We start from the raw sequence: 144,179 nt of genomic DNA, 5'->3' as shown, positions 1-144,179 counted from the left end.
TAGACCCAGTCATCTCATCGCGCTAGACCGGTAGAAAATCACAGGTTCAGCTGACCGAGATGGAATGTGGACTGTACTCAGGGACAACGTTAGCCCTGCTGAAAAAGTTACTTCTTTCAAATTCCAGCATGACAAGCTAATTTCCTGGGGAAGAGGCAGCACAGAGAGAGTGTCACAGATGGTTGTCGCTGTAGCGTGAAGAGAAGGTCAGACATCGCAGACAGCCATCACTGCAGCACAAAGAACCAGCTGGGCATTGCTAATGGTTGCTGCTTCAGCTTCACGTTTGCAGTCACAGTAGGTTGTCATTGCTGTATCATGAAGTGCAGATCTTGTGTTGCTGGTCGTTATTAGCAGTCACTTTAGAGTGAAGAGTCGGTTTCACAGAAGCTTTGTGTTGGCAGTCACCATGAGCGGCAGAGTATGGGTGCCAATGGGCCTATTCGCAGTCACAAAAAACCAAAACCTTCAGGATTTCACCTTTCTTCAAAGGATGAGCTCAATGTATGCCATACAAGTGTCCAGGACTTGGGGAGGCACCTTTTGGTGAACAAGAACTCACGCCAGTAGAGGCCAGCAGGACTCAGACAGGTCCTTTTGCAGGTCCAGTGCAGCAGGTCAGCTGGGCATTTCAGGAAAGCCTTTGGAGCTTGCTATGCACCTGTAGCTCAGACAGGAAGTCAGTCAACTGAACCTTAGAGTCACTCAGGAAGTCCAGTCATCCTTCTCAGGGAGCAAGACAGTCCACAAGCAGCAGGGCAGTCCTCTGGGGGCAGGGCAGTCTTCCTGTGTAATGTCAACAGATCCAGAAGTGTATTGGCTCTGGAAGTCCAATAGTTATACATGGTGGCATCTTTTGAAGTGGAGGATTCCCTATATTACCCCACATCTGGTTATGGAAAGTTCTTCCATTTCCCTATCAAGGCTCCAAAAAGCCTGGGATGACAAATGGCTAGTGTAAAGTTCCTTTGTATGTGCTGAAGGTTAGCCCTTTGAAGTGTGAGTAGGGAAAGGAAGAGCTCAGCTCCAGCCATCTGACAGGATGGTCCATCATGCCTATCTCTAATCCGTTTCTTTGTGACTGTCTTTGAAAAATAAACAAACCTCAACAGCAGAGCCATTCACAATCATGTGATGCCGGACACTGGCAGAAGGCACAAATGGTTAGGACAAGAAGATGACAATTTTCAAACAATGCCATTTTTAGAATTGCAACTTAAAATTTAACTTTACCATTAAAGAGATGTTAGACATGGGGTTTTTGGTTGGCAGTCAGGTTACCCCCTGTCCAAGTAAGGACCCTCACTCTAGACAGGGTAAGTCACACACAATCCAAATTATCCTGTGCCCACCCTCTGGTGGCTTGGCACTGAGCAGTCAGGCTTCACTTAGAAGGCAATGTGTAAAGTATTTGTGCAATAAATCATGCAATAACACAGTAGAACACCACAAACGTACACCACACAGTGTTTAGACAAATATAGAATATTTATCTGGGCAAATGCAGGTCAAAACGTTCAAGATTCAATAAGTACACATGGAAATATCACTTCAGAGAATGACAAAAAAGAGTCTTTAAAAAGCAACAAGTGTCTCTTGCAAGCACAAAGTACCTGGTTTGCGTTCAAATTCTCTACAAGGGGCCGCAGAGGAGGTGATGCGTGGAAAATGGGAAGGTGTGCGTCAGTTTCCCCGGACGCACACAGACGATGCATCGATAATTTTCCACACGGGTAAGGCTTTGCGTTGACTTCCGGTGCGCTGATTTGGATCCTCTTCGGGTTGTGGCATTTTTGGATGCCAAGGGACGATGCAGAGAAATCCTGGGCGTGCAGGACGAAGTCACAGGAGCTGCTTCGATCCGGTGAGCGATGCATGGAAATTTCTGTTGCACAGCAGGCGATGCGTCAATTCTTCTCGCAGGAAGTCGGCTGCGTCATTCGGCTCAGCTTTGCATCAATCCATTGGGCTGTGCTTCGAAGTTCCGGTCGCAACGCTGGTGCTGCATCGATCTCTACTCAGGGAGCCGGGCTGCGTCATTCTGGTTGTGTGTGCGGTGATTTTTTCACCACGATGCAGGCTGTGCGTCGTTTCTGACAGGTTGTGCGTCAAAACTTTTGCAGCACAAGGAGATCTTTGCAGTAGGAAGTCTTTTTGGTCCTGAGACTTCAAGGAACAGGAGGCAAGCTCTAGCCAAGCACTTGGAGAGCACTGCTCAGCAGAGCCAGAGGGCAGCGAGGCAGCAGAGCAGCCGTCCTTTGCAGAAAAGCAGTCAGGTGAGTCCTTGGGGCAGCCAGGCAGTTCCTCTTGGCAGGTTGCAGGAGCTGGTTCAGATCTTCTTCACCAGTGGTATCTTGTCCAGAAGTGTCTGAGTTTGTAGGGTGAGAGGCCCTGTTTAAATACCCAAATGTGCCTTTGAAGTGGGGGAGACTGCAAAGAGTGGCTTAGAAGTCCAACAAGTCCCCTTTTAGTTCCATCCTGTATGCCAGGGTCCCAGTAGGGGGTTTGGCAGTCCATTGTGTGAGGGCAGGCCACTGTCCTTTCAAATGTAAGTGTTGGGTCCTCCACCCTCCCAGCCCGGTAAGACCCATTCAGTATGCAGATGTGTGCAGGTGTGACTGAGCATCCTGTGTTTGGGGTTGTCTGAATGAAATGCACAAGGGAGCTGTCTAGTAACCTAACCAGACGTGGATTGAAAGGCACAGATGGATTTATGTGCAGAGAAATGCTCACTTTCTAAAAGTGGCATTTCTAAAATACTGTAGTAATATTAAATCCAACTTCACCAGTCAGCAGAGTTGTGTGTTACCATTCTGGCCATATGACCTTGTTACTCCTTTCAGATCAGAATCTACCACTCAAACATTATATGAGGGTAGCCCTAATGTTAGCCTATGAAAGGAGCAGGCTTCACAGCGCAGTGTAAAAACAAATGTAGAAGTTTTACACTACCAGGACATATAAACTGAAAAGGCACATGTCCTGCCTTTTATCTACATAGCACCCTGCCCTAGGGGCTACCTAGGGCCCACCATAGGGGTGACCTACATGTAGAAAAAGGGGAGTTTAAGGTTTGGCAAGTATTTTTAAATAGCAAGTCGAAGTGGCAGTGAAACTGCACACACAGGCCTTGTATTAGCAGGCCTGAGGCATGCTTAAGAGGCTACTTGTGTGGGTGGCACAATCAGTGCCGCAGGCCCACTATTAGCATTTAATCGACAGGCCCTAGACACAGGTAGTGCACTTTACTGGGGTCTCACAAGTAGATTACATTAGCCAATTGGGTATGAACCAATGTCATCATGTTTTAAGGGAGAGAGCATATGCCCTTTAGCCCTGGTTAGCTGGGTAAAGTGTGCAGAGTCCTAAAAACAGTGTCCAAAAAGTGGAGGGAGGCAGGCAAAAGGTTAGGAGTGACCACCCTAAGGCTGTCAGGTCTAACAAGAGAATTATAAAATACAATTCATCTGAGTCTAAACAGCACATCTATATCCACTCCCAATAAAAAGTTATAACGTATTAAATTCAATAAGGTAACCCTATGTTAGTCAATGGGAAAGTTAAGCCTAAAACAACTTTATAGTTCTTCACTGCAAGGACATGTTGATCTTAAACCCACATCTCACTGTTTAAATATGATGCACTCAGCCCTCATGAGCCTGTTAGGGCCTACCTTAGGGATAACTTATAAGTACTGAAAAGAAAAGTTTGAGCCTCCCGAAAGGTATATTTTTTCAGGTCAAAATGTCAGTTTAAAACTGCACTACCGGCTGTAGTGGCAGGCCTGAGACATGTTTTAAAAGCCTGCTTCAGTGGGTAGCATAATGATTTCTACAGCCCTACTATTAGTATTTTATGGACAAGCCCTGGGTACATGCAGTACCATTTGCTAGGGTCTTATAAGCAAATTGAATGTGCTGATCAGGTGTAGGCCAGTTTTACCATGTTTGAAGGAGCGAGCAGAAACACTCCAAAAGCCAACAAAAAAGGGTTCAGCAACAGAAGCCAAAAAACCTGGGAGAGACCTTGCAAAAGGAGACAGGTCCATCAGTTATCATGACTTGGTGGTGAAATATTAATGTTTTGCAACCAGATTTCAGTCACAAAATATTAATACTTAAGTCAAAAAGTCAATATTTGGAAGGGACACCCTTTTTACGCCCTTTCCAAATTTCAATTTGGTATTTACTCGCTAACCCAAATTGCGATTTGGTAACATGATTCAGAATCACTAGTTCTAGCTAAGCCTGGAATGCACCAATTTGCTACAGTTCAACTATTCTTAAAAACAGTTTTCTACCCTTAAACATCTTCTTCACTTGTGCATAATCTGCGCATACAGCTCTGTAATAGGCATTTCAATTATGTTACCAAACAACCAGAAGCGTTTTCACAACCAATAAAGAATAATTTTAGTTAAGATGTCTTTTCACAGTCCACCTGATTGTTACTCTGCCCATTCAGTAATCCTTTTTTAGCTCTATTTCGCTAAATTTTTCAATACAGCACAATCTCTAAATCAAGGTTAATGACTTCCATCCAGCAAAAAGTGCTTTGTTACAGGATCTTGTTGTGTGATACTTTGAACTTAAATTAAACCACACCACATGTACCTTTTCCTCTAGGAAGAGTGCTGGAAGGCCTCTCTGAATCCAAATCAGACTGGGGTTTGTTTCCAGGGTGCTCAAAAAATCTTTTCTTAAATGTTTTTCTCCCATCTTTTCCTAAAATCAAAATCAAAATGTTCAATGAGATGGTAAATGCGTCTACATGAGCAAAGAGGTCATCAGAAACACTGTTGCCATGCTACTTACTATAATATTGCAGATCTATTTAGGTTTGCAAAGGGATGCTTACTTTTGTTATGACTACACATATTTAGTGCCTGAATTGAATAGTGACCTGCAGAAGTCTTCTTTAATCTTCAGTGATACAAATTTTAAAAGTTGCTGAATCCTCTGTCAATCTGATGTCAATTCAAAATGCAAAACTCTGACAAGTGAAACATACATTAAAACTCAGAAGGTTTTATGAGTCTTTTCTAAGTGCATATGCCTGCTAGAAGGCACCTGCACTATTCTCTTAAATTATTATTATATATATATATATATATGTGTGTGTGTGTGTGTGTATGTATATACGTATATATATGTATATATGTATATATATATATATATATATATATATATATATATATATATATATATACATATATATACACACATATATGGGATATTTTTGTATTTACATTTTTTATTGCAAGGGTATGGACCACTTTTAGGTGAGGTGTGCTGTCTTTTCCTTTGTTTGTCAGATGTTTGTAATAAGAAACGAAAGAAAGGTATCAATCAAACAATCCTACCCATTCACCATTTGGCTTTACCAATGGTAGTTGTTAAGTGATCCTTGAAGCAAATATGATTAGCCCATGAGATCCCTGAGGATTTTCTTTACTTTTGGCTTCCCTGTTTTTGGACCTTCATTGTGGGTGAATCTCACTACTTGAGTCTCACTCACAGTAAATTCATGGTAATTTGAATGGGCCTGCAAAATGCCAATGTCCACCTTTTAAGATAAGGTTGCTGCAGCGCAGCTAGGGTAAGAGGTAGTGGACTGGTTACACAGTAACATATGGACACATGTGTGTGTGCATGTGTGCAGGCTACACATGTGAGTCTACCATTGTGCACAGCCTGACATCTGTGTACAGGTATCTTGTCGCAGCAGGAACACTGCAAGGATAGATGCTGACACATGGTAGCTCTTATAATATGAGTGATCATTCATTCTGGAAAATCTGTAGTGTGTTAACTGTATCATACATATAGGCAAAAACTGCCATAAGTACCGTTTTGCTTTACTTAGGCCGACAGGGTTCAGGGAGATATCAAAATGGTAAAAACATATGTCAAGTTTGAATTTGAACCCCAACACCGTGCAGCCCTTACTTTATGGAACTGTGATCCAAACTATGAAAAGCATGGTGAAATTTGCCTCCACAAATAACTTGAAACCTAACTGCTTAAGAGTGAAAATACAGATTGTTAGAAATGGGGTCTTTGGTTGGCAGTCAGGTTACCTCCTATCCAAGCAAGGACCCTCCCTCTAGTCAGGGTAAGTCCCACACAATCCAAATTATCCTGTGCCCACCCTCTGGTAGCTTGGCACTGAGCAGTCAGACTTAACTTAGAAGGCAATGTGTAAACTATTTGTGCAATACATCATACAATAACACAATATAGCACCACAAAAATACACCACACAGTGTTTGGAAAAATATATAAATGCAGGTCAAAACGATCAAAGATGCAATAAGTAAATGTAGAGATGTCACTGAAAAGTGATATCAAGTGTCTTAAGTCTTTTAGAAGCAAACAAAGTCTCTTTCAAACACAAAGTACCTGGTTCACGTGAAAAATCTCTGCAAAGAGCCGCAGAGGAGAGATGCGTGGAAACAAAGGGGTGTGCGTCTATTTCTCGGGCCGCACACGGCAATACGTTGTTTAGTTTTCACGCAGGGATGGCTGTGCGTTGATTTCCGGCGCTCGGTCAGGGATCCTCTTCAGGTTACGGGGTTTTCAGACGCCCCGGGGACGATGCGTGGATTTCCTACACTGGCAGGATGAAGTCACAGGAGCTGCGTCAATTCGGTGGGTGTTGCGTCAAATGTTCTACAGCACGGCAGGCGCTGCATTGATTCCTCTCTGGAAGTCGGGTTTCCTTGTTCCAGTTCAGCTGTGAGTCGTTCCAGTGGGCCGTGTGTTGAATTTCTGGTCGCTACGCTGGCGCTGCATCGATCTTCTCGTTGCACAGTGGGGCTGCGTTGTTCCGGTTCGGCGTGCGAATACATTTTCACCTCAGTGCAGGCTGTGCATTGTTTCTGGCAGGCTGTGGGTCGAACTTCGCCGCACAAGGAGTCCTCCTTGAAGAGATGAACTCTTTTTGGTCCTGAGACTTCAGGGAACAGGAGGCAAGCTCTATCCAAGCCCTTGGAGAGCACTTCTTCACCACAGCCAGAGAGCAGCAAGGCAGCAGGGCAACAGCAAGGCAGCAGTCCTTCATAGAAAGCAGTCAGGTGAGTCCTTTGGGCAGCCAGGCAGTTCTTCTTGGCAGGATGCAGGTTCTGGTTACAAGTTTCTTCTCCAGGAAGTGTCTGAGTTGGTAGGGGCAGAGGCTTAGAAGTGCACCAGGTCCCCTTTCAGTTCAATTCCTTTGGGAGAGGGGTGTTACACTCTCTCCCTTTGGAAATAGGTGGTACGTGGCTTGGGAGGGGTAGCCTCCCTAAGCCACTAGTATTCCTTGAAGGGCGCATTTGGGGCCCTCTGTGCATAAACCAGTCCCCACAGGTTCAGGAACCTCCAGTCCCTACTTTGGCATGAAACTGAACATTGGAAAGGGAAGTGACCACTCCCCTCTCCATTGCCACCCCAGGGGTGGTGCCCAGTGCTCCTCAAAAGGTCACTCAGTTTTGCCATCTTGATTACAAGGTGTGCAGGTGTAGGAAAGTAACATATTTCTTAGCATGACACCCCCATATTTACCTGTATGTCAGTATGTTTTTGCCTGTCTCATAGGCATCCTGCTGGTTAGGACCCCAGTGCTCATAGTTTGTGGCCTAATGTGTGTGTTGTGAATAGTGCTTAACTGTGTCACTGAGGCTCTGCTAATCAGAACCTCAGTGCTTATGCTCTCTCTGCTTTTAAATTTGTCACTTTAGGCTAGCGACTCCATTTACCAATTTCAATTGGCACATTGGACCCCCTTAAAAGTCCCTAGTATATAGTACGTAGGTACCCAGGGCATTGGGGTTCCAGAAGATCCTTATGGGCTGCAAAATTTCTTTTGCCACCCATAATGAGCTCAGACAAACCCTTTCACAGGTCTGCCACTGCAGCCTGCGTGAAATAGTGCACACACTATTTCACAGCCATTTTCACTGCACTTAAGTAACTTATAAGTCACTTATATGTCTACCCTTCATTTACTGAAGGCTAGGTGCAAAGTTACTAAGTGAAGTGTGAGGGTACCCTTGCACTAGCAAAGGTGCCCCCACGCAGTCCAGGGCCAATTCCCCAGACTTTGTGAGTGCGGGGACACCATTACACGCGTGCACTACATTTAAGTCAATACCTATATGTAGCTTCACAATGGTAACCCCGAACATGGCCATGTAAGGTGTCTAAGATCATGGAATTGAACCCCAACCCCACTCCAAATCTGGTATTGGGGAGCAAATTCCAAGCATCCTGGGGGCTGCACCATGGACCCCCAGTACTGCCAAACCAGCTCTCTGAGGCTTGCACTGCAGCTACAGCTGCAGCCACCTCACTGACAGGGTTCTGCCCTCCTGGGGTCTGAGCAGCTCAGTCCCACGATGACAGAACAAAGCTTTTCCTTTGGGAGAGGGTGTTCCAACCTCTCCCTTTGGAAATAGGTGTTACAAGCTGGGGAGGGGTATCCTCCCCCAGCCTCTGGAAATGCTTTGAAGAGCACAGATGGTGCCTTCCTTGCATAAGCCAGTCCACATTTGTTCAGGGACCCCAAGTCCCAGCTCTGGTGCAAAACTGGACGAAGGAAAGGGGAGTGACCACTCCCCTGTCCATCACCACCCCAGGGGTGGTGTCCAGAGCTCCTCCAGTGTGTCCCAGACTTCGGCCATATTGTTTTCCAATGCGTGGGGATACTCTGGAGGCCTCTGAGTGGCAGTGCCAGCAGGTGACATCAGAGACCCCTCCTGATTGATCCATACCTGACAAGGTAGCCAATCCCCCTCTCATGGCTATTTAGGGTCTCTCATGTGGGTTTCTCTTCAGATTCTACTTGCAAGTTTCCAGCAGAAATGCTCTGAAACTACTACTTCATCATCTGACCTTGGATCGACTGCAGACTGCTCCAGGAACTGCTGTAACAGCAACAAACTATCCAGAAGGGGTACTTTTCCTCTGGAACTTCAGCTCCAGCCAGCAACTGCAACAGTTTCCACGGTGCGCACACTCTGGGGACTCCCTGTCTTCACCCTGCACCAGAGGGACCGAAGAAATCTCCAGTGAAATTCTCTACACACTAGCCTTGTCTAGGGGGGAATTCGTGATTCGCATTCCACTTTCTTAGTATATGGTTTGTGTTGCCCCTAGACCTATTTTCTCCCATTGCATTCAATAGCATTTCCGATTGTTTGCACTAACCTATGTCTAATTACTTACCTTATTTTGGTGTCTAGTGTATATATTGTGTATAATACTTACCTCCAGGAGGAGTATTGCCTCTAAGATATTTTTGGCCTTCTGTCACCCAAATAAACTACCTTTATTTTTGGTAACACTGAGTATTGTCTTTACTTGTGTATAAGTACTGTGTAACTATAGTGGTATTGCAGCAGCTTTGCGTGTCTCCTAGTTCAGCCTAAGCTGCTCTGCTACATCTTTATCAGCCTAAGCTGCTAGAACATTACTACATTTCACTAATAAGGGATAACTGGACCTGGTATAAGGTACCAAGGTACCCACTACAAACCAGGCCAGCCTCCTACAGCAGGGAACTCTGAGTGGCCAGGTCAGGCATGTGACGTCGGAGCCCCCTCCTGATAGGTGGTCACCCAGCTAGGTGACCAATCCCCCTTTCAGGGCTACATCGGGCGTTCTCTTTTAGGTGGTACCTCAGATTCTGCTTGGAAGATTCCAGCAGGATTCCTCTGCATCCCTTACTTCAACTTCTGACCAAAGAAACTGCATCTGGACTCTCCAGGACCCAATAATCTGCAACAAAGAGGAAGACTTTACCTGCAACATTGTTTCCACGGTCCTTCCAGCTTCTGCAACATGTGCCTGGTTGTGCATCTTCTGAGGACTGCCCGTCTTCAGTCTGCACAGGAAAGAAGAAGGAATCTCCCTTGGAATGAAGGAGTCACTCCCCTGCATCTGCAGGCACCAACAGCAGGATCCCCTCTCCTGCGTGGATCCCCTCTCCAGCTAAGCTTCGTGGATCCTGCAACATGGGTGGTGGTTGGAAGTGGCCCAGGCTGTCCTCTCTACCAGCTGTTCAACTTCAGTGGAGCTAAGCCCTTCCCTTCCTATGCAGGACAGTACCCCATGCAACGTATCCTTTGCAGATGCCAAGGCTTGCTGCCACTTCTTCCAAGGGGTCTTCAGGCATCGTGTAGCTCCTGCCCCCAGGTCTCCTTCCTGTGATGCACAGCTGCCTGAGTGACGCTCCCTCGGCGTGGGACTCCTCTTCATTGTGCTGCAATGGCTTCTTTTGCAACTGCTATGTGCCCATCCTGTGTGATTCCTGTGCATGCTACCTGGGCTTCTGTGGGCTCTCTGCGACCCCGAGGGCCCCCTCTGACTCACCCTCCTGGGTTGAGTCCTCCTGGGCCTTGCTGGTACCCAGCAGCACCACTTTCTGCCAACTGCGTGTTTTGCCTGTGCCAAGGCTTGTTGGTGGAATCCAGACTGCAATCTTCCTTCAGGCGTGGGACATCACCTGCATCCTCCAAGAGCTTGCCCCGACTCCAGGGCTGCAGTGCTGACTTTTCTTCCTCACCATCTACCAACTCCTGCTATCCTCAGCTTGGTGGGTAGGGGCTCCTTCCCCCACTGGACTCTGGTGTGTCTTCTGGACTTGGTGACCTCTTTCCACAGGTCTTCCTCTTCAGGAATCTACCATTGGTTTCTTGCAGGCATCTATGGGTTTTGCAATTCTCTTATTTTCTTCTAAGTGTCTGTTCTGGGAAAAATTCTAGTAATTTACTCCTGGTTTCCTGGTTGCTGGGGGGTGTTGTGGTACTTACCTTTGTGCTTTCCTGATACTCCCAGCGGCCCTCTACACACTCCACTTACCTAGGTGGGGGTGACACTCCTGCATTCCTTTTTTTAGTACATGGTTTGTGCTATCCTCAGTGCCACTATTCTCTATTGTGTTTTACACTATTTACACTGTTTTCTGACTATTCTTATGCCTATTTCTGACACCTAGTGTATATAACTTGTGCATTACTTACCTCCTAAGGGAGTATTGCATCTATAATATTTTTGGTGTTAAGTACCATAATAAAGTACCTTTATTTTTGTAACGCTGAGTGTATTCGTTCATATGTGTAAGTGCTGTGTGACCACAGTGATACTGCATGAGCTTTGCATGTCTCCTAAATTAGCCTTGGATGCTCATCCACAGCTACCTCTAAACAGCCTGGCTTCCAGACACTGCCTGCACTACACAAATAGGCGATACCTGGACCTGTTACAAGGTGTAATTACCGCAGGTACCCACTACACACCAGGCCAGCATCCTACAATGTGTGGTTGGTTAGTGTGAATGTTCATTTCTACCAGTTTTCCCAGTGAATAACTGTTACCATTTATCCTTTTTGATCGCTTTCGAGGGTGTTTTACTTACAGATTGTCTTCCATATTGCGATTACCCTTCAAACTTTGAAACAAAAACTGGCATCAGAGGAGAACGGTGCCCAGATCTATCACATTAAAAAACATGCAAACTAAAGATTACATTGTAGTTTACCATTAATAAGAAAATGCAACCTTTTAATTTGCAACTGTGATACCATGATGCAACTAAGTATTGTACTGCCAGTCATCAACCAATGTCACATCCTGTTTGTTCTGTTGAAAGCAGATCAAAAAGAACTGCCGAAGGAAATAGAATGCTTATGTAAAATGGAACATGTGACAGATGCAGACAGTGGTGGCTGCTGTGAAACCAAAGTGGTAGGGTAGCCCAGAGGGAAAAGGGGGTGGCAGGGTAAAAAGAAAAAGCACTTACCTGACAGCCACTGCAACAGTGCTTTTCTGCACCTCTTCTCTCAATTCCCGGTAGTCCATGTAAGGCTCCTGGTCCCCTACTCCAATCCAGGCCTTGCTCTTATGCTGGTAATACTATTTACCAGAATCAGAACAGCACTGTGATTGGCCTGAGCAGGCTGTTCTGACGCTCAGTTAAGGCCTGGAAGCCTGTGCTTGGTCTCCACCCGGATGTGCACCACATCTAAGTGCACATGTTGGTTTAGCCGTCCTAAGACGGCCGGCAAGACCAACATGCTCACTTGAAACAGTGCTCACGACTGCTCCCCCTGCTACAGCTCCTGTCCATCAGGATGGCCGAGTCCCACTCTGCTCTTGACTCGACTCAGCAAGGAAAAATAAAGTGATAATAACGTGTTATTAACATTTCATTTTTCATTTTCCAACTGCGGAGAGAGCAGTAGAGCGACACTCCTCCAGCTTAATGGAGGAGCCGGCCCTTGAAGCAGAGAGCTTTATGGGGCTAGTAGATGCCAAAAAATAGTAGTAAAGTGTATCTGACAATATGTATGTCCTCACAAAAAATGTTTTCCCTTAAATGTGTACAGTTTGATGCATAAACTGGCAAATAATACTGAACTTTAATTACAGAGTTCATAAGAATAAGTGGATCATTAAAGATGACACATTGAAGCATTAGCTAAATGCTATGTATACAAATCTCAAAAGAAGAAATGCAATACCTCGTGAATCCGAATGTTTTGAAGCAATGAATTCATTTTCTCCCATTAGCACTTTTCTTTCTTCTAGTTTAGCAAATGAATTTCTGCGAGGCACATAGCAGTCACCTCCTGTATGGAAGAACAAGTATGAATAGTAAAAAAAATGGAAACGTCATATGATTTTAAGGTCTGAACTAGAAAAAGCTTTAGCTGTCACTCAATCGCTTTTGCAAATAATACACAATATCATACAAACATGTACACTTCACAAATTGCTTGCTTTAAGTGTCATTCACATTTTGGATCCCCTCACAAGACAGCATACTTAGAATAGGGAAACAGCTTGGCCTTCTCCATCAACTATTATGTTGGAAGCGTTAGTCTTCTGAGGACTGCCCGTCTTCAGTCTGCACAGGAAAGAAGAAGAAATCTCCCTTGGAATGAAGGAGTCACTCCCCTGCATCTGCAGGCACCAACAGCAAGGATGACCGGCTACGTGGATTCCCTCTCCTGCTAAGCTTCGTGGATCCTGCAACATGGGTGGTGGTTGGAAGTGGTCCAGGCTGTCCTCTCTACCAGCTGTTCAACTTGAGTGGAGGTAAGCCCTTCCCTTCCCATGCAGGACAGTACCCCATGCACTGTATCCTTTGCAGATGCCAAGGCTTGCTGCCACTTCTTCCAAGGGGTCTTCAGGCATTGTGTAGCTCCTGCCCCCAGGTCTCCTTCCTGTGATGCACAGCTGCCTGAGTGAAGCTCCTTCGGCGTGGGACTCCTCTTGATTGTGCTGCAATGGCTCCTTTTGCAACTGCTATGTCCCCATCCTGTGTCATTCCTGTGCATGCTACCTGGGCTTCTGTGGGCTCTCTGCGACCCCGAGGGCCCCCTCTGACTCACCCTCTTGGGTTGAGTCCTCCTGGGCCTTGCTGGTCCCCGGCAGCACCACTTTATGCCAACTGCGTGTTTTGCCTGTGCCAAGGCTTGTTGGTGGAATCCAGACACACAAATCCAACTGCAATCTTCCTTCAGGCGTGGGACATCACCTGCATCCTCCAAGAGCTTGTTCCGACTCCAGGGCTGCAGTGCTGACTTTTCTTCCTCACCATCTACAAACTCCTGTTATCCTCAGTTTGGTGGGTAGGGGCTCCTTCCCCCACTGGACTCTGGTGTGTCTTCTGGACTTGGTGACCTCTTTCCACAGGTCTTCCTCGTCAGGAATCTACCATTGGTTTCTTGCAGGCATCTCTGGGTTTTGTAATTCTCTTATTTTCTTCTAAGTGGCTGTTCTAGGGAAATTCTAGTAATTTACTCCTGCTTTCCTGGTTGCTGGGGGGTGTTGTGGTACTTACCTTTGTGCTTTCCTGATACTCCCAACGACCCTCTACACACTCCACTTACCTAGGTGGGGGTGACACTCCCGCATTCCTTTTTTTAGTACATGGTTTGTGCTCTCCCCAGTGACACTATTCTCTATTGTGTTTTACACTATTTGCACTATTTTCTAAATATTCTTATGCCTATTTCTGACAACTAGTGTATATAACTTGTGCATTACTAACCTCCTAAAGGAGTATTGCCTCTATAGTATTTTTGGTGTTAAGTTACCATAATAAAGTACCTTTATTTTTTTAACACTGAGTGTATTCGTTCATATGTGTAAGTGCTGTGTGACTACAGTGATATTGCATGAGCTTTGCATGTCTCCTACATTAGCCTTGGATGCTCATCCACAGCTACCTCTAAACAGCCTGGCTTCTAGACACTGCCTGCACTACACTAATAGGGGATACCTGGACCTGTTACAAGGTGTAATTACTGTAGGTACCCACTACACACCAGGCCAGCATCCTACAATGTGTGGTTGGTTAGTGTGAATGTTCATTTCTATCAGTTTTCCCAGTCAATAACTGTTACCATTTATCCTTTTTGATCGCTTTTGAGGGTGTTATACTTACACAGATTGTCTTCCATATTGCGATTACCCTTCAAACTTTGAAACAAAAACTGGCATCAGAGGAGAACGGTGCCCAGATCTATCACATTAAAAAACATGCAAACTAAAGATTACATTGTAGTTTACCATTAATAAGAAAATGCAACCTTTTAATTTGCAACTGTGATACCATAATGCAACTAAGTATTGTACTGACAGTCATCAACCAATGTCACATCCTGTTTGTTCTGTTGAAAGCAGATCAAAAAGAACTGCCGAAGGAAATAGAATGCTTATGTAAAATGGAACATGTGACAGATGCAGACAGTGGTGGCTGCTGTGAAACCAAAGTGGCAGGGTAGCCCAGAGGAAAAAGGGGGTGGCGGGGTAAAAAAAAAAAAAAAAAGCACTTACCCGACAGCCACCGCAACAGTGCTCTTCTGCACCTCTTCTCTCAATTCCCGGTAGTCCATGTAAGGCTCTTAGGGCCAGATGTAGCAAAATCCGATTTTGCAACTTGCAAATTGCGAGTCTGAGCGACTCGCAATTTGCAAGTCGCAAAATCGGATGCAGAATGGTGTCTCAGACACCTTCTGCGACTCGCTATGGGGTCGCAAAGACCCACCTCATCAATATTCATGAGGTGGGTCGCATTTTGCGATCCCATAGCGAGTCCCCTGCCTCACAGGGATGGTGGCCTGGTGTAGTCAGCAGACCTCCATGTCTGTGACTGCTTTTTAAATAAAGCAGGTTTTTTTTTTCATTTTGCAGCCCGTTTCCCTTAAAGGAAAACGAGTTGCAAAATGAAAAAAATACTGAAACCATTTGGTTTCGTTTTTTTCAGAGTAGGCAGTGGTCCATCGGACCACTGCCTGCTCTGAAAAAATATTTTTGTCGATATTTACAAAGGGGAAGGGGTCCCATGGGACCCCTTCCCTTTTGCGAATGAGTTACTACCAGTGTGACACTGGTGGTAACTGCGAGTTGCGATGTGACCGTATTTGCGGTCACAAAGCAACTCTGAATTGCGATGCGATGCGAGTCGCAAATAGGAAGGGAACACCCCTTCCTATTTGCGAGTCACATTCCCAACTTGCGAGTCGGTACCGACTCGCAATTTGGGAATGAGCATCGCGTGAGGCCGTTTGCATGGAGCAAACTGCGATTTTCGCAGTTTGCGACATGCAAACGGCTTGCTACATCTGGCCCCTGGTCCCCTACTCCAATCCAGGCCTTGCTCTTATGCTGGTAATACTATTTACCAGCATGAGAACAGCACTGTGATTGGCCTGAGCAGGCTGTTCTGACGCTCAGTTAAGGCCTGGAAGCCTGTGCTTGGTCTCCACCCGGCTGTGCACCACATCTAAGTACACATTTTGGTTTAGCCGTCCTAAGACGGCCGACCAGACCAACATGCTCACTTGAAGCAGTGCTCACGACTGCTCCTTCTGCTACAGTTCCTGTCCATCAGGATGGCCCAGTCCCACTCTGCCCTTGACTCGACTCAACAAGGAAAAATAAAATGATAATAACATGAGTTATTAACAATTCGTTTTTCATTTTCTAACTGCGGAGAGAGCAGTAGAGCGACACTCCTCCAGCTTAAGGGAGGAGCCGGCCCTGGAAGCAGAGAGCTTTATGGGGCTAGTAGATGCCAAAAAATAGTAGTAAAGTGTATCTGAAAATATGTATGTCCTCACAAAAAATGTTTTCCCTTAAATGTGTACAGTTTTATGCATAATTTGGCAAATAATACTGAGCTTAAATGACAGAGTTCATAAGAATAAGTGGATCATTAAAGATGACACATTGAAGCATTAGCTAAATGCTGTGTACAAAAATCTCAAAAGTAGAAATGAAATACCTCGTGAATCCGAATGTTTTGAAGCAATTAATTCATTTTCTCCCATTAGCACTTTTCTTTCTTCTAGTTTAACAAATGCATTTCTGCGAGGCACATAGCAGTCACCTCCTGTATGGAAGAACAAGTATGAATAGTAAAAGAAATGGAAACGTCATATGATTTTAAGGTCTGAACTAGAAAAAGCTTTAGCTTTCACTCAATCGCTTTTGCAAATAATACACAATATCATACAAACATGTACACTTCACCAATTGCTTGCTTTAAGTGTCATTCACATTTTGGATCCGCTCACAAGACAGCATACTTAGAATAGGGAAACAGCTTGGCCTTCTCCATCAACTATTATGTTGGAAGTGTTAGTCACATTTTTTATCAGACCCATGGCCAGCCATTCAGTAATTGGAATGTCAGTCATGCTCAGTGGCAGCATTTTGCTTTTTTACCTGTTCAAATGCACAAAAGCCTGAAACTCAAATGGGTCCATCTGAAGCCACCACCATAGTGCCCCACATAACAACCTTCTATTGGGCTTGGAGCTGTTGTGCTTGGTGTGATTGAGGCTAGAGACATCGAGGTGACTGTTGCATTGGGAGATTGTAAGAGCATGTGTGCGGTTTTGTCCGAGATACTTTCTGGTGCAGAGCACCAAGTGGTCTGAACTTGCGTGACTCTCTGCATGAAATCTTGACACTATTTCATTCCTCTCAGTTCACTAGCTCCTGCTAAAGAGTATAACATTTCACCGCAATATATGTACTCTTAGTGACCCCTCTCCTTCACTCTGTACGCAAATTCTACACCTGTGACTGTAAATGCCCCTTGGATATTATACATTTTTTGCCTGACCTTCTTTAAACTCTCCACCCTTGAACACTGTAGGAATGGCAGCATCACTGCCGGTTGTTTTTCAGGATGCCGACACACAAAGATGTCTACACCAATTCCCACTCCAGTTGCTGTTCTAACTTGCTCCTATGGAAAGTCTTCTGGCTTTCCCCTGTGCTAAGGTGCCTGGATACAGAGGAACAGGCGGACAAGTGGCAACCATGTCACTACTTATCCTTTGCAATGGCAAACCATAACATTAAATACAACACTAGAACATATAAGCTGTTATTGTTAATATGAATACCAGGAGATTAAAATCATTTCGAAAGACCATTTAGGATAAACTATTCATTTTCAGCACAATTAGTATAGTATTTGTGATAACTATTCGATTTAGATTTTGTATATTTTTGACAACTTTTCAACTTTACATTGTTCCAATTGGTGTCTTCCCATTCAAAGATGACTGAGTTACAGCGGAGGACACGGGTTTTGGGCCACCTTATCTCTAAAGCCTGTACTGAAATCACACAAAATGTATTTGCATTTGTTTTATAAGTAGATGTTTCCTTTTATTACTGTTTCTGTGGCAAAAGCACCAGCTCTCCTTCAGGGTGCCCTTCAGCCCCGGTCCACTCCATAGGGCATTTGCACTGGTCTGTGAGTGTATGGCTATTGAATACTCTCTGTGCTTCAAGGCCGCCATATGCAACAGGAAGCCCTACCCCAGACGATGATGCCTGTCTGCCTGTCTGTACTCCTATGGCAGATGTCTTCGGCCTCTTCAGAACATGTTCTGAGAGATATGACCTGGAATTGAGGGACGTGTTCAAGGCCTTTGCTGCAACTGTACACCTTCTCCACTAACTCGCTGTCTCTCCTCTTTACCTTCCTCTAGTATTCTGTAAAAATAGAGCATGTTCTTGCACTTTCTCCCTGTGTTTTTTTATCTCCTTTTCTCTGCTTTAATCTCACGCTCTCTTTCATTTTCCTATACTAAGCGCATTATTTTTCTCTCACTGCTCTTCGGCTCTTCTTTGTGTCATAGTTTTTTCTCTCCATTCTTTTATGTTTGTAAAAAAAATATATATTTCTAACTGAGACCTATTTAACTAAATTTTGCTTCTTCATTGGTGTTTAGTGATACGCTGTATTTATGATGTCATTGATGAAAGTTTAATTCTGTGGTGAGCTCACATTTTTAGTTCGAATTGTAAGAAAGGTGTGAAGTGCTGTAATTAGTGCTCAGCTGGAATAAATGGGCCCTTTTCGTTCAGTGGCCCTTGCTGTGTACCCACACACGCAAATATAAGTACATTAGTTGACACTATGAGGAAAGACCACTTTGTACCTGACTGGTAGTTGTAAGGCGGAGAGTGGACATTTGGGGCATTGTTCACATAAAGGTATGCAATATTATTGCTAGTGTTAGAAAAGTGTGTATCCCCAATTCTTTTTTTTTTTTATTTCATAACACAATTAAAAGAGTTTTAAAAAGCAAAGCCTGGCACAGCAATAAGCTGTAGTCTTTAAAGATAAAAGTCATACTTGTGTGTCAGCCTTTAGGTAAATTTACTTAATGATTGAAATATTTATCTCAAAGATTTATGCGAGAAGATTGAAAAAAGACTAACGCCTCTCACTCATCTCCCCATGTATAAATTATGAAGTTCCCTAAAATGGTAGAGGGGGGTCGGAGAGAGGTTACTGATTTTAGGGCTGTGCTGTACCACCATTTTATTTTAAGGTTCTACCCTTCGTTGCAAGAGGGGCTCGTGCAGAAGATGTCTCCCGCACAGACCCAGTACTTTTTTTTCGAGGAGAAGCTAGAATTATGCAATTACTAGACAACAGGAAGAGAGGAACAAACCTGGTAAGGTTTTCGAGAATTTATGGAAGAAGGTGTGGGCTTGTCCAGGAGTGTTGTAACATGCTAAGACTGTGTAGTTATGTTGGAGGAGGCTTTTATGTAAAGTTTCTTGGTTTTGTGTGAGATTTTAAATGGTCATGTCTGAAAACAATCCAGCAGTTCAATAGTGTACTAGTAACATTTATATCACACTTGCATATTACACATTCTATTCCACAGCACATTTTGCATTATCGCGTCTTGCGTTACTGTCCAATGTTTCATATCAACGTTACAGAGGTATTAAGCAGTGTCAGTACTTAAAAGCAAATATTGCCCAAACCGAGGTCAGATGTCATTTGTAATAAGTTTGTTATAAAATTCTAGTTTTTCACTACAAAATGTACATTCTGTTAGATACTGCTTTTTGTGAGTGCTCATCCACGTCTCCAGTGCTGAACTACTCTTTGTTAGGCAAGACGTAGTGCAAAGCAGAAAGTATGCACATGGATAATGGCATTTGTTGCAACCACATCAAGAACGCAACATGAGGTGACATTTGAATGGGAGTTTCTATTACTTCCTGAGTTATACTTATTACATCTTCCCAGAATTCTAGGATCTTGGATCCGGGCAAACTTCAAGAGCTTGACTTCCTTCATTTTGCACAGTTCACATCAACAGTTAGGTCTCAGGCGCCATTTGTATAATCCCGGTGGGGAATGCTACACTCTATGGATGTATCTGAAGTGTATCAGAGCATAGTCTACTAATTGGTCAGAGGTAGCCTGTCTGTGAGCAGCAATACTCCCACATTCCATTGGTTAGTTGGGTGTCTAGCTCGGCCTCCCATCCAGCTCTGGCCCAACAGTCACATGAATGGACCACCCCATGCATTTCTTGTTTAATGTTTTTATGAGTGTTTTTTATGTGTGTGCAGTGATAATCATTTCAAGCAGTTTTAAATTATCGGGTTCCTGGGGGAAATCTAGTGTGATTTATTTGTATGTTACTTTTAGCCTGTGATGCAGAAAATTGTAAAGTTGGGTCATACAGCGACCGCATAGACTGTAAATAGTGATGCATCTCCCATTTTTATAAAAATCGCCAGAAAAATCCACACACTAGAAAACCAGAGGCATTCAGATGTAAAAGATTTTAGTAAAAATAGCCCCAAAAAACACAAAGTGACAACTGGCGATTTCTGGGGGTGCTCTCTTGCCAAGAACACATCTCTCAAAACCTGAAGACCCTTCATTGGCTCCCAGTAGAGAAGCAAATCAACTTCAAGCTACTCACCCACACCTACCATCCTCTGCACAACATCGGACCAGTCTACCTGAACCATCACATCTCCTTTCATAACCCTGCCAGGCCCTCCGCTCCGCTCCACCCAGCAGGAGCTAGCTACCATTCCATGCAACTAGAAATCCACCGCCAGAGGAAGATATTTTGCATACCTCGCAGCTATGAGCTGGAACAATCTGCCCACGCACCTCAGACAAAGCCCAACTCCCACCATTTTCAGGAAGAACCTCAAAACATGGCTCTTCAAATGAGGCCCAGACCCACCACCAGTACCTTGAGACCATCACGGGTGAGTTGTTGCGCTTTGCAAAAACTGATTGATTGATTGACCGGGAAAAAGTCCAAGTTCAGTGTAGGAAAGTACCATCTTGCCTGGCATGTTACCCCCATTTTTCATAGTATGTGCCCTGTATGTGTTCCCTGTGTGGTGCCTAACTGTATCACTGAGGCTCTGCTAACCAGAACCTCAGTGTTTATGCTCTCTCTCTACTTTCTAAATTTGTCACTGCAGGCTAGTGACTAAATTTACCAATTCTCATTGGCACACTGGTACACCCATATAATTCCCTTGTGTATGGTACTTAGTTACCCAGGGTATTGGGGTTCCAGGAGATCCCTATGGGCTGCAGCATTTCTTTTTCCACCCATAGGGAGCTCAGACAACTCTAACGCAAGCCTGCCACTGCAGCCTGAGTGAAATAACGTCCACGTTATTTCACAGCCATTTTTCACTGCACATAAGTAACTTATAAGTCACCTATATGTCTAACCCTCACTTGGTGAAGGTTGGGTGCCAAGTTACTTAGTGTGTGGGCACCCTGGCACTAGCCAAGGTGCTCCCACATCATTCAGGGCAGTTTCCCAGGACTTTTGAGTGCGGGAACACCGTTACACACGTGCACTATACATAGGTCACTACCTATGTATAGCATCACAATGGTAACTCCGAACATGGCCATGTAACATGTCTAAGATCATGGTATTGGGGGGACAATTCCATGATCCCCCGGGTCTCTAGCACAGAACCCGGGTACTGCCAAACTGCATTCCCGGGTTTTCACTGCAGCTGCTGCCAACCCCTCAGACAGGATTCTGCCCTCCTGGGGCCTGGGCAGCCCCAGCCCAGGAAGGCAGAACAAAGGATTTCCTCTGAGAGAGGGTGTTACACCCTCTCCCTTGCGAAATAGGTGTGAAGGGCTGGAGGAGGAGAAGCCTCCCCCAGCCTCTGGAAATGCTTTGATGGGCACAGATGGTGCCCATCTCTGCATATGCCAGTCTACACCGGTTCAGGGATCCCCCAGCCCTGTTCTGGTGCGAAACTGGACAAAGGAAAGGGGAGTGACCACTCCCCTGACCAGTACCTCCCAGGGGAGGTGCCCAGAGCTCCTCCAGTGTGTCTCAGACCTCTGCCATCTTGGAAACAGAGGTGTTGGGGGCACACTGGACTGCTCTGAGTGGCCAGTGCCAGCAGGTGACATCAGAGACCCCCTCTGATAGGCTCTTAGCTTTCTTGGTAGCCAATCCTCCTTTCTTGGTAGCCAAACCTCCTTTTCTGGCTATTTAGGGTCTCTTCTCTGGGGTATTCTTCAGATAACAAATGCAAGAGCTCACCAGAGTTCCCCTGCACTTCCCTCTTCGACTTCTTCCAAGGATCGACAACTGACTGCTTCAGGACGCCTGCAAAACCGCAACAAAGTAGCAAGACGACTACCAGCAACATTATAGCGCCTCATCCTGCCGGCTTTCTCGACTGTTTCCTGGTGATGCATGCTCTTTGGGCTGTCTGCCTTCACCCTGCACTGGAAGCCAAGAAGAAATCTCCTGTGGGTCGACGGAATATTCCCCCTGCTATCGCAGGCACCAAAAGACTGCATCACCGGTCCTCTGGGTCCCTTCTCATCCTGACGAGTGTGGTCCCTGGAACACAGGAACTCTATCCAAGTGATTCCCACAGACCAGTGATCCTTCAGTCCAAGTTTGGTGGAGGTAAGTCCTTGCCTCCCCACGCTAGACTGCAAACCTGTGTGCTGCGTGATTTGCAGCTGCTCCGGCTTCTGTGCACTTCTACAAGGATTCCTTTGTACACAGCCTAGCCTGGGTCCCCAGCACTCCGTCCTACAGTGCTCAAAACTGTGAGTTGGACTCGGACGCCGTAGGACCATCCTTTGTGACTCTGAGCCAGCTCTGGTTCACAAATCTTTTAAGTGCCTGCTCTGGTACTTCTGCAGGTGCTGCCTGCTTCTGTGTGGGCTCTCTGAGTTGCTGAGTGCCCCCTCTGTCTCCTCCTCTAAGGGGGGACATCCTGGTCCTTCCTGGTCCCCAGCAGCACCAAAAAACCTCTACCGCGACCCTTGCAGCTAACAAGGCTTGTTTGCAGTATTTCTGCATGGGAAGACTTTTGCAACCATCAGCACGCCATGGGACATCTTCCAACCAAAGGAGGAGTTCCTAGCTCTCTTTGTTGTTGCAGAATCCTAAGCTTCTTCCATCCGGCGGCAGCTTCGTTGCACCTTCATCCAGGGTTTCTTGGGCTCCTGCCCCCCCTGGACACTATGGCGACTCTTGCACTTGGTTCCCTTTCCTTGCAGGTCCTCAGGTCCAGGAATCAGTCTTCAGTGCTTTGCTGGTGTTTGTGGTTCTTGCAGAATACCCCTATCACGACTATTGTGTCCTTTTGGGGTAGGAGGTGTACTTTACTCCTACTTTTCAGGGTCTTGGGTTGAGGTATCTTGTACACCCTGACTGTTTTCTTACAGTCCCAGCGACCCTCTACAAGCTCCCATAGGTCTGGGGTCCATTTATGATTCGCATTCCACTTTTGGAGTATATGGTTTGTGTTGCCCCTAGACCTATGTTCACCTATTGCATCCTACTGTAATTCTACACTGTTTGCATTACTTTTCTTACTCTTAATTACCTGTTTTGGGTTTGTGTACATATAACTTGTGTAAATTACTTACCTTCTTACTGAGGGTACTCACTGAGATACTTGTGGCATATTGTCATAAAAATAAAGTAACTTTATTTTTAGTAACTCTGGGCCTGATTACAACTTTGGAGGAGGTGTTAATCTGTCCCAAATGTGACAGATATACCACCAGCCGTATTACGAGTTCCATAGGATATAATTGACTCGTAATACGGCTGGTGGTATATCTGTCACATTTGGGACGGATTAACACCTTCCTTCAAAATTGTAATCAGGCCCTCTGTGTACTGTGTTTTCTTATGATATTGTGCTATATGATATAAGTGGTATAGTAGGAGCTTTGCATGTCTCCTAGTTCAGCCTAAGCTTTGCCATAGCTACCTTCTATCAGCCTAAGATGCTAGAAACACCTCTATTCTACTAATAAGGGATAACTGGACCTGGCACAGGGTGTAAGTACCACCAGGTACCCACTATAAGCCAGGCCAGCCTCCTAAATTGGTGGTGCAGCGGTGGGATAAGTACTTGCAACTGCTTTACCACTTTGTCATTTGGTACTTTTCATAAGAGAATCATATACCAAATAGTTCAGTGTATGTACACTTAACCAAAAAAGTTTACTTTTCTATACTAAAAACTTTTAACAAAGTTCTGAAAAGTTTTTGAAAACTTCTAAAAGCTTTCCCAAAGTTAGAAAAAGTTATTTTTGTGCTTTCTAAAGTTCAAAAACTTTTTTTCTTTCTCACTATTCTTAAACCTATACTATCATGTCTGTTGTAGAGCCCACTCCCAAAACTGTTAATACAACATATGAGAGTTTGAACTATAAAAGTTTGAGGGGTCTCTGCCAGGATAGAGGTTTGAGTATAGGAAAGAACCCTACAAAAGAGTTTCTCTTTAACATGCTCATTGTAGATGACCAGAACCAGTCTGGCCCATCTCAGGAGAAGTTAGAAAAGGGAGAAGCTTCCCAGTCAGATTCAGAGGAGTCCCATGGAGAAGCTGGGGATGGTTCTTACAATGGCCTGCCCCCTAGCAGGGCACCTAGTGACGCTGGTAGTGATAGAGGTTCCCACAACAGTAGGGCATCCTTCATCCCTAAAGGGCCAGTTTACTAGGGTCCAGACAGTTAGGGACAGGTCCCCCTCTGAAACTTCCCACATTTCCTATGTGTCAAAGCATTCCCAACCCACCCACCCTGAGGATAACTTGTTAGAAAGGGAACTCAAAAAGTCGAGGGTTGAAGAGACCAGACTGAAGTTTAAACAGCAGCAGCTGGCCTTAGATAGGGAATCCCTAGACATAGAGAGGGAAAGACAGAGGTTGGGGTTAGTTCCCCATGGTGGCAGCAGCAGTAGTCCTGATAGCAATCCTGTTAGAGAGCAAGATTCCAGGAATCTGCACAAGATAGTCCCCCCTTACAAGGAGGGGGATGACATTAATAAGTGGTTTGCTGCACTTGAGAGGGCCTGTATGGTACAGTTGGTCCCTCAAAGGCAGTGGGCTGCTATTCTGTGGCTATCATTCACTGGAGAGGGTAGGGATAGGCTCCTTACTGTTAGTGAAAGTGAAGCCAATAACTACAAAGTTTTGAAAGATGCGCTCTTGGATGGATTTGGCTTAACCACTGAACAATACAGGATTAACTTCAGAGACACCAGAAAAGAGTCTTCTCAAGACTGGACAGATTTTTTGGACTGTTCAGTGAAGGCCTTGGAAGGGTGGGTGCATGGCAGTAAAGTTTCTGACTACTATGAAAGCCTGTATAATCTTATTCTGAGAGAGCATATTCTGAACAATTGTGTGTCTGACTTGTTGCACCAATACCTAGTGGACTCGTGTTGGACCTGGCCCTTTCACAGGGTCATTCCCCAGACTTATTGCTTTTTCCCTTCTCATTTTTCCGACCTTTGTTGGCTGACGTTTTGACTCTGAGAACTTTTTCACTGCTAACCAGTGCTAAAGTGCATGTGCTCTCCCTTACAAAATTGGTATGATTGGATTATACCTAATTGGCATATTTAATTTACCTATAAGTCCCCTGTAAAGTGGTATCCCTATACCCAGGGCCTGTAAATTAAATGCTACTAGTGGGCCTGCAGTGCTGCTTGCGCCACCCACTGAAGTAGCCTGTCAAACATATCTAAATCCTGCTAGCGCAGAGCCTGTGTGCGTAGTTTTCTGCCACAGGGACCTGGCATCTAAATTTACTTGCCAGGCCCAGAAGTCCCCTTTTACTACATGTAAGTCACTCCTAAGGTACGCCCTAGCTAGCCCTTTGGGCTGGGTGCCATGTATGTAGAAGGCAGGACATGTGCCATGTTGCATGGCCTGTCCTGGTAGTGACAAACAGCCTAACTTGGGGGCATATTTATACTCCGTTTGCGCCGAATTTGCGTCGTTTTTTTCGACGCAAATTCTACGCAAAACTAACTCCATATTTATACTTTGGCGTTAGACGCGTCTAGCGCCAAAGTTCATGGAGTTAGCGTCATTTTTTAGCGTGAACACCTTCCTTGCTTTAATGAGATGCAAGGTAGGCGTTCCCGTCTTTAAAAATGAGAGTGGGTGGGGCAAAAAAAACCGCATTTGCGCCTCTTTTTAACGCCTGGGTCAGGGCAGGCGTTAAGGGACCTTTGGGCTCAGAATGAGCCCAGAGGTGCCCTCCCCTGCCCCCAGGGACACCCCCTGCCCACCCCAGGAGGACACCCAAGGATGGAGGGACCCATCCCAGGGAAGAAAAGGTAAGTTGTGGTAAGTATTTTTTTTTTAAAAAAATTGTGGCATAGGGGGGCCTGATTTGTGCCCCCCTACATGCCACTATGCCCAATGACCATGCCCAGGGGACATAAGTCCCCTGGGCATGGCCATTGGGCAAGGGGGCATGACTCCTGTCTTTGCTAAGACAGGAGTCATGTTAATGGCGTCTGGGCGCCTAAAAAAAATGGCGCAAATCGGGTTAAGACGATTGTTTTGCCTCAGCCTGACTTGCCCCATTTTTGGACGCCCAAACGCCATTTTTCCCTACGCCGCCGCTGCCTGGTGTACGTCGTTTTTTTTCACGCACACCAGGCAGCGCCGGTCGGCTAACGCCGGCTAACGCCATTCAATAAATATGGCGCCATCATGGCGCTTCAGAATGGCGTTAGCCGGCGCTAATTTTTTTGGCGCAAAACTGCGTTAGCGCAGTTTTGCGTCAAAAAGTATAAATATGGCCCTCGGTGTCTCACTGCTGTGAGTGCTGCCTCCTCATAGGATTGCATTGGGAATGCCCTGCCTTATGTGTAAGGGGTATTGTCTGAGTTATGAGGGGTAGTGTAGGCATGTTTGGTATGGTTGTGATAGTGGTGAGAAATGCTGCTTACTTGTGTAGGTGTCTTTTTTATTACTATCCCAGAAATGCCTCTTCTAGAAAGTGCGCATTTATCTGTGCTTATGACTTTGGTGTTTTGCAGCTTGCCTCCAATCCACGTAAGGGCAGACTGACAGTTGGGGCTTTGTGCATACTTCTCAGACAGCCTGAACACAGGGAGGGTGGAGGTGTCACAGAGGTGCATCTACATATTGTAAAGCCTTCCTGGGCTGAGAGAAGGGAGAGGCGGGGCACACCTGCATTTGTAAAGGCTGTGCCCTGGCCTCACACAATAGGGTCATTTGCCCCCACTGATGTTTGGAGCCTGTGCTGGAGGAGAGAAAGGGCACTTCCAGAACCAGTTGTAACTGGTTGGAACCCCCTCTCCTGGCCATTGTAAAACACATTGTAAACCCAGTACAAGTACAGGGGAATTTTCCCCACAATTTGAACAGTCTTGGAACTTGAAACTGGACACAAAACACTGATGAATGGACTCACCAGGAAACCACCTTGGACTGCTGCTGCTGTGCTGACCTGTGACCTGCCTGGTCACTAGAAGGAACTGTCAGCATCTGCACCCCTTGTGCTGGCCTGTAGCTGGGCCCACCAGCCTTGTGCTTCTGCTTGTTTGGCTGTTCCCAGGGGCAGGGTGCTGTGGCCCCTGACCCCTGCAACAACCTCTACAGCTTGCCTTGGTGCTTTGTGAAGCGCTCTCTCTCTTAAATTGCTGAAATAGATCACTGATGCAGCCCGGGCAGATTTGCCTTAGCGCTTTGAAAAGCGCTTTATTTGGAGCCCTGAGCTCACCGCCACAACCCGGGCTTGGAAACGAGCCCTCGCGCTTTCAAAAGTGCTTCTTTGCCGATTAAAATCACCTCCGCGACCCAGTTGCCGCATCTGCGTCTAGCACGAGGATCGTGCTGTTCCTAGTACCCCCGGGTCACTTGCTGTGGCAAAGAAAGGGGTTGGGCCGCTCCTATTGTGTCCCCGGGTGACGCGCGCTTTACTCCCCTCTCCATTGCCACCCCAGGGGTGGTGCCCAGTGCTCCTCAAAATGTCACTCAGTTTTGCCATCTTGATTCCAAGGTGTGCAGGTGTAGGAAAGTACCATCTTTCTTAGCATGACACCCCCATATTTACCTGTATGTCAGTATGTTTTTGACTGTCTCATAGGCATCCTGCTGGTTAGGACCCCAGTGCTCATAGTTTGTGGCCTAATGTGTGTGTTGTGAATGGTGCTTAACTGTATCACTGAGGCTCTGCTAATCAGAACCTCAGTGCTTATGCTCGCTCTGCTTTTAAATTTGTCACTATAGGCTAGCGACTCCATTTACTAATTTCAATTGGCACATTGGACCCCCATATAAGTCCCTAGTATATGGTACCTAGGTACCCAGGGTTGGGGTTCCAGGAGATCCTTATGGGCTGCAGCATTTCTTTTGCCACCCATAAGGAGCTCAGACAAACCCTTTCACAGGTCTGCCACTGCAGCCTGCGTGAAATAGTGCACACACTATTTCACAGCCATTTTCACTGCACTTAAGTAACTTATAAGTCACTTATATGTCTAACCTTCATTTACTGAAGGCTAGGTGAAAAGTTACTAAGTGTGAGGGCACCCTTGCACTAGCAAAGGTGCCCCCACGCAGTCCAGGGCCAATTCCCCGGACTTTGTGAGTGCGGGGACACCATTACACGTATGCACTACATTTAAGTCAATACCTATATGTAGCTTCACAATGCTAACTCCGAATATGGCCATGTAAGGTGTCTAAGATCATGGAATTATCCCCCCACTCCAAATCTGGTATTGGGGAACCAATTCCATGCATCCTGGGGGCTTCACCATGGACCCCCAGTACTGCCAAACCAGCTCTCTGAGGCTTGCACTGCAGCTACAGCTGCTGCCACCTCACTGACAGGGTTCTGCCCTCCTGGGGTCTGAGCAGCTCAGTCCCACGAAGACAGATCAAAGCTTTTCCTTTGGGAGGAGGGTGTTCCACCCTCTCCCTTTGGAAATAGGTGTTACAAGCTGGGGAGGGGTATCCTCCCCCAGCCTCTGGAAATGCTTTGAAGAGCACAGATGGTGCCCTCCTTGCATAAGCCAATCTACATTTGTTCAGGAACCTCCAGTCCCAGCTCTGGTGCAAAAATGGACGAAGGAAAGGGGAGTGACCACTCCCCTGTCCATCACCACCCCAGGGGTGGTGTCCAGAGCTCCTCCAGTGTGTCCCAGACTTCAGCCATCTTGTTTTCCAACGTGTGGGGATACTCTGGAGGCCTCTGAGTGGCCAGTGCCAGCAAGTGACATCAGAGACCCCTTCTGATAGATCCATACCTGACAAGGTAGACAATCCCCCTCTCATGGCTATTTAGGGTCTCTCCTGTGGGTTTCTCTTCAGATTCTACTTGCAAGTTTCCAGCAGAAATCCTCTGCAACTACTAATTCATCATCTGACCTTGGATCGACCGCAGACTGCTCCAGGAACTGCTGTAACAGCAACAAAGTATCCAGAAGGGGTACTTTTCCTCTGGAACTTCTGCTCCAGCCAGCAACTGCAACAGTTTCCATGGTGCGCACACTCTGGGGACTCCCTCTCTTCACCCTGCACCAGAGGGACCGAAGAAATCTCCAGTGAAATTCTCTACACACTACACTTGTCTAGGGGGGAATTCATGATTCGCATTCCACGTTCTTAGTATATGGTTTGTGTTGCCCCTAGACCTATTTTCTCCCATTGCATTCTATAGCATTTCCTAATGTTTGCACTAACCTATGTCTAATTACTTACCTTATTTTGGTGTCTAGTGTATATATTGTGTATAATACTTACCTCCAGAAGGACTATTGCCTCTAAGATATTTTTGCCTTGTGTCACCCAAATAAACTACCTTTATTTTTGGTAACACTGAGTATTGTCTTTACTTGTGTAGAAGTACTGTGTAACTATAGTGGTATTGCAGGAGCTTTGCATGTCTCCTAGTTCAGCCTAAGATGCTCTGCTACAGCCTTATCAGCCTAAGCTGCTAGAACATTACTACATTTCACTAATAAGGGATAACTGGACCTGGTATAAGGTACCAAGGTACCCACTACAAACCAGGCCAGCCTCCTACAGCAGGGAACTCTGAGTGGCCAGGTCAGGCATGTGACGTCAGAGCCCCCTCCTGATAGGTGGTCACCCAGCTAGGTGACCAATCCCCCTTTCAGGGCTATATCGGGTCTCTCTTTTAGGTGGTTCCTCAGATTCTGCTTGGAAGATTCCAGCAGGATTCCTCTGCATCCTTACTTCAACTTCTGACCAAAGAAACTGCATCTGGACTCTCCAGGACCCAATAATCTGCAACAAAGAGGAAGACTTCATCTGCAACATTGTTTCCACGGTCCTTCCAGCTTCTGCAACATGTGCCTGGTTGTGCATCTTCTGAGGACTGCCCGTCTTCAGTCTGCACAGGAAAGAAGAAGGAATCTCCCTTGGAATGAAGGAGTCACTCCTCTGCATCTGCAGGCACCAACAGCAAGGATGACCTGCTACGTGGATCCCCTCTCCTGCTAAGCTTCGTGGATCCTGCAACATGGGTGGTGGTTGGAAGTGGTCCAGGCTGTCCTCTCTACCAGCTGTTCAACCTGAGTGGAGGTAAGCCCTTCCCATCCCATGCAGGACAGTACCCCATGCAGTGTATCCTTTGCAGATGCCAAGGCTTGCTGCCACTTCTTCCAAGGGGTCTTCAGGCATCATGTAGCTCCTGCCCCCAGGTCTCCTTCCTGTGATGCACAGCTGCCTGAGTGACGCTCCTTCGGCGTGTGACTCCTCTTCATTGTGCTGCAATGGCTCCTTTTTCAACTGCTATGTCCCCATCCTGTGTGATTCCTGTGCATGCTACCTGGGCTTCTGTGGGCTCTCTGTGACCCCGAGGGCCCTCTCTTACTCACCCTCCTGGGTTGAGTCCTCCTGGGCCTTGCTGGTCCCCAGCAGCACCACTTTCTGCCAACTGCGTGTTTTGCCTGTGCCAAGGCTTGTTGGTGGAATCCAGACTGCAATCTTCCTTCAGGCGTGGGACATCACCTGCATCCTCCAAGAGCTTGCCCTGACTCCAGGGCTGCAGTGCTGACTTTTCTTCCTCACCATCTAGAAACTCCTGCTATCCTCAGTTTGGTGGGTAGCGGCTCCTTCCCCCACTGGACTCTGGTGTGTCTTCTGGACTTGGTGACCTCTTTCCACAGGTCTTCCTCGTCAGGAATCTACCATTGGTTTCTTGCAGGCATCTCTGGGTTTTGCTATTCTCTTATTTTCTTCTAAGTGGCTGTTCTAGGGAAATTCTAGTAATTTACTCCTGCTTTCCTGGTTGCTGGGGGGTGTTGTGGTACTTACCTTTGTGCTTTCCTAATACTCCCAGCGACCCTCTACACACTCCACTTACCTAGGTGGGGGTGACACTCCCGCATTCCTTTTTTTAGTACATGGTTTGTTCTCTCCCCAGTGACACTATTCTCTATTGTGTTTTACACTATTTGCACTATTTTCTAACTATTCTTATGCCTATTTCTGACAACTAGTGTATATAACTTGTGAGTGACGCTCCTTCGGCGTGGGACTCCTCTTCATTGTGCTGCAATGGCTCCTTTTTCAACTGCTATGTCCCCATCCTGTGTGATTCCTGTGCATGCTACCTGGGCTTCTGTGGGCTCTCTGTGACCCCGAGGGCCCTCTCTTACTCACCCTCTTGGGTTGAGTCCTCCTGGGCCTTGCTGGTCCCCGGCAGCACCACTTTATGCCAACTGCGTGTTTTGCCTGTGCCAAGGCTTGTTGGTGGAATCCAGACACACAAATCCAACTGCAATCTTCCTTCAGGCGTGGGACATCACCTGCATCCTCCAAGAGCTTGTCCTGACTCCAGGGCTGCAGTGCTGACTTTTCTTCCTCACCATCTACAAACTCCTGCTATCCTCAGCTTGGTGGGTAGGGGCTCCTTCCCCCACTGGACTCTGGTGTGTCTTCTGGACTTCCTCTTCAGGAATCTACCATTGGTTTCTTGCAGGCATCTCTGGGTTTTGCAATTCTCTTATTTTCTTCTAAGTGGCTGTTCTGGGGAAATTCTAGTAATTTACTCCTGCTTTCCTGGTTGTTGGGGGGTGTTGTCGTACTTACCTTTGTGCTTTCCTGCTACTCCCAGCAACCCTCTACACACTCCACTTACCTAGGTGGGGGTGACACTCCTGCATTCCTTTTTTTAGTACATGGTTTGTGCTCTCCCCAGTGCCACTATTCTCTATTGTGTTTTACACTATTTGCACTGTTTTCTAACTATTCTTATGCCTATTTCTGACAACTAGTGTAGATAACTTGTGCATTACTTACCTCCTAAGGGAGTATTGCCTCTATAGTATTTTTGGTGTTAAGTTACCATAACAAAGTACCTTTATTTTTGTAATGCTGAGTGTATTCTTTCATATGTGTAAGTGCTGTGTGACTACAGTGATATTGCATGAGCTTTGCATGTCTCCTAAATTAGCCGTGGATGCTCATCCACAGCTACCTCTAAACAGCCTGGCTTCTAGACACTGCCTGCACTACACTAATAGGGGATACCTGGACCTGTTACAAGGTGTAATTACCGTAGGTACCCACTACACACCAGGCCAGCATCCTACAATGTGTGGTTGGTTAGTGTGAATGTTCATTTCTACCAGTTTTCCCAGTCAATAACTGTTACCATTTATCCTTTTTGATCGTGTTTGAGTGTGTTTTACTTACAGATTGTCTTCCATATTGCGATAACCCTTCAAACTTTGAAACAAAAACTGGCATCAGAGGAGAACAGTGCCCAGATATATCAGAATAAAAAACATGCAAACTAAAGATTACATTGTAGTTTACCATTAATAAGAAAATGCAACCTTTTAATTTGCAACTGTGATAACATGATGCAACTAAGTATTGTACTGCCAGTCATCAACCAATGTCACATCCTGTTTGTTCTGTTGAAAGCAGATCAAAAAGAACTGCCGAAGGAAATAGAATACTTATGTAAAATGGAACATGTGACAGATACAGACAGTGGTGGCTGCTGTGAAACCAAAGTGGTAGGGTAGCCCAGAGGGAAAAGAAGGTGGCGGGGGTAAAAAAAAAAAGCACTTAACTGACAGCCACCGCAACAGTGCTCTTCTGCACCTCTTCTCTCAATTCCCGGTAGTCCATGTAAGGCTCCTGGTCCCCTATTCCAATCCAGGCCTTGCTCTTATGCTGGTAATACTATTTACCAGAATGAGAACAGCACTGTGATTGGCCTGAGCAGGCTGTTCTGACGCTCAGTTAAGGCCTGGAAGCCTGTGCTTGGTCTCCACCCGGCTTTGCACCACATCTAAGTACACATTTTGGTTTAGCCGTCCTAAGACGGCCGGCCAGACCAACATGCTCACTTGAAGCAGTGCTCACGACTGCTCCTTCTGCTACAGCTCCTGTCCATCAGGATGGCCCAGTCCCACTCTGCTCTTACTCAAGGAAAAATAAAATGATAATAATGTGTTATTAACATTTCATTTTTCATTTTCTAACTGCGGAGAGAGCAGTAGAGCGACACTCCTCCAGTTTAAGGGAGGAGCCGGCCCTTGAAGCAGAGAGCTTTATGGGGCTAGTAGATGCCAATAAATAGTAGTAAAGTGTATCTGAAAATAGGTATGTCCTCACAAAAAATGTTTTCCCTTAAATGTGTACAGTTTGATGCATAATCTGGCAAATAATACTGAGCTTAAATTACAGAGTTCATAAGAATAAGTGGATCATTAAAGATGACACATTGAAGCATTAGCTAAATGCTATGTACACAAATCTCAAAAGTAGAAATGCAATACCTCGTGAATCCGAATGTTTTGAAGCAATTAATTCATTTTCTCCCATTAGCACTTTTCTTTCTTCTAGTTTGGCAAATGCATTTCTGCGAGGCACATAGCAATCACCTCCTGTATGGAAGAACAAGTATGAATAGTAAAAAAAAATGGAAACGTCATATGATTTTAAGGTCTGAACTAGAAAAGGCTTTAGCTGTCACTCAATCGCTTTTGCAAATAATACACAATATCATACAAACATGTACACTTCACCAATTGCTTGCTTTAAGTGTCATTCACATTTTGGATCCGCTCACAAGACAGCATACTTAGAATAGGGAAACAGCTTGGCCTTCTCCATCAACTATTATGTTGTAAGTGTTAGTCACATTTTTGATCAGACCCATAGCCAGCCATTCAGTAATTGGAATGTCAGTCATGCTCAGTGGCAGCATTTTGCTTTTTTACCTGTTCAAATGCACAAAAGCCTGAAACTCAAATGGGTCCATCTGAAGCCACCACCATAGTGCCCCACATAACATCCTTCTATTGGGCTTGGAGCTGTTGTGCTTGGTGTGATTGAGGCTAGAGACATCGAGGTGACTGTAGCATTGGGAGATTGGAAGAGCATGTGTGCGGTTTTGTCCGAGATACTTTCTGGTGCAGAGCACCACGTGGTCTGAACTTGCGTGACTCACTGCATGAAATCTTGACACTATTTCATTCCTCTCAGTTCACTGGCTCCTGCTAAAGAGTATAACATTTCACCACAATATATGTACTCTTAGTGACCCCTCTCCTTCACTCTGTACGCAAATTCTACACCTGTGACTATAAATGCCCCTTGGATACTACACATTTTTTGCCTGACCTTCTTTAAACTCTCCACCCTTGAACATTGTAGGAATGGCAGCATCACTGCCGGTTGTTTTTCAGGATGCCGACACACAAAGATGTCTACACCAATTCCCACTCCAGTTGCTGTTCTATCTTGCTCCTATGGAAAGTCTCCTGGCTTTCCCCTGTGCTAAGGTTCATGGATACAGAGGAACAGGCGGACAAGTGGCAACCATGTCACTACTTATCCTTTGCAATGGCAAACCATAACATTAAATGCACCACTAGAAAATATAAGGTGTTATTGTTAATATGAATACCAGGAGATTAAAATCATTTCGAAAGACCATTTAGGATAAACTATTCATTTTCAGCACAATTAGTATAGTATTTGTGATAACTATTCGATTTAGATTTTGTATATTTTTGACAACTTTTCAACTTTACATTGTTCGAATTGGTGTCTTCCCATTCAAAGATGACTGAGTTACAGCGGAGGACACGGGTTTTGGGCCACCTTATCTCTAAAGCCTGTACTGAAATCACACAAAATGTATTTGCATTTGTTTTATAAGTAGATGTTTCCTTTCATTACTGTTTCTGTGGCAAAAGCACCAGCTCTCCTTCAGGGTGCCCTTCAGCCCCGGTCCACTCCATAGGGCATTTGCACTGGTCTGTGAGTGTATGGCTATTGAATACTGTCTGTGCTTCAAGGCCGCCATATGCAACAGGAAGCCCTACCCCAGACGATGATGCCTGTCTGCCTGTCTGCCTGTCTGTACTCCTATGACAGATGTCTTCCGCCTCTTCAGAACATGTTCTGAGAGATATGACCTGGAAATGAGAGACGTGCTCAAGGCCTTTGCTGCAACTGTACACCTTCTCCACTAACTCGCTGTCTCTCCTCTTTATCGTCCTCTAGTGTTCTGTAAAAATAGAGCATGTTCTTGCACTTTCTCCCTGTATGTTTTTAATCTCCTTTTCTTCGCTTTAATCTCACTCTCTCTTTCATTTTCCTATACTAAGCGCATTATTTTTCTCTCACTGCTCTTTGGCTCTTCTTTGTGTCATAGTTTTTTCACTCCATTCTTTTATGTTTGTAAAAAAATATATATATATTTCTAACTGAGACCTATTTAACTACATTTTGCTACTTCATTGGTGTTTAGTGATACCCTGTATTTATGATGTCATCGATGAAAGTTTAATTCAGTGGTGAGCTCACATTTTTAGTTCAAATTGGAAGAAAGGTGTGAAGTGCTGTAATTAGTGCTCAGCTGGAATAAATGGGCCCTTTTCGTTCAGTGGCCCTTGCTGTGTACCCACACACGCAAATATAAGTACATTAGTTGACACTATGAAGAAAGACCACTTTGTACCTGACTGGTAGTTGTAAGGCGGAGAGTGGACATTTGGGGCATTGTTCACATAAAGGTATGCAATATTATTGCTAGTGTTAGAAAAGTGTGTATCTCCAATTCTTTTTATTTTATTTCATAACACAATTAAAAGAGTTTTAAAAAGCAAAGCCTGGCACAGCAATAAGCTGTAGTCTTTAAAGATAAAAGTCATACTTGTGTGTCAGCCTTTAGGTCAATTTACTTAGTGATTGAAATATTTATCTCAAAGATTTATGCGAGAAGATCGAAAAAAGACTAACGCCTCTCACTCAACTCCCCATGTATAAATTATGAAGTTCCCTAAAATGGTAGGGGGGGTCGGAGAGAGGTTACTGGTTTTAGGGCTGTGCTGTACCACCATTTTATTTTAAGGTTCTACCCTTCGTTGCAAGAGGGGCTCGTGGAGAAGATGTCTCCCGCACAGACCCAGTACTTTTTTTTCGAGGAGAAGCTAGAATTATGCAATTACTAGACAACAGGAAGAGAGGAACAAACCTGGTAAGGTTTTCGAGAATTTATGGAAGAAGGTGTGGGCTTGTCCAGGAGTGTTGTAACATGCTAAGACTGTGTAGTTATGTTGGAGGAGGCTTGTAAAGTTTCTTTTTTTTGTGTGAGATTTTAAATGGTCATGTCTGAAAACAATCCAGCAGTTCAATAGTGTACTAGTAACATTTATATCACACTTGCATATTACACATTCTATTCCACAGCACATTTTGCATTATCGCGTCTTGCGTTACTGTCCAATGTTTCATATCAACGTTACAGAGGTATTAAGCAGTGTCAGTACTTAAAAGCAAATATTGCCCAAACCGAGGTCAGATGTCATTTGTAATAAGTTTGTTTTAAAATTCTAGTTTTTCACTACAAAATGTACATTCTGTTAGATACTGCTTTTTGTGAGTGCTCATCCACGTCTCCAGTGCTGAACTACTCTTTGTTAGGCAAGACGTAGTGCAAAGCACATGGATAATGGTATTTGTTGCAACCACATCAAGAACGCAACATGAGGTGACATCTGAATGGGAGTTTCTATTACTTCCTGAGTTATACTTATTACATCTTCCCAGAATTCTAGGATCTTGGATCCGGGCAAACTTCAAGAGCTTGACTTCCTTCATTTTGCACAGTTCACATCAACAGTTAGGTCTCAGTCGCCATTTGTATAATCCCGGTGGGGAATGCTACACTCTATGGATGTATCTGAAGTGTATGAGAGCATAGTCTACTAATTGGTCAGAGGTAGCCTGTCTGTGAGCAGCAATACTCCCACATTCCATTGGTTAGTTGGGTGTCTAGCTCGGCCTCCCATCCAGCTCTGGCCCAACAGTCACATGAATGGACCACCCCATGCATTTCTTGTTTAATGTTTTTATGAGTGTTTTTTATGTGTGTGCAGTGATAATCATTTCAAGCAGTTTTAAATTATCGGGTTCCTGGGGGAAATCTAGTGTGATTTATTTGTATTTTACTTTTAGCCTGTGATGCAGACAATTGTAAAGTTGGGTCATACAGCGACCGCATAGACTGTAAATAGTGATGCATCTCCCATTTTTATAAAAATCGGCAGAAAAATCCACGCACTAGAAAACCAGAGGCATTCAGATGTAAAAGATTTTAGTAAAAATAGCCCCAAAAAACACAAAGTGACAACTGGCGATTTCTGGGGGTGCTCTCTTGCCAAGAACACATCTCTCAAAACCTGAGGACCCTTCATTGGCTCTCAGTAGAGAAGCAAATCAACTTCAAGCTACTCACCCACACCTACCATCCTCTGCACAACATCGGACCAGTCTATCTGAACCATGACATCTCCTTTCATAACCCCGCCAGGCCCTCCGCTCCGCTCCACCCAGCAGGAGCTAGCTACCATTCCATGCATCTGGAAATCCACCGCCAGAGGAAGATATTTTGCATACCTCGCAGCTATGAGCTGGAACAATCTGCCCATGCACCTCAGACAAAGCCCATCTCTCACCATTTTCAGGAAGAACCTCAAAACATGGCTCTTCAAATGAGGCCCAGACCCACCACCAGTGCCTTGAGACCCTCACGGGTGAGTTGTTGAGCTTTACAAAAACTGATTGATTGATTGATTGACCGGGAAAAAGTCCAAGTTCAGTGTAGGAAAGTACCATCTTGCCTGGAATGTTACCCCCATTTTTCACTGTATGTATGTTGTTTTAGCCCTTGTGTCACTGGGATCCTGCTAGGCAGGACCCAAGTGCTCATAGTATGTGCCCTGTATGTGTTCCCTGTGTGGTGCCTAACTGTATCACTGAGGCTCTGCTAACCAGAACCTCCGTGTTTATGCTCTCTCTGCTTTCTAAATTTGTCACTGCAGGCTTGTGACTAAATTTACCAATTCTCATTGGCACACTGGTGCACCCATATAATTCCCTTGTATATGGTACTTAGGTACCCAGGGTATTAGGGTTCCAGGAGATCCCTATGGGCTGCAGCATTTCTTTTGCCACCCATAGGGAGCTCAGACAATTCTTACACAGGCCTGCCACTGCAGCCTGAGTGAAATAACGTCCACGTTATTTCACAGCCATTTTTCACTGCACATAAGTAACTTATAAGTCACCTATATGTCTAACCCTCACTTGGTGAAGGTTGGGTGCCAAGTTCCTTAGTGTGTGGGCACCCTGGCACTAGCCAAGGTGCTCCCACATCATTCAGGGCAGTTTCCCAGGACTTGTGAGTGCGGGAACACCGTTACACGCGTGCACTATACATAGGTCACTACCTATGTATAGCATCACAATGGTAACTCGGAACATGGCCATGTAACATGTCTAAGATCATGGTATTGGGGGGACAATTTCATGATCCCCCGGGTCTCTAGCACAGAACCCGGGTACTGCCAAACCGCCTTTCCGGGGTTTTCACTGCAACTGCTGCCAACCCCTCAGACAGGATTCTGCCCTCCTGGGGCCTGGGCAGCCCCAGCCCAGGAAGGCAGAACAAAGGATTTCCTCTGAGAGAGGGTGTTACACCCTCTCCCTTGCGAAATAGGTGTGAAGGGCTGGAGGAGGAGTAGCCTCCCCCAGCCTCTGGAAATGCTTTGATGGGCACAGATGGTGCCCATCTCTGCATAAGCCAGTCTACACCGGTTCAGGGATCCCCCAGCCCTGTTCTGGTGCGAAACTGGACAAAGGAAAGGGGAGTGACCACTCCCCGGACCAGTACCTCCCAGGGGAGGTGCCCAGAGCTCCTCCAGTGTGTCCCAGACCTCTGCCATCTTGGAAACAGAGGTGTTGGGGGCACACTGGACTGCTCTGAGTGGCCAGTGCCAGCAGGTGACATCAGAGACCCACTCTGATAGGCTCTTAGCTTTCTTGGTAGCCAATCCTCCTTTCTTGGAAGCCAAACCTCCTTTTCTGGCTATTTAGGGTCTCTTCTCTGGGGTATTCTTCAGATAACGAATGCAAGAGCTCACCAGAGTTCCCCTGCACTTCCCTCTTTGACTTCTTCCAAGGATCGACAACTGACTGCTCCAGGACGCCTGCAAAACCGCAACAAAGTAGCAAGACGACTACCAGCAACATTGTAGCGCCTCATCCTGCCGGCTTTCTCGACTGTTTCCTGGTGATGCATGCTCTTTGGGCTGTCTGCCTTCACCCTGCACTGGAAGCCAAGAAGAAATCTCCTGTGGGTCGACGGAATATTCCCCCTGCTATCGCAGGCACCAAAAGACTGCATCACCGGTCCTCTGGGTCCCTTCTCATCCTGACGAGTGTGGTCCTTGGAACACAGGAACTCTATCCAAGTGATTCCCACAGACCAGTGATCCTTCAGTCCAAGTTTGGTGGAGGTAAGTCCTTGCCTCCCCACGCTAGACTGCAAACCTGTGTGCTGCGTGATTTGCAGCTGCTCCGGCTTATGTGCACTTCCACTTCCACAAGGATTACTTTGTACACAGCCTAGCCTGGGTCCCCAGCACTCCATCCTACAGTGCTCAAAACTGTGAGTTGGACTCGGACGCCGTGGGACCCTCCTTTGAGACTCTGAGCCAGCTCTGGTTCACAAATCTTCTAAGTGCCTGCTCTGGTACTTCTGCAGGTGCTGCCTGCTTCTGTGTCGGCTCTCTGAGTTGCTGAGTGCCCCCTCTGTCTCCTCCTCTAAGGGGGGACATCCTGGTCCTTCCTGGTCCCCAGCAGCACCACAAAACCTCTACTGCGACCCTTGCAGCTAACAAGGCTTGTTTGAGGTATTTCTGCATGGGAACACATTTGCAACCATCAGCACGCCATGGGACATCTTTCAACCAAAGGAGAAGTTCCTAGCTCTCTTTGTTGTTGCAGAATCCTAAGCTTCTTCCATCCGGCGGCAGCTTCCTTGCACCTTCATCCAGGGTTTCTTGGGCTCCTGCCCCCCCTGGACACTATGGCGACTCTTGCACTTGGTCCCCTTGCCTTGCAGGTCCTCAGGTCCAGGAATCAGTCTTCAGTGCTTTGCTGGTGTTTGTGGTTCTTGGAGAATACCCCTATCACGACTATTGCGTCCTTTTGGGGTAGGAGGTGTACTTTACTCCTACTTTTCAGGGTCTTGGGTTGGGGTATCTTGTACACCCTGACTGTTTTCTTACAGTCCCAGCGACCCTCTACAAGCTCCCATAGGTCTGGGGTCCATTTATGATTCGCATACCACTTTTGGAGTATATGGTTTGTGTTGCCCCTTGACCTATGTTCACCTATTTCATCCTACTGTAATTCTACACTGTTTGCATTACTTTTCTTACTCTTACTTACCTGTTTTGGGTTTGTGTACATATAACTTGTGTAAATTACTTACCTTCTTACTGAGGGTACTCACTGAGATACTTGTAGCATATTGTCATAAAAATAAAGTACCTTTATTTTTAGTAACTCTGGGCCTGATTACAACTTTGGAGGAAGTGTTAATCTGTCCCAAATGCGACGGATATACCACCAGCCGTATTACGAGTTCCGTAGGATATAATGGACTCGTAATACAGCTGGTGGTATATCCGTCACATTTGGGACGGATTAACACCTTCCTCGAAAGTTGTAATAAGGCCCTCTGTGTATTGTGTTTTCTTATGATATTGTGCTATATGATATAAGTGGTATAGTAGGAGCTTTGCATGTCTCCTAGTTCAGCCTAAGCTTTGCCATAGCTACCTTCTATCAGCCTAAGATGCTAAAAACACCTCTATTCTACTAATAAGGGATAACTGGACCTGGCACAGGGTGTGAGTACCACAAGGTACCCACTATAAGCCAGGCCAGCCTCCTAAATTGGTGGTGCAGCAGTGGGATAAGTACTTGCAACTGCTTTACCACTTTGTCATTTGGTACTTTTCATAAGAGAATCATATACCAAATAGTTCAGTGTATGTACACTTAACCAAAAAAGTTTACTTTTCTATACTAAAAACTTTTAACAAAGTTCTGAAAAGTTTTTGAAAACTTCTAAAAGCTTTCCCAAAGTTAGAAAAAGTTTTTTTTGTGCTTTCTAAAGTTCTAACTTTTTTTTTCTTTCTCACTATCCTTAAACATATACTATCATGTCTGTTGTAGAGCCCACTCCCAAAACTGTTAATACAACATATGAGAGTTTGAACTATAAAAGTTTGAGGGGTCTCTGCCAGCATAGAGGTTTGAGTATAGGGAAGAACCCTACAAAAGAGTTTCTCTTTAACATGCTCATTGTAGATGACCAGAACCAGTCTGGCCCATCTCAGGAGAAGTTAGAAAAGGGAGAAGCTTCCCAGTCAGATTCAGAGGAGTCCCATGGAGATGCTGGGGATGGTTCTTACAATGGCCTGCCCCCTTGCGGGGCACCTAGTGACGCTGGTAGTGATAGAGGTTCCCACAACAGTAGGGCATTCTTCATCCCTAAAGGGCCAGGTTACTAGGGTCCACACAGTTAGGGACAGGTCCCCCTCTGAAACTTCCCACATTTCCTACGTGTCAAAGCATTCCCAACCCACCCACCCTGAGGATAACTTGTTAGAAAGAGAACTCAAAAAGTTGAGGGTTGAAGAGACCAGACTAAAGCTTAAACAGCAGCAGCTGGCCTTAGATAGGGAATCCCTAGACATAGAGAGGGAAAGACAGAGGTTGGGGTTAGTTCCCCATGGTGGCAGCAGCAGTAGTCCTGATAGCAATCCTGTTAGAGAGCAAGATTTCAGGAATCTGCACGAGATAGTCCCCCCTCACAAGGAGGGGGATGACATTAATAAGTGGTTTGCTGCACTTGAGAGGGCCTGTATGGTACAGTTGGTCCCTCAAAGGCAGTGGGCTGCTATTCTGTGGCTATCATTCACTGGAAAGGGTAGGGATAGGCTCCTTACTGTTAGAGAAAGTGAAGCCAATAACTACAAAGTTTTGAAAGATGCGCTCTTGGAAGGATTTGGCTTAACCACTGAACAATACAGGATTAACTTCAGAGACACCAGAAAAGAGTCTTCTCAAGACTGGACAGATTTTTTGGACTGTTCAGTGAAGGCCTTGGAAGGGTGGGTGCATGGCAGTAAAGTTTCTGACTACTATGAAAGCCTGTATAATCTTACTCTGAGAGAGCATATTCTGAACAATTGTGTGTCTGACTTGTTGCACCAATACCTAGTGGACTCGTGTTGGACCTGGCCCTTTCACAGGGTCATTCCCCAGACTTTTTGCTTTTTGCCTCCTCATTTTTCTGACCTTTGTTGGCTGATGTTTTGACTCTGAGAACTTTTTCACTGCTAACCAGTGCTAAAGTGCATGTGCTCTCCCTTACAAAATTGGTATGATTGGATTATACCTAATTGGCGTATTTAATTTACCTATAAGTCCCCTGTAAAGTGGTATCCCTATACCCAGGGCCTGTAAATTAAATGCTACTAGTGGGCCTGCAGTGCTGCTTGCGCCACCCACTGAAGTAGCCTGTCAAACCTATCTAAATCCTGCTAGCGCAGAGCCTGTGTGCGTAATTTTCTGCCACAGGGACCTGGCATCTAAATTTACTTGCCAGGCCCAGAAGTCCCCTTTTACTACATGTAAGTCACTCCTAAGGTACGCCCTAGCTAGCCCTTTGGGCAGGGTGCCATGTATGTAGAAGGCAGGACATGTGCCATGTTGCATGGCCTGTCCTGGTAGTGACAAACAGCCTAACTTGGTGTCTCACTGCTGTGAGTGCTGCCTCCTCACAGGATTGCATTGGAAATGCCCTGCCTTATGTGTAAGGGGTATTGTCTGAGTTATGAGGGGTAGTGTAAGCATGTTTGGTATGGTTGTGATAGTGGTGAGAAATGCTGCTTACTGGTGTAGGTGTCTTTTTTATTACTATCCCAGAAATGCCACTTCTAGAAAGTGCGCATTTATCTGTGCTTATGACTTTGGTGTTTTGCAGCTTGCCTCCAATCCACGTAAGGGGAGACTGACAGTTGGGGCTTTGTGCATACTTCTCAGACAGCCTGAACACAGGGAGGGTGGAGGTGTCACAGAGGTGCATCTACATATTGTAAAGCCTTCCTGGGCTGAGAGAAGGGAGAGGCGGGGCACACCTGCATTTGTAAAGGCTGTGCCCTGGCCTCACACAATAGGGTCATTTGCCCCCACTGATGTTTGGAGCCTGTGCTGGAGGAGAGAAAGGGCACTTCCAGAACCAGTTGTTACTGGTTGGAACTCCCTCTCCTGGCCATTGTAAAACACATTGTAAACCCAGTACAAGTACAGGGGAATTTTCCCCACAATTTGAACATTCTTGGAACTTGAAACTGGACACAAAACACTGATGAATGGACTCACCAGGAAACCACCTTGGACTGCTGCTGCTGTGCAGACCTGTGACCTGCCTGGTCACTAGAAGGAACTGTCAGCATCTGCACCCCTTGTGCTGGCCTGTAGCTGGGCCCACCAGCCTTGTGCTTCTGCTTGTTTGGCTGTTCCCAGGGGCAGGGTGCTGTGGCCCCTGACCCCTGCAACAACCTCTACAGCTTTCCTTAGTGCTTTGTGAAGCGCTCTCTCTCTTAAATTGCTGAAGAAGATCACTGATGCAGCCCGGGCTGCAGATTTGCCTTAGCGCTTTGAAAAGCGCTTTATTTGGAGCCCTGAGCTCACCGCCACAACCCGGGCTTGGAAACGAGCCCTCGCGCTTTCAAAAGTGCTTCTTTGCCGATTGAAATCACCGCCGCGACCCAGGTGCCACATCTGCGTCTAGCGCGAGGATCGTGCTGTTCCTAGTACCCCCAGGTCACTTGCTGTGGCAAAGAAAGGGGTTGGGCCGCTCCTATTGTGTCCCCGGGTGACGCGCGCTTTACTCCCCTCTCCATTGCCACCCCAGGGGTGGTGCCCAGTGCTCCTCAAAAGGTCACTCAGTTTTGCCATCTTGATTCCAAGGTATGCAGGTGTAGGAAAGTACCATCTTTCTTAGCATGACACCCCCGTATTTACCTGTATGTCAGTATGTTTTTGCCTGTCTCACAGGCATCCTGCTGGTTAGGACCCCAGTGCTCATAGTTTGTGGCCTAATGTGTGTGTTGTGAATAGTGCTTAACTGTGTCACTGAGGCTCTGCTAATCAGAACCTCAGTGCTTATGCTCTCTCTGCTTTTAAATTTGTCACTATAGGCTAGAGACTCCATTTACCAATTTCAATTGGCACATTGGACCCCCTTATAAGTCCCTAGTATATGGTACCTAGGTACCCAGGGTTGGGGTTCCAGGAGATCCTTATGGGCTGCAGCATTTCTTTTGCCACCCATAAGGAGCTCAGACAAACCCTTTCACAGGTCTGCCACTGCAGCCTGCGTGAAATAGTGCACACACTATTTCACAGCCATTTTCAATGCACTTAAGTAACTTATAAGTCACTTATATGTCTAACCTTCATTTACTGAAGGCTAGGTGCAAAGTTACTAAGTGAAGTGTGAGGGCACCCTTGCACTAGCAAAGGTGCCCCCACGCAGTCCAGGGCCAATTCCCCGGACTTTGTGAGTGCGGGGACACCATTACACATATGCACTACATTTAAGTCAATACCTATATGTAGCTTCACAATGCTAACTCCGAATATGGCCATGTAAGGTGTCTAAGATCATGGAATTATCCCCCCACTCCAAATCTGGTATTGGGGAACCAATTACATGCATCCTGGGGGCTTCACCATGGACCCCCAGTACTGCCAAACCAGCTCTCTGAGCTTGCACTGCAGCTACAGCTGCTGCCACCTCACTGAAAGGGTTCTGCCCTCCTGGGGTCTGAGCAGCTCAGTCCCACAAAGACAGATCAAAGCTTTTCCTTTGGGAGGAGGGTGTTCCACCCTCTCCCTTTGGAAATAGGTGTTACAAGCTGGGGAGGGGTATCCTCCCCCAGCCTCTGGAAATGCTTTGAAGAGCACAGATGGTGCCCTCCTTGCATAAGCCAATCTACATTTGTTCAGGAACCTCCAGTCCCAGCTCTGGTGCAAAAATGGACGAAGGAAAGGGGAGTGACCACTCCCCTGTCCATCACCACCCCAGGGGTGGTGTCCAGAGCTCCTCCAGTGTGTCCCAGACTTCAGCAATCTTGTTTTCCAACGTGTGGGGATACTCTGGAGGCCTCTGAGTGGCCAGTGCCAGCAAGTGACATCAGAGACCCCTCCTGATAGATCCATACCTGACAAGGTAGACAATCCCCCTCTCATGGCTATTTAGGGTCTCTCCTGTGGGTTTCTCTTCAGATTCTACTTGCAAGTTTCCAGCAGAAATCCTCTGCAACTACTAATTCATCATCTGACCTTGGATCGACTGCTCTAGGAACCGCTGTAACAGCAACAAAGTATCCAGAAGGGGTACTTTTCCTCTGGAACTTCTGCTCCAGCCAGCAACTGCAACAGTTTCCATGGTGCGCACACTCTGGGGACTCCCTGTCTTCACCCTGCACCAGAGGGACCGAAGAAATCTCCAGTGAAATTCTCTACACACTACACTTGTCTAGGGGGGAATTCATGATTCGCATTCCACTTTCTTAGTATATGGTTTGTGTTGCCCCTAGACCTATTTTCTCCCATTGCATTCTATAGCATTTCCTATTGTTTGCACTAACCTATGTCTAATTACTTACCTTATTTTGGTGTCTAGTGTATATATTGTGTATAATACTTACCTCCAGAAGGAGTATTGCCTCTAAGATATTTTTGCCTTGTGTCACCCAAATAAACTACCTTTATTTTTGGTAACACTGAGTATTGTCTTTACTTGTGTAGAGGTACTGTGTAACTATAGTGGTATTGCAGGAGCTTTGCATGTCTCCTAGTTCAGCCTAAGCTGCTCTGCTACAGCCTTATCAGCCTAAGCTGCTAGAACATTACTACATTTCACTAATAAGGGATAACTGGACCTGGTATAAGGTACCAAGGTACCCACTACAAACCAGGCCAGCCTCCTACAGCAGGGAACTCTGAGTGGCCAGGTCAGGCATGTGACGTCAGAGCCCCCTCCTGATAGGTGGTCACCCAGCTAGGTGACCAATCCCCCTTTCAGGGCTATATCGGGTCTCTCTTTTAGATGGTTCCTCAGATTCTGCTTGGAAGATTCCAGCAGGATTCCTCTGCATCCCTTACTTCAACTTCTGACCAAAGAAACTGCATCTGGACTCTCCAGGACCCAATAATCTGCAACAAAGAGGAAGACATCACCTGCAACATTGTTTCCACGGTCCTTCCAGCTTCTGCAACATGTGCCTGGTTGTGCATCTTCTGAGGACTGCCCGTCTTCAGTCTGCACAGGAAAGAAGAAGGAATCTCCCTTGGAATGAAGGAGTCACTCCCCTGCATCTGCAGGCACCAACAGCAAGGATGACCGGCTACGTGGATCCCCTCTCCTGCTAAGCTTCGTGGATCCTGCAACATGGGTGGTGGTTGGAAGCGGTCCAGGCTGTCCTCTCTACCAGCTGTTCAACCTGAGTGGAGGTGAGCCCTTCCCATCCCATGCAGGACAGTACCCCATGCACTGTATCCTTTGCAGATGCCAAGGCTTGCTGCCACTTCTTCCAAGAGGTCTTCAGGCATCATGTAGCTCCTGCCCCCAGGTCTCCTTCCTGTGATGCACAGCTGCCTGAGTGACGCTCCTTCGGCATGGGACTCCTCTTCATTGTGCTGCAATGGCTCCTTTTTCAACTGCTATGTCCCCATCCTGTGTGATTCCTGTGCATGCTACCTGGGCTTCTGTGGGCTCTCTGTGACCCCGAGGGCCCTCTCTGACTCAACCTCCTGGGTTGAGTCCTCCTGGGACTTGCTGGTCCCCAGCAGCACCACTTTCTGCCAACTTCGTGTTTTGCCTGTGCCAAGGCTTGTTGGTGGAATCCAGACTGCAATCTTCCTTCAGGCATGGGACATCACCTGCAACCTCCAAGAGCTTGCCCTGACTCCAGGGCTGCAGTGCTGACTTTTCTTCCTCACCATCTACAAACTCCTGCTATCCTCAGCTTGGTGGGTAGGGGCTCCTTCCCCCACTGGACTCTGGTGTGTCTTCTGGACTTCCTCTTCAGGAATCTACCATTGGTTTCTTTCAGGCATCTCTGGGTTTTGCAATTCTCTTATTTTCTTCTAAGTGGCTGTTCTGGGGAAATTCTAGTAATTTACTCTTGCTTTCCTGGTTGCTGGGGGTGTTGTCGTACTTACCTTTATGCTTTCCTGCTACTCCCAGCAACCCTCTACACACTCCACTTACCTAGGTGGGGGTGACACTCCTACATTCCTTTTTTTGGTACATGGTTTGTGCTCTCCCCAGTGCCACTATTCTCTATTGTGTTTTACACTATTTGCACTGTTTTCTAACTATTCTTATGCCCATTTTTGACAACTAGTGTATATAACTTGTGCATTACTTACGTCCTAAGGGAGTATTGCCTCTATAGTATTTTTGGTGTTAAGTTACCATAATAAAGTACCTTTATTTTTGTAACGCTGAGTGTATTCTTTTATATGTGTAAGTGCTGTGTGACTACAGTGATATTGCATGAGCTTTGCATGTCTCCTAAATTAGCCTGGGATGCTCATCCACAGCTACCTCTAAACAGCCTGGCTTCTAGACACTGCCTGCACTACACTAATAGGGGATACCTGGACCTGTTACAAGGTGTAATTACCGTAGGTACCCACTACACACCAGGCCAGCATCCTACAATGTGTGGTTGGTTAGTGTGAATGTTCATTTCTACCAGTTTTCCCAGTCAATAACTGTTACCAGTTATCCTTTTTGATCGCTTTTGAGGGTGTTTTACTTACAGATTGTCTTCCATATTGCGATTACCCTTCAAACTTTGAAACAAAAACTGGCATCAGAGTAGAACAGTGCCCAGATATATCACATTAAAAAACATGCAAACTAAAGATTACATTGTAGTTTACCATTAATAAGAAAATGCAACCTTTTAATTTGCAACTGTGATAACATGATGCAACTAAGTATTGTACTGCCAGTCATCAACCAATGTCACATCCTGTTTGTTCTGTTGAAAGCAGATCAAAAAGAACTGCCGAAGGAAATAGAATACTTATGTAAAATGGAACATGTGACAGATGCAGACAGTGGTGGCTGCTGTGAAACCAAAGTGGTAGGGTAGCCCAGAGGGAAAAGAGGGTGGCGGGGGTAAAAAAAAAACACTTACCTGACAGCCACCGCAACAGTGCTCTTCTGCACCTCTTCTCTCAATTCCCGGTAGTCCATGTAAGGCTCCTGGTCCCCTACTCCACTCCAGGCCTTGCTCTTATGCTGGTAATACTATTTACCAGAATGAGAACAGCACTGTGATTGGCCTGAGCAGGCTGTTCTGACGCTCAGTTAAGGCCTGGAAGCCTGTGCTTGGTCTCCACCCGGCTGTGCACCACATCTAAGTACACATTTTGGTTTAGCCGTCCTAAGACAGCCGGCCAGACCAACATGCTCACTTGAAGCAGTGCTCACGACTGCTCCTTCTGCTACAGCTCCTGTCCATCAGGATGGCCCAGTCCCACTCTGCTCTTGACTCGACTCAGCAAGGAAAAATAAAATGATAATAATGTGTTATTAACATTTCATTTTTCATTTTCTAACTGCGGAGAGAGCAGTAGAGCGACACTCCTCCAGCTTAAGGGAGGAGCCGGCCCTTGAAGCAGAGAGCTTTATGGGGCTAGTAGATGCCAATAAATAGTAGTAAAGTGTATCTGAAAATATGTCTGTCCTCACAAAAAATGTTTTCCCTTAAATGTGTACAGTTTGATGCATAATCTGGCAAATAATACTGAGCTTAAATTACAGAGTTCATAAGAATAAGTGGATCATTAAAGATGACACATTGAAGCATTAGCTAAATGCTATGTACACAAATCTCAAAAGTAGAAATGCAATACCTCGTGAATCCGAATGTTTTGAAGCAATTAATTCATTTTCTCCCATTAGCACTTTTCTTTCTTCTAGTTTAGCAAATGCATTTCTGCGAGGCACATAGCAATCACCTCCTGTATGGTATGAATAGTAAAAAAAATGGAAACGTCATATGATTTTAAGGTCTGAACTAGAAAAGGCTTTAGCTGTCACTCAATCGCTTTTGCAAATAATACACAATATCATACAAATATGTACACTTCACCAATTGCTTGCTTTAAGTGTCATTTACATTTTGGATCCGCTCACAAGACAGCATACTTATAATAGGGAAACAGCTTGGCCTTCTCCATCAACTATTATGTTGGAAGTGTTAGTCACATTTTTGATCAGACCCATGGCCAGCCATTCAGTAATTGGAATGTCAGTCATGCTCAGTGGCAGCATTTTGCTTTTTTACCTGTTCAAATGCACAAAAGCCTGAAACTCAAATGGGTCCATCTGAAGCCACCACCATAGTGCCCCACATAACAACCTTCTATTGGGCTTGGAGCTGTTGTGCTTGGTGTGATTGAGGCTAGAGACATCGAGGTGACTAGCATTGGGAGATTGTAAGAGCATGTGTGCGGTTTTGTCCGAGATACTTTCTGGTGCAGAGCACCACGTGTTCTGAACTTGCGTGACTCTCTGCATGAAATCTTGACACTATTTCATTCCTCTCAGTTCACTGGCTCCTGCTAAAGAGTATAACATTTCACCGCAATATATGTACTTTTAGTGACCCCTCTCCTTCACTCTGTACGCAAATTCTACACCTGTGACTATAAATGCCCCTTGGATACTACACATTTTTTGCCTGACCTTCTTTAAACTCTCCACTCTTGAACATTGTAGGAATGGCAGCATCACTGCCGGTTGTTTTTCAGGATGCCGACACACAAAGATGTCTACACCAATTCCCACTCCAGTTGCTGTTCTATCTTGCTCCTATGGAAAGTCTCCTGGCTTTCCCCTGTGCTAAGGTTCATGGATACAGAGGAACAGGCGGACAAGTGGCAACCATGTCACTACTTATCCTTTGCAATGGCAAACCACAACATTAAATGCACCACTAAAAAATATAAGGTGTTATTGTTAATATGAATACCAGGAGATTAAAATCATTTCGAAAGATCATTTAGGATAAACTATTCATTTTCAGCACAATTAGTATAGTATTTGTGATAACTATTCGATTTAGATTTTGTATATTTTTGACAACTTTTCAACTTTACATTGTTCGAATTGGTGTCTTCCCATTCAAAGATGACTGAGTTACAGCGGAGGACACGGGTTTTGGGCCACCTTATCTCTAAAGCCTGTACTGAAATCACACAAAATGTATTTGCATTTGTTTTATAAGTAGATGTTTCCTTTCATTACTGTTTCTGTGGCAAAAGCACCAGCTCTCCTTCAGGGTGCCCTTCAGCCCCGGTCCACTCCATAGGGCATTTGCACTGGTCTGTGAGTGTATGGCTATTGAATACTCTCTGTGCTTCAAGGCCGCCATATGCAACAAGAAGCCCTACCCCAGACGATGATGCCTGTCTGCCTGTCTGTACTCCTATGACAGATGTCTTCCGCCTCTTCAGAACATGTTCTGAGAGATATGACCTGGAAATGAGAGACGTGCTCAAGGCCTTTGCTGCAACTGTACACCTTCTCCACTAACTCGCTGTCTCTCCTCTTTATCGTCCTCTAGTGTTCTGTAAAAATAGAGCATGTTCTTGCACTTTCTCCCTGTGTGTTTTTAATCTCCTTTTCTTCTCTTTAATCTCACTCTCTCTTTCATTTTCCTATCCTAAGCACATTATTTTTCTCTCACTGCTCTTTGGCTCTTCTTTGTGTCATAGTTTTTTCACTCCATTCTTTTATGTTTGTAAAAAAAATAACTGAGACCTATTTAACTACATTTTGCTACTTCATTGGTGTTTAGTGATACCCTGTATTTATGATGTCATCGATGAAAGTTTAATTCAGTGGTGAGCTCACATTTTTAGTTCAAATTGGAAGAAAGGTGTGAAGTGCTGTAATTAGTGCTCACGCTGGAATAAATGGGCCCTTTTCGTTCAGTGGCCCTTGCTGTGTACCCACACACGCAAATATAAGTACATTAGTTGACACTATGAGGAAAGGCCACTTTGTACCTGACTGGTAGTTGTAAGGCGGAGAGTAGACATTTGGGGCATTGTTCAGATAAAAGTATGCAATATTATTGCTAGTGTTAGAAAAGTGTGTATCTCCAATTCTTTTTTTTTATTTCATAACACAATTAAAAGAGTTTTAAAAAGCAAAGCCTGGCACAGCAATAAGCTGTAGTCTTTAAAGATAAAAGTCATACTTGTGTGTCCGCCTTTAGGTCAATTTACTTAGTGATTGAAATATTTATCTCAAAGATTTATGCGAGAAGATTGAAAAAAGCCTAACGCCTCTCACTCAACTCCCTATGTATAAATGAAGTTCCCTAAAATGGTAGAGGGGGTCGGAGAGAGGTTACTGGTTTTAGGGCTGTGCTGTACCACCATTTTATTTTAAGGTTCTACCCTTCCTTGCAAGAGGGGCTCCTGGAGAAGTTTCCACTGCAGCTGCTGCCAACCCCTCAGACAGGATTCTGCCCCAGCCTCTGGAAATGCTTTGATGGGCACAGATGCTGCCCATCTCTGCATAAGCCAGTCTACACCGGTTCAGGGATCCCCCAGCCCAGCTTTGGACAATGGAAAGGGGAGTGACTACTCCCCTGACCAGTACCTCCCAGGGGAGGTGCCCAGAACTCCTCCAGTGTGTCCCTGACCTCTGCCATTTTGGAAACAGAGGTGTTGGGGGCACACTGGACTGCTCTGAGTGGCCAGTGCCAGCTGGTGACATCAGAGACCCCCCTCTGATAGGCTCTTAACTTTCTTGATAGCCAAACCTCCTTTTCTGGCTATTTAGGGTCTCTCCTCTGGGGTATTCTTCAGATAACGAATGCAAGAGCTCACCAGAGTTCCGCTGCACTTCCCTCTTCGACTTCTTCCAAGGATCGACCGCTGACTGCTCCAGGATGCCTGCAAAACCGCAAGACGACTACCTGCAACATTGTAGCGCCTCATCCTGCTGGCTTTCTCGACTGCTTCCTGGTGGTGCATGCTCTTTGGGCTGTCTGCCTTCACCCTGCACTGGAAGCCAAGAAGAAATCTCCTGTGAGTCGACGGAATATTCCCCCTGCTAAGGCAGGCACCAAAAGACTGCATCACCGGTCCTCTGGGTCCCCTCACATCCTGACGAGTATGGTCCCTGGAACACAGGAACTCTATCCAAGTGATTCCCACAGTCCAGTGATCCTTCAGTCCAAGTTTGGTGGAGGTAAGTCCTTGCCTCACCACGCTAGACTGCAAACCTGTGGGCTGCATGATTTGCAGCTGCTCCAGCTTCTGTGCACTTCTACAAGGATTCCTTTGTACTCAGCCTAGCCTGGGTCCCCAGCACTCCGTCCTACAGTGCTCAAAACTCTGAGTTGGACTCGGACGTCGTGGGACCCTCCTTTGTGACTCTGAGCCAGCTCTGGTTCACAAATCTTCTAAGTGCCTGCTCTGATACGTCTGCAGGTGCTGCCTGCTTCTGTGTGGGCTCTCTGAGTTGCTGAGTGCCCCCTCTGTCTCATCCTCTAAGGGGCGACATCCTGGTCCTTCCTGGGCCCCAGCAGCACCAAAAAACCTCTACCGCAACCCTTGCAGCTAACAAGGCTTGTTTGCAGTATTTCTGCGTGGGAACACTTTTGCAACCTTCAGCACACCGTGGGACATCTTCCATCCAAAGGAGAAGTTCCTAGCTCTCTTTGTTGTTGCAGAATCCTAAGCTTCTTCCATCCGGAGGCAGCTTCTTTGCACCTTCATCCGGGGTTTCTTGGGCTCCTGCCCCCCCCGGACACTATCGCGACTCTTGGACTTGGTCCCCTTGCCTTGCAGGTCCTCAGGTCCAGGAATCCGTCTTCAGTGCTTTGCTGGTGTTTGTGGTTCTTGCAGAATACCCCTATCACGACTATTGTGTCCTTTTGGGGTAGTAGGTGTACTTTACTCCTACTTTTACGGGTCTTGGGTTGGGGTATCTTGGACACCCTGACTGATTTATTACAGTTCCAGCAACCCTCTACAAGCTCCTATAGGTCTGGGGTCCATTTGTGATTCGCATTCCACTTTTGGAGTGTATGGTTTGTGTTACCCCTAGACCTATGTTCACCTATTGCATCCTATTGTAATTCTACACTGTTTGCATTACTTTTCTTACTCTTACTTACCTGTTTTGGGTTTGTGTACATATAACTCGTGTAAATTACTTACCTTCTTACTGAGGGTACTCACTAAGATACTTGTGGTATATTGTCATAAAAATAAAGTACCTTTATTTTTAGTAACTCTGGGCCTGATTACAACTTTGGAGGAGGTGTTAATCCGTCCCAAATGTGACGGATATACCATCAGCCGTATTACGAGTTCCATAGGATATAATGGACTCGTAATAGGGCTGGTGCTATATCCGTCACATTTGGGACGGATTAACACCTTCCTCTAAAGTTGTAATCAGGCCCTCTGTGTATTGTGTTTTCTTATGATATTGTGCTTTATGATATAAGTGGTATAGTAGGAGCTTTGCATGTCTCCTAGTTCAGCCTAAGCTTTGCCATAGCTACCTTCTATCAGCCTAAGCTGCTAGAAACACCTCTATTCAACTAATAAGGGATAACTGGACCTGGCACAGGGTGTGCGAACCACAAGGTACCCACTATAAGCCAAGGCAGCCTCCTACATTGGTGGTGCAGCGGTGGGATAAGTACTTGCAACTGCTTTACCACTTTGTCATTTGGTACTTTTCATAAGAGAATCATATACCAAATAGTTCAGTGTATGTACACTTGACCAAAAAAGTTTACTTTTCTATTCTAAAAACTTTTAACAAAGTTCTGAAAAGTTTTTGAAAACTTCTAAAAGCTTTCCCAAAGTTAGAAAACGTTTTTTTTGTGCTTTCTAAAGTTCTAAAAAAAATTTCTTTCTCACTATCCTTAAACCTATACTATCATGTCTGTTGTAGAGCCCACTCCCAAAACTGTTAATACAACATATGAGAGTTTGAACTATAAAAGTTTGAGGGGTCTCTGCCTGGATAGAGGTTTGAGTATAGGAAAGAACCCTACAAAAGAGATTCAAGGAATCTGCACAAGATAGTACCCCCTTACAAGGAGGGGGATGACATTAATAAGTGGTTTGCTGCACTTGAGAGGGCCTGTATGGTACAGTTGGTCCCTCAAAGGCAGTGGGCTGCTATTCTGTGGCTATCTTTCACTGGAAAGGGTAGGGATAGGCTCCTTACTGTTAGAGAAAGTGAAGCCAATAACTACAAAGTTTTGAAAGATGCAGTCTTGGATGGATTTGGCTTAACCACTGAACAATACAGGATTAAGTTCAGAGACACAAGAAAAGAGTCTTCTCAAGACTGGACAGATTTTGTGGACTGTTCAGTGATGGCCTTGGAAGGGTGGTTGCATGGCAGTAAAGTTTCTGAGTACTATGAAAGCCTGTATAATCTTATTCTGAGAGAGCATATTCTTAACAATTGTGTGTCTGACTTGTTGCACCAATACCTAGTGGACTCGTGTTGGACCTGGCCCTTTCACAGGGTAATTCCCCAGACTTTTTGCTTTTTGCCTCCTCATTTTTATGACCTTTGTTGGCTGACGTTTTGACTCTGAGCACTTTTTCACTGCTAACCAGTGCTAAAGTGCATGTGCTCTCCCTTACAAAATTGGTATGATTGGATTATACCTAAGTGGCATATTTATTTTACCTATAGGTCCCCTGTAAAGTGGTGTCCCTATACCCAGGCCCTGTAAATTAAATGCTACTAGTGGGCCTGCAGTGCTGCTTGCGCCACCCACTGAAGTAGCCTGTCAAACCTATCTAAATCCTGCTAGCGCAGAGCCTGTGTGCGTAGTTTCCTGCCACCGGGACCTGGCATCTAAATTTACTTGCCAGGCCCAGAACTCCCCTTTTACTAAATGTAAGTCACCCCTAAGGTAGGCCCTAGCTAGCCCTTTGGGCAGGGTGCCATGTATGTAGAAGGCAGGACATGTGCCATGTTGCATGGCCTGTCCTGGTAGTGACAAACAGCCTAACTTGGTGTCTCACTGCTGTGAGAGCTGCCTCCTCATAGGATGGCAGTGGAATTGCCCTGCCGTATGTGTAAGGGGTATTGTCTGATTTATGAGGGGTAGCGTAGGCATGTTTGGTAAGGTTGTGATAGTGGTAAGGAATGCTGGTTACTGGTGTAGGTGTATTTTTTATTACTATCACAGAAATGCCACTTCTAGAATGTGCGCATGTATCTGTGCTTATGACTTTGGTGTTTTGCAGCTTGCCTCCAATCCACGTAAGGGCAGACTGACAGTTGGGGCTTTGTGCATACTTCTCAGACAGCCTGAACACAGGGAGGGTGGAGGTGTCACAGAGGTGCATCTACATATTATAAAGTCTTCCTGGGCTGAGAGAAGGGAGAGGCGGGGCACACCTGCATTTTTTAAAGGCTGTGCCCTGGCCTCACACAATAGGGTCATTTACCCCCCACTTATGTTTGGAGCCTGTGCTTGAGGAGAGAAAGGGCACTCCCAGAACCAGTTGTAACTGGTTGGAACACCCTCTCCTGGCCATTGTAAAACACACTGTAAATCCAGTACAAGTACAGGGGAATTTTCCTCACAATTTGAACATTCTTGGAACTTGAAACTGGACACAAAACGCTGATGAATGGACTCACCAGGAAACCACCTTGGACTGCTGCTGCTGTGCTGACCTGTGACCTGCCTGGTCACTAGAAGAAACTGTCACCATCTGCATCCCTTGTGCTGGCCTGTAGCAGGGCCCACCAGCCTTGTGCTTCTGCTTGTTTGGCTGTTCCCAGGGGCAGGGTGCTGTGGCCCCTGACCCCTGCAACGACCTCTACAGCTTGCCTTAGTGCTTTGTAAAGCGCTCTTTCTCTTAAATTGCTGCAGAAGATCACTGCTGCAGCCCGGGCTGCAGATTTGCCTTAGCGCTTTGAAAAGCACTTTATTTGGAGCCCTGAGATCACCGCCGCAACCCGGGCTTGGAAACGAGCCCTCGCACTTTCAAAAGTGCTTCTTTGCCGATATAAATCACCGCCGTGACCCGGGCGCCGCACCTGCATCTAGCACGAGGATCGCGCTGTTCCTAGTGCCCCCGGGGCACTTGGTGTGGCAAAAAAAGGAGCTGGGCCGCTCCTATTGTGTCCCCAGGTGACGCGTGCTTTACAGAGCGCCCCCGGGGCACACGCCGGCACCAACTCCCTGAGCTGCCTCCCTCGCAGACGAGGGACGGCAGTAGAGTGGCTCACGCACCGGACCAGGTGCGGCCGCATTGGGAAGCAGGCGAGAAGCCTCAACGGAGGCCGCTGCTTCCTTTATTACCGTTTAGGCAGCCGCACCGCGGACAAGGCCGGCTGCATCTCTCCAAGCAGGACACGGGGAAGAGAGGGAGTTCCCTTTCCCCCGGTCACTGCGCTAGGGGCTCAATGGCCCCCACTCCTTGAATCTTTGTGGCGCTTTGGGCCCCCCCCTTCAGAGAGGTTCATTAAAGGCAGGGGGGCCCCACAAGAATCACGGGTCCCCAGAGGGGCCTGTTCTTTTCACAATAGAGAGGGTGCAGACCGCCCCTCTCTCGCAGAGACCTGCAAGGCCCCCGTTGTCCGCGCATAGGAGCGCCGGGGGCCCCCATACTCCTCCCAGGCCTTAGGAATGCCCTGTTTCCTAGAAAGAGGTACTCTCTTGGCCTACATGTTTTTCCAGTGTTCTTGTTACGGGCATTAGGGATATATGTTTTCATGACCTTGCATACATGTGCTAATGTTCCTTTTATGGGCATGTCTAACTGATGTGTAGGTTATATGATTTGTAATATACTCTCTAATGTTCCTTCTATGGGTATTTAGGAAATATTCATGACAAGTGCATATAACTCTTATTGTAATTACTGACTACTACCTATGTTGCAGGATCCTGAGTACTTACGTGTTCTAATGTGACAACTGCATATTCTTGCAGAGTATTAGTAACTTATGTAACGATCTGACAACTGCTAAGGCAGCAGGGTATTACTTACGTGTAATGTTGGTCTAATTATGTTTTGTGCAATACAGATTATTTTTACATAGCTCGGTGTTGTGTTTACTTTGTGGTGTGCATTTTGCGTCACGTGTGTTGTGTGTTGTGCAAACGCTTTACACATTGCCTCTGGGATAGGCCTGACTGTTCGTGCCAAGCTACCAAGGGGGTGAGCAGGGGTTATCTAAAACGTGTAACTCCCTTGCCCTGACTAGAGTGGGTAGGTTCTGCCTGGCTGAGGTGCATACCCTAGCCAACCAGAAACCCCATTTCTAACATTGGTTGTCAGCGGTGAGGATAGGACTTGCGCTTGTACAGTACCTTGTGACTCATTTTTGCACCGCAAATTGCACTTAGACCATTACATGTTTTAATTCTCTTTTCTTTAAATTATTCTCCTGTTCTCTCAAGCTAGTCATTTTTATTTTTACTCCTGTGTTGTATACTCGCACTTTTGACTCTTGTGTTTACGCTAGTGTTGTGCTCTTAACAAAATGGAGTCCACCTTTGACATGGATTATATGTTGTGTTACACTATAGAAGAGTTAAGGGGATTCTGCAGGGAGAGAGGTATACCTTTTATAGAGGCTGAAGCCCATATGGGGATCCTCAGGAGAGCCCTGTTTAATTTTGAGGAGGCTCATAAGTTTGTGGCCTATATGTAAGTGTTCCCTGTGTGATGCCTAACTGTCTCACTAAGGCTCTGCTAATCAGAACCTCAGTGGTTATGCTCTCTCATTTCTTTCAAATTGTCACTAATAGGCTAGTGACTAATTTTACCAATTTACATTGGCTTACTGGAACACCCTTATAATTCCCTAGTATATGGTACTGAGGTACCCAGGGTATTGGGGTTCCAGGAGATCCCTATGGGCTGCAGCATTTCTTTTGCCACCCATAGGGAGCTCTGACAATTCTTACACAGGCCTGCCACTGCAGCCTGAGTGAAATAACGTCCACGTTATTTCCCAGCCATTTTACACTGCACTTAAGTAACTTATAAGTCACCTATATGTCTAACCTTTACCTGGTAAAGGTTAGGTGCAAAGTTACTTAGTGTGAGGGCACCCTGGCACTAGCCAAGGTGCCCCCACATTCATCAGGGCCAATTCCCCGGACTTTGTGAGTGCGGGGACACCATTACACGCGTGCACTACATATAGGTCACTACCTATATGTAGCTTCACAATGGTAACTCAGAATATGGCCATGAAACATGTCTAAGATCATGGAATTGCCCCCTCTATGCCATCCTGGCATAGTTGGCACAATCCCATGATCCCAGTGGTCTGTAGCACAGACCCTGGTACTGCCAAACTGCCTTTCCTGGGGTTTCACTGCAGCTGCTGCTGCTGCCAACCCCTCAGACAGGTTTCTGCCCTCCTGGGGTCAAGCCAGGCTTGTCCCAGGATGGCAGAACAAAGGACTTCCTCTGAGAGAGGGTGTTACACCCTCTCCCTTTGGAAAATGGTGTGAAGGCAGGGGAGGAGTAGCCTCCCCCAGCCTCTGGAAATGCTTTCATGGGCACATTTGGTGCCCATTTCTGCATAAGCCATTCTACACCGGTTCAGGGACCCCTTAGCCCTGCTCTGGCGCGAAACTGGACAAAGGAAAGGGGAGTGACCACTCCCCTGACCTGCACCTCCCCTGGGAGGTGTCCAGAGCTCCTCCAGTGTGCTCCAGACCTCTGCCATCTTGGAAACAGAGGTGCTGCTGGCACACTGGACTGCTCTGAGTGGCCAGTGCCACCAGGTGACGTCAGAGACTCCTTCTGATAGGCTCCTTCAGGTATTGCTATCCTATCCTCTCTCCTAGGTAGCCAAACCCTCTTTTCTGGCTATTTAGGGTCTCTGTCTCTGGGGAAAATTTAGATAACGAATGCAAGAGCTCATACGAGTTCCTCTGCATCTCTCTCTTCACCTTCTGCCAAGGAATCGACTGCTGACCGCGCTGGAAGCCTGCCAAACTGCAACATAGTAGCAAAGATGACTACTGCAACTCTGTAACGCTGATCCTGCCACCTTCTCGACTGTTTTCCTGGTGGTGCATGCTGTGGGGGTAGTCTGCCTCCTCTCTGCACTAGAAGCTCCGAAGAAATCTCCCGTGGGTCGACGGAATCTTCCCCCTGCTACCGCAGGCACCAAAGAACTGCATCACCGGTCCCTTGGGTCTCCTCTCAGCACGACGAGCGAGGTCCCTCGAATCCAGCAACTGTGTCCAAGTGACCCCCACAGTCCAGTGACTCTTCAGTCCAAGTTTGGTGGAGGGAAGTCCTTGCCTCCCCACGCCAGACTGCATTGCTGGGAACCGCGACTTTTGCAGCTACTCCGGCCCCTGTGCACTTCCGGCGGAAATCCTTTGTGCACAGCCAAGCCTGGGTCCACGGCACTCTAACCTGCATTGCACGACTTTCTAAGTTGGTCTCCGGCGACGTGGGACTCCTTTGTGCAACTTCGGGTGAGCACCGTTTCATGCATCCTTGTAGTGCCTGTTTCTGGCACTTCTCCGGGTGCTACCTGCTACTGAGAGGGCTCCTTGTCTTGCTCGATGTCTCCTCTGTCTTCTGGCGCAATTTGCGACATCCTGGTCCCTCCTGGGCCACAGCAGTGTCCAAAAACACTAACCGCACAATTTGCAGCTAGCAAGGCTTGTTGGCGGTCTTTTGGCGGGAAAACACTTCTGCACGACTCTCCACGGCGTGAGGGATCCGTCCTCCAAAGGGGAAGTCTCTAGCCCTTGTCATTCCTGCAGAAACCTAAGCTTCTACTGTCCAGTAGCAGCTTCTTTGCACCCACAGCTGGCATTTCCTGGGCATCTGCCCATCTCCGACTTGCTTGTGACTTTTGGACTTGGTCCCCTTGTTCCACAGGTACCCTCAACTGGAAATCCATCATTGTTGCATTGCTGGTTTGTGTCTTTCCTGCCGAATTCCCCTATCACGACTTCTTTGTCCTTTGGGAACTTTAGTGCACTTTGCACTCACTTTTCAGGGTCTTGGGGTGGGCTATTTTTCTAACCCTCACTATTTTCTAATAGTCTCAGCGACCCTCTACAAGGTCACATAGGTTTGGGGTCCATTCGTGGTTCGCATTCCACTTTTGGAGTATGTGGTTTGTGTTTCCCCTATCCCTATGTGTCCCCATTGCATCCTATTGTAACTATACATTGTTTGCACTGTTTTCTGAAACTATACTGCATATTTTTGGTATTGTGTACATATATCTTGTGTATATTTCCTATCCTCTCACTGAGGGTACACTCTGAGATACTTTGGCATATTGTCATAAAAATAAAGTACCTTTATTTTTAGTATATCTGTGTATTGTGTTTTCTTATGATATTGTGCAAGTGACACTAGTGGTACTGTAGGAGCTTCACTCGTCTCCTAGTTCAGCTTAAGCTGCTCTGCTAAGCTACCATTATCTATCAGCCTATGCTGCTAGACACCCTATACACTAATAAGGGATAACTGGGCCTGGTGCAAGGTGCAAGTACCCCTTGGTACTCACTACAAGCCAGTCCAGCCTCCTACAGAGACCAGTTACAGGGGGGCTCCTCTGAAATGGTGGGTGAGCTGACCAGGACAACTGTAACCAGCGCCCTGGCAGTTCTGGATTCTGGGGGTACAACTCCTCGGAGGAGGAGGCGGAACCCTAGAAGGAGGGGCAGGAGGAGACACTCTCCCCTGGACCCTATTCAGGCTCTGGGACCAGTCCCTAGGCTAGAAGACCAGTGGTGGGGGGTAGCTCCTGAACTGGTGGGAAGGAGAGTGGAAACAGGATGCTATGTACCTGGGGCTCCCGCCCCCCACTCTGAGAGGTTTGAGAGGCCCTGAGATGGCCTGGGACCTGGCTCTGGCCACAGACAACTAGGACGCCTCCATGGGATAGCTTAGATTGTCTTGGGAGCATAGACAGAGGAATTCAACTGGGTTCAGATTGGCATAGAACTGGATCATGCCCCTGCAGTTGCGGGCCAGGGTCCTGGTTCTATCTCCCTAAGCAGGGAAGTCCATCAAGGTATTGATTGTTCTCCCCTGGCTTTAGGCTGGTAGGGGGTCATGTTGGACCTGGCCCTTTCACAGGGTCATTCCCCAAACTTTTAGCTTTTTGCCTCCTTATTTTTCTGACCTTTGCTGGCTGACGTTTTGACTCTGAGCACGTTTTCACTGCTAACTAGTGCTAAAGTGCATGTTCTCTCCCTTACAAAATTGGTATGATTGGATTATACCTAATTGTCATATTTAATTTACCTATAAGTGCCTTGTAAAGTGGTATCCCTATACCCAGGGCCTGTAAATTAAATGCTACTAGTGGGCCTGCAGCGCTGCTTGCGCCACCCACTGAAGTAGCCTGTCAAACCGATCTAAGGCCTGCTAGCGCAGAGCCTGTGTGCGCAGTTTCCTGCCACCGGGACCTGGTATCTAAATTTACTTGCCATTCCCTGAACTCCCCTTTTACTACATGTAAGTCACCCCTAAGGTACGCCCTAGCTAGCCCTTTGGGCAGGGTGCCATGTATGTAGAAGGCAGGACATGTGCCATGTTGCGTGGCCTGTCCTGGTAGTGATAAACAGCTTAACTTGGTTTCTCAATGCTGTGAGTGCTGCCTCCTCATAGGATTGCATTGGAAATGCCCTGCTTTATGTGTAAGGGGTATTGTCTGATTTATGAGGGGTAGTGTAGGCATGTTTGGTATGGTTGTTATAGTGGTTAGAAATCCTGCTTACTGGTGTAGGTGTATTTTTATTATTACTATCACAGAAATGCCACTTCTAGAAAGTGCGCATTTATCTGTGCTTATGACTTTGGTGTTTTGCAGCTTGCCTCCAATCTACATAAGGGCAGACTGACAGTTGGGGCTTTGTGCATACTTCTCAGACAGCCTGAACACAGGGAGGGTGGAGGTGTCACAGATGCGCGTCTACATATTGTAAAGCCTTCCTGGGCTGAGAGAAGGGAGAGGTTAGGCACACCGTGTATTTGTAAAAGCTGTGCCCGGGCCTCACACAATAGGGTCATTTACCCCCCACTGATGTTTGGAGCCTGTGCTGGAGGAGAGAAAGGGCACTCCCAGAACCAGTTGTAACTGGTTGGAACCCCCTCTCCTGGCCATTGTAAAACACACTGTAAACCCAGTATAAGCACAGGGGAATTTTCCCCACAATTTGAACAATCTTGGAACTTGAAACTGGTCACAAAACGCTGATGAATGGACTCACCAGGAAACCACCTTGGACTGCTGCTGCTGTGCTGACCTGTGACCTGCCTGGTCACTAGAAGGAACTGCCACCATCTGCACCCCTTGTGCTGGCCTGTAGCTGGGCCCACCAGCCTTGTGCTCTTCTTATTTGGCTGTTCCCAGGGGCAGGGTGCTGTGGTCCCTGACCCCTGAAACGATCTCTACAGCTTGCCTTAGCGCTTAGTAAAGCGCTCACTCTCTTAAATTGCTGCAGAAGATCACCACCGCAGCCCGGGCTGCAGATTTGCCTTAGCGCTTTGAAAAGCGCTTTATTTGGAGCCCTGAGCTCACCGCCGCAATCCGGGCTTGGAAACGAGCCCTCGTGCTTTCAAAAGTGCTTCTTTGCTGATTGAAATCACTGGCGCAACTCGGGCACCGCGTCTGCATGTAGCGCGAGGATCGCGCTGCTCCTAGTGCCCCCGGGTCACTTGCTGTGGCAAAGAAAGGAGCTGGGCCGCTCCTATTGTGTCCCCGGGTGATGTGCGCTTTACAGAGTGCCCCCGGGGCACACACTGGCACCAACTCCCTGAGCTGCCTCCCTCGCGGACTAGGGACGGCAGTAGAGCAGCTCACGCACCGGACCGGGTTCGGTCGCATTGGGAAGTGGGCGAGGAGCCTCAACGGAGGCCCCTGCTTCCTTTATTACCGTTTAAGCAGCCTCACCGCGAACAAGGGTGGCTGCCTCTCTCCAAGCAGGACGCGGGAAGAGAGGGAGTTCCCTTTCCCCTTTGTCACTGCGCTAGGGGTGCGATGGCCCCCACTCCTTGAATCTTTATGGCACTCTGGGCCCCCCCTTCAGAGAGGGCCATTAGAGACCAGGGGGGCCCCACAAGGAACGCGGGTCCCCATAGGGGCCAGTTCTTTTCACGATAGAGAGGGTGCAGACCGCCCCTCTCTCCCAGAGACCTGTGAGGCCCCCTTTGTCCACGCATAGGAGCGCTGGGGGCCCCCATACTCCTCCCAGGCCTTAGGAGTGCCCTTTTTCTTAGAAACAGGTACTCTCTTGGCCTACATGTTTTTCCAGTGTTCTTGTTACGGGCATTAGGGATATATGTTTTCATGACCTTGCATACATGTGCTAATGTTCCTTTTATGGGCAGATCCAACTGATGTGTAAGTTATATGATTTGTAATATACTCTCTAATGTTACTTCTATGGGTATTTAGGAAATATTCATGACAAGTGCATATAACTCTTATTGTAATTCTTGACTACTGCTTATGTTGCAAGATTCTGAGTACTTACGTGTTCTAATGTGACAACTGCATATTCTTGCAGAGTATTAGTAACTTGTGTAATGATCTGACAACTGCTAAGGTAGCAGGGTATTACTTACGTGTAATGTTGGTCTAATTATGTTTGGTGCAATACAGATTATTTTACATAGCTCGGTGTTGTGTTTACTTTGTGGTGTACATTTTGCGTCACATGTGTTGCCTCTGGGATAGGCCTGACTTTACAAATTGCCTCTGGGATAGGCCTGACTGCTCGTGCCAAGCTACCAAGGGGGTGGGCAGGGGTTATCTAATACCTGTAACTCCCTTGCCCTGACTAGAGTGGGTAGGTTCTGCCTGGCTGAGGTGCATACCCTAGCCAACCAGAAACCCCATTTCTAATAACCCGGATCTGACCTCTCCCCAAGAATTTGGGACAAATGGGTCAGAACAAGGGTGAACAGAAAAGTTCATACAGGAGGTGACAAGGATGTCAAGAAGAAGGATGATTAGTCTTCTGAGCAGGGTGGGGACAAAAGTAAGCATTCTGAGTCTTCATCAGGCCCACAAAAATCCTCTGGGGGAGGTGGCTCCAAATCCTCTTCTAATAATCAACCTAAAAAGCCTTGGTGGTGTTTGATTAAAGTCAAAGGCCATTGGGCAAGTGATTCCCCTTGTCCAAAGAAAAACCCCAAACCTCCCACCACCACAACCACAACTGCAACTTCTAGTGCCCCTAGCAATAGCAGTGGTGGTGGGAAATCTACTACTAATAGCCAATCCAAGGGTGTAGCTGGGCTCACTATTAGCAATGTAGTTGGGGTTGGTCTTGTTAGGGAGTCCACAGAGGCTGTTTTAGTCTCTGATGGTGGCATTGATTTTGCCACCTTGGTTGCTTGTCCCCTTAATGTGGATAAGTACAAGCAACTTCCCCTAATTAATGGTGTTGAGGTTCAGGCCCACAGGTACACAGGAGCCAATGTAACTATGGTGATAGAAAAACTGGTCCACCCTGAGCAACACCTACTTGGTCAGCAGTACCAAGTGACAGACGCTCATAACAACACTCTTAGCCACCCCATGGCTGTTGTGAATCTCAACTGGGGGGGGGGGTTACTGGTCCAAAGAAAGTTGTGGTAGCCACAGATTTACCTGTAGACTGTCTACTAGGAAATGATTTGGAGACATCAGCTTGGGCAAAAGTGGAGTTGGAGGCCCATGCAGCAATGCTGGGCATTCCTGGGCATATTCTTGCTTTAACCAGGGCTCAGGCCAAAAGCAAAAAGGACAGGGTAACTTGGACCCTGGAACAATGGACCTAGTGCTCCCCAAAGCTAGGGGTAAGAAGGGTAAATCCCTTCCCATTATCCTTCCCTCTACAGATGATTCCTCTTCTGAGGAAGAGGAATTTCCTCCCTGTGCAGAACCTACACCAGAGGAGCTGGCAGCAGACACTGCTGAGATTTTGGGTGGAGGGGGGGCTGCCAGGGAAGAGCTGAGTGTGGCACAGCAAACCTGTCCCACATTAGAGGGTCTCAGACAGCAAGCTGTCAAGCAGCAAAATGGGGATGTCAGTGACAGTCATAGAGTAAACTGGGAAGACAACCTCTTGTACACAGAGTCAAGGGACCTAAAACCTGGAGCAGCCAGGAGATTGGTCATTCCCCTGCAGTACAGAGAGTTTCTTCTCACTCTAGCTCATGCCATTCCTTTGGCTGGGAATTTGGGCCAGACGAAAACGTTGGAAATACTTTTCACTGGCCTCATGTGTCAGAAGACACCAAAGACTTTTGTAAGTCCTGTGTGACCTGCCAAGCCAGTTGCAAGACTGGTGGCACTCCAATGACCCTTGTAATTCCACTTCCAGTGGATGGGGTGTCCTTTGAAAGGGTAGGGGTTGACATAGTTGCCCCCCTTGACCCTCCAACTGCTTCAGGCAATAGATTTCTGTTGGTGGTAGTGGACCATGCCACAAGATATCCTGAAGCCATACATTTAAGGACCACTACAGCTCCTTCTAGGAATCTTTTCCAGGGTGGGTTTTCCTAAAGAGGTTGGGTCAGACAGAGGTAGCAACTTCATATCTGCATACCTAAAAGCAATGTGGAAGGAGTGTGGTGTTACCTACAAGTTCACCACCCCTTACCATCCACAAACAAATGGTCTGGTTGAGTGGTTTAATAAAACTCTCAAAGGTATGATAATGGGACTCCCTGAAAAACTCAGGAGGAGATGGGATGTCCTGTTACCTTGTCTCCTTTTTTCTTACAGGGAGGTACCCCAAAAAGGAGTGGGCTTCAGCCCCTTTGGACTCCTCTTTGGGCACCCTGCAAGAGGTCCACTTACTCTTGTGACAGAGGGTTGGGAACAACCTTTAAAAGCTCCTAAAAAGGACATAGTAGACTATGTACTTGGCCTAAGATCAAATATGGCTGAGTATATGAAAAAAGCCAGTAAAAACCTTCAGGCCAGCCAGGAGCTACAAAAGCAATGGCATGACCAGAAGGCTGTTCTGATCCAGGACAGAAGGTGTGGGTTTCGGATCCTGTGGCCCCAAGAGCACTCCAGGACAAATGGAGTGGACCCCATCTAATTGTTGAGAAGAAGGGTGAGGTTATCTATTTGGTAGACCTGGGCACTGCCAGGAGTCCCCTTAGGATGATTCATGTCAACCGCCTAAAACCCTACTATGACAGGGCTGATCTCACCCTGCTCATGGCAACAGATGAGGGACAGGAAGAAGAGAGTAACCCTCTCCCTGATCTCTTCTCCACCACTGAAGCAGATGCCTTAGTGGAGGGAGTAGTTTTAGCAGATTGTCTGACTGCAGAACAGAAAGACAACTGCATCAATCTCCTAAGCCAATTTTCAGACCTATTTTCACTTGTACCAGGTACAACATCCTGATTTGAACACACAATTGACACTGGAGACAGCCTGCCTGTCAAAAGTAAAATTTATAGGCAGCCTGACCATGTCAGAGACTGCATCAAACAAGAGTTGCAGAAAATGTTGGATTTAGGGGTGATTGAACCTTCTGAAAGCACCCGGGCTAGCCCAGTTGTGCTTGTACCAAAACCTCACACCAAAGGTTGAAAGAGAGAGATGAGGCTTTGTGTAGCTTACAGATGGCTCAATCGGGTATCCAAAACTGATGCTCACTGTTGGACTTTTGCTTATGCAGGGTCACCCCCAGTCTTTTTGCCTCCCGCCTCCTATTTTTTTCTGACCAGTCGCTGTTGGCTTTGCAACTCTGAGCACTTTACCACTGCTAACCAGTGCTAAAGTGCATATGCTCTCCGTGTAAATTGTATGTAATTGGTTTATCCATGATTGGCATATTTGATTTACTAGTAAGTCCCTAGTAAGGTGCACTAGAGGTGCCAGGTCCTGTAAATCAAATGCTACTAGTGGGCCTGCAGCACTGGTTGTGCCACCCACATAAGTAGCTCTGTAATCATGTCTCAGACCTGCCACTGCAGTGTCTGTAAGTGTATTTGTACACTGTAAATTAGACTTGGCAAGTGTACCCACTTGCCAGGCCTAAACCTGCCCTTTTCTTACATGTAAGGCACCCCTAAGGTAGGCCCTAGGTAGCCCCAAGGGCAGGGTGCAGTGTATGGATAAGGTAGGACATATAGTAATGTGGTTTATATGTCCTGACAGTGAAATACTGCCAATTTCGTTTTTCATTGTTGCAAGGCCTGTCTCTCTCATAGGATAATATGGGGGCTACCTTTAAATATGATTAAAGTGTAGATTCCCCTAGAGAGTAGATGGACATGTGGAGTTTGGGGTCCCTGAACTCACAATTAAAAAATAAATCTTTTAGTAAAGTTGATTTTAAGATTGTGCGTTTGAAAATGCCACTTTTAGAAAGTGAGCATTTCTTGCTTAAACCATTCTGTGACTCTGCCGTGTTTGTGGATTCCCCGTCTGGGTCAATTTGACAGTTGGGTTGTTTTTCACCTCGCACTAGACAGTGACACAAAGGGGGCTGGGGTGTAACCTGCATTTCCTGATTAGCCATCTCTGCTAGGAGGGAGGGGTGGAGTGGTCACTCTCATCTGAAAGGACTGTGCCTGCCTCTGACAATGCCGGCTCCAACCCCCTGGTGTGTGTCTGAGGCCTTGCCTGGGCAAGGCAGGATTTCACAAGTAGGTGTGAGTCCCCTTTGAAGAAAGGTGACTTCAAAGACTAAAACGGGTATAAGAAGGGCACCCAAATCTACAGACTTTAGAAACACTTCTGGAACCAAGAGGAACCTCTGCCTGGAGAAGAGCTGATAGCTGAGGAAGAAGTGCTGCCCTGCCTGTGACTGTGCTTTGTGGAGCTTTCCTGCAGTGCTGCTTCTGCCAGAGTAAGAGGGCAAAGACTGGACTTTGTGTGCCTTCCATCTTGTGAAGAAATCTCCAAGGGCTTGAGTTAGAGCTTGCCTCCTGTTGTTTGAAGTCTCAGGGACAGCAAAGACTTCTCTCTGCCAGCACCTGGAGTCTCTGGAGAGAATCCTGCCCAGACAAGTGGTGCCCTATCCAGTCCCTGGGCCCTTGAAAGGAAAGCTGGTGGAAATCCAAGGAAATCGACTTCGGACGACTCCGGACCGACAACGCTGCTGAAACCGGTAACGCCGCCTGCACCCGACGCCGTGACCTTCGCTGGAACACGACGCTCTTCGCAGGCCCGACGCTGCTGCAGCCCCACTGAAGTCCGCGACTCCGTGGAAGTCGCCGCACCACGTCGTGACTGACGCCGCTCGAAGTGCACGGATTCAACGTTTCGCACAGATGCCGCGATTCCCGACTTCGCGCATCGGCTTGTTTTCACTCTTCACCAAAGGTACTGTACTTGGGGGTCTACACAACTCCGTGTCCGGCGCCGCTGGTGTCGGCTTGTTGGGAACGACTCCGTCACAACACCGTGTTAACATCTCATCGAAGCATTTTTGTTTCTAAGCGCTTTTTTTTAGTTTAATCTTTAAAAATTTGACTTGTGTATGTCGGATTTCTATCGTTTTGGTCTTGTTTTGTTTAGATAAATATTTCCTATTTTTCTAAACCGGTGTTGTGTCATTTTGTAGTGTTTTCATTAAGTTACTGTGTGTGTTGGTACAAATACTTTACACCTAGCGCTCTGAAGTTAAGCCTACTGCTCTGCCAAGCTACCAAGGGGGTAAGCAGGGGTTAGCCGAGGGTGATTCTCTTTTACCCTGACTAGAGTGAGGGTCCTTGCTTGAACAGGGGGTAACCTGACTGTCAACCAAAGACCCCATTTCTAACACTCACCCTATACCCAGGACAGATGACCTCATTGATACACTGGCTTCTGCCAAGTATCTTCGCACTTTTGATCTAACTGCAGGATATTGGCAGATTAGATTGGCAGAAGATGCTGAACCCAAGACTGCATTTTCTACCATAGGAGGGCACTACCAATTCACAGTAATGCCCTTTGGTTTGAAAAATGCACCTGCCACTTTTCAGAGGTTGGTGAATACAGTCCTGCAAGGGTTTGGAGGTTTTCAGTGCAGCATATCTAGATGATATTGCTGTATTTAGCTCAACCTGGGATGATCACCTGGTCCACCTGTGGAAAGTTTTGGAGGCCCTGCAAAAGGCAGGCCTCACTATCAAGGCCTCAAAGTGCCAGATAGGGCAGGGTAAAGTGGTTTATCTGGGCCACCTGGTTGGTGGAGAACAGATTGCACCACTACAGGGGAAAATCCAGACTATCATTGATTGTGTTCCCCCTACAACTCAGACCCAGGTGAGAGCCTTTTTAGGCCTCACAGGGTACTACAGGAGATTCATCAAGAATTATGGCTCCATAGCAGCTCCTCTTAATGATCTCACTAGCAAGAAAATGCCTAAGAAGGTGTTATGGAGAGGCAGCTGTCAGAAAGCTTTTGAGGAGCTCAAACAGGCCATGTGTTCTGCACCTGTCCTAAAAAGCCCATGTTACTCCAAGAAATTAATTGTTCAAACTAATGCATCTGAATTAGGGGTAGGGGCAGTACTATCACAACTGAATTCTGAGGGCCAGGATCAACCAGTTGCTTTTATCAGCAGAAGGTTGACCCCTAGAGAAAAGCGTTGGTCTGCCATAGAGAGGGAGGCCTTTGCTGTGCTGTGGTCTGGGCACTGAAAAACCTGTTTGGTACTCACTTTATTGTTCAGACAGACCACAAACCTCTACTTTGGCTAAAGCAAATGAAAGGTGAAAACCCTAAATTGTTGAGGTGGTCCATATCTCTACAGGAAATGGACTATACAGTGCAACATAGACCTGGGAGTACCCACTCCAATGCAGATGGACTCTCCAGATATTTCCACTTCGACAATGAAGACTCATCTGGACAAGGCTAGTCTTATTGTCCTTCGTTTGGTGGGGTTGTGTAGGAAAGTACCATCTTGCCTGGTATGTTACCCCCATTTTTCACTGTATGTATGTTGTTTTAGCCCTTGTGTCACTTGGATCCTGTTAGGCAGGACCCCAGTGCTCATAGTATGTGCCCTGTATGTGTTCCCTGTGTGGTGCCTAACTGTATCACTGAGGCTCTGCTAACCAGAACCTCAGTGTTTATGCTCTCTCTGCTTTCTAAATTTGTCACTGCAGGCTAGTGACTAAATTTACCAATTCTCATTGGCACACTGGTACACCCATATAATTCCCTTGTGTATGGTACTTGGGTACCCAGGGTATTGGGGTTCCAGGAGATCCCTATGGGCTGCAGCATTTCTTTTGCCACCCATAGGGAGCTCAGACAATTCTTACACAGGCCTGCCACTGCAGCCTGAGTGAAATAACATCCACGTTATTTCACAGCCATTTTTCACTGCACATAAGTAACTTATAAGTCACCTATATGTCTAACCCTCACTTGGTGAAGGTTGGGTGCCAAGTTACTTAGTGTGTGGGCACCCTGGCACTAGCCAAGGTGCCCCCACATCGTTCAGGGCAATTTCCCCAGACTTTGTGAATGCGGGGACACCATTACACTGGTATTGGGGAGACAATCCCATGATCCCCCGGTTACACTGCTGCTGCTGCCAACCCCTCAGAGAGGATTCTGCCCTCCTGGGGTCTGGGCAGTCCCACCCCAGGAAGGCAGAACCAAGGATTTCCTCTGAGAGAGGGTGTTACACCCTCTCCCTTTGGAAATAGGTGTAAAGGGCTGGGTAGGAGTAGCCTCCCCCAGCCCATGGAAATGCTTTGATGGGCACAGATGGTGCCCATCTCTGCATAAGCCAGAATACACCGGTTCAGGGATCCCCCAGCCATGCTCTGGCGCGAAACTGGACAAAGGAAAGGGGAGTGACCACTTCTGTGACCAGTACCTCCCAGGGGAGGTGCCCAGAGCTCCTCCAGTGTGTCCCAGACCTCTGCCATCTTGGAAACACAGGTATTGGGGGCATACTGGACTGCTCTGAGTGGCCAGTGCCAGCAGGTGACGTCAGAGACCCCCTCTGATAGGCTCTTACCTTTCTTGGTAGCCAATCCTCCTTTCTTGGTAGCCAAACCTCCTTTTCTGGCTATTTAGGGTCTCTCCTCTGGGATATTCTTCAGATAACGAATGCAAGAGCTCACCAGAGTTCCTCTGCACTTCCCTCTTTGACTTCTTCCAAGGATCGACCGCTGACTGCTCTAGGACGCCTACAAAACCCAACAAAGTAGCAAGACGACTACCAGCAACATTGTAGCGCCTCATCCTGCCGGCTTCCTCGACTGTTTCCTGGTGGTGCATGCTCTGGGGGCTGTCTGCCTTCACCCTGCACTGGAAGCGAAAAAGAAATCTCCTGTGGGTCGACTGAATCTTCCCCCTGCTAATGCAGGCACCACAAGACTGCATCACCGGTCCTCCGGCTCCCCTCTCATCCTGATGAGCATGGTCCCTGGAACACAGGAACTCTATCAAAGTGACTCCGACAGTCCAGTGATCCTTCAGTCCAAGTTTGGTGGAGGTAAGTCCTTGCCTCCCCAAGCTAGACTGCAAACCCGTGTACTGCGTGATTTGCAGCTGTTCTGGCTTCTGTCCACTTTTCCAAGGATTCCTTTGTGCACAACCAGCCTGGGTCCCCAGCACTCCGACCTACAGTGCTCAACCATCTGAGTTGGACTCTGACGTCGTGGGTCCCTCCTTTGTGACCCTGAGCCAGCTCCAGTTCACAAATCTTCTAAGTGCCTGCTCCGGTACTTCTGCGGGTGCTGCCTGCTTCTGTGGGGGCTCTCTGAGTTGCTGAGTGTCCCCTCTGTCTCCTCCTCCAAAGGGCGACATCCTGGTCCTTCTTGGTCCCCAGCACCACCCAAAAACCTCTACTGTGACCCTTGCAGCTAGCAAGGTTTATTTGTGGTATTTCTACATGGGAATACTTTTGCAACCTTCAGCACACCGTGGGACATCTTCCTTCCAAAGGAGAAGTTCCTAGCTCTCTTCGTTGTTGCAAAATCCTAAGCTTCTTCCATACGGAGGCAGCTTCCTTGCACCTTCATCTGGGGTTTCCTGGGCTCCTGCCCCCCCTGGACACTATCGTGACTCTTGGACTTGGTCCCATTGCCTTGCCTTGCAGGTCCTCAGGTCCAGGAATCCATCTTCAGTGCTTTGCTGGTGTTTGTGGTTCTTGCAGAATACCCCTATCACGACTATTGTGTCCTTTTGGGGTAGTAGGTGTACTTTACTCCTACTTTTCAGGGTCTTGGGGTGGGGTATCTTGGACACCCTGACTGTTTTCTTACAGTCCCAGCAACCCTCTACAAGCTCCCATAGGTCTGGGGCCCATTTGTGATTTGCATTCCACTTTTGGAGTATATGGTTTTTGTGTGCCCCTAGTCCTATGTTCACCTATTGCAATTTATCACTGTTTGTATTACTTTTCTTACACTTACTTACCTGTTTTGGGTTTGTGTACATATAACTTGTGTATATTATTTACCTTCTTAATACCTTTATTTTTAGTAATTCTGTGTATTGTGTTTTCTTATGATATTGTGCTATATGACATAAGTGGTATAATAGGAGCTTTGCATGTCTCCTAGTTCAGCCTAAGCTTTGCCATAGCTACCTTCTATCAGCCTAAGCTACTAGAAACACCTCTATTCTACTAATAAGGGATAACTGGACCTGGCACAGGGTGTGAGTACCACAAGGTACCCACTATAAGCCAGGCCAGCCTCCCACATTCAGGCAAACCACAATGGAGTGTGGGCCAGCTACAGGAAGCATGTGAGGCCTGTTGAAAAAGAGTACCTTAAGTCCTGGCTTGTGGATCATTGTGAAGTCCCACACTGAGGATGTGTCACGCAGCCGAGGGGATGAGTTGATTCTGAGCAGCTGCAGAGCTATGATGCAGGGTCCTGCTTCGTCATCGAGGATCCCGTTGACAAGAGCTTGCAATATGGATTCCGGCTTCATGGATGTGTCATGCAATTGAGGTGATGCATCAGTTCTGATGAGCTGCAAGAACCTGAGTCCTTGTCTGAGGCTGCCATTGATGAAAGACCTGTGATACGAGGGCCTGCATTTGTGAGGTTTGCAGATGTGTCAGTTCTGCTCGGAATTGCACTGCACAGCTGAGGAGATGTGTTGTTTCTGCTGGGTCCTCAGATGTGCTGGTAGAGCTCCTTTAGACCCACCCCCAAGGGTCCAGGATTGGGGTGGCACCACTTGGCATGGTAGGACTTGCAGATGGAAGAGTCCAGGTGCTGGGTTCAAGGTTGTTGGAGGAGAAGGGTCAAGAATGATTTGTATATGGCTGGATCCAAACTGGAATGACATGGCAATCAAAAAATGATGGATTCAGGCCCAAGTGAGCAAGTGGGCGTGAATGTTTTACATAGTTAGGCTTACAGTCCATCTTCTGTTCTTTCTGATAATTTCTAAAAATGGCATTTTCAAAATTGTAATTTAAATCCTACTTTATCATAGGAGAGGACTTTTCATTACAATGGCAAATACACCATACATGATCTGATTACCTATTCCTATTTAGAAATTACAGCGTAGTAAGTGTAATAAGGTCCCTCCAATGTTAACCTATAGTAGAGGTAGGCCCTGTAGTACTGAAAAACACATGTTTTTCACCACAAGGATATGTGAAAATGAAAAGTAGAAGTCCACATTTTTAGATACACTTTACCTTGCCCTCTGGACTGTCCAGGGCATTCCCTAGGGGTGACACTAGTATAAAAAAGGAAGGTTTGGGCCTGGCAAGAGATTGTTTTGCAGGTTGACATGGCAGTTCAAAACTGCACACCCAGGCTGAAATGGCAGACCTGAGACACAATCAGTGCTCCAGACCCAATGATAGCCTTTCATGTGCAGGCCCTGGGCACAGTAGTGCCACTTTACTAGGGACGTACAAGTAAATTATATATACCATGTTGATATAAGCCAATCCAACATGCTTTAAGTAGGGAACACAAACACTTTAGCATTGGTTAGCAATGGTAAAGTCTGCTGTCACAAGGCCAGCAAAAAAGAGTTCTGCAAAAACAGGAGTTCTTAAGACAAGCCTTTGAGGAAAACCACCCTAAGGCTGACAGGTCTAATAGTGGCTTGATGGAGATAGGTGGTCCCACGCCTCTTCCATCCTACAACAGCTCCCTTAACATACTGTAGAATAGTAAAACCCCACCTAGTGTGCTTCCCAAAAATCAGATTACCACAATGTTACACAAAAGAGGTTCCTATTTAATTGTGCAGTGCTAAAGGATTTCTTGGAGTTTACTAATGGGTGATCCGTCAATGGCTTACTCCTCATCAATTGCTGTAGAGTAGTAGCTGACAAAGCATTAAGTGAAGGTTACAAGCATGTAAACAGAATTTTAATATAAAGTACTAAGCACACAATGATTAAAATACTTCTACATTAATTTTTAAGGTTGCAAACGTTAGACATTAACTTGTGTATTGCATTTGAATGTGTGTTAAATATCTAACTGAAAATTGTTTCAGTATCTCGGCCAGGTTTTATACCAGGTCAGCAACTGATGGTGGAATTAAGTCCTGATCATTGGGATGTTAGGAGTTTTTGCAATTGACTTTTTGACTCAGCAGAAATCAAATCTGTAAAAGCCTTCTGCTTGCAGCGGTGTATAATCCTCAACGGCACCAGGTATTGCATGGTGTATGGCAATTTCATGTCTTTTAAATTTTTCTTTACTGATGGGTATGTTCTATGAGGGACCTGGGCAACCATCCTGAACTCAGGGTATAAAGAAATGTTGCAGCCTCTGTATTGTTGTGTTTTTATTTTCTCCTCCTAGTTGAAGTTCTAGGTCTCTGTCCCAGAAATGTATTAATATAGCAATCATTGATCTGCGAGGGGCCTCCAGAGATGATAGGGTGCAAGTGAGTGGTATACTCTTTCCAAAATAAGTAAATTGGACAAGTTATCTGCTCCATACAATGATACCAACATGTCATCAGCAATGGTCTTCATTTTCCTGGTGTCCATCAACTCAGCCACTTTCAGGATCCTCAAGGTTTTCCTCCACAATCTGGCGTCCAAATCCTCTTTTTTAGCTCTTATTAAAGAAAGTACTTTAGTTTCAGCAACTTCACTTTCAACCTGTGCAAGTCATCCTCCGTCATCCTCTGTTGTAGATATTGTTTGTTCTGCTTCAGTTAGGTGAACTTTGTGCTTATCAGCTGTCGAGGCCATGGTGTCTGTTAGACCTTACAGCCATAGGGTGGTCATACTCCAACTTTTTGCCTGCCTCCCTCAACTTTTCTGACACTTTTTGCTGTTTTGAGGACTCTGCACACTTTACCACTGCTGACCAGTGCTAAAGTGCATATGGTCTTTCAAGCATGGTTCATTCCCAGTTGGCATATTTTATTGACTTTAAGTCCCTAGTAAAGTGCACTACATGTGCACAGGGCATGTATAATGAATGCTTCTAGTGGGCCTGCAGCACTGGTTGTGCCACCCACATGAGTAGCCCCTTAACCATGTCTCAGGCGTGCCATTGCAAGGCCTGTGTGTGCAGTTTCACAGCCACTTCGACTTGGCATTTACAAGTACTTGCCAAGCCCTACACTCCCCTTTTTCTACATATAAGTCACCCCTAAGGTAGGTCCTAGCATACTCATAGGACAGGCTGCTATGTAGTTAAAAGGCAGGACATGTACATATGTGGTTTATATGTCTTGGTAGTGGAAAAGTGCTAAATTGTCTTTACACTACTGTGAGGCCTGCTCCTTTTATAGGATAACTTTAGGGCTACCCTCATATACTGTTTGAGTGGTAGATTCTGATCAGAAAGGGGTAACTATTTCAAGTAACACAAGCTTTATTCGTTCTAATTAAACCATCAAATCAATAACTTACAACAGTAAAACCATGATCTATACATAATAAATATATAATAACAAGGTTTAAAAGTAATAAGGAGGATAAAATGAGAGATCTGCGAATATACAAAAAGGTGTTGATATAAATCTTCACATATGTCTCCCATTCTATATTATGAAGAGGAATCGTCAAATTTTAGCTACCTTTAACTTCCTCGTCGATAATTTGATAGAAAATGCATTGAGTTAAAACTATCGTATGAACAGTAATTAAATTAAATAAGTTAAGATCATGGTTCAATTAATAACAAATCACTATGATTTTTTAAGAAATGTGTACATATATGCCATGCCGGCGCAAGGAACTTGCTGACCGCACAAGTTAGGAAGGGGGAGCAGTCTCTCGACATCAACCTTAGGGCATCTTTGCACGTTCTCAACCCCATATTCCTGCAAGCAGGACGGAGCCATTTCTGCCGGACAAGGCCATAGGCAGGACAAATAAACATAAAGTGCACTACAGTTTCTACAGAGCCGTTACAACTTGGGTATTGATCGGTTAGCGGAGTAGAGCACCATGAACTGGTAAAAGACTTCAGGGGGAGGCATCCATACCTGAACCGGACATACAAACTTTTGCTTAGTTGATCGGTAATCAAATCTAAAAAGGGTTCAAAGTGGGGAAACCACTTGTAATCGAGAAATTGAGACGTCAACCTACCATATGAAGTGCATAACAGATACTTTTTCCTAACATGGGACCAGTAAACTGATTTTAACTGATCCTTGTGAACCCTCCTTAAATTATTTGGCTGGCTCCAAAAGTCACTAAGTCCCAAGGTGTGAAACCATTCCGAAATGTACTTAAACCAAGGGATAGAAAGTATGTTCGATCTATCCAAAAAATCTTGCAAGGACTCCTTATATATAACTAATTCGTGGGTGGTCTAGATGCGAACCCAAAATGTTAGAGGCCTTAGGGCTATTACATCAGAAATGTGGGGGAACCCTAAGTCCAAAAACACTGGAACCAAGGGCGTACTACGAGGACATGACAAGAACGATCTTACGAAGTTATTTTCCCCCACAGATAACTTACTAGTTTTGAAGCAACCACAAACCTCTGCGCCATAAACCACGGTGCTCTGAGCCTTTGCTAGGTAAATTTTAATAGCTGGGGAAACAACTTTCACAGTATTGGACTTTTGGAAACGCAAAATTGCCCCTGACCTGTGTGCTAAATGAGCTAAACGTTTTCCAACCTGGGCCTGCCAGTTCATGTCATTGCTGATTCTCACCCCTAGGTAATCAATAGAGCATACCTTGCTCAAAGGAACCTCGTTATATAAGATGTTACATCGTTTGGTGCAACCAAGACCAAAGATCATAAGTTTTGTTTTACTAGAATTGAGCTCCAATCCATGGTCTGCACAAAACACACTGAACCTATCCAGGAGAACCTGAAGGCCCATAGGTGTTTTAGAGATCAAGAGGGAGTCATCAGCAAATAAGAGAATTGGAACTTTTAAATTGTTCAATGAAGGGGCATCATTTTGACAATCAGTTACAACTTGCACCACCTCATTAATGAACAAGGAAAAAAGAGTGGGTGCCAGGACACAGCCCTGGCGTACCCCCCGCCTGATATTAATACGATCGGTAAGTTCCCCCTGACTACCCCATCTTACTCGAGCATAGGTGTTCTTGTGCAATCTTTGGATTAGGTGCACCAAATTCCTCGGGACACCAATTTATTTTAGGACTTCCCACAATTTCTCTCTTGGAACAAGATCGAAAGCGGACTTTAGGTCAACAAAAGCAACATACAAGTTTTGTTTGGCCAAAGTAACGTATTTCCAGAGTAGCAGGAAGAATCTAAAAACTTGGTCCATAGTGCTAATTCTTGAACGGAAACCAGCCTGGAGGGGGGATAGGACCTGGTTGGCTTGGACCCAGTCCATAAGCCTGTCTAGGACTTGCTTAGAGAAAATCTTTTGTAGATTGTCAATGAGACTAATTGGGCGGTAATTTACGGGCAGTCCCACATCTCCTTTTTTGTAGATAGGGATAATTTCGGCCTGAGCCACGAATCCGGAGTAGAGCCACCTGCTGCGATGGCATTCGATAATGAATTACTATACCACGTCCAAATAACGGGTTCTGACTTAAACAGGTCCCCCGGTATCTTGTCAGGACCAGTAGCCTTAGCGGATTTCAGAGAACTAATAGCTGCTGTGGTTTCAGCAATTGTGAAAACAATGTCCTCCGTAGGTCGTTCAATGAGAGGTCTGCATTCAACGCCCCTATGGTCCTCATGGTCCTGCTGTATGGATGAAGCGTAGATCTCGGAGAAATGAGCCACCCATCTTTCGGGCTGGATATGGAGATTCAAAGTGACATTACCCTCTCTATGCCTGTTGGTCAGCAACCTCCAAAAAGAGCCCTCGTCTCGATTTTTGACTGCCTCCAGCAGCTTCTGCCAGATCTCAAATTCCCAATTTTTCTTCGTTAGATCCAGGGCCTTAGTGTAACTAGATCTAGCGGCCCGATCTCCTCCTGTGAGTGCTTGTGGAGGGCCAATTTGAGATTGAGCCTCGCAAGGTCACAATCTTTGTTGAACCATTCTCTAGATCGGATGATATTGCGAGTATATCTAAAAGTGGTTTCTTTATAGAAAAAATTTGGTAGGATGTTTGTCAATTCAACGTGGATTTTCAAGATTGGAATACTATCGACCTCTTGCTCATCAAAACCGGAGAACAGCTGTAGAAAGGAAAAATAAATTTGTTTGATCAGGAATGGATTAGATGTAACTTTTGGCCAACTGACGCGTGTTTGCCTAAGGTTCGGACAAGGGATCGGAACATCAGTGGTCTCTAGATGTTGGGTTCTCCCAAAAGCTTTATTGGATAAAGTAAGACATAGGGGTTAGTGTTCGCTATCATAGCGGGGTTCCACCTTCATATCGAGAGAGTTTGACCAAAGCCTGATGTCGACCAAAAAATAATCAATAATGCTGGAAGAACACCCACGCTTAAAAGTGGGGGCACTATTTGGATAGGATCTAGTGCGACCATTGCATTCTCTGAGTCCAAAATGTAAAGAAAGGGAGGCCATCTGCGTGGCAATACAAGAACCGATGCTAAAAATATGGTCCTTCGTTTGGGGAATACCCCAAGATTCATCTTCTTCAGTTGTCAAATTGCCTATAAGGTTCTTGAATATGAAGGAACAGTTTATATCGCCCTCTATCACCAGATGATTAGATGGATACAAAAGTTCCATATACTCAGCTAGCTGAGCAAGTACCCTAGATTCCATGCTGCGGGGAACGGACCTCGCGTACACATTGACCATAATCACTATAAAACCGGGCTGAAATATAAGTCCAACACCCAATAAATCTAACGAGTTAAGGGATAGTGCAGAATGGTCGCATTGCAATTTCTTATTCACTAAAATCATAAGCCCACCCATAGGTCTACCAAAGCCTCCAGAGGCAGGTTGAGCTGCAACAAAATATGTTGTGAACCCCTCAACATATATTATCTCTTCCGCCCAGGTTTCCTGAAAAAGACATAAATCTTAGTTAGTAATAAGGTTGACCCATCTGGGATCTCCCATCTTTTTCTCTATTCCAGCCACATTCCAAGACATAATATTAAGTTCAGAAAGCACAAATGTGGGCCTAGCTCTCAGGGGTACGGTGAAATTCAAAGCCCTTGGTCGTTTGCCTCTGTGGGCCGTAGTAGCTGCAATGGGGAACACTGATGGAGGGACAGCATTTAGTCAGTCTAAATCAGATAACCGGGGGGGAACGGATCTCGGTCAAAACTGGTCGATTACTATTGAGTGGACCCTGTACCCCTCCCACAAGGACATTGGATGGTCTATCAATCCTTCGTGTCTCACCCCCCGGAGAATACATACAGAGGCCAATTCCGATGTCTCTATCAGTTTTCAGAAAACTGGTCCGTGAATTGAAAGCCATAAGATTATCGACCATGGAGGTATCAAAAAGAAGAATTGAAATGTAATCAAAATCTGAGTCTGGTTGGACATGTCTGCGTACCTCCCGAATATCAGAATGGATAACAGACAGACATTTCCTCTGTATGCGAATCCAATAAATGACTTTATTAGTGAGAGATTCGTGAGACTCTCTCTGACCAACAGACAACCTAGGGACCCCTGTCATGTAGATCTATGCATCCTTTCTACTCTGGGCATATCTCCCCTTTGAATCAGTCGCCTGGGTTAGTTTAGATTGACCTTGACATAAGACTCTAGGTGGACTTGCAGGCACCTGTCCACCCTTCCCATCCTTGGCTTCCTTGGGCAAGGGATTTATACAGGGAAGACGCTTCTCATTATTTTTTGAGGCAGGATTAAGCATACGGCCGGTATCAGTGGGGTTGTCAACGGGAAAGAATAGACAACTCCCCTTTTTATTCGTTGCCATACTCGTGGACTTCACCCCCAACTTTAGGCATTTGGGGTAAGAAGTTAAGTTATCCCCAGTGTCTAATGTTGCTAGCGCGTTGGACCCCCCGGTGAGCTCAGGGATGTGGGCATTTGTACTGGGCAATTTACAATTACAAATTACCTTCTGATCAGATAGTCCAGAAATTTTACCCAAAATTACCATTACCAAGGATTTTAAATCATCCAGCTTCTGGGAAACAATTTCCAGTTCAAGTGACCTTTTACGTTGGATCGGCCAGTCCAATTTCTCTGTATCAGGTTCCGTTGGAAATTAAAGGTGGAGAGCAACCTAGGCTCTCACTAGAAGTAGATAGGGGTTGAAATCTGTTTGAACAGGGGATATCACTAGAAACTACTGTCTTGGAGCCTGAATGCAGAGAGTCCCTGGATTGGGTACATTCTACAACTTCAGCATTCGAAGTATGCCTCATTGGTGGCAAAAGAATTGCAGCCTTGGACATGGGAGGCGAATGGAGGTCCACTTTCGCAGACAAATGAGGTGTCCGCAGTTTTTTATTAAATAAATCCGGAATCTTCCTATGGGTCGAAGTGGCAGGAATGGGGGGAGCGGTGATAGATGGGCTCCTCAATATTGCCTCTACTTCCTCGAACAAGGAGTCAATAGTTTGAAATTGATTCCTAATGGGCTTAGGTCGTCTGCTTTCCTGCTAGCTCGCTTCTTGTGTTTTTTGGCACCAGAATGTGGCGCAGGAACATCATCTGCCTTCCGCTTCCCCATTATTGACTGCGTGGTATCCAAAGCCAAAAACTAGGGCCCCCAAACAAAAATTAAAAAGGGATGGCCCGGCCCGGCCTCAGTCTTTCGCTGACGAGGCAAAGGATGGGCCCGCCGTTGGCCCGGGCTTTGCCCGGGCGCGGCCCGCGTGCGGCCCGCGCAGTGGCGTTGCACGGTGCGCTTTGTAGCGCCCGCGAGTGTCCCCAGGTGTAGGGAGAGCACAGGGGTGCCTGGGACTTGGAGTCCCACCAGGCACTGTCAGAGGCAGCGGCAGCGGCGTTGCGCGGTGCACTTTGTAGCGCCCCCGAGTGTCCCCAGGTGTAGGGAGAGCACAGGGGTGCTTGGGACTTGGAGTCCCACCACGCACTGTCAGAGGCAGCGGTGTTGCGCGGTGCGCTTTGTAGCGCCCGCGAGTGTCCCAGGTGTAGGGAGAGCACAGGGGTGCCTGGGACTTGGAGTCCCACCAGGCACTGTCAGAGGCACAACTATGTCATATTTAGTATGGACAGGAATGGTTATACATAATCCTGCTTATTTTTCTGCACTTAAAATCCATCTGTGCCTTACAGCCTGTCTCCAATCCACATCTGGGCTGGGCTGGTTGACAGCTCCCTTGTGCATTTCACCCAGAGCACCACAAACACAGGATGCTCAGTCACACCTGCACTCATCTCCATATTGAATGGGTATTTCTGGGCTGGGAAGGTGGAGATCCTGACAATAACATTTCAAAGGCTAGTGGCTTGCCCTCACACAATGGACTGCCTAACCCCCTACTGAGACCCTGGCAGACAGACCTGTACTGAAAGGAGACTTTGTGCACTTTTAAATCACTCTTTGAAGCCTTTCCCACTTCAAAGACATTTTGGGTATATAAACTGGGTCCCTGACCCCACCAAATCAGACACTTTTGGACCTGAACCTGCAACCAAGAGAAACCGCCTGGCTACCCAAAGGACTCATCTGGACTGCTTTGCTGTGAAGGACTGCTGCCCTGCTGTTGGCCTGCTGCCATCTGACTTTGCTGAGAAGTGCTCTCCAAGGGCTTGGATTGAGCTTGCCTCCTGTTTCCTGAAGTATCAGTGGCAAAAAGACTTCACCTCTTCAACAAACTCCGTGTGTTCCAAAAATCGATGCACAGCCTGCTGGAAATGACACACAGCCTGCCCTGCGACGAGAAAATCGCCACACAGCCGAACCCGAACGTAGCAGCCTGACTTCCTGAGCGAAGAACGATGCAGCACCTTCGTTGCGACTGGAAATTCGATGCACGGCCCTACCAGATTGACGAACAGCCGAGCCAGAACAACGCAGCCCGACTTCCAGAGTGAAGAATCGACGCAGTGCCTGCCGTGCACAGAAAATTTGACGCATCACCTACCAGATCGATGCAGCATCTGTGACTTCTTCCCGCACGCCCAGGATTTTCCCCGCATCATCCCTGGGCATCCAAAGATCCCCGCAACACAGTGAGGAACCAAGACTGTGAGCCAGAAATAGATGCAAAGCCCCTTGCAGTGTGGAAAGAAACAAAGCATCATCTGTGCCACGTCAGAAAATGCGACGCACACCTAATTTTTCCAGGCATCTCATCCGCTGCGGTCTCCAAGCGTGGTAATTTTGATGCAAAACAGGTACTTAGTGTAATCAAGAAACAACTGTTGATTTCTAAGATTTAAGACTCTTTTTAAGCTTGCAAAAGTGATAGCTCAACTTTATGCTTATGGAATCTTTATTGTTTTTACCTTAATTTAACCAGATAAATATCTGATATTTTTCTAAACCTGTGTGGTGTATTTTTGTGGTGTTCTCACTGTATGATTTATTGCACAAATGCTTTACACATTGCCTTCTAAGTTAAGCCTGACTACTCAATGCCAAGCTACCGGAGGGTGGGCACAGGATAATTTGGATTGTGTGTGACTTAACCTGACTAGGATTGTTGTCCCTATTTGGACAAAGATGAATACCTTTGACAACTAATGACCCCATTTCTAACATTGGTGATCAGCAGTGAGGATGGGACTTGTGTTTGTGGAGTGACATACAATAGCTACGTGTTCACTACCTACCCACAGTTAAACATCAATTTGATTTTTTCTCTTTTTCTGCAATTTTGTTTTTTTCCTGCTTGGCATTTTAATCCAGTCCTAATCAACAAGTCTCTAACTGGGTCTCAAGGAGGAGCTGGAGAGTTTGACCTAGCCAAGCTGGAGACATACACTGTCAGCCAGATGAAAGGGCTCTGCAAGGGGATGGGAGTACCTACCTGGGCTGCCTCCAATGAGGAAGAGTACCAAAAGGCGCTGAGGGCCTGGGCAGAAGCCCGTTCACAAGAGAATGTTGAGTTGAGAGAGCAAGAGGAGTGCTCTCCAGAGGATTTGCAGTGGGGGATGACAACCCTTGATCTGTGCCCCTGCTAAACCAGGGAGCAGTATCTCCAGTCACAGCCTGACCACAGAGGAAAGGAGGGAGGAGAGAAATTTTCAACTGCAGTTGTCATTCACAAGTTGAATGCATGAATGTTCTTGTTGATGGATGTGAAGCTCTGTTGCATACCTTTGTTGCATAACTTTGAGGAGTGTCTTTATGTCAAGGGTACTTAGAGCGTTCACCGTCTCTCTGTCTGCCTGCCTGTGTGCTGAGTCTTGAATGGTAGTTTTGGCTGCTTAGGGTCTGTGGTTTTCTCATTGTGATTGACATGAATGGCCTTAGTTTACTCAGGGTCAGTGCAGAAAACTGCTTTTCCCACCCTCAAATGGAGTGGATCAGTGGCGCTGTAGAAGGAGAGCAGTGTGCATGAGCAGGCAGGCAGAGTGAATAAGTTTGGCACCTTGTATGACTGAAGATTGTATTGCTGGTTATGCTGCAAGGTTGTTGAGGGCACATGCAATCCCCTCATATATTTGTTTCTCCTGTCATCATGCTGTGTGCACAGCACTTAGCCCTATGCATTCGGCCAAGGGGAGTGAAGGCCGCTTTCTTACTTCTCAACAATGCTAGTCCATGATCATCACTATAGCAGGCGGAGGGTTCTCCTCTTAGACTCTGCCAATGGGCGTCCTCATCTAATGAATTCCTAATTAGCCCACAACAGAAACCGAAGCTGACCGTGCCACTGGTTATGTTTCGCTAATCTGACCTGCAAGGCAGCGTGGTTCAGGAAAAGTATTTAATCAGTAATTTTCTGCCCAAGGTTTATGTTAACATTTCTAATTGTCAAGACTTGTGGGCTTTCATGTTCCTCACATTTAAATGTGCGGGGCTTAGCTTGTGGGGTACGTTGTCTGGTTCATTGCCATTTATCACGTTACTGTGTGGGCTCACACAGGACTACTCACTCCCTAAGCAGAAGCATGTCTCCGCCCCAGCGGGCTGGGGGTTAAATCTGTCCCTTCAACCCAGCAGTGCCCAAGATGTCAGTATGTGTCTGGAGGCAGTGCTTTAAATGGGCCGGTACTGAGTACCGGCACTTTTTTATTTTGAGAGGGAGAGTATCGGCATATCTCAAGAAAAACGTAATACTTTTAATTGTAGAGTACCGGCACTTCTCAGAAACAAGCAGGAACTCTGATAGAGAGTACCCGCACTTCTATTTTTCCATTTAAAGCACTGCCTGGAGGGATAGGATGTCTGTCATCCTGTCATTCACCACCCACAGGGGCTCAGCGGCCCAGCCCGTATCTCAATCCCCATAGTGGGGTGGCACGATTTTACCTCCATCACCATGCCACCGCTCTACGCTCGGCTCAGAGTGCATGGCGCGATTTGTGCTGCATTCACCGCATACCACTGTGCTCACTGCTTTATGAACCCTCTTGTCTACGTGTTCCTGGCGCCGCTCCCATCACTTTGTATATGGTAATTTGCTCCCTCGGCCATGTGAGCTCACTCACGGCGTGACCATCTTGGGTGCTGACCAAGCCACTCTCCCCAGTTTCTCATTATTGGAGTGCTTTGAATTTTGGTATTAACATTACGGAGTAAGGTGCTTGGACCGGACTCAATGACAGCATGGAGTGAAGGTTACCAGCACGTGAACAGAAATGCAGTATAAATTACTAAGCACAAACTAATTAAAATATTCTATTTTAATTTTTAAGGTTGCAAAATTTTGACATTTACTTTTGTATTGCATTTGCATGTGTTAAATATCTAACTAAAAATGATTATGTCACTTCCTGCACATTCCCAGTTTGCACTGGTGCCTACCGCCATTGGAACAAACGTGTGCAAACTAGAATTATGAGTCTGATTACAGATAAAATTAACTTTCTTTAGTAAGTTCCTTTAGTCACTGAAATGGTGTACGTACTCAAGAGAGCACAGTAGTGAAACAGAACAATAGTGAAACATAATATAGGTTTAAAACGCTGCTCTGTGTTTCACTCTATAGGGATATTGGTTTCCTTCAGAGGGAGGCCAGTCTGAGTGCACTCTTCTGTAGGAGGGGGATACTTTGAAGATCCTTGGTGTCCGCCATCTCCCATTTATATCCTTTCTCCATCCCTCAGGGGAAGAGGAGGTGCAGAAACAGTGCACGGCTGCTTAGCTTATATGTATATCTCGTTCACCTAGGGAGCCTTTTTGCAAGTGTATGTGCATGTCTAATTCAACGCAGGTGCATGACTAAAGGCATTTTTTCATTTACATAGGTCCATGTCCCATGCAAATGAGGGGGCTCACTTCACATTGCCTGGGTACTACATTTGTGCCCTTGTATTGGGAATTAAACAGCAGGTAACAGAACTGTCTGTTTGCTGCCTCTTCTGAGACAGGAAGTTACAGAAGCAGGAGTGTAAATGCAATAAGAACTCCTGGGGCACTCCTGTACTACAGATTAGCTTGCCAGCACATCGGATACAGAGACACAGCTGGGTGAAAATGACTTGCCTTGTTCCTAACTGTTAATGCTTACCCCCTTTTTCAAAAGCCCGGCGATCCACCTTGGCTTTTCCTTCATGTGGCATAGATGCCTTTCCTTGTCTCCCAGATAAACTGATCTTGCTCGGAACTGCAAGTCCATCACCTGACAAAAATAAAGCACCCATAATTAGGAAATAGATACCACCAATTGTCATTAATTTAAACAATAATTTATGCTGTGAATCACATACTTTAAAAATTGAAAATAACAAATGTTATCAAATGGAAGCCACAATAATGATCACAAAAAAGCTTATGCAAAACTTTAAACCCGAAAGCAAAATAGAATACCACCTGAGATTTTTATTATAAACGCATGCTTCTTCCTGTGGATATACCAAATCTTGGGTCAGATTCTCAAAACCGTTTTGAGTGGGGAACATTGCAAAAAGACTTTGGGGCATATTTACAAGCCAATGTCTCTACCATAGCTTCAGTTTTTGTGTCACTCATCTGGAGCTGTGCAATATGCCATAATTAAAAGCCACTTTTTGTGACTTTGCCTTGTAAATATGGGATCCTCCAACGCAGTTCTCTGTGGCAGATAGCCGTGCAATGGGTGTTGCTGTAGGTGTTCCACTGCAACACCCTTTGCTTTTGATGTTGCCCCAGAATTACAAGGAATCGTAAATGTGAGGCAGCACCAAAAACTAATGCTACCCCAGGGTTGGTGTTAGCATTGCGCATCAAGAAGAAATACTTTTATTTCTCATCGTAAAAAGAGCAAAAGTCTATTAATGATTGTTTTTGTGCAGGAAGGTGCCCCTTCCTGCACATGAACAATCATTCAATAATGGAGATTTGCTACTTCTATGCATGCTGAAAAAGCAGCACACTCAGAAGCGCCAAATCACCATTGTAGATTGTTCCTGTGCAGGAACGGACACCTTCTTGCACCTAAACAATAATTCCATTCAACGCAGACATGCTTGCACTACCGTGGAAGGATGCCTGCATTGGCGCTGTCACCTAAACAAAGCGCCAAATTTGTGTAAATACTGTGCATCCCTGCGTTTCTGAAGAGATGCAGTGTGGTGCTGCCATTTTTGGCGTAACGCCATGCTGCGCCACTTTCTAGTATATAAGCCCCTTTAAACGCAAAAAATAGATTCACAAATGTCAAGACCGGGATAGATTTTGATGCAGATTAGGCCTGTGTGAAATTTCCATTAGGCTCACAAATCTCTCAAAATTATGTAATTTTCATTACTGCACAATTTAGCACAATTTTGTTTAGGTGGGTTGCAGGAGAAAATATTTAGTGGGAGTTAAAAAACATATTAGAGAGAAAATTCCATCTTGAACCCCCCGTTTGCTGGTATCACATGAGCCTTTGAATGTACTCAAGTTTGCTGCAGGATAATCAAGATGCAACAGAATTTTAGTTAAAAAAAATGACTATTTCATATAGCCTTCTAGCAGATTTGCAATTTACAAGTGCAGATGTTCTTCCAATTTGCAGATTTTTCCCCAACCCTGAACCAATTAATATTTCCAGGGAGTGTTAGGGGATTGGTACATGCGAGTGAAGGGGACATTTGGGCACCCGTAAAAATGAACAATGCTTTTTCCGAATATCTATACTTTAACATTTACACATAAATGATCCACGTGTAAGTGGTACAGAGCTTGGGAGAGAGTGCTTGAAATGCCACCATTTTCAGTGGTATTGCATTGGAAAAAAAATCTTTTTTCTTTAGATGTGGCCAGTTTCCTCCACATATGCATGCAGAAGGTTTTTAAAATGGAAATTGTGCATACTCAATGTGAGAAAAAAAAAAAGGCTGACCAAGATGCCAAAATTATCATTCTAGGCAGGTAAATTCAGAAAGCCACGGGAAACATTTACACGTATAAAAGTGTTACATTTTTTTTAAAACGGTTTCAGTCTCTGTAATATAACAGGTATACAGGAATTATCCTGCAGTTGTGAAGCCGATATACTCATGACCCTTTAAAATGATAAAGTACCTCAAATGATGGCTTTCTTTCATGAAAAAGTATCCTGTATAATCTAAAAATGTGCAACTTATAGAGCAAATCTATTTAGCACATTTGATGCTTGGATAATAAAAAGAAAAGGGGACAAATTGATGTTGTACTCTTACATAATATGAAATTAGACAAAATGATTTTGTATCATACTTCAATATGACTATAACAAACATGGGAAGAGGTATTTGCTCTATTTCCTGGCATGCAAATAATGCAGACACAATGCTACATCAGTTTGCTGTGTATTTTTCTCAGTTTCAAAACATCATAGGATGGTCCACGGAAACTATGGCGTAAACCCTCTCTGTTTGATTCCTTGTTATGCAAGCATCAAAAATGATGCGAAATAAATTTGATCCCATTTGTGCTGTTGGTTTAAAAATATTGCATATTATGGTGTTATGGGTAGCAGACACATGTGGCATTTATCCCTTTGCAATGTATGCATAGTGGAGTTTGATAGGATTCTGAATGCCCGTGTTAAATGAAATTGCAGCAGTGGTTCACTTTTGAGATGCTTCTGATTGGCTTTCAGCTATGTGATGGGTCTGTTGGAGCAGCAACCAAGAAGAGAAGCAATATTCTACAGCATTGTGAACTAGGATCACGGTAAGATTTTCTGTTTGCCCACCCATGTGCTCATGGTGTTATACCACTCTTCTTATGATTTTTGGAACTCTGGATGTTGCATCTTCAATGCTGTAAATCCTGCTTGCCTGCCATCATCCCCTACACCTTCTGTTTTAATGGTTTTGTTTCCCTTTCAGTACAACATCTTCTAAAATGGGAATGGCCTAACATAATCCTAGGTTACTAAGGCCCTGATTTATACTTTTTTTGTGCTACATTAGCGCCATTTTTTGACGCAAAAGCGGTGCAAACTTACAAAATACAATTGCAAAAGCAGTGCAAACTTACCGAATACAGTTGTATTTTGTAAGTTTGCACTGCCTTTGCGTCAGAAAATGACACTAATGCGGCTCAAAAAAAGTATAAATCAATGCCTAAGTGGGAAAGAGAGTGAATCTGGATTACTGATTTCCTTGGCAGTTTCTAATATCCCAGTGAAAACTGAAGGTCCAACCTATAATCCCTATGAACACAACCCATCTAAGGTTACTGATACCCCCAGTGTTGGTAACTTTAGGGGTAGAGCACATTTAATTGGCTGCCATCCATCAGAAGCTGGTAGGCACTCTTGGCAACTTCTTTGTTTGGGAGTTTTGTCCCAGGGGCAGGGAAAAAGCAACTCGACCTGGTTTAATAGCCGGTGTCATATAGCTAAGCGCTCTCTCCTAAAGGCTCTAAGATCAAAAGATAGCGATGTAATCCATTTAGCTTGGGCAGACTATGAACACGCTGCCAATTGTGCCAAAAGAGATTGGAAACAAGACAAATGGGAGTATCAGATTGCTGCTCTCAAAAATAAGAATCTCAAAACATCCTGGCACATAGTAGCCGCCGGTTACCCAGAGGCATGCCCCCGAACTGTGAATAACATTTTGGCAGACATGTGGAAATAATATTTTCACTCCTTATACAGAGAGGGAACTGTGCAGGAAAATTGTTGGGGTAGAAACACTGAAACAGTGAGATACAAGAGGGTCTTCTTATGCCAGGGACGGGGGACTTTAAGACCATAACCCTGGAGGAAGTTGAGAGGGGCATCAATTCTATTGCCCCATGGAAGGCACCAGGATTGGATAAAGTCCCATGAGATCTCTTTTGGGCAGTACCTGAAGTTTGGGGTCCATATTTAGCCATCATATTCAATGCCATCATGGAGGGGATGCCGATTCCGTGCACTTGGTTCGTAGAGGAGATTATCCCCATCTTTAAAAAAGGTTCACCCCTGCTACCTTTTAATTACAGGCTTATTAATCTGATTGATGTCCAGCAAAAATAAATTCTAGAGTGATCCTAGAGAGATTGCCTGACTGGTAAACTTGGGAGTTCTTAGTCCACTTGAAGCAGGCTTTCGCAAGGGTACCTCGACTATAGACCACATTTTTTGGATACAGCTATTGTATTAGAAGTACGTTGTTTTGGGTGGAGGCAGTCTATATTTGATTTTTGTTTATCTACGCTCTGCATTTGAAGTGGTCCCTAGGGACAAGCTATGGCATGTTCTGGCCAGCCCAGGGCTCCCCTTTCCTTGTGCTTCACTCTACAAAGACTCCATGAAGGGAACTTTACGCAGGTTTGCTGTGGCCAACTAGGACAGCTCTCAGACTCTTTTCCCATTTCAAAAGGGTTTAGGCAGGGCTGTATGCTGGCACCCATGTTATTTTCGTTGTATGTTAACAGGTTAGTTGACTGTCTGTCAGTCATCCAGAATGATGCCCCCAAGTAAGCGAAAACTAAGGTACCAGCTCTTATGTTTGCTGATGATAGCCTTTTAATCTCAAAGCCCCATAAGTGTATTCAACGGGTACTCAATACCTTCAACTATGTTTTTAGGGAAAGGGGATTATAAATGAATGGGACCAAGACAAAATTTGTGATTTTGAACATCGCAAAGACTACATGCTCTAATCCCAATCCGAACGAGATTCCATTAGAGAGGGTCTGAACCTTTGAATACCTACGGACACACCTCAGTTAGCGTATGGACTGGCTTTTCCATATGGAAAGACAAAGATTGAGGATGGGCCTTTTTGTGGGTGGGCTCAAAAAGGTGCACAGGGGGTCACTGTTTAAGCCAGTCATCCCCGTAATGGAGATCTATAAATGGCAAGCCATAGGTGCGGCCATATATGGGGCTGAGCTATGGGGACACAAGCCACTGGCAGAGTTTACGACTATTAAAAATAGGTTTTTGAGACAGATGTTGAGCCTCCCAGCCAGTACCCCACTGCTGCCCTCTTCGTCTAGATCTGGGTTTGAGACCTCTAGAAGAGGATAACAGACTTAGGCCTTTACTCTTTTGGAGGAGAATCTGGGCAACTCTGGAGCTAACTTCCTAAAGATCTGCCCTTGAGGAAGTTCTAGGGATTGTCAGGGTGAATAGAGAACCTTGGATGAGGCACGTCAAGTTTACAGATGGGGAAGCGCCATTTGTGGGATAAGGCATGTCATTCCATCTTATGTGTTGAACTCATCAAATGCTACAGGCACTACACATTTTCCAACTTGTTAAGGGTGCATTCTCAAGGCAATTTGACCTCACTATTCCTATGTTTTAAAGACTCTTATTGTCTGTAAAGTTGCCTTGATATAATTTAGCCAGCTCTAAATAGAAAGTTATATCTCCAGTTTAGTCATGGTACCCTTCCAATTTGTTCCTTCACAAGTGAGTGGAGTCTGAAGGGACAATTGATGGTGGATAGTCTGTGCCCATCATGTGGTCAGTGCGAAGAGACAGAGGTGCATTTTCTCATCTTTTGTCCAATCTATAGGAGGCATAGATATGCTTGGAGAATGCCAGTTTGTTGCAATTTTGGATTAATTTGTTGTTCTGGCACTAAGAGGTCTGAAGATGAACACTGACCAGTTTGCAGTCTTTGCGTCTCCAGCTATCTATTCAAGGTATGGGGCATAAGGAAGAGGGCGGTGGGTTGACACAAACCCCGTCACTTGGTGCTTGTTATATCTGGAGTATATGATAGGCATCATATTTGTTTTTTTATTTAATGATGGAGGTGGGTGCTTGATGCAACCAGATCGAGAAGGAGCTGCATTATTGGGTTTTTAGAAAATCGCTTTTTGAACATGTGTTCACCCTGTTTTTTTTAATCATGTTCAAATTAATTCCAGGTGAGGGCGGCCATGGTAGCATCTCACGTTCACCCTCAATTGTAAACTTGGCTGTCTCGTTATTTTTTTTTTTAAATAGTGGCTCTTTTTTTAAGCAGAAGGTTCTAGATACCTTCTATAAGTAATTTTGCGGCCAGATGACCGCCACATTCGACAGGAAGTTATACTTCCAGTTTAGAGTGGGTCCCCCTCGCTGAGAGCGTTTGTCTCAAAATGGACCTTCAGGGCACCTGTCATATGTCCCGCCTGTCATTTCTCTGTAGAGAGTCTTTTATACGCTTTTCCCTTTTTTTTAGGTTATGTTCGACGTACCTCTGTCCCCATAGAATCTGTCTAGCACCCACCTGCAGGCATTTGGATGCACAAAGCCATTCTGCATCTCTCTGTACTTTGAGAATCGTTTGTAGCAAAATGTATGCAATTCTTGTAGTCAAATTCTTGGGTGCCATGTAGATACACCGTCGAAAGGCGTTTCCCCCTTCTTAGTATGTAACTGTTTTTTGTGCCACTGTCCTGTTTTTATATCTTGTACATTAGCATTATTCTGTGTCCCTCCTTGCATTTTTAATTGCCTTTTGTATGTGTCAGTCGACATATTTATAGTTTTATCATATTGCTTTGGTGCACATTTACATGAACCACAAACCTTCTTGTGCCTATTAAGCGAGTACTGTTTTACTCATTACAATATATATTTATTTGCACTTGCACTTTTCATGGTCCTGTTGGCCAAAATAAAGATACTTTGATTTAAATGAATGTGTAATTACTGATTCCTTTGGCAGTTTCTAATTTCCCAGTTAAACCTGAGGGTCCAACCTGTAATCCCCATGAACACCACCCATGTGAGGTTACTGACACCCCCAGTGTTGGTAACTTCGGGGGTAGAGCACATTTAATTGGCAGGATTTCTAGGTCACTCAAAGTGAGGGTCTGGCTAAAGTATGATCCAGTCAATGATAAATTAAAACCTAATTCCAAAACTGACATGGAGAGATCAATCAGTGAAGCCATGTAACTAAGAACCTGCCAATTACACGCTTACCTGTACAATTCAAGAACTCTTATAGAGGTTACATCTATGGATTTAAGCTTGAAAAGGAGAATATGAAGGCTCATCCTCTGCTTTGTAATGAGAGGAACAGCCTATTAAACTCACCTTGGGGAACACAAGGTAAGCTGATCTGACCATTCACCATAACTCTGCCTGCAAGGACCTATCCCAGAACAATAGAGGTCAGTCCCAGAACTATAGAACTCAGCCCCAAAACTATAGAAGCCAGTCTCCTGGATAGATTCATAGTTGTACTACAATTCTAGCATGCTGTGTACAGCCTTTAATGTATTGATTCTGTATCCTGGGCATGAGGTGGATGAAATGCAGTGGTATATAAAGGAAGAAAGACTGCTTATAACTAGAGAGATGCAAATTAACTGGCGTTGGTTAGCTGGGAGAGTTTGTGAACCCACTGTCATATGTGGTGACTCCTACAACTTTCCAGAAGTAGAATGGCTTCAGTGGAGCCAGTTCTCTGCAAATCTGAATAAAAAAAGTTAATATGGAAACTCACGTTGCCTTTTTCTGACTTGATGTGAACTCAGACCTTTTGAGTGAAACATTTGTATTTTTCTGGGATAAAAATATATTTGGACCAGAGGCCATTGGCTTCAAAAAGAAATATAATTGCTTGATATAGTGAAGTCGTCTCCCATAGAGAGGTTTTTCATGTTCACAAATTGTATTCATGATAGCCCTGCAAGACATAGCCTCCCAACTTGACCAGCTCGGTCAAATTGCCCTCTTAATTGTTACTAAACATGACATTAAGATATTGACAGTCCCCCCTTACCACATATATCCGACCGCAAATTGTCATACCCTGGTCTCTAGGTCCCTTTCAGATTCTTTGGGGAGACTTTAGTATACTTCTCTACTTATTATTGGAACACCTTTTGTCATTGTTTCCTGAGAAAAGGGTATAATAACTTTGTTAATATTTAAACCAACAATTCTGATTTTCTATAATTATTTATTTCCTTAACTTATTCAATTTCCTATAGTTTACCTAAAACGGTTTGGACCATTGCACAACATCTTTCTTGAAAACAGCAGAGGGATAACAAAGAGGAAGCAGCATCTCTGAGACTGACACAAACCAGAAGAAATAGCCCACTTCATTTCATGTGTAGCACCTATCCTTGTACACAACGTATGCACCAATTTGGCATATATTATTATTGCAAACTATTTCAACCATGTCTAGTACTCGTTTTTGATTGTCACTCAAATTATATGGTTAGCTATTTTTAATTGAAAATAGACATTTTCAATTGTACCATGATAATAATGTCTGCATTAGTAACATTGATCACAGTAAATGTGACCCAGGACAACACGTTGAGTGAGCTACAGAGAAGCGTTGAAGCTTCAGGATGTCTTAACAATTAGTAGTGCGACAAAGTCTGGTTAGAATGCTATTAATGATAACCACAGAAGTTAAACAGTGTCATTATGATTATATTTGTCTAGAATATCCTTCCTTTTAGAGGACTACACTGACATAAATGTGAGCACATGCTCCCAGCGCCAATTGCCAGCATGACATATTGAATATATATCCACATAATTGCGCTCTACCGTATCCACTGCCTGCCACCCTTGTCTGACCAATTGAATACTGTCTACAAATCATACTATCATCTATTTGTCTCTGCATGTTTCTCCGGCATGTTCACTGATTAGAAAATACCACATCCCACCTTTGCCCCTACGCTCACTCATACCATATCCATACCATATCCACCTATTTCCAGATGCTTATAATCTCCCTTCAAACAGACATCTGCCAGATGTTCTGGGGCCTTTTACATCTCCTACTCCCATCTTGCATATGACTCATAAAGTTTATTTGCTCTTAATGCAAACGAATTTCAACTCCCATCTCGCATATGCCTCATGGTTTACTTACTCCTTAATGCAAACCAATTAGCTTAATTGATATCTATGAAAAACTAACTAATCAGAGCATTCCACTCTCGCCCAGTTTCCCATTCACTCTACCATTCCAACTGCAATTGACTTTTTTTCATGACCTTTATTCCCAGCTCCCCAAATCTGAACTTGTCTCATTGTATTATCAGCTCATGTCTCCTTTCAGCAGTTTCTTCCAGATTACATCCTGTTGCCTGGCCACTTAATTAGCAAATGTTTGGTGCCTACCCTCTCATTGAAAACGTCTCGTTTCATCCCAAAACTAATTAAGTATTTGTGTCGGTCTATCTTTGAATCTAGAAGACTCTTCCTTTCTGTACATTTGTTTCTCTGAAATCAGTAATTCAATTAGGTTTAATCAATCACTCTCTGTTGTAAAGCATAAACAAAGAATAACAGTAGAAAGAATTAGAACTGAACAAATATTAAAAAAGGTAACGAAATTACAAATCAGACCCATACAAATCTTAACAGCAGCAGATAAACAATAATTTACAGCAAAACGTACGAATTGCTAAGCAAATATAAAAAATGGCCTGCTTTGTACAAAATTTGATTGTTTAAGGACGTGGACAAGAAACGTCCAGTGAGGAAATTAATACAAGTTACAAAAGAACAGAAAGTGCATGGTACATTTATTAGACCTGACATCCATGACATGGTTTCCCCTACATTTTTGCCTTTGGGCTTCCTGCTTTTGCTGACTTCATCTTTGCCGGCCTTAGGACTCTGCACACTTTACCACTACTAACCAATGCTATAGTGCTTGTGTTCTTTCCTTAAAACATGTTAGATTGGCTTATATGCAATTAGCATATAACATTTACTGCTTAAGTCCATAGGTAAAGTGACACAAGTGGGCCCAGGGCCTGTAAATGACGTGTTACCATTGAGGCTGCAGCACTGATTTCCCACCCACTTAAGTAACACTTTAAACATGCCTCAGACCTACCATTGTAACTGTGTGTGTGCAGTTTAAACTGCTGTTTTGACCTGGTAAATTAAACCTTTTGGCAGGCCAAACCTTCCTTTTTAGTACATATATGTCACCCCTAGGGTAGGACCTGGACAGCCCAAAGAGCAGGGTGCAGTGTATTTAAAATGTCAGGCATGTCCTTTTAAGTTTTAATTTTTTTTAATTTGTTTTTCAGTACTGCAAAGCCTACCTCTCCCATAGGATAGCATCGGAATTACCTTAGTACATTTTATATATGTAATTTTCAAATGGGAATAAGAAAACCTTTTACATTAGGCTTTAAAAATTAAATTTGAAATAACAATTCTGAAAATGCCACTTTTAGTAAATTGGCACCTGTAGGAGGCTGGACTGGCTTGTAGTGAGTACCAAGGGGTACTTGCACCTTGCACCAGGCCCAGTTATCCCTTATTAGTGTATAGGGTGTCTAGCAGCTTAGGCTGATAGATAATGGTAGCTTAGCAGAGCAGCTTAGGCTGAACTAGGAGACGTGTGAAGCTACTACAGTACCACTTAGTGTCATATGCACAATATCATAAGAAAACACAATACACAGTTATACTAAAAATAAAGGTACTTTATTTTTATGACAATATGCCAAAGTATCTTAGAGTGTACCCTCAGTGAGAGGATAGGAAATATACACAAGATATATATACACCATAGCAAAAATATGCAGTATAGTCTTAGAAAACAGTGCAAACAATGTATAGTTACAATAGGATGCAATGGGGAAACATAGGGATAGGGGCAACACAAACCATATACTCCAGAAGTGGAATGCGAACCACGAATGGACCCCAAACCTATGTGACCTTGTAGAGGGTCGCTGGGACTATTAGAAAATAGTGAGAGTTAGAAAAATAACCCTCCCCAAGACCCTGAAAAGTGAGTGCAAAGTGCACTAAAGTTCCCCTAAGGACAAAAGAGTCGTGTTAGAGGAATAATGCAGGAAAGACACAAACCAGCAATGCAACAACTGTGGATTTCCAATCTAGGGTACCTGTGGAACAAGGGGACCAAGTCCAAAAGTCACAAGCAAGTCGTAGATGGGCAGATGCCCAGGAAATGCCAGCTGCGGGTGCAAAGAAGCTTCGACTGGACAGAAGAAGCTGAGGTTTCTGCAGGAACGAAAAGGGCTAGAGACTTCCCCTTTGGTGGACGGATCCCTCTCACCTTGGAGAGTCGTGCAGAAGTGTTTTCCCGCCGGAAAGACGCCAACAAGCCTTGCTACACGCAAATCGTGCGTTTGGCGTTTTTGGACGCTGCTGGGGCCCAGGAGGGACCAGGAGGTCGCAAATTGGACCTGCAGAGAGAGGGGACGTCGAGCAAGACAAAGAGCCCTCACTGAAGCAGGTAGCACCCAGAGAAGTGCCAGAAACAGGCACTACGAGGATGCGTGAAACGGTGCTCGCCGAAGTTGCACAAAGGAGTCCCACGTCGCCGGAGACCAACTTAGAAAGTCGTGCAATGCAGGTTAGAGTGCCGTGGACCCAGGCTTGGCTGTGCACGAAGGATTTCCGCCGGAAGTGCACAGGGGCCGGAGTAGCTTGCAAAGTCGCGGTTCCCAGCAATGCAGCCCAGCGAGGTGAGGCAAGGACTTACCTCCACCAAACTTGGGCTGAAGAGTCACTGGACTGTGGAGGTCACTTGGACGGTGTCGCTGGATTCGAGGGACCTCGCTCGTCGTGCTGAGAGGAGACCCAAGGGACCGGTAATGCAGCTTTTTGGTGCCTGCGGTTGCAGGGGGAAGATTCCGTCGACCCACGGGAGATTTCTTCGGAGCTTCTGGTGCAGAGAGGAGGCAGACTACCCCCACAGCATGCACAAGCAGGAAAACAGTCGAGAAGGCGGCAGGATCAGCGTTACAGAGTTGCAGTAGTCGTCTTTGCTACTATGTTGCAGGTTTGCAGGCTTCCAGCTCGGTCAGCGGTCGATTCCTTATCAGAAGGTGAAGAGGGAGATGCAGAGGAACTCGGCTGAGCTCATGCATTCGTTATCTAAAGTTTCCCCAGAGACAGAGACCCTAAATAGCCAGAAAAGAGGGTTTGGCTACCTAGGAGAGAGGAAAGGCTACTAACACCTGAAGGAGCCTATCAGCAGGAGTCTCTGACGTCACCTGGTGGCACTGGCCACTCGGAGCAGTCCAGTGTGCCAGCAGCACCTCTGTTTCCAAGATGGCAGAGGTCTGGAGCACACTGGAGGAGCTCTGGACACCTCCCAGGGGAGGTGCAGGTCAGGGGAGTGGTCACTCCCCTTTCCTTTGTCCAGTTTCGCGCCAGAGCAGGGGCTAAGGGGTCCCTGAACCGGTGTAGACTGGCTTATGCAGAATTGGGCACATCTGTGCCCAACAAAGCATTTCCAGAGGCTGGAGGAGGCTACTCCTCCCCTGCCTTCACACCATTTTCCAAAGGGAGAGGGTGTCACACCCTCTCTCAGAGGAAGTTATATTGTTCTGCCATCCTGGGCCAGGCCTGGCTGGACCCCAGGAGGGCAGCTGCCTGTCTGAGGGGTTGGCAGCAGCAGCAGCTGCAGTGAAACCCCAGGAAGGGCAGTCTGGCAGTACCAGGGTCTGTGCTACAGACCACTGGGATCATGGAATTGTACCAACAATGCCAGGATGGCATAGAGGGGGCAATTCCATGATCATAGACATGTTACATGGCCATATTTGGAGTTACCATGGTGAAGCTACATATAGGTAGTGACCTATATGTAGTGCACGCGTGTAATGGTGTCCCCGCACACACAAAGTTCAGGGAATTGGCTCTGAACAATGTGGGGGCACCTTGGCTAGTGCCAGGGTGCCCTCACACTAAGTAACTTTGCACCTAACCTTTACCAGGTAAAGGTTAGACATATAGGTGACTTATAAGTTACTTAAGTGCAGTGTAAAATGGCTGTGAAATAACGTGGACGTTATTTCACTCAGGCTGCAGTGGCAGGCCTGTGTAAGAATTGTCAGAGCTCCCTATGGGTGGCAAAAGAAATGCTGCAGCCCATAGGGATCTCCTGGAACCCCAATACCCTGGGTACCTCAGTACCATATACTAGGGAATTATAAGGGTGTTCCAGTAAGCCAATGTAAATTGGTAAAATTGGTCACTAGCCTGTTAGTGACAATTTGAAAGTAATGAGAGAGCATAACCACTGAGGTTCTGGTTAGCAGAGCCTCAGTGAGACAGTTAGGCACCACACAGGGAACATATACATGCACACCTATGAGCACTGGGGCCCTGTGTGACAGGGTCCCAGTGACACATACATATAGGCCACAAACCTATGAGCACTGGGGTCCTGACCAGCAGGATCCCAGTGACACATAACAACCATACTGAAAATATAGTGTTTTCACTATGAGCACTGAGGCCTGGCTGTCAGGATCACAGTGAGACAGTGAAAACAGTGACAAACACCCTGACATACACTCACAACCAGGCCAAAAGTGGGGGTAACAAGGCTAGAAAGAGGCTACCTTCTCACACAACCCCCCCCCCAAACGAAGGACAATAAGGCTAACCTTGGCCAGTTGAGACTTTATTGTCTAAGTGGTGATAAGTAGAGAGTAGCTCTGCAATAGACTGGTTACTCCCTTTATCATCCACTATATGGTTACTTCCCTGTGGGGATGTAAACCACCCTGTTTGAAGTTTTTTAGCTAAGCAACAATGTGAAGATGTATTTTCAGAGTTTCTATCAGTAAGTTTTAGTTTAGAGCAGTGGGAATTGTCCACTGAACCTATTTGTAGTGATGGAAATGCCAGACAGGGATGCTGTCTCAGAAAAGCCATAGCTGGGCAAAAACTTTGTCCATCTGGCTGGAAGAGAGAACAGGGATGCTGTTTCTCTTGAGTTGGAGCAGGGCAGGGATGCTGTCCTATGAGCTCCACACTAGGGCAGGGATGCTGTCCTAAGTGTTGTGAGGTAGTGCAGGGTTTCTGCACTAAAGTTTCTCTGGGAGGGTTGGAGGGATGCTCCATGTTAACTAAAATGGTGCTCTTTTTCTCACCAATGTTAGTTATCCCACAGAGAGGTACTTCCACCTCAGGGAGTCCAGCTTTGCCAGCTGATGATTCCCTTGGAACAGGTGCCACCCCAGGAGAGGTTTCTCCCACCACAGGAATAGTATCCTGAATGGTAGGGTGGTTAGGGGATACTGTGATACCCTTTTTACCTGTTGATGGAGAGGGATCCTGAGTTTTCAGGCCTTCTCTCCTTTGCTTTTTCATTTCACTTGAAATGAGAGGGAACAATTCCTCAGGGATGCCCAGCATGGCTGCATGGGCATAAAACTCTACATCAGCCCAACCTGAGGTCTCTAGGTCATTACCTAAGAGACAGTCTACAGGTAAGCTAGGTGATACCACCACCTGCTTAGGGCCAGTAACTCCACCCCAACTAAACTGAATTATAGCTAAGGGAAGAAACTTAGTGGAGTTATGGACATCAATAATTTTATACTGTTGTCCAATGATGTGTTGTTCAGGAGGCACTAGGTTTTCAGTCACCAAAGTGAAACTGGCACCTGTGTCCCTGTAGGCCAAGGCCTCAACACCATTTATTGAAACTGTCTGCCTGTACTTATCCATTGTAAGGGGACAAGCAGCCAGTGTGGCAAGGCCAATGCCACTAGGTGTGACAGAAACTGTCTTGGGACTGATTACATCAGTTTCCACTATGGACCCATAAGTGAACCCAACTACACCCTTTGCTTGACTGTTGCCAGCAGTCCCACCACTAGTACCACTACTGCTAGGGGCACTAGAGCTTGATGTATTAGTGGTGGTAGGCTCAGGGGGTTTACCTGGACAGGACTTATCCCCTGGCCTATGGCCTCTATTTTTACACACAAAGCACCAAGGCTTTTTAATGTGTGCAGGTTGGGAAGAAGAGGAAGAATTTGTTTTATCCCCACCCTCTGAACAGTGTTTAAGATTTGAAGTGGGATCTTTGGTTTTACCCTTATCCCCATGCTTATCTTGAGATTTTTCACCATCTTTCTTCTTATTGCCATCTTTGTCACCCCCTGTATGAACTTTTCTGTTCACCCTTGTTCTGACCCATTTGTCTGCCTTCTTTCCCAATTCTTGGGGAGAGGTCAGATCAGAGTCTACTAGGTACTGGTGCAACAAATCAGACACACAATTATTAAGTATATGCTCTCTCAGGATTGTGTTATACAGGCTTTCATAATCAGTAACTTTACTGCCATGTAACCACCCCTCCAAGGCCTTCACTGAATGGTCAATGAAATCAACCCAGTCTTGTGAAGACTCCTTTTTGGTCTCTCTGAACTTTATCCTGTACTGTTCAGTGGTTAAGCCATAACCATCCAGGAGTGCATTCTTAAGAACTTGGAAATTATTGGCATCATTTTCTTTCACTGTAAGGAGCCTATCCCTACCTTTTCCACTAAATGATAGCCATAGGATAGCAGCCCACTGCTTTTGAGGGACATCCTGTACAGCACAGGCCCTCTCAAGTACAGCAAACCACTTGTTAATGTCATCCCCCTCCTTATAAGGGGGAACTATCTTGTGCAGATTCCTGGAATCATGCTCTTTTGCAGGATGACTATGGGGAATACTGCTGCTGCCACCATGGGTTTCTAAACCCAACTTCTGTCTTTCCCTCTCTATTTCTAAAGACTGTCTATCCAAATCCAGCTGTTGCTTCTTGAGCTTCAGTCTGGTTTGTTCCACTCTCAATCTATTGAGCTCCCTTTCTAACAATCTGTCATCAGGGTGGGTGGGAGGGACATTTCTAGATACAGAGGTATGATGGGAATGAACAGAAGGAGACCTGTCCCTTACAGAGGGCACCCTAACAGCTTGGCTACCAGTATAATGTGAGAGCACACCATTAGTATGGTGTGATTCAACCTCTGTACCAACTATGCTAGACTGTCTAGTAATGGGCAGGCTGAGAAGTTTCTTTCCTGAACCTTTTCCTGGGGGAGTCCCTGGATCAGATTGAGAACCATTAGCTACTTTTTCTACAGATTGGGCACTTATGGCCTTATCCTGTACTCTAAGCATATTAATTAACAGTTCTAAGGAAGGATTCTTCCCTACACTCAAACCTCTCTCTATGCAGAGACTCCTTGCTCCTTTCCAGCTAAGGTGATCATATGCAAGTTTGGACAGTTCAACATTTTTTCCTGTGCCAGACATTTTTTAGAGAGAGTTAAAGTGATAGAAAAATAGAAAAAAGTTTTCAGAACTTTTTGGAAAGACAGAAAAAAACTTTTTAAACTTTTAAGAACTTTTTGAAAGTTTAGGAGTACTTTTCAGCACTTAGAAAAGAGTGAAAAGAGGAAATGCAAAACTTTTTGGCTATGTGTATATACACTGACCTTGTTTTGTATATTTTTCTCTTATGAAAAGTACAATGACAAGAGTGGTAAGTAGTCTCAAGCACTTATCCCACCACTGCACAACCAATGTAGGAGGCTGGACTGGCTTGTAGTGAGTACCAAGGGGTACTTGCACCTTGCACCAGGCCCAGTTATCCCTTATTAGTATATAGGGTGTCTAGCAGCTTAGGCTGATAGATAATGGTAGCTTAGCAGAGCAGCTTAGGCTGAACTAGGAGACGTGTGAAGCTACTACAGTACCACTTAGTGTCATATGCACAATATCATAAGAAAACACAATACACAGTTATACTAAAAATAAAGGTACTTTATTTTTATGACAATATGCCAAAGTATCTTAGAGTGTACCCTCAGTGAGAGGATAGGAAATATACACAAGATATATATACACCATAGCAAAAATATGCAGTATAGTCTTAGAAAACAGTGCAAACAATGTATAGTTACAATAGGATGCAATGGGGAAACATAGGGATAGGGGCAACACAAACCATATACTCCAGAAGTGGAATGCGAACCACGAATGGACCCCAAACCTATGTGACCTTGTAGAGGGTCGCTGGGACTATTAGAAAATAGTGAGAGTTAGAAAAATAACCCTCCCCAAGACCCTGAAAAGTGAGTGCAAAGTGCACTAAAGTTCCCCTAAGGACAAAAGAGTCGTGTTAGAGGAATAATGCAGGAAAGACACAAACCAGCAATGCAACAACTGTGGATTTCCAATCTAGGGTACCTGTGGAACAAGGGGACCAAGTCCAAAAGTCACAAGCAAGTCGTAGATGGGCAGATGCCCAGGAAATGCCAGCTGTGGGTGCAAAGAAGCTTCGACTGGACAGAAGAAGCTGAGGTTTCTGCAGGAACAAAAAGTGCTAGAGACTTCCCCTTTGGTGGACGGATCCCCCTCGCCTTGGAGAGTCGTGCAGAAGTGTTTTCCCGCCGGAAAGACGCCAACAAGCCTTGCTACACGCAAATCGTGCGTTTGGCGTTTTTGGACGCTGCTGGGGCCCAGGAGGGACCAGGAGGTCGCAATTTGGACCTGCAGAGAGAGGGGACGTCGAGCAAGACAAAGAGCCCTCACTGAAGCAGGTATCACCCGGAGAAGTGCCAGAAACAGGCACTACGAGGATGCGTGAAACGGTGCTCGCCGAAGTTGCACAAAGGAGTCCCACGTCGCCGGAGACCAACTTAGAAAGTCGTGCAATGCAGGTTAGAGTGCCGTGGACCCAGGCTTGGCTGTGCACAAAGGATTTCCGCCGGAAGTGCACAGGGGCCGGAGTAACTTGCAAAGTCGCGGTTCCCAGCAATGCAGCCCAGCGAGGTGAGGCAAGGACTTACCTCCACCAAACTTGGGCTGAAGAGTCACTGGACTGTGGAGGTCACTTGGACGGTGTCGCTGGATTCGAGGGACCTCGCACGTCGTGCTGAGAGGAGACCCAAGGGACCGGTAATGCAGCTTTTTGGTGCCTGCGGTTGCAGGGGGAAGATTCCGTCGACCCACGGGAGATTTCTTCGGAGCTTCTGGTGCAGAGAGGAGGCAGACTACCCCCACAGCATGCACAAGCAGGAAAACAGTCGAGAAGGCGGCAGGATCAGCGTTACAGAGTTGCAGTAGTCGTCTTTGTTACAGGTTTGCAGGCTTCCAGCGCGGTCAGCGGTCGATTCCTTATCAGAAGGTGAAGAGGGAGATGCAGAGGAACTCGGCTGAGCTCATGCATTCGTTATCTAAAGTTTCCCCAGAGACAGAGACCCTAAATAGCCAGAAAAGAGGGTTTGGCTACCTAGGAGAGAGGAAAGGCTACTAACACCTGAAGGAGCCTATCAGCAGGAGTCTCTGACGTCACCTGGTGGCACTGGCCACTCAGAGCAGTCCAGTGTGCCAGCAGCACCTCTGTTTCCAAGATGGCAGAGGTCTGGAGCACACTGGAGGAGCTCTGGACACCTCCCAGGGGAGGTGCAGGTCAGGGGAGTGGTCACTCCCCTTTCCTTTGTCCAGTTTCGCGCCAGAGCAGGGGCTAAGGGGTCCCTGAACCGGTGTAGACTGGCTTATGCAGAATTGGGCACATCTGTGCCCAACAAAGCATTTCCAGAGGCTGGAGGAGGCTACTCCTCCCCTGCCTTCACACCATTTTCCAAAGGGAGAGGGTGTCACACCCTCTCTCAGAGGAAGTTCTTTGTTCTGCCATCCTGGGCCAGGCCTGGCTGGACCCCAGGAGGGCAGCTGCCTGTCTGAGGGGTTGGCAGCAGCAGCAGCAGCAGTGAAACCCCAGGAAGGGCAGTCTGGCAGTACCAGGGTCTGTGCTACAGACCACTGGGATCATGGAATTGTACCAACAATGCCAGGATGGCATAGAGGGGGCAATTCCATGATCATAGACATGTTACATGGCCATATTCGGAGTTACCATGGTGAAGCTACATATAGGTAGTGACCTATATGTAGTGCACGCGTGTAATGGTGTCCCCGCACTCACAAAGTTCAGGGAATTGGCTCTGAACAATGTGGGGGCACCTTGGCTAGTGCCAGGGTGCCCTCACACTAAGTAACTTTGCACCTAACCTTTACCAGGTAAAGGTTAGACATATAGGTGACTTATAAGTTACTTAAGTGCAGTGTAAAATGGCTGTGAAATAACGTGGACGTTATTTCACTCAGGCTGCAGTGGCAGGCCTGTGTAAGAATTGTCAGAGCTCCCTATGGGTGGCAAAAGAAATGCTGCAGCCCATAGGGATCTCCTGGAACCCCAATACCCTGGGTACCTCAGTACCATATACTAGGGAATTATAAGGGTGTTCCAGTAAGCCAATGTAAATTGGTAAAATTGGTCACTAGCCTGTTAGTGACAATTTGAAAGTAATGAGAGAGCATAACCACTGAGGTTCTGGTTAGCAGAGCCTCAGTGAGACAGTTAGGCACCACACAGGGAACATATACATGCACACCTATGAGCACTGGGGCCCTGTGTGACAGGGTCCCAGTGACACATACATATAGGCCACAAACCTATGAGCACTGGGGTCCTGACCAGCAGGATCCCAGTGACACATAACAACCATACTGAAAATATAGTGTTTTCACTATGAGCACTGAGGCCTGGCTGTCAGGATCCCAGTGAGACAGTGAAAACAGTGACAAACACCCTGACATACACTCACAACCAGGCCAAAAGTGGGGGTAACAAGGCTAGAAAGAGGCTACCTTCTCACAGCACCTTCTTGCTTTAACCATTTGGCCATTTAGTCACTGTGTCTGGGCACATGAGTGGGCGTGGGTGCACTTTGTTTATACCTCCTAGACAGGCACACACACTGGGGAGCTTAGGTGTGACTGGATAAGCCATAATTGGCAGGATTGGAGGGAGAAGTGGGGCCCAGCCCCACTTCCACTTGAGTAGGCTGTGTCCTGTCTCCACACAAAGGGCTGCATATCCACTTTAGTTAGTCTGGAGCCAGGGCCAGAAAGGCAGGGCACCTGTGCACTTCAAATGCATGTCTCTAGAAGCTTCTTTCCACATCAAAGACACCTCAGTACACTTCTGGATCTGTGGACACTCTCCCAGGAAGGAGGACAGCTGTGCTAATGAAAGGACTGCCACTCTGCTGTACTGCTGCTCTGAAGGAACTGCTTCCCTGTTGTGCTGACTTGATGCCTACTGCCCTCTAGCCTGGGTGAGAAGGACTGGACCTGCATCTCTTGAGTGACTCCAATGGCTAGTCGGATGGCCTCCTGAACTGAAGCCTCAGAGACATATCAGGCTTCCAACAACCTTGCATCTGCTCTTTGTATATGTGAGTCTACCCTGCCAAGTGGTACCACCCCTGTGCTTGACCCTTGGAAATGGATTTAAGGGGGTCTACTAGCCTCACTCGATCCAGAGGAACCAACACATCTCCTCTGTGGAGCAACCCAGAGCAGTACCAACGGTACGTGGATTGGGCCTGTCACAAAGACCTGCAGAACTACTGCAGTCCACAACACCTTCAGAATCGTCACAACGTGGTGGATCATCAGCGCAAGGCTTCACATCCCTCGTCGACGTCAGCCTTGACAATGACACTGTTTTGCTCATCGCAGCCTCGCAGCTCTTCTGAGGCAATACATTGCCCTCATTGTGTGCTGTATCCTCAATGTCAGACTTTGCATTGCGTTACACGTTGATAAAATCCTCCATGATGATGCAGGTCCTCGTATCGCAGCCTAGGCTCATCTCAGAACCGATGCATCACTTCAGCTGCGCAATGTACGTATCTTTGACAGGCATCCTCGCAAGGCTTCTAAAACCAGGACTTACAGTACTTTGTTCAGCGGGCCTAACTAGGTCCCTGTACCTAGCCCATGCTTCATCGCGATCAGCCTGAATTTGTGACTTTGTCATAATCAGGTGCCACTTCTTGGGACTATTCTTACTAAAATCTTTAGAATTGCATATCTTGGATTCTACTGATTGGACATCTATCATTTTGGTCTTGTCTTATTTATTAAAGAAAGTACTCTTTTTCTAACTTGTTGCGGGCAACGTTTTTGTGTGGTATTTTCACTTTATTACTGTTCGAAGTGTTGCACAAATACTTTACGCATTGCATCTAAGTTAAGCCTGGCTGCTCTGAACACACATTACCAAAGATAGAACATGGTAGCCAGCTAACAACAAGTCCCTTGAGCTCTCATGTTGGGGATGCAGGGGTCTAGTTGGTAATAGTGAGCAGTGAAACAACACTTACTGGTGGCAGGACATGGAGGACGGGAGCAGTTTCAGTAGGTTTGCAAGATTGCATTGGACAAGGATGCTGGGGTGGCAGCGCACCTCCCCGGAGTCAGCAAACAGGGCCAAGGAAGCGGTGTCAGGGGAGACTGAAGGAGAGCGATGGCTGAGAGCCTCCCAGGAAGTGAGGAAGGTACACAGACTCACTTCTGGGATCACACTGTGGGGAAGGAGTGGCAGTGATAGCAGCCACCCAGGAGGTTTAGGGGAAAGTCAGAATCCTGTATCCCTCAGCAAGGCAGTGACAGAGGGGAAAGACAGAGAAGTCATTGAGACCCATAGAGATGAAGAGAGGCTAGTGGAGGTGGAGGAAGAAGTGCAGCACGTTTTACCCCTTAAAGAAGCCATGAAGGAAGGTAGGTGGACCCGGGGGGGGGGGACAAAGGGTTGGTTCATGAAAGGGAGGCACAACAAAAGAAACAGATATGCCCTAAGAAGTACAGTGGGACCAGTGGGTGATACATAAAAAGATTGGCACAGAGTACCCACTGGAAAAGGAAAGATCAATGGTGAGCCCCTGAGATTAAGGTGAAGACAGATAAAGGGGGAAAAACAGAGTAGCAGTCTGCCCATAAAATTTCCCCAGTGCAACCAGACCCTGGCACCCACGTTCCCTTGCAGAAGGGACCCAGAGGGATTCAGAGGTGTACCTGTTAACCAACAGCATTTAAAAATTACTCCCTCCCTTAGGTCCTTCTTTATGGTCCAAACTAAAGCAGTATTGTCTGGTGACGCAGATACTATCCCTAGCATAACTAAGGTACAGTCGATGGAGGAAAGAGGAGCTGGACAGGAGGGCCCTCCTTTCACAGAAGCAGAACAGAAGCTTTCTATATCTCAGGAGGTGCAGACACAAGAGGAGTAGGTAGCCAGAGGTATAAACACTGCAGCCGCCCCTGGGCCCAAACAGATATCAGTGTTTAGTGATATGGGGGAAGAAGGAGTAGACTCATTGTTAAGAACAGAGGATGAGGCTGGGATCAACAAAGCTTCAGTGCTAGTGGCGATGTTTCGCCAGCCAGAGAACACTGAGATATCACACTGGTTATCCCAGATGTAGGGGGAATCATTCCCCAGGTGTCCCCTCAATGCTAGTTTATCCCCTACAAATGCCTTGGAACGCTTATTGCAGTTCCTCTCAGAAGAGGTTAGAAATGTTTTCTCTACTTCTCAAGAGAATCATAAGGGCATACTAGGTGTATGTGAAAAGTTGGCAAAAAATTGGACTCCCAGACACAAAGGACTCAGGCACTAGAAGAAACAGTTTTAGAACTAAAAGCATGTACTGCTCCAGAAAGGGAAGACATTGACTTGATGAAAGAAGATACAAAAAAAGCTAACAATTGGAGCTACTAGAGAACAATGCTAGAAAGAACAATATAGGAATTCTCAATGTGTCGGAGGGGGACAAGCGGGAAACATTATGGCCTTCATAGTGGCCCTGTTTAAGTCTAGTGGAGCTTGGGAAGGAACGGGGAAGAGCTGTTCAAGGACATTCAAAGAGTTAATTGGGACATGTTTGAAAAATCCCAAGCAAGAGTAAACCGCACAAAATGTTGGTGAGGTTTCTCACATATTCTGTTAAAGGACATATTTTGAATAAGGCACTGAAGCTGAATTCCCTGAAGGGAAATGGTTTCTCCTTTGAAATTAGATCTGACATTTTGTGACAACCTTGAATAGGCAGTGGAAGCTGGGGAAAAGAAAAGAGGAGTTTAGGAAATTAGGGGCCACAGCCAAGTTGAGATTCCCAGCCATCAGGGTCATTTTTGACAACAAGATGTACAATTTAAGGAACAACAAGGAGGCGGATGCACTGTTAGGACAGATCAAAGCAAACTAGCAAATCTAACTGCCCTTGGATTAAAAAGTGTCTTGCCTTGTGGTGAGGGATTGGGGGCTCAAGGTGGGGAAGCACAAAGTGAGGAGCCGAGGGAAAAAAGTAGAATAACAAATTGTCCTCTGGAGTCAGTTGATCTCCAGGCTATTGTCATCAACAGTATATACTCTTTAGATCAACCATAAGTGGGGAATGAGGTTGATAGAGTACAAATTTTGTCATGGAATTGAAACAGGTGTTGTGTAAAGAGTAGACAAGCAAGAATGCCACAATATTTGAGGGACTCACCAGCTCAGGTTAAAGTGTTAAAGGAAACCCACTTGTCTGATGTAGAATGTTTGGAGGGTTTTAGGCCACAGAAGTGGGTCCAGCAGATAATATATTCATATCAAACTTGTCCTACTGAAGGAGAGGCCATTTTGATAAGCAAGGAAGCAGGGATTTCAATTAAGGAGTGCTAGTCCGACAAGAGAGTCAGATGGATAAATGTAACCATGAGGATAGTTGATAGCAGTTATACCCTAGTGGGGACCAATGGCCCAAATGTGGATGATGTGGGACCGTCAAAAAAACTATATTTAGAGCATGCAGAGGACTCTTATCCAACAATTATGACAGGGGACTTCAGTGCTGTTCTGGATAACACTCTAGGCAAGTCTGGCAATAGTAGGTTGAGAATATCCTCCAAAATGCAAATATATATCAGATGTCTGATGAGACAGATGTGTCTGTGTGATATTTTGAAGGAAAGAGTAGGAACAAAGGGTTTGGTGGACCAGGTAATTAGGGAAAACATCCTGAGTGTAAGGCATTTAGCAGCTCACCTGTTGAATCACATGGCAATGTCTTAGAAATTAACATCAGGACAGGCCATACTACAAGGAAGTGGACTTTAGATGGAACACTCTTAGCAGACCAAGATATTATAGACAAACTAAGATTGGAGGCCACTGATTTTATAGAAGTAAATACCAACTCAGCACCTCAGGTCTTAGGACCTGATTTAGATACTGGTGGACAAGTTACTCCATCACAACGGTGATTAATATCCCCTCTGCCAGTCTCTAAATCGCATAATATCCTATGGGATTTAGATATTGGCAGAAGGGACATCCATCACCCTCGTGATGGAGTAACTCATCGGCCAATATCTACATCGGGCCATAAGTTTGGGATGCATCTAAGGCCTTTATGAGGGGTTCTTAATCAGTTTTAATGTCGGTAAGAATAGAGAATTTAGAGAGGTAATTGAGAAACTAGAACAAGAGATGGCCTTCTAACAAGGCAACTTTGGAACCAACACCAGTCAGTGGAGAGTGAATGGGCTTTACTTTAAGAGATACAGGATCAAAAGCTTAGTCTGTCTTGGATGCTAGAGTAAGTGCCAGGTTGGAGGCAAGCAATCTGGCCTACGTTGAGTGCAGCAATAATGCTGGGTAACTCCTAGCTTGGAAAACTAAGGTGGACTTAGTCAGCAGTGAAGTGAGAGATATCAAATGTGGAGAGAATTGAAAACTCCTAACAAACAGCCAGGAGGTTGAAAAGGTATTTCCAAAGTTTTTTGGGGAGCAATACACAGAAGATTTGAACACCATGGAAGAGCAGGTTAACAACTGGTTGGAGGGGCTCCCGATAGATGAGAAAGAAAGTCTAGACCAGCTGATAACTCAAGTAGAGGTCTGCAGGCAATAGGGAAGCATAATAGAGGGAAAGCAGTGGGCCCAGGTGATCTACCTAATTAATTTTGCAAGATTTTAGGTGATAAATCATACCTTTTTTTACTCAACTTCTGGTGGGGATCCTAGAAGAAGGCCCCCCTGGAGGATAGTTCCATCTTGCCTGACATGTTAGCCCCATTTTTTCCTTGTATGTAAGTTTATTTTTGCCTGTGTCACTGGGATCCTGCTAGCCAGGACCCTAGTGCTCATTAGGGATGTCCTGTATGTGTCCCCTGTGTGGTGCCTAACTGTATCACTGAGGCTCTGCTAACCAGAACCTCAGTGTTTATGCTCTCTCTGCTTTTAAAATTGTCACTGCAGGCTAGTGACTAATTTGACCAATTCTGATTGGCACACTGGAAAACCCTTATAATTCCCTATTATATGGTACCTTGGCACCCAGGGTATTGGGGTTCCAGGAGATCCCTATGGGCTGCAGCATTTTTTTGCCACCCATAGGGAGCTCAGACAATTCTTACACAGGACTCCCACTGCAGCCTGAGTGAAATAACGTCCACGTTATTTCACAGCCATTTTACACTGCACTTAAGTAACTTATAAGTCACCTATATTTCTAACCCTCACTTAGTGAAGGTTAGGTGCAAAGTTACTTAGTGTGTGGGCACCCTGGCACTAGCCAAGGTGCCCCCACATTGTTCAGCGCAAATTCCCCGGACTTTGTGAGAACGGGGACACCATTACACGCGTGAACTACATATAGGTCAATACCTATATGTAGCATCACAATGTTAACTCCGAACATGGCCATGTAACATGTCTAGGGAACATGGGACAATTCCATGCATCCCCGGGGCTCCAGCATAGAGCCCGGGTACGGCCAAACTAATTCTCTCGGGTTTTCTCTGCAGCTACCACTTCTGCCAACCCTCAGACAGGTTTCTGCCCCCCTGGGGCCTTGGCAGCCCAGTCCCAGGAAGGCAGAACAAAGGATCTCCTCTGAGAGAGGGTGTTACACCCTCTCCCTTTGGAAAAAGGTGTTAAGGGCCTGAGAGGAGTAGCCTTTCCTGGCCTCTGGAAATGCTTTGAAGGGCACAGATGGTGCCCTCCTTGCATAAGCCAGTCTACACCGGTTCAGAGATCCCCCCAGTCCTGCTCTGGTGTGAAACTGGACAAAGGAAAGGGGAGTGACCACTCCCATGACCAGCAACTCCCAAAGGGAGGTGCCAGAGCTCCTCCAGTGTGTCCCAGACCTCTGCCATCTTGAATGCAGAGGTGTGAGGGCACAATGAAGACCTCTGAGTGGCCAGTCCCAGCAGGTGACGTCAGAGACCCCTCCTGATAGGTGCTTACCTCTCTCTGTAGCCAATCCTTCTCTGAGGGCTATTTAGGGTCTCTCCTGTGGGTGGGTTTCGCATCAGATGATGAATGCAAGAGCTCACCAGAGTTCCTCTGCACTTCCCCCTGCCAACACAGGCACCAAACTTCTGCATCACCGGTCCTCTGGGTCCCCTCTCATCTTGACGAGCGTGGTCTCTGAAACACAGGAGCTGGATCCAAATATCCCCGACAGTCCAGTGGCCCTCCTGTCCAAATTTGGTGAAGGTAAGTCCTTGCCTCCCCACGCCAGACAGTAATCCTGTGTACTGCGTGAACTGCAGCTGCTAGGGCTTCTGTGCACTTTTGCAAGTCTTCCTTCCTGCACAGCACAGCCCAGGTCCCCAGCACTCCCTACTGCATTGCCCAACTCTCTGAGTTGACCTCCGACTTCGTGGGACTCCCTTTTGCTGTGCTGAGACGACCGTCGTGCTCAAATATTCTGAATGCCTGTTCAGGTGCTTCTGCGGGTGCTGCCTGCTTCTGCGTGGGCTCTCTGTGTTGCTGGGCGCACCCTATGTCTCCTCCCCCAAGAGGTGACCTCCCGATCCTTCCTGGGCCCTGGCAACACTCAAAATCCTCAACCCCGACTCTTGCTGCTAGCAAGGCTAGTTTGTGTTTTTCTGCGTGGAAACAACTCTGCATCCTCCAGCACGCTGTGGGACATCTTCTGACCAAAGGGGAAGTTCCTGGCACCTTCCGTTGTTGCAGAATCTTTGGCTTCTTCCACCCAAAGGCAGCCCTTTTGCACCTTCATCCGGGGTTTAGTGGGTTCCTGCCCTCCTGGACACTTTAGTGACTCTTGGACTTGGTCCTCTTCCTTTGCAGGTCCAGGAATCCGTCTTCAGTGCTTTGCAGTCAGTTGTTGTCTTTGCAGAATGCCCTATCTCGACTTTACTGTCTTTCTGGGGTAGTAGGGTAACTTTACTCCTACTTTTCAGGGTCTTGGGGTGGGGTATCTTGGACCCTCTTAATGTTTCCTTACACTCCCAGAGACCCTCTACACACTACACTATGCCTGATGTCCATTCGTGGTTCACATTCCACTTTTGGAGTATATGGTTTGTGTTGCCCCAGGCCTATTTTCTCCTATTGCATTCTATCGTGTTCTACAGTGTTTGCACTACTTTTCTAAGTGTTTTACTTACCTGATTTTGGTTTGTGTGTATATTTTGTGCATATTACTTACCTCCTAAGGGAGTATATCCTCTGAGATACTTTTGGCATATTGTCACTAAAATAAAGTACCTTTATTTTTAGTAATTGAGTATTGTGTTTCTTATGATATAGTGCTGAGTGATATCAGTGGTATAGAAGGAGCTTTGCATGTCACCTAGTTTAGCCTAAGCTGCTCTGCTATAGCTACATCTATCAGCCTAAGCTGCTAGAACACTACTAATCTACTAATAAGGGATAACTGGACCTGGCACAATGTGTAAGTACCATCAGGTACCCACTATAAGACAGGCCAGCCTCCTAGACCCCCTCCTCCCAACGTCATGGGATGAGGCCACAGTCACCCTGATCGTGAAACCTGATAAAGATCCCACTTCATGTTAGTCTTGTAGACCTATCTCTCTTCTTAATTGTGATTACAAGATTTTTGCAAACATTTTTAGCTAACAGACTGAGTAATGTGGCTGGGCAGGAGGTTATACAAGATGACCAAAAAGTCTTTATTAAAGGGAGATACATACATGAGTTAATCCATGAATTGATTGGGGCCATCGACCTCACTTTGGTGGGTAAAGCGCCTCTTGCCACCATAACACTGGATGCCACCAAAGCATTTGATAGAGTGAGTTGGCAATACTTGAATTCACTCCTAAGATATTATAACATGGGGGAAACCTTTTGTGGGTTGATATATGAGAGAAATAAAACACCCTCTGCAAGAATTCTGCTAAATGGCAAATTAACAGTGGCTTTCAACAAAATCAGGGGTACTAAAAGGATTGCCCCCTATCCCTTGTCCTATTTAATCTGTATATTGAACCCCTGACCTCTAAGATCAGAGAAAAGAGGAAAATAAGCCCTTTATGTGCAGACCCTGAGAAAAGAAAATCTCCCTATATGCTGATGACTTGATGATCTACAGCTCCACGGTATTTAGCATTGAGCGTTTGATATCTGACTCACAGAAAATATCAGGACTTTGTGAGTACGGGGACACCATTACACGCGTGAACTACATATAGGTCAATACCTATATGTAGCATCACAATGTTAACTCCGAACATGGCCATGTAACATGTCTAGGAACATGGGACAATTCCATGCATCCCCAGGGCTCCAGCATAGAGCCCGGGTACGGCCAAACTAATTCTCTGGGGTTTTCTCTGCAGCTACCGCTTCTGCCAACCCTCAGACAGGTTTCTGCCCCCCTGGGGCCTTGGCAGCCCAGTCCCAGGAAGGCAGAATGAAGGATCTCCTCTGAGAGAGGGTGTTACACCCTCTCCCTTTGGAAAAAGGTGTTAAGGGCCTGAGAGGAGTAGCCTTTCCTGGCCTCTGGAAATGCTTTGAAGGGCACAGATGGTGCCCTCCTTGCATAAGCCAGTTTACACCGGTTCAGAGATCCCCCCAGTCCTGCTCTGGTGTGAAACTGGACAAAGGAAAGGGGAGTGACCACTCCCATGACCAGCAACTCCCAAAGGGAGGTGCCAGAGCTCCTCCAGTGTGTCCCAGACCTCTGCCATCTTGAATGCAGAGGTGTGAGGGCACAATGAAGACCTCTGAGTGGCCAGTCCCAGCAGGTGACGTCAGAGACCCCTCCTGATAGGTGCTTACCTCTCTCTGTAGCCAATCCTTCTCTGAGGGCTATTTAGGGTCTCTCCTGTGGGTGGGTTTCGCATCAGATGATGAATGCAAGAGCTCACCAGAGTTCCTCTGCACTTCCCCCTGCCAACACAGGCACCAAACTTCTGCATCACCGGTCCTCTGGGTCCCCTCTCATCTTGACGAGCGTGGTCTCTGAAACACAGGAGCTGGATCCAAATGTCCCCGACAGTCCAGTGGCCCTCCTGTCCAAATTTGGTGAAGGTAAGTCCTTGCCTCCCCACGCCAGACAGTAATCCTGTGTACTGCGTGAACTGCAGCTGCTAGGGCTTCTGTGCACTTTTGCAAGTCTTCCTTCCTGCACAGCACAGCCCAGGTCCCCAGCACTCCCTCCTGCATTGCCCAACTCTCTGAGTTGACCTCCGACTTCGTGGGACTCCCTTTTGCTGTGCTGAGACGACTGTCGTGCTCAAATATTCTGAATGCCTGTTCAGGTGCTTCTGCTGGTGCTGCCTGCTTCTGCGTGGGCTCTCTGTGTTGCTGGGCGCACCCTCTGTCTCCTCCCCCAAGATGTGACCTCCCGATCCTTCCTGGGCCCTGGCAACACCCAAAATCCTCAACCCCGACTCTTGCCGCTAGCAAGGCTAGTTTGTGTTTTTCTGCGTGGAAACAACTCTGCATCCTCCAGCACGCTGTGGGACATCTTCTGACCAAAGGGGAAGTTCCTGGCACCTTCCGTTGTTGCAGAATCTTTGGCTTCTTCCACCCAAAGGCAGCCCTTTTGCACCTTCATCCGGGGTTTAGTGGGTTCCTGCCCTCCTGGACACTTTAGTGACTCTTGGACTTGGTCCTCTTCCTTTGCAGGTCCAGGAATCCGTCTTCAGTGCTTTGCAGTCAGTTGTTGTCTTTGCAGAATCCCCTATCTCGGCTTTACTGTCTTTCTGGGGTAGTAGGGTAACTTTACTCCTACTTTTCAGGGTCTTGGGGTGGGGTATCTTGGACCCTCTTAATGTTTCCTTACACTCCCAGAGACCCTCTACACACTACACTATGCCTGAGGTCCATTCGTGGTTCACATTCCACTTTTGGAGTATATGGTTTGTGTTGCCCCAGGCCTATTTTCTCCTATTGCATTCTATCATGTTCTACAGTGTTTGCACTACTTTTCTAAGTGTTTTACTTACCTGATTTTGGTTTGTGTGTATATTTTGTGCATATTACTTACCTCCTAAGGGAGTATATCCTCTGAGATACTTTTGGCATATTGTCACTAAAATAAAGTACCTTTATTTTTAGTAATTGAGTATTGTGTTTCTTATGATATAGTGCTGAGTGATATCAGTGGTATAGAAGGAGCTTTGCATGTCACCTAGTTTAGCCTAAGCTGCTCTGCTATAGCTACATCTATCAGCCTAAGCTGCTAGAACACTACTAATCTACTAATAAGGGATAACTGGACCTGGCACAATGTGTAAGTACCATCAGGTACCCACTATAAGACAGGCCAGCCTCCTAGACCCCCTCCTCCCAACGTCATGGGATGAGGCCACAGTCACCCTGATCGTGAAACCTGATAAAGATCCCACTTCATGTTAGTCTTGTAGACCTATCTCTCTTCTTAATTGTGATTACAAGATTTTTGCAAACATTTTTAGCTAACAGACTGAGTAATGTGGCTGGGCAGGATGTTATACAAGATGACCAAAAAGTCTTTATTAAAGGGAGATACATACATGAGTTAATCCATGAATTGATTGGGGCCATCGACCTCACTTTGGTGGGTAAAGCGCCTCTTGCCACCATAACACTGGATGCCACCAAAGCATTTGATAGAGTGAGTTGGCAATACTTGAATTCACTCCTAAGATATTATAACATGGGGGATACCTTTTGTGGGTTGATATATGAGAGAAATAAAACACCCTCTGCAAGAATTCTGCTAACTGGCAAATTAACAGTGGCTTTCAACAAAATCAGGGGTACTAAAAGGATTGCCCCCTATCCCTTGTCCTATTTAATCTGTATATTGAACCCCTGACCTCTAAGATCAGAGAAAAGAGGAAAATAAGCCCTTTATGTGCAGACCCTGAGAAAAGAAAATCTCCCTATATGCTGATGACTTGATGATCTACAGCTCCACGGTATTTAGCATTGAGCGTTTGATATCTGACTCACAGAAAATATCAGGACTTTGTGAGTACGGGGACACCATTACACGCGTGAACTACATATAGGTCAATACCTATATGTAGCATCACAATGTTAACTCCGAACATGGCCATGTAACATGTCTAGGAACATGGGACAATTCCATGCATCCCCAGGGCTCCAGCATAGAGCCCGGGTACGGCCAAACTAATTCTCTGGGGTTTTCTCTGCAGCTACCGCTTCTGCCAACCCTCAGACAGGTTTCTGCCCCCCTGGGGCCTTGGCAGCCCAGTCCCAGGAAGGCAGAATGAAGGATCTCCTCTGAGAGAGGGTGTTACACCCTCTCCCTTTGGAAAAAGGTGTTAAGGGCCTGAGAGGAGTAGCCTTTCCTGGCCTCTGGAAATGCTTTGAAGGGCACAGATGGTGCCCTCCTTGCATAAGCCAGTTTACACCGGTTCAGAGATCCCCCCAGTCCTGCTCTGGTGTGAAACTGGACAAAGGAAAGGGGAGTGACCACTCCCATGACCAGCAACTCCCAAAGGGAGGTGCCAGAGCTCCTCCAGTGTGTCCCAGACCTCTGCCATCTTGAATGCAGAGGTGTGAGGGCACAATGAAGACCTCTGAGTGGCCAGTCCCAGCAGGTGACGTCAGAGACCCCTCCTGATAGGTGCTTACCTCTCTCTGTAGCCAATCCTTCTCTGAGGGCTATTTAGGGTCTCTCCTGTGGGTGGGTTTCGCATCAGATGATGAATGCAAGAGCTCACCAGAGTTCCTCTGCACTTCCCCCTGCCAACACAGGCACCAAACTTCTGCATCACCGGTCCTCTGGGTCCCCTCTCATCTTGACGAGCGTGGTCTCTGAAACACAGGAGCTGGATCCAAATGTCCCCGACAGTCCAGTGGCCCTCCTGTCCAAATTTGGTGAAGGTAAGTCCTTGCCTCCCCACGCCAGACAGTAATCCTGTGTACTGCGTGAACTGCAGCTGCTAGGGCTTCTGTGCACTTTTGCAAGTCTTCCTTCCTGCACAGCACAGCCCAGGTCCCCAGCACACCCTCCTGCATTGCCCAACTCTCTGAGTTGACCTCCGACTTCGTGGGACTCCCTTTTGCTGTGCTGAGACGACCGTCATGCTCAAATATTCTGAATGCCTGTTCAGGTGCTTCTGCGGGTGCTGCCTGCTTCTGCGTGGGCTCTCTGTGTTGCTGGGCGCACCCTCTGTCTCCTCCCCCAAGATGTGACCTCCCGATCCTTCCTGGGCCCTGGCAACACCCAAAATCCTCAACCCCGACTCTTGCCGCTAGCAAGGCTAGTTTGTGTTTTTCTGCGTGGAAACAACTCTGCATCCTCCAGCACGCTGTGGGACATCTTCTGACCAAAGGGGAAGTTCCTGGCACCTTCCGTTGTTGCAGAATCTTTGGCTTCTTCCACCCAAAGGCAGCCCTTTTGCACCTTCATCCGGGGTTTAGTGGGTTCCTGCCCTCCTGGACACTTTAGTGACTCTTGGACTTGGTCCTCTTCCTTTGCAGGTCCAGGAATCCGTCTTCAGTGCTTTGCAGTCAGTTGTTGTCTTTGCAGAATCCCCTATCTCGACTTTACTGTCTTTCTGGGGTAGTAGGGTAACTTTACTCCTACTTTTCAGGGTCTTGGGGTGGGGTATCTTGGACCCTCTTAATGTTTCCTTACACTCCCAGAGACCCTCTACACACTACACTATGCCTGAGGTCCATTCGTGGTTCACATTCCACTTTTGGAGTATATGGTTTGTGTTGCCCCAGGCCTATTTTCTCCTATTGCATTCTATCGTGTTCTACAGTGTTTGCACTACTTTTCTAAGTGTTTTACTTACCCGATTTTGGTTTGTGTGTATATTTTGTGCATATTACTTACCTCCTAAGGGAGTATATCCTCTGAGATACTTTTGGCATATTGTCACTAAAATAAAGTACCTTTATTTTTAGTAATTGAGTATTGTGTTTCTTATGATATAGTGCTGAGTGATATCAGTGGTATAGAAGGAGCTTTGCATGTCACCTAGTTTAGCCTAAGCTGCTCTGCTATAGCTACATCTATCAGCCTAAGCTGCTAGAACACTACTAATCTACTAATAAGGGATAACTGGACCTGGCACAATGTGTAAGTACCATCAGGTACCCACTATAAGACAGGCCAGCCTCCTAGACCCCCTCCTCCCAACGTCATGGGATGAGGCCACAGTCACCCTGATCGTGAAACCTGATAAAGATCCCACTTCATGTTAGTCTTGTAGACCTATCTCTCTTCTTAATTGTGATTACAAGATTTTTGCAAACATTTTTAGCTAACAGACTGAGTAATGTGGCTGGGCAGGAGGTTATACAAGATGACCAAAAAGTCTTTATTAAAGGGAGATACATACATGAGTTAATCCATGAATTGATTGGGGCCATCGACCTCACTTTGGTGGGTAAAGCGCCTCTTGCCACCATAACACTGGATGCCACCAAAGCATTTGATAGAGTGACTTGGCAATACTTGAATTCACTCCTAAGATATTATAACATGGGGGATACCTTTTGTGGGTTGATATATGAGAGAAATAAAACACCCTCTGCAAGAATTCTGCTAAATGGCAAATTAACAGTGGCTTTCAACAAAATCAGGGGTACTAAAAGGATTGCCCCCTATCCCTTGTCCTATTTAATCTGTATATTGAACCCCTGACCTCTAAGATCAGAGAAATGAGGAAAATAAGCCCTTTATGTGCAGACCCTGAGAAAAGAAAATCTCCCTACATGCTGATGACTTGATGATCTACAGCTCCACGGTATTTAGCATTGAGCGTTTGATATCTGACTCACAGAAAATATCAGGACTTTGTGAGTACGGGGACACCATTACACGCGTGAACTACATATAGGTCAATACCTATATGTAGCATCACAATGTTAACTCCGAACATGGCCATGTAACATGTCTAGGAACATGGGACAATTCCATGCATCCCCAGGGCTCCAGCATAGAGCCCGGGTACGGCCAAACTAATTCTCTGGGGTTTTCTCTGCAGCTACCGCTTCTGCCAACCCTCAGACAGGTTTCTGCCCCCCTGGGGCCTTGGCAGCCCAGTCCCAGGAAGGCAGAATGAAGGATCTCCTCTGAGAGAGGGTGTTACACCCTCTCCCTTTGGAAAAAGGTGTTAAGGGCCTGAGAGGAGTAGCCTTTCCTGGCCTCTGGAAATGCTTTGAAGGGCACAGATGGTGCCCTCCTTGCATAAGCCAGTTTACACCGGTTCAGAGATCCCCCCAGTCCTGCTCTGGTGTGAAACTGGACAAAGGAAAGGGGAGTGACCACTCCCATGACCAGCAACTCCCAAAGGGAGGTGCCAGAGCTCCTCCAGTGTGTCCCAGACCTCTGCCATCTTGAATGCAGAGGTGTGAGGGCACAATGAAGACCTCTGAGTGGCCAGTCCCAGCAGGTGACGTCAGAGACCCCTCCTGATAGGTGCTTACCTCTCTCTGTAGCCAATCCTTCTCTGAGGGCTATTTAGGGTCTCTCCTGTGGGTGGGTTTCGCATCAGATGATGAATGCAAGAGCTCACCAGAGTTCCTCTGCACTTCCCCCTGCCAACACAGGCACCAAACTTCTGCATCACCGGTCCTCTGGGTCCCCTCTCATCTTGACGAGCGTGGTCTCTGAAACACAGGGGCTGGATCCAAATGTCCCCGACAGTCCAGTGGCCCTCCTGTCCAAATTTGGTGAAGGTAAGTCCTTGCCTCCCCACGCCAGACAGTAATCCTGTGTACTGCGTGAACTGCAGCTGCTAGGGCTTCTGTGCACTTTTGCAAGTCTTCCTTCCTGCACAGCACAGCCCAGGTCCCCAGCACTCCCTCCTGCATTGCCCAACTCTCTGAGTTGACCTCCGACTTCGTGGGACTCCCTTTTGCTGTGCTGAGACGACCTTCGTGCTCAAATATTCTGAATGCCTGTTCAGGTGCTTCTGCGGGTGCTGCCTGCTTCTGCGTGGGCTCTCTGTGTTGCTGGGCGCACCCTCTGTCTCCTCCCCCAAGAGGTGACCTCCCGATCCTTCCTGGGCCCTGGCAACACCCAAAATCCTCAACCCCGACTCTTGCCGCTAGCAAGGCTAGTTTGTGTTTTTCTGCGTGGAAACAACTCTGCATCCTCCAGCACGCTGTGGGACATCTTCTGACCAAAGGGGAAGTTCCTGGCACCTTCCGTTGTTGCAGAATCTTTGGCTTCTTCCACCCAAAGGCAGCCCTTTTGCACCTTCATCCGGGGTTTAGTGGGTTCCTGCCCTCCTGGACACTTTAGTGACTCTTGGACTTGGTCCTCTTCCTTTGCAGGTCCAGGAATCCGTCTTCAGTGGTTTGCAGTCAGTTGTTGTCTTTGCAGAATCCCCTATCTCGACTTTACTGTCTTTCTGGGGTAGTAGGGTAACTTTACTCCTACTTTTCAGGGTCTTGGGGTGGGGTATCTTGGACCCCCTTAATGTTTCCTTACACTCCCAGAGACCCTCTACACACTACACTAGGCCTGAGGTCCATTCGTGGTTCACATTCCACTTTTGGAGTATATGGTTTGTGTTGCCCCAGGCCTATTTTCTCCTATTGCATTCTATCATGTTCTACAGTGTTTGCACTACTTTTCTAAGTGTTTTACTTACCTGATTTTGGTTTGTGTGTATATTTTGTGCATATTACTTACCTCCTAAGGGAGTATATCCTCTGAGATACTTTTGGCATATTGTCACTAAAATAAAGTACCTTTATTTTTAGTAATTGAGTATTGTGTTTCTTATGATATAGTGCTGAGTGATATCAGTGGTATAGAAGGAGCTTTGCATGTCACCTAGTTTAGCCTAAGCTGCTCTGCTATAGCTACATCTATCAGCCTAAGCTGCTAGAACACTACTAATCTACTAATAAGGGATAACTGGACCTGGCACAATGTGTAAGTACCATCAGGTACCCACTATAAGACAGGCCAGCCTCCTAGACCCCCTCCTCCCAACGTCATGGGATGAGGCCACAGTCACCCTGATCGTGAAACCTGATAAAGATCCCACTTCATGTTAGTCTTGTAGACCTATCTCTCTTCTTAATTGTGATTACAAGATTTTTGCAAACATTTTTAGCTAACAGACTGAGTAATGTGGCTGGGCAGGAGGTTATACAAGATGACCAAAAAGTCTTTATTAAAGGGAGATACATACATGAGTTAATCCATGAATTGATTGGGGCCATCGACCTCACTTTGGTGGGTAAAGCGCCTCTTGCCACCATAACACTGGATGCCACCAAAGCATTTGATAGAGTGAGTTGGCAATACTTGAATTCACTCCTAAGATATTATAACATGGGGGATACCTTTTGTGGGTTGATATATGAGAGAAATAAAACACCCTCTGCAAGAATTCTGCTAACTGGCAAATTAACAGTGGCTTTCAACAAAATCAGGGGTACTAAAAGGATTGCCCCCTATCCCTTGTCCTATTTAATCTGTATATTGAACCCCTGACCTCTAAGATCAGAGAAAAGAGGAAAATAAGCCCTTTATGTGCAGACCCTGAGAAAAGAAAATCTCCCTATATGCTGATGACTTGATGATCTACAGCTCCACGGTATTTAGCATTGAGCGTTTGATATCTGACTCACAGAAAATATTAGGACTTTGTGAGTACGGGGACACCATTACACGCGTGAACTACATATAGGTCAATACCTATATGTAGCATCACAATGTTAACTCCGAACATGGCCATGTAACATGTCTAGGAACATGGGACAATTCCATGCATCCCCAGGGCTCCAGCATAGAGCCCGGGTACGGCCAAACTAATTCTCTGGGGTTTTCTCTGCAGCTACCGCTTCTGCCAACCCTCAGACAGGTTTCTGCCCCCCTGGGGCCTTGGCAGCCCAGTCCCAGGAAGGCAGAATGAAGGATCTCCTCTGAGAGAGGGTGTTACACCCTCTCCCTTTGGAAAAAGGTGTTAAGGGCCTGAGAGGAGTAGCCTTTCCTGGCCTCTGGAAATGCTTTGAAGGGCACAGATGGTGCCCTCCTTGCATAAGCCAGTTTACACCGGTTCAGAGATCCCCCCAGTCCTGCTCTGGTGTGAAACTGGACAAAGGAAAGGGGAGTGACCACTCCCATGACCAGCAACTCCCAAAGGGAGGTGCCAGAGCTCCTCCAGTGTGTCCCAGACCTCTGCCATCTTGAATGCAGAGGTGTGAGGGCACAATGAAGACCTCTGAGTGGCCAGTCCCAGCAGGTGACGTCAGAGACCCCTCCTGATAGGTGCTTACCTCTCTCTGTAGCCAATCCTTCTCTGAGGGCTATTTAGGGTCTCTCCTGTGGGTGGGTTTCGCATCAGATGATGAATGCAAGAGCTCACCAGAGTTCCTCTGCACTTCCCCCTGCCAACACAGGCACCAAACTTCTGCATCACCGGTCCTCTGGGTCCCCTCTCATCTTGACGAGCGTGGTCTCTGAAACACAGGGGCTGGATCCAAATGTCCACGACAGTCCAGTGGCCCTCCTGTCCAAATTTGGTGAAGGTAAGTCCTTGCCTCCCACGCCAGACAGTAATCCTGTGTACTGCGTGAACTGCAGCTGCTAGGGCTTCTGTGCACTTTTGCAAGTCTTCCTTCCTGCACAGCACAGCCCAGGTCCCCAGCACTCCCTCCTGCATTGCCCAACTCTCTGAGTTGACCTCCGACTTCGTGGGACTCCCTTTTGCTGTGCTGAGACGACCTTCGTGCTCAAATATTCTGAATGCCTGTTCAGGTGCTTCTGCGGGTGCTGCCTGCTTCTGCGTGGGCTCTCTGTGTTGCTGGGCGCACCCTCTGTCTCCTCCCCCAAGAGGTGACCTCCCGATCCTTCCTGGGCCCTGGCAACACCCAAAATCCTCAACCCCGACTCTTGCCGCTAGCAAGGCTAGTTTGTGTTTTTCTGCGTGGAAACAACTCTGCATCCTCCAGCACGCTGTGGGACATCTTCTGACCAAAGGGGAAGTTCCTGGCACCTTCCGTTGTTGCAGAATCTTTGGCTTCTTCCACCCAAAGGCAGCCCTTTTGCACCTTCATCCGGGGTTTAGTGGGTTCCTGCCCTCCTGGACACTTTAGTGACTCTTGGACTTGGTCCTCTTCCTTTGCAGGTCCAGGAATCCGTCTTCAGTGGTTTGCAGTCAGTTGTTGTCTTTGCAGAATCCCCTATCTCGACTTTACTGTCTTTCTGGGGTAGTAGGGTAACTTTACTCCTACTTTTCAGGGTCTTGGGGTGGGGTATCTTGGACCCCCTTAATGTTTCCTTACACTCCCAGAGACCCTCTACACACTACACTAGGCCTGAGGTCCATTCGTGGTTCACATTCCACTTTTGGAGTATATGGTTTGTGTTGCCCCTAGGCCTATTTTCTCATATTGCATTCTATCGTGTTCTACTGTGTTTGCACTACTTTTCTAAGTGTTTTACTTACCTGATTTTGGTTTGTGTGTATATTTTGTGCATATTACTTACCTCCTAAGGGAGTATATCCTCTGAGATACTTTTGGCATATTGTCACTAAAATAAAGTACCTTTATTTTTAGTAATTGAGTATTGTGTTTCTTATGATATAGTGCTGAGTGATATCAGTGGTATAGAAGGAGCTTTGCATGTCACCTAGTTTAGCCTAAACTGCTCTGCTATAGCTACATCTATCAGCCTAAGCTGCTAGAACACTACTAATCTACTAATAAGGGATAACTGGACCTGGCACAAGGTGTAAGTACCATCAGGTACCCACTATAAGACAGGCCAGCCTCCTAGACCCCCTCCTCCCAACATCATGGGATGAGGCCACAGTCACCCTGATCGTGAAACCTGATAAAGATCCCACTTCATGTTAGTCTTGTAGACCTATCTCTCTTCTTAATTTTGATTACAAGATTTTTGCAAACATTTTTAGCTAACAGACTGAGTAATGTGGCTGGGCAGGAGGTTATACAAGATGACCAAAAAGTATTTATTAAAGGGAGATACATACATGAGTTAATCCATGAATCGATTGGGGCCATCGACCTCACTTTGGTGGGTAAAGCGCCTCTTGCCATCATAACACTGGATGCCACCAAAGCATTTGATAGAGTGAGTTGGCAATACTTGAATTCACTCCTAAGATATTATAACATGGGGGAAACCTTTTGTGGGTTGATATATGAGAGAAATAAAACACCCTCTGCAAGAATTCTGCTAAATGGCAAATTAACAGTGGCTTTCAACAAAATCAGGGGTACTAAAAGGATTGCCCCCTATCCCTTGTCCTATTTAATCTGTATATTGAACCCCTGACCTCTAAGATCAGAGAAAAGAGGAAAATAAGCCCTTTATGTGCAGACCCTGAGAAAAGAAAATCTCCCTATATGCTGATGACTTGATGATCTACAGCTCCACGGTATTTAGCATTGAGCGTTTGATATCTGACTCACAGAAAATATCAGGACACAAGGCAAACCCATTAAAGACAGAAATAATGGTATTGAATATGGAGAAAGGAATTTGCAATAGAGAATTGAAATACCTGGGAATTAGAATCAGCTGGCACTGGGTTAAGGTAGCTGAACTAAATCTTAATATGGCGATGGTGAGAACTGACAAATTATTAATGAGCTGGTCACACTTAACACTAACAATATCTGGAAGAGTAAACTTAATAAAGACGTCCCTACTGCCAAAATGTACTATCGTATTCAACTGCATTTCAAGAAGGCCTGGCTAGAGAGATTACATGGAAGAGTAAATTCTTTAATATGGGTCTCTAAGGGCAGAAGAATCTCAAGGAAACAATTGTGCAAGAAACGTAATAAAAGAGGTATAGTGCTACCTGACTTTTAGGTCTATGCGTGGGCCTTCCAGCTGAAAAACGGTAGGTGTTTATTGATAAACTCAGAAAACTCAAGGGAGAGCCCTATGTTCAAAGCAATGCTGAAAGAGGTGAGTGGTGGGGAGTCCGAGTATATGTATAAGTTTAGAAACATGAGGTATCACAAAAATGTGAGGCTAAAAGTTTTACAAGCGATAGCCTTGCTTTGGGTGCAGGTTAGACAAGCAACAAGCCTTTTGCACTATAGTAGATATGCCCCAGGGTGGGAGTTCTCTGATACTCCAGAGTGTTTGGAAGATAAGATGGCATCCACACTTAAAGACTCAGGGATATTAGAGTGGAGCCAACTGTTGTAGGACGGTAAACTCTGTACTTGGAAAGATCTTCAGGAATTGACTAGGGGATCCACCTTCAAATTCAGTTTTATCAGCTGAGTAGCTGGCCGAGGCCTTGGGGGGAAAGAATAGCAGCACAAATAGACTGAAAGAATGTTTGGTGAAAGGGCCCCAGCTGAAAAAGGAAGTGTCACTATGATATTGGCTAATGCTCAACATCATTGACGGAGACTTCGACTAGGCTGAGACGTTTTGAGGAGAATACTTTCTGAGGCAATGGATTAAAGACAGATGGCACGTATCTATGGACACCACAAAGAATTGCTAAACTGTGAGGGACAGATGAGGCATGAAATGTGGGCTGCGAGATGCTGTGACAACCACATGTTTATAACATGCCCAAGCATCCTACAGTTTTGGACAGAAATTGGTTATGTCCTGAGTGACATATGTCAAAACAAATTTGAGGTAAGCCTTGAGATGATTGTTTTCGGGTGCATGCCGGAGCCCGAAAAACTCTGCGAGGATAGTCGCACATTGCTGTTCTATTTAATTTTACTGGGGAGAAGAGAAATCTGCAAGAAATGGCTATTTAAGTCTAATTCTTTCAAGACTGAATGGCTGAATACAGCAATGTATGTATGCAAAATTGACACAAACACTGCCCATGCAAAAGAGCCAGGATGTGGGCTCCATTGATAATATATATGGGGGAGAAAGTCAGGAGAGTAATTTGGGGGCAATATAGAGGTATTAGAGAAGAATACGCTCTCCTCACTGTCCGATGATTATGCCCGACCTGGATCTTGAACTCCTTCACGGACAAAGACGGATCCCTACGAGTCGCTTCCTTCTTCCCTAACTGAGATGCCTAGCACTCTCCAAGCGTAAGATAGGTAGGTGGCAAAAAAGAGATCTAAGGCCGACAGTCAGAAGTGATTGTGGCAAATGAGGACATAAAAAGACTACCTACTCTGTGGCAAGCTGCCACAAGGTTGAGCAAACATTATTTTAGAGTTGACTTGTGCCTCACACTGAGAAGGATTGTGTTTGCTGCTCGACCAAGGCTCACACCTCGGTCAACAGACAATATTATTTCTCATAACTTTGCAGAGAGATATTATCACAGGGACAAAATATGATTTCCTGTATAGTTCTACCCTTCACAAATGACCAAGAGTATTGAATAAGTCCCATACTAAAGTGTGGTAACAAATCTCAGTCTCACTGTTCATCTACATTGTAACACTAATTACTTGTGCTGTTTTAAGCCAAATAAATGATTTAGCATATAGTTTAGACAACTCTATAAACTCTCCATTCAAACTTTGCACAGGTCTTCTCCTTTTTGTTTACATTTTTGGGTGATCAAAAACGTCAGGTCTAACCAATTCTACACAAATTGATTTAATGTGGGAAAGCCACCTCGACTTTCTATGGTATTCCAGAGATAGAAGACCTCTGATGAGCAATGTATTGAAAGTAGTACAAGAAATGATCCAAATCGAGATCCATATCCAGAGCTAAATTCTGTATGTCAAACAGGAAATCCCAAGGTGGTTTTGACAAGAACAATGTGGATATCCCGGTGGAACAGATAAAAGATGATGGCAACATTTGTTATATTTAGTCTGTAAAGAGCCAGGGTTAATATGCCCTCACATTACAGCACAGTAGCATATAAGGAATGCACTTCGCATTAAACAAAGTAATCAGCTCTGGAAAAACCTAGGCCCATATTTATAATTTTTTAGTGTCACATTTGCGTCATTTTTTGACACAAAAACGGCACAAACTTCAAAATACAATTGTATTTTGTAAGTTTGCACCATTTTTGCGTCACAAAGCGGTGCAAATGTGGTGCTAAAAAAGTATAAATATGGGCCCTAATGTCTTCAATATTAGCAAAACTAAACACATAGGAAAATAAATGCACAAAAGACATCAATTTCGAGAAGATCGTTCCCAGGCAATGAACTACCTAAGACCACACCCATCTTCGAGAAAGCCTTGACCTTCCCAAGGAGATAGACTTTGATTAAAAAAAAATGCTAGGTTTAACATATTTCGAACCAGCAATCATAACAAAGGTCTTTGCAAAATTAGTACTAAGGTAACCATCATTCATTAAAAAATAAAACCTTCAAGTACATTTTAAGGGCATTTGTTACTCTACCACTAATACAGCATCATCCACATAAAGTAAGGTGGAGATTAATCGACTATCTACATGCAAGGCATCTTTATACTCAGCTGTTGAACATGAATCAAGGTTATGAGTATTAAATAAATAAAATAGGAGCTAACAAACAGCCTTGTCGAACTCCCCAGGTCAAATTTAAAGTCTCTTTACAATCAGCCTTGGAACCAGCATGAACCTTGGCACAAAAATCATTGTGAAGATGTCGCAAAAAAGATTAAATATCCAGCTCAACAGCCATAATAGCCAGAAGGGATCAAGGGTTTGGTCAATCTACTTTGTAAAAATCTGAGCTCAAATCCATACAGGTCAAATGCAGTGATTCCTTTTTGATAACAGTATACTTCTCGATTAGAAGGTGGAGATTGAGGTATTGCTGAGCAATAACCAGACCTGACCTAAACCCATGTTGTAAGTTAAACAAAATATGCAGATGCTTCTCCAACTCAAAATCCTTTTTATGATTGCTCCGAATGCCATTTTCACCACTGATGGCCTGACTACGACCTTGGCGGAGGGGATTACTCCATCCCAAAAGTGACAGAGATCCCACCCGCTGTTTTAGAAGTTCCATAGAATATAATGGAACTTGTAATACGGTGGGCGGGATATCTATCACGTTTGCGACAGAGTAATCCCCTCCACCAAGGTCATAATGAAAGAGGATGATAGTAGTGTGGATGATCTCTCCTACCTTTCTTGTACATGGGGAACAATTATCAATTGGGACCAAACGTTTGGGATCTTAAGTTTAATGACAACATTAAGGGCCTGATTTAAGAAACGTGGTGTTGCACCCAGTGCAGGGCCATTTTCCATGTGCCCCTTAGCACCCCCCTAACGCCACCATGAATGCGCTGTATCTAAGATACAGTACACCATGGCAGTAGTTAGGGAACTAGCGTCAAAACATTTGATGCTAGTTCAGAGCTTTGCAGGATTAGCATAAAAAATGTTGACGCTAATCCTTCAAATCCCATTGAGGCACACTGAAAACAATGGTGTGCCTCCTTTTAATGCCTGTGATGAGGCGTTACAAAAATGCCCAAAAAAGATACGAAAAATAATTCTCTTAGATTACTTTGCACCATTTGTTTGCCCCCCTAATAGAGGAATGCCCCCTTTGTATACATTATGCCTTAAACAGGCATAATGTAGCATAAAGGTTTACAAAGTGGCGCAATGCATGCAAATTTGTAAATTTGATGTGCCGATTTTGGCTTCGTTGGGCCACATTAGAGTAAAAAAAATGCTGCTAATGTGGTTCAAGGACGCGCTAGGTGCTCTTATATCTGCCAGTAAGTACCTTAGTGACACTCAGGGCCCATAGATCCACATTGCTTTTAAAGAGGTCCTTTGGGAAACTATCTGGGTCGGACCCTTTTATAGCAAGACTGCTAATAATAGCCTACCTATTTTCAGAGTAAGAAAAGATCATACTTTTACTTCTCTGTGGATTCTGAAGCTCAGTTTGGTCAGGAGTGAAAGTACAAACTTCACCATGTGTAGTGGTTAAGTGTTCAGTCCAACTATCAGCTAGTTTTAGTGAATCTAAAATTGAATTCTTGCTGGGATTATGAAAGTATGAATTAATAAGTCTAGAAAATATACAAGTATTCCTAGTAAACTGGAGGCAAGAACATCATCCCATGCCTTATACTTTAATTAATTTTTCTAAGGTTGACTGCCTCTTCAATCAGTGATCTACACCTCAATGTTTCTAGGGAACTTTTGTCAATGCTTGTATCAATTTCCTATTGGTCTCAGAGCATGCGCTGTTAAACCACTTATTGCCTGTAACCAGGGGTGAACAGTCTCTATTGGTAACGAGATGTTAACCGAGGCTGGAATACATTTAAAAGAGCTAAGGACTGAAAGATCCCTGTTATAGATTGATGGCAAGCAGTTATAAATGTCACTCAAAATGGTAGACATAATGAGACATACGTACAAATACATTTTTGCAGTCGGAAAAGGCATAATGTACAGAATTGAGCCATGACCGACTTCAAAATTGCTTTTCGATGTGTACAGAGCACAAAGTGCAATTCGGTAACCTGATACTGAATCGCAATTTATGTTTAGCAATTCACTATTTGGAAGGAGCGTTTTAGGATGTTTGCTCCGAATACTGAATTGTAGTGCTATGTTTGAATGTTTTGTGTCCGAATTAGAGATGCAAAACATTCATTTTTTACAGATACTTCAAAGGTGCCAGCAACCATTCACAAATGGGAAGGGGTCCTGAAATAGCCCTTTCCAGTTTGCGAGTGTTGGCACAAATGTTTTTTAGGAGCAGGCAGTGGTCTCAGGACCACTGCCTGCTCCAAATGAAAACTGAAAGTTTAATTTTATTTTTTTGAAACACATTTTGTTTGTCTTTGAGGAAAATGGGCTGCATTTAAAAAAATGCTTTATTAAAAAACATTCACAGGCATGGTGGTCTGCCAACCTCAGCAGGCCCCCATCCATGTGATGGCTGCCATTTCTAATGAGTCGCAAATTGGGACCTGCCTCATTAATATTCATGTGGTAGGTCTATTGGAATCACATCAGGAATCACTAAATGAAACTGATTGTACTCATATATTAGGAATAGCAACTTCCTAATTGTGATTAGAAGAAAATCGCAGTTAGGAAATTGCTGTTTCTAAAATCTGTACACGTGCCCCAAGTTCCTAGGAGAGAGAGAGAGAGAGAGAGAGAGAGAGAGCATTAACACAGTCTCATTTCAACCTCCTCTCCCTTCTATAACTTACACATCTTGATGCACCTTGTGGCTGGAGCATGATTTAAACCAGGAAACATAAGTATCATAATAAAGAATTATGGGTGCTAGAACTGGATGGTCTAACACAGGGACATGAACTGTTATCTACTAAATCACTAGTAGTAACGATGCAATCGACAATGATTGAAATGTGCCTGCCAACAATATCGCTTTACAAGTGGCAGAGCCGCTTGTGACCCCAAGAACATCCAATAAATCCCTACCGAATAAGTTTCATCAAAGAATGACTGTATGTCAATCTTAGCATTAAAATCCTCAGTAACAATAGCTGAATAGCCATGAAAGAGGGGATCGACATTATGGCTTAGATGTGTCAATAGGATTAAACGAAGTGACCAAATGATCAATGTTGTTTCTGTCAAGGATATTATTTTAAAACTTATTTCCCACAATGTTTTAAAGTTACACCCTGAATGTTAGCAGAATCAGTAGAACAATGATTAACTTGGCATTTCAGTAGTGTTGCGACCTAAAACAATGTCAGCCTTACCTCCACCCTATACAGATGGAACATCAGATGGGAAAAAGTTCGAATAAACCATCTAAATAGTCGGGAGTGGTAGACCAGGTTTCTTGAAGCAGAATAATAACAACTTAATTTATAAAATCTAACCAACAATTGAATGATACTTTGGCATTCAGGCCAGCAATATTCCACAAAAGTATATTTAAATTATTTAAACTAAAGAGGTTAAATCAATGGATTAGTTTGTAGGATCAGGAAGGCGTGCATACTGAATATCGAAGGCACATAATAGAAGACAAAATATCGATGTCAACCTATATACAGATAAGTACGTATAGATTTTCTAAACCTAATTCCATATATATGTACCTTGGCGATATATATATATATATATATGTATATATATATATATATATATATATATCTTCAAGGTACATTGACAAGTTGACAAGGAGTGAGTTAGGTACAGTAAATCTATACTTCAACATATTCACTTACCTTTACATATTTAGATATTTTGTCCCTCAATATTCTGACCACTATATTCTTGTAGGTAGATATTCTGGCGGGGGTTGATATTCAAAAGTACAGCTGATTAGGACTGGGGTAAGAAAGCTCTACAGTTTTGCTCTGACTTTGAAAATCGCTGTTTTAAAATGCTTGAAATGGGTGATGAGGAAAAACCCACACCAAAATTGGCAGCAACACTTGATAGGGCAATGGAACCCAGAGTAACAGACCTGTGAGTTAGCACGGCCTGATCTAAATTAGCAAGTCAGTCATTGACATCCAAAGAATCCAATCGAGTAAAATGATAAGAAACAGGTAAAAAAATAAAAGCATCCTTTGCCCACAGGGTTGGCCCTTGGCGATAACTGCACAGAAATAGTACACAAAAACGATGGCCTCTAAAAAAAAAAAACCCTAGGGTAACGCTTTCATAGTATTGTCTACATAGTGGCCATAGAAAACCGGAAAAGCGTCACAAAGAAAGTAGAAAGCTGCAAGAGTGAGCTGAAGGGGCAGAGAGAGTGGCTTTAAATGGATTGAAGAGGCCCGAGATGGCTTCAGGATTACGCTGCCTCAGTATTCCGTGTTCGCACATTTAATTGCAGAAGCCGCGTGTTTAAGAGGAGGTCTTTGGGTACCAGCACCTTTTTATTTACAAATTAAGCACTGGGTGGTACCAATTAATGTAATCTTCACACAGTCATGTTTTGTGGTGTCAGAATGCATGAAACAGCCTGCTCAATGACCTCACCATAAACAGCAGCCTACATCTTAACTGGCTCTGACCTCAAATAAATGTCTCATAAATAATATTGACCTCCTCTTCATTTGCTAAAAGGTGCGAGTGAACACAGTTGAAAACAGGTTCCAAAATAGACCAAATTTGAGGTATTAATTATTGGTTACAATATTCTGAATAACTGGAAAAGGATCTTCCTAAGCTGTTGCACCAGGTTCAGCAATAGGTGAATTTGAGTGTTTAGCTGCATTCCTCTCAGTTACAGAACCAGTCTAAATATACAGCAGTAGGTGAGCCTCGCCTGGGACTATAAAGACACTTATGTTTCAGCTAGTGTTACATCTAGAGCCCTAATGGCTCAGGCTGAGAAAGAGTCAATTGATGAGTAAGGCAGTCATATTTTTATTACAAGTGTGTAAGGAGGGACATTGAAAATGTTTCTTTTGCCCCTAACATAATAGAGGTATAGAGATCCTCACAATATAGAAACAACAGAGTGGCCAGACCGGACCAGCCTCTTCAGGGCTCTAATGGGCTCAGTGCTGGCCCAGTCTTCCCCGTGGCACAGCCCAGGAACATCTCTTGTGTTTACTGAACTGTAGGAGCACCAAAAGCTCTATAGAATGTTTCCTCCTTCTCAGCAAACATGCATCGTTTGATGATGCAGGGCAGTGTGGCCCTGCTAGGCAGAGCAAAAGACAACAGAGACTCTGGCTGCAGGAGCACCAAATGTGCTACATAGAACTTCCTCCTCCCCAGCAGACAGGCAGTACGTGCTGTAGTCCTGCCCTGCCAGGCAGAACAATATTCAGCAGAGAATTATTGGATCAACAGTCCAAAATCTTCATCACTTTCAATCTCTGTGTAGGCCTGCAAGCTTTTCCTGAATGCTGTAATTGAAGACATGATAAACTGTTGACAAATACATTAAGTTTTTGCAGCACTGGTGCTGTACTCACCACACTAACCTCCTACCACATACTCTGTTTCTACCCCTTCTGCTCCTTTAGCACCATCCTGACTCATTGCCACTGGGATCCCCTCATGGTTCTGTCAAAGACTCTGCCTGATCTGGCTTTTCATAACCTCTCTCTTTTACATCATCTTGTTGTTTTAGATTTTCATAATACCAAACTACTTTGGTACACATTTTCTTCTCACCAAACTTTATTCTCTTTTCTCTATTGAAACAAGATCCTGTTTTTTTTTTCAACATTCACAATCTCTATCACTTCAAGTACAAACTCCTTCTCTTACCACCTATCCTACATCTGTAAAATATGTCCTGAAATCTCTAGTTCTCAGGAAGGTGGATCAATGCAACAGCTTTCTACTTGGTTTTCCTCAGTACTTTTTCTAAACTCTTGAAAAATCCTAAACAGTGCCTCTCACCATATTCAGGCCCTTATTACAAGTCAAGCGGTCTTCAGACCGCCAGACTTGCGGTGTGGGTCCCACTGCCGATGGTCTGGCAATGTGGACCGCCATATTACGAGTGTGGCAGTTTGGCCTGTGCCAAACCGCCACTTTCCCATTCCTGCTGCCGGGGCAGATGGACCGCCAGGCCAGGGATAAGCATCTCTGACCCAGCAGTCCATCTAAGACAGCCGGCGGTATTACGAGTCCCCTTTCTACCAGTGTTTTTGTGGTGATGAACCCTGACAGAAAGACTACCGGCGCCAGAAATTTGCATTCCTGTCGCCAGAAGATGACCCCCCCAACCACCTACTTCCAAGAACCCCTAACACCCCTTCTCTTACAACATTCTCACCCCGATCCCCCGCTTACCGTAGTAACCCCCACACCCTGTAATTACCCCCTGCCGCCTACACACACACACACACAAATTCACACACTGACACACACCTTCACGCACACCCTGACACTCACTCACACTCACAACACCCTTACATTTGTGCACGCACACAAACACACACAAAACACTCCAGTCCTCCCAAATCAATACACACACTCACATGTACACATGCGCGCACACATAGCTCCCCCTCCCCTTTCAGACGGTCACCTTACCTGGTTGTCAAGGTGGATGTCTGAGAGGGAACAGGTCATGGCCCTTGCACCGCAGCCAGTGCCCCACCAACACAGCACCGCCACATTGTTTTTCGAATTGATATACAGCGGGCGGTGTTTTGTTGGTGTGGCGGTGTCTGCAGTGCAACTGCCACTAGACTGCCGCCTGCCAGTACGACTACTGGCGGTTTTCCGCCTGGAAAAAGTTGGAAAGCAACCAGCAGATGTACTATGGTAGTTCGAGGACCACTGTGCTGGAGGTCTTTTGGCAGCCCCAAGCACAGCGGCTGGCGGTCTTTCCCGCCGAAGTCATAATGAGCACCTCAGTCTGTTAATGATCCACTCCCATCTTTCATTTAGGCATGTGACAGACATGGTAAACAGTGGCTAAATAAATCCTCAATTTCATATTACACAATATCCTAAACAGTGCCTCCCACCATATTCAGCCTTTTCACACCCACAAATATACACCCTTACCTTGAGTAAGCCTACACTCATTTTGTCATGGAGAAAGAAGTATCATTTTAAATAATGGCTGTGAGGATTAGCTTAGATGAGAATCTGGGCTGGTGGTTTTGTCATGACATAATATCACAGTTTCAGAACTGTTTGACCTTTGATGTGACATTATTATATGCCTTTGTGCCTATTATCATTCAGTCACTCAGCGTTTGTTAAGCGCAGCTTCCCACCCGTGAGGGTCTCATGGCACTGAGGTGCGTGGCGGGTAGCGTCCATCAGTGCAGTGGTTCTTCAAATATCTTCTTCAAACAGCCATGTCAGATTTTTTGTGAAGTTGAGGAGGGGTGTAGTCTGTATGAGGTGGGGCAGTAGGGTGTTCCAGGCTGTGGTGGTGAGGTAGGAGAAAGAGCGTCCCCTTGTTCTTGTTTTTCTGATGCGGGGTATTTCGGTGAGAGAGAGCTGGGCCGAGCGTAGGGTCCTGTGGGGTCGTGTAAGCTGCGTCTTCTGTTCAGGTAGGCTGGTCCAGAGTTGTGGATGGCTTTGTATGTGTGGATGAGGATCTTGAAGGTAATTCTTTTCTCTATGGGGAGCCAGTGTAGTGTGCGCAGGTGTTTGGAGATGTGGCAGTGTTGGGTTAGGTCGAGAACCAGTATGGCGACGGCATTCTCTATGTTCTGTAGTTTGCAGGTGAGTTTCTTGTTGATTCCAGCATGGAGCGAGTTGCCGTAGTCCAGTTTGCTGGTAACAAGGGCATGTGTGATGGTCTTTTGGTGTTTGAGGGGGATCCATTTGAATGTCTTGCGTAGGAGGCGGAAGGTGCGGAAGCAGGTGGAAGTGACTGAGTTGACTTGGCGGTCCTAGTTGAGTTTGGAGTCCAGGATGATTCTGAGGTTGCGGTCTTGGTACATGGGGGTGGGTGGGCTTCCGAGGGTGAAGGGCCACCAGGAGTCATTCCACGTGTCGGGTTGAGGACCCATTATGATTACTTCAGTTTTGTCTGCGTTAAATTGAAGGCAGCTGCTTTTCATCCAGTTGGTAACTGCTCCCATGCCTTCGTGGAAGTTTGCCTGGCTGTGTTAGGTTCGTTGGATAGGGAGAGGATGAGTTGGATGTCATCAGCGTAGGAGAGGATGTTGAGCTGGGAGTTTCTGGCAATGGCAGCTAGTGGGGCCATGTGGATGTTAAATAGCATGGGCCTGAGGGAGGATCCCTGGGGAACTCTGTTGGTGCTGGGTGTGGGGTCCGAGAGGAAGGGGGGAAGTCTTACTCGTTGAGTTCTGCCAGACAGGAAATATCGAATCCAGTTGAGGGCCATCTCTCTGCTGCCGGCCTCGTGAAGTCTGCATATCGGGGTGTGGTGGGACACTGTGTCGAAGGCTGCCAAGAGGTCAAGCAGGATGAGGGCCGCAGTCTTTCCCTTGTCCAGCATGGAGCGGATGTCGTCCATTGCGGCTAGGAGGGCTGTTTCGGTGCTGTGTTTTTTTCTGAAGTCAGATTGAGAGGCGTGGAGGATGCTGTAGTCTTTGATGAAAGTGACAAATTGGCTGTTGATGGCTTTCTCGATGACTTGCGCTGGAAAAGAGAGCAGGGAGATGGGCCTGTAGTTGTTGAGGTTAGTGGGGTCCGCCGAGGGTTTCTTGAGAAGAGGGTTGATCTCGGGGTGTTTCCAGTCATCGGGGAAGGAGGCGTCTGCTAGGGAGTGGTTGATGGTGAGGCAGATCTTGGGGCTGATGGTTTCAGCAGCTCTGTTGAAGATGTGGTGGGGGCATGGGTCCGTGGGGGCCTCACAGTGTATGGCCCTCATTGTCTTCAGTATATCTTTGGTGGTGAATGGGGTCCAGTTGGTGATCGTTGGTTTTTTGGTGTTGGTTTCCGGTGGAGGGGGTTCTGCACATAGGTTGTCCTCACTGAAGTTGTCGTAGATGGTGTTGATTTTCTGGTGGAAGTATGTGTTGAGTTTGTTGCAGAGATCTTGTGAAGGAGGGATGTCTGTTGCTTCGCTGTTGGGTTGAGCAAACTCCTTGCTCATGCTGAAGAGTTCCTTGCTGTTGTGTGCGTGTGCGGAGATCCTTTCTTGTATTGCTTTCTTTCAGGTGCTTTTGATGAGATGGTGGTGTGTGGTGGGGGTGGCTCTGAGGTTGATTTGGGCTTCTGTAGATTTGGGCCCATATTTATACTTTTTTAGCGTGCATTTGTGTTGTTTTTTGATGCAAAATCGGCGCAAACTTACAAAATACAATGGTATTTTGTAAGTTTGTGCTGATTTTGCATAAAAAAACGACACAAATGCAGCGCTAAAAAAGTATAAATATGGGCCTTGGTGTTTCTCCAAATTTCCTTGAGGTGTCGACATGTGCGTCTGGATTCTCAGATTTCTGCAGTGAACCAGCTGGCTTTCTTGGTGTGGGTGCTGTTGTTCTTTTTGAGGGGGGCTATGGTGTTGGCGCCGTTGGCGATCCATTTGTGCAAGGTGCAGGCTACGATGTTCGGGTCATTGTTGTGTGCGATGGGGGCGGGGTTGGCGAGAGTTGTGGTGAGCTGGTCGTTGGTGATTTTTGCTTAGCTTCTACGCGATGGTTGGTGCTGGAGTCTGATGATGGTGAGTGTATTGAAGGTGAAATGGATACAGCATTGGTCTGTCCATGGAAGTTCGGAGGTGTGGCTGAAGGTGGTGGAGGTTCCTGTTGTGAAGATGGGGTCGAGGGTGTGTCCTACTGAATGCATTGGTTTTGTTCCGATCTGCCAGAGCCCTATGTTGTGGAGGTTGTCTAGGAGGGATGCGGTGTTGTGGTCTTGTAGGTTGTCGAGGTGGAAGTTAAGATCTCCCAGCCGGGTGTAGTTGGAGGCTGTGATTGCTTGTGCGGTGATACTGTCTGTGATGGAGTCGGAAAAAGGTGCACGGGCCTAGGTGAGCAGTAGATGAGGGTTCCCCTGAGAGTGGACGGTGGACCTGTCTGAAGTGGAGGTATTACATCAGGCTTGTGGGGTCTTCTGAGTGTGTACTCAGTCGGAAGCTAGACTTGTAGACAATGGTGATTCCCACCCCCCCCCCGGGCGGCTTGGGTGGTCTTTCCGGGTGATCTTGTATCCCTGGTAAATGGCGATGGCAATGTCCGGGCCAGAGGTGGGGTTGGTCCAGATTTCAGTGAGGAATGCCACGTCCTTGGTGGTGCTGTCAAGGAGTTCCCAGATTTTAGTGGTGTGTCTCTGGACAGAGCGGACGTTGAGGAGGATGCATTTCAGGACCTTCAGCGTGGGTGTGTTGTTGCAGGTGGGTTGTGCTGGATCGAAGGTCTTGGTGGTGGTGTAGGATTGGCAGCAGTGGAGGCAGCTGAAGGGTCTGTGGATGTTGGGCTGTGATGAGGGCTTGCAGTTGTTGTTGCATGCTGGGTTGAGTGTGTGGAGTGCTGCTGGCATGTAGAGGTGGCGGGTGGGAGGTCCTGGGATCCTGGCACTGGTCGCAGTCAGGTCACAGACGGGCACGGACGGGCGCAAACGGGCTTGCTTTGGCTGCCTTTAGCACGCCAGCAGCCGCCATTAAATAAGGTGAGGGGGAGGAGTGGACAGCTGGGAGTGGGAAAATGGCACAAAAAAGGGGGGCGGGCCACGGGGGCAGCAGCGGTGGGGATAGGGATGTGAGAAGGAGTAAAATAGATCAGAAGAGAAAAACTAGAAAATGAGGGTAAAAAGCACAGAAAAAAGAGGAATCAGATAGAGAAACGCACATAAAGCGCAAGGGAGAAGACAGAGAAGCAGAAAAGCATGAAGAGGGACAACAGAGAGAAAGAGGCAGGCTAGTGGAAGAGCAAGGCTCTACCACTAAACACCAAGGATGAGGCGCAGGCAGAAGCCTGCGGGTGGAGGAGGGCCTCAAACTTCTGACCAGGGTCAGAGTTGATCAGACACAGGCTGCACTTACTGGTGAAGCTACCCGGGGGAAGAGCAGTTTACTCACCAGATCAGTGGGGTTGCTCCACTGAAAGTTTATGAATGAATTCCACTGAATATTATGAATGTTTAAGAGGCCCAGGAGAAGGCTGCCCAAAACAGTTTCTGGGTTCAAAGAGGTTAACCTCAGAACCTTATAATCCCATTTGAAACTGGCTGAGGATCCCTTTATATAACACATCAAAATGAAGTCAGTTTTTGCAGACAGTTCTTTAATTTCAGCTGTATTTGCTATTCTCGTTCCAGAGTCCTTAACATGCCTCAACCAAATGTATCCTGGGACAGGAACCTTGCTCTATTGCTCAAAAGATATCTTTGCTCTGGTGTTGTTGATGCCAACATATTTACAATGGTCATTTTCTTTATCCTCAGTTTTGTAATTTAGTTTAATGAAATGTAACATGGCCTTGTAGAGCACAAAACATGACACCAGTGAGGGTAATCAGGTGCTGAGTAGGTGAGGGTTGTGCAAGTAGGATCAGTTGAAGAGCCAGGTCTTTGGTTTCTTTTGAAAAACCATAAGTGACTTGACTGTCCCAATATGTTGGGGGAGGTTGTTCCAGGATTTGGGTACCAAGTAAGTCTTGCCTCTATGGATATGGGGGGTGTCAGTGAGTGCTAGTGATGAAGAGCAGAGGTTCCTGGTTGGCTGGTGAAGTTTAGACAGTGGTTTAGGTAGGGGGGACCCTGGTTGTGGAGTGCCTTGTTGGAATCTTGAACTGTCAACGTGTCTGAATGGGGAGCCAGTGTAGTTTTTGGAGGTGAGGTATGATGTACATGCATTGAGGGAAGTTGAGGATTAGACTAGCGGCAGCATTTTGGATTGATTGCAGCTTATGTGGCAGGTGTGCAGAGATGGCGTAGTAGTCTAGTCTCCTTGTGGTGAGGGCCTGGGTAACAGTTTTTCTGCTGTAAAGAGGGAGTCATTTGACATTTATTCTGAACATGTGAAGTATGTGGAAGCAGGAAGAGGTAACAGCATTGATTTGATGTCTTATGGGGAGGTTGGTGTTTAGGATGATGCCCATACTTCTGACATGGCTGGAGGGTGAGGGGATGGGACTTAGTTCTGTGAGACACCAGGTGGAGTCCTAGGGTGACGTATTGTTGCAGAATAACAGCACTTCTATCTTGTCAGTGAGGAGTTTGAGGTAGTTGTCTCTCTTTCAGTTGGCCAAGTTGGTCATGCACATTTTGAAATTACTTTTGGTGGTGATGGCGTCTTCTGGGAGGGATAGGATGAGTGTTATATCTTAATTCCCTACCTAGAATTTTGGGCAGGCCTAAGTTACATTTCACGTGTTCCTTCTTTAGCGTGTTTTGTTTTCAGCTCCTTTGGTTGCTTGTGAATTGAAGCTATAAAATGTCAAACACTCTTGGGCAGAGGTTTCGACAGAGTCTGATTATTTGATCAATATTGCACAGAGTCTGATTATATGATCATTATTGCAATGGTTATTTTAATGATGCATCATGATAATAACCAAGTGGAATGGGATGAACAGACATGGCTAATAACCAGTTAGAGTTCATAAGCAGGAGGTGGAAACAACTTAATTGTTACGAATTCTATCTTCGAGGCCAATAAGTATACGTGATAACAGCATCCCCAACTTTTATCTTGGTTCCTGTATCTGGGGCCTCCTATAAACCATTCACATTCTAGCCCAATGTCATAGTTCTGGTGCTCACAGCTATCCCTAAGGGGCCTCACACTCTGCAATGCAATTGACAAATCACAACAGTTACATACAGAACCAAAGTGCAAAGACTTGGCAAAGTGTAGCAGTGAGCTGGCCAGCTCCACCATAAGAGACTAAGACTAATTATGTCTTACTTATTGTTTATGTATTAATATGATTAGCAAGATAATACCAAACCATTGAGACACTCACCCTCCTGCAAATCTCTTCTTATTTCTATGGGTTTTGGCAATTTGGTTTCTAGGGCAGAGGTTGGCAAATATTTAGTTGATAAGTCCTCTTCTGGAATTTGCCATTTGTACATTTCTCCTGCAAACAATAAACGTGTTACTGCATTGGCTGTATGGTTTGGAGGAAGGAAAAAAATGGAGATTTCAAATCGATATTTACCTGATTTGAAGCACATTTCCTTTATAGCCCTTTCTTCCTCTATTTCTTCAGGAGTCTTTGTCCTTGGAATTTCATCACCTGTACAGAATACGTCAAAAAGGAACGATGTATCTTACCGCATTATGCTTAGTAAGTAGCAGAAGGTCACTGCACAGTCATATAACTACAGTACTTTTAAAATAAAAATCGTAGGTCAAAGTAGTCAATGCCATTTAAAGAAACATACTTGCTAACGGTAATCCTGAGAATAAAATATTTTTTCAACACCTGTTCATGAGCAGTTCCACACATTGTCAATTTGGATTAACAATGAGCCCCCTGCCGTGCAGTATTTTTCAAAACAAGGAATTTTCCATAGGCAGTACTTTGATCAAAGGTTTCTACTTGGCTTGGCAGTGCACAGCTTCTACTTGAAGAGCCACGGTGTGATTCCCTGTACTGTTGGTGTCCAATGTTTTAAATAGGATTCTTTCAGTGACCAGTAGCAAGCTGAATGCCTACATATCAAGCAAAGAAGGAAGTTCTTAGGGGTTCTTGGAAAGTAATAGCTGATGATGCCATAAATCTTTGTCAGGTGACAAAGGGGACCACGTACAGGTTAAAGAGGTAGAAAAATAGTGACTTTTCAAGGAACCATAACAAATGAGTAACGAAGTAATGAAAAGTAAGTGGCATGTAAGATAATTGGTCTTGACCTTTCCCATTCTGTCTTTTGGGATTTGAGGGCACTCCATATGAAAATCAGAGTTATTCCATCATGCGACCAGAGAAGAAACCTATTCATGCAGAATCAAGGAGATTATTTTAGTACACTGCGTAAATTGCAGAAATGATGCAACAGAAGGACAATGATTAATCTCTTGGCAGTAGGTCTGCAGTTGGCAGGGACCGGTGTTTTATGTATGATATGTAGATCATTGATTATATCTTAGTCAAGGGACGTATTCAGTATTGTTGAAGCTGACACTGTGGCTATTTCTGTAGGACAGAAGCTCTTTGAAGCCTGCTGGCAGGCTAATGTCTCATTTATCTAGAGATCTCGAGCTGTATGAATCCTAAAAAGCTTAGGGTGGTGAAGGCATACAGAAAAGCACCAAATGCAAAAACAACAAGTGATGGACGGAATGCTGAACAATGTCAAACAGTCACCCCCAGTACAGAGATCTGGATCTAAATCCATCGTTTTTTTGCTGCCCATGCCATTCCAGTTTGGACCCAGCCATATGCCAATCAGTCTTGACCCTGTTCCCCATGGACACAGTCCAGCCCGAACTGCCAGGCCAGGTCTTCCCTGGACTGGAAACAAGCATCCTGGGAACGGTTTTGGGGTTTCACCCCTCATCAGCATCAGCCAGGCTAGCTTGAATCCAGTGGCATGGGAAACACGGGACCCACGTCTGGGCATACCCTTCCAACGTAGGGCAACAAATGCAAAAAGAACAAGTAATGGACGGAATACTAAACAATGTCAAACATTCACCCCCAGTACAGAGATCTGGGTTTAAATCCATGGGTTTTTTGCTGCCCATGCCATTCCGGTTTGGACCCAGCCATATACAAATCAGTCTTGATCCTGTTCCCCATGGAAACAGTCCAGCCCAAACTGTCAGGCCAGAACTTCCCTGGACTGGAAACAAGCATCCTGGGACCGGTTTCAGGGTTTCTCCTCTCATCAGCCAGGCTAGCTTGAATCCAGTGGCATGGGAAGCACGGGACCCACACCTGGGCATACCCTTCCCACTTAGGGCAACAAACGCAAAAAGAAAAAGTGATGGACAGAATGCTGAACAATGTCAAACATTCACCCGCAGATTAGAGATCTGGATCTAAATCCATTGTTTTTTTGCTGCCCGTGCCATTCCAGTTTGGACCCAGCCATATGCAAATCAGTCTTGACCCTGTGCCCCATGGAAGCAGTCCAGCCCGAACTGCCAGGCCAGGTTTTCTCTGGACTGGAAACAAACATCCTGGGACAAGTTTCAGGGTTTCACCCCTCATCAGCCAGGCTAGCTTGAATCCAGTGGCATGGGAAACACGGGACCCACGTCTGGGCATACCCTTTCCACGGAATGCTGAACAATATCAAACATTCACCCCCAGTACAGAGATCTGGGTCTAAATCCATTGATTTTTTTGCTGCCCATGCCATTCCAGTTTGGACCCAGCCATATGCAAATCAGTCCTGACCCTGTTCCCCATGTGAACAGTCCAGCCCGAACTGCCAGGCCAGGTCTTCCCTGGACTGGAAACAAGCATCCTGGGACCATTTTCGGGGTTTCACCCCTCATCAGCCAGGCTAGCTTGAATCCAGTGGCATGGAAAGCACGGGACCCACGTCTGGGCATACCCTTCCCATGTAGGGCAATAAATGTAAAAAGAACAAGTAATGGACGGAATGCTGAACAATGTCAAACATTCACCCCCAGTACAGAGATATGGGTCTAAATCCATTGTTTTTTTTGCTGCCCATGCCATTCCAGTTTGGACCCAGCCATATGCAAATCAGTCTTGACCCTGTTCCCCAGGGGAACAGTCCAGCCCGAACTGTCAGGCCAGGTCTTCCCTGGTCTGGAAACAAGCATCCTGGAACAGTTTCAGGGTTTCACCCCTCATCAGCCAGGCAAGCTTGAATCCAGTGGCATGGGAAGCACGGGACCCACACCTGGGCATATCCTTCCCACTTAGGGCAACAAATGCAAAAAGAAAAAGTGATGGACAAAATGCTGACCAATGTCAAACATTCACCCCCAGTACGGAGATCTGGGTCTAAATCCATTGTTTTTTTGCTGCCCAGGCCATGCCAGTTTGGACCCAGCACATGCAAATCAGTCTTGACCTTGTTCCCCGTGGGAACAGTAAAGCCTGAACGGCCAGGCCAGGTTTTCTCTGGACTGGAAACAAGCATCCTGGGACCAGTTTTGGGGTTTCACCCCTCATCAGCCAGGCTAGCTTGAATATAGTGGCATGGGAATCACAGGACCCACGTCTGGGCATACCCTTCCCACTTAGGGCAACAAATGCAAAAAGAACAAGTGATGGACGGAATGCTGAACAATATCAAACATTCACCCCCAGTACAGAGGTCTGGGTCTAAAT

This window comes from Pleurodeles waltl, chromosome 4_1, assembly GCF_031143425.1.
Source record: "Pleurodeles waltl isolate 20211129_DDA chromosome 4_1, aPleWal1.hap1.20221129, whole genome shotgun sequence".
NCBI classification, from domain to species: Eukaryota; Metazoa; Chordata; class Amphibia; order Caudata; family Salamandridae; genus Pleurodeles; species Pleurodeles waltl.
The sequence above is the reverse complement of the archived record's forward strand: the minus strand, read 5'-3'. Positions refer to the sequence as shown.